General features: G+C 58.2%; 2 protein-coding genes and 2 long non-coding RNA genes across 21 annotated transcripts; 2 read left to right on the top strand and 2 right to left on the bottom strand.

Annotated features, from left to right (window-relative positions):
• Positions 1–28215: 28215 nt before the first annotated feature.
• LOC114101426 (uncharacterized) lies at positions 28216–33789 on the top strand. Of its 8 annotated transcripts, XR_003584306.2 has the most exons (7): positions 28468–28934; positions 29038–29548; positions 29744–29844; positions 29929–30109; positions 30306–30428; positions 31762–32829; positions 33536–33789. It is a non-coding gene; the product is annotated as an uncharacterized lncRNA (long non-coding RNA). The 8 variants fall into 8 exon arrangements; XR_011706793.1 differs by lacking the exon at positions 29744–29844 and having other exon boundaries at positions 28468–28793; XR_011706792.1 differs by lacking the exon at positions 29744–29844 and having other exon boundaries at positions 29375–29548.
• A 10670-nt stretch (positions 33790–44459) lies between these two features.
• On the bottom strand, positions 44460–74017 carry Ube2v1 (ubiquitin conjugating enzyme E2 V1). 10 transcript variants are annotated; one of them, XM_027946374.2, is made up of 5 exons: positions 73937–73971; positions 66555–66627; positions 57364–57512; positions 46982–47107; positions 44460–45949 (listed from the first exon to the last, which is right to left on the bottom strand). In XM_027946374.2, the coding sequence occupies exons 3-5, from the start codon at positions 57406–57408 to the stop codon at positions 45803–45805; spliced, it is 318 nt and encodes a 105-aa protein (XP_027802175.1). In that variant the 5' UTR covers positions 57409–57512; positions 66555–66627; positions 73937–73971; the 3' UTR covers positions 44460–45802. The 10 variants fall into 10 exon arrangements, with proteins under 10 accessions (XP_027802175.1, XP_071465096.1, XP_027802173.1 ...); XM_071608995.1 differs by lacking the exon at positions 73937–73971 and adding an exon at positions 73508–73522; XM_027946372.2 differs by lacking the exon at positions 66555–66627 and having other exon boundaries at positions 73937–74017.
• Positions 74018–74098: 81 nt separating this feature from the next.
• Positions 74099–77481, top strand: LOC139704786 (uncharacterized). Its single transcript, XR_011706791.1, has 2 exons — positions 74099–76558; positions 76988–77481. It is a non-coding gene; the product is annotated as an uncharacterized lncRNA (long non-coding RNA).
• A 4933-nt stretch (positions 77482–82414) lies between these two features.
• Peds1 (plasmanylethanolamine desaturase 1) lies at positions 82415–101481 on the bottom strand. 2 transcript variants are annotated; one of them, XM_027946371.2, is made up of 6 exons: positions 101258–101475; positions 94367–94486; positions 86325–86416; positions 85642–85786; positions 84415–84627; positions 82415–83672 (listed from the first exon to the last, which is right to left on the bottom strand). In XM_027946371.2, the coding sequence occupies exons 1-6, from the start codon at positions 101379–101381 to the stop codon at positions 83551–83553; spliced, it is 816 nt and encodes a 271-aa protein (XP_027802172.2). In that variant the 5' UTR covers positions 101382–101475; the 3' UTR covers positions 82415–83550. The 2 variants fall into 2 exon arrangements, with proteins under 2 accessions (XP_027802172.2, XP_071465095.1); XM_071608994.1 differs by lacking the exon at positions 82415–83672 and adding an exon at positions 83681–84296 and having other exon boundaries at positions 101258–101481.
• Positions 101482–103168: the final 1687 nt, after the last annotated feature.

The raw sequence follows: 103168 nt of genomic DNA, 5'->3' as shown, positions 1-103168 counted from the left end.
CCACGCCGATCCTCAGGGCAGCGCTGGAGCCCAGCTGGGCTGCCTGGGTCCTGACCCTGCTCGTGGCCCTCCTGCTGTGTGAGCAGCCGCGAGGTGCTCGACCTCTCTGGGTGTCCATGTCCCTTATTCCATGGCCAGCTGCTCCTCCAGGGGTGGTGGTGCAGAACCAGTAGTGAGCACTCACCAACCGCTGGGCCTTGGGGAGTGCAGCCTCAGGGCAGGGCAGGTGGCTCAGCCGTGGGGGCTTGCCCAGCAGGAGCAGGGCCCAGGGTTCAGTGCCCAGCACTGACTGCAAAAGTAAGTAACAGAGAAAATGAAACAGCAGCTCCATCACTGGAGGGGCCGAGCCAGGGCGCCTGGACCCTGGAGGAGCCCCTGCCCTCCCCAGGACCTGCAAGCAGGTCAGTGAAACCTACTCAGCCCCTGACCCAGAGCAAGATATAAAGCAGTGGAGCAGTGGACAACTTGAGCGCCCGGCCGAGCTGACTGGAGTGTCCACTGGGTCCTTGTGTGTCCTGAGAGCCTCGTGGCAGATCCAGGACAGCTCTCCAAGACATTGTGCTGTTTCTCTCGGTCTCTGTGGCACTGGGGACTGAACCCAAGGGCTCTGCTGCAGCCCACTGAGCCACTTCCCCACCCCCGGCCCCTTTTTAAATTTTGAGACAGGGTCTCAGATAAGTGCTTAGGGCCTCCCTGAGTTGCTGAGACTGGCCTTGAACTTGTGATCTTCCTGCCTCAGCCTCCTGAGCAGCTGGGATGGCGCTGCCACCGAGGGGCTGTTTTTCTTCCTAAACAGAACCACACTGAAGAGCAGCCCTCAGGCCCACAGTGTCGGGGTGTAGAGGGCTGAGCAGTGGCCGCACCCGTGTCCCCTGAAGGTATTGTCACTTGCAGGTTTGATGCTCGGGTGGCATTTGGTGCCACCTCAGCCCTGAGTCTGGGCAGCCCACGCGCCATCCCATGGTGGCCCGTTACTCCCGGAGACGCGACTGTTCGCCTTGCAGAGCAGCTTGTGGGGGCGAGTGGCCTTGCAGAACCTGGAGGTGTGTGGGGTGACAGCGCCCGCCCGAGAGAGGCAGGGCCTCAGCTCAGAAAGGACCGAGGAGCGTCCAGCCATGAGCTGCAGGGGACCGCGCGGGACTTCGCAGGCGGCTTTCTGGAGACACCGTCCTCCCGCCGCGTGGCTGTCCCCCTTGGGGCATTCGGTGGGCCTCAGGGGACACCCGCGCCTGGCGGAGCCCCCGCTCCCCGCCCTAGATCCTTCCGCAGCCCGCGTGTCCGGGGCATCCTCTGAAGGATCGCACGGTCCCCTGTGTCCCCGGGCCTCGCTTCCCTCCGTGGCCGCGGCCAGCGATCCCGGGGCTCACCCTTCCCTCTTGGCCGCTCGTTTCTGTTTTTCGGGGCTGGGGATCCGCTGGCCGCGCTCCAGCCCCCAGCTACACCCCTGGCCCTTGTCCTCTTGGGGACGTGTTGGGCTCTGGTGGAGAATGTCCCAGCTCCAGCGGGTTTTGGGGGACTGCGAGCCACGGAGGGGAGGACCCAGCCGTTGGGATCCTTGGAGGCGCCGGCTGTCACCCGCTGGGATTCAGCGGTCGCGTTATTTCATTTGCAGTCTGGGGACAACCCGGGGCTCTGCGCGCCAGGCTGTGCGTCCCGCCTGCGGGTCGCCTGTCCTGGGTCCTTGGCACGTTTAGGTAACAGTCTCTCACGATGCGATCACACGCAGCAGCCTCAGATGCGAAATGTGCGATGATACAATTGCATTTCCCTGGGGAAACAGCGGAGTGGCACTTCTCTGCACCGTGACGGCTCTGCTCAGGCAGGATTTTTTTGGGGGGTGGGGTGGGGTGGGGAGGTACCAGGGATTGAACTCAGGGGCACTTGGCCACTGAGCCACGTCCCAGCCCTATAAGCTTTTTGGGGGGAATGGGGATATCAGGGATTGAACTTGGGGGCTCTCAACCACTGAGCCCCATCCCCACCCTATTTTGTATTTTATTGAGAGACAGGGTCTCCCTGAGTTGCTTAGTGCCTTTCGGTTGCTGAGGCTGGCTTTGAATTTGCGATCCTCCTGCCTCAGCCTCCCGAGCTGCTGGGATTACAGGCATGCGCCACGGCCCACCTTGGACAGGGTTTGAACCCTGGCTGCCCTGCCCCAGGGCCAGGGTGATTTCTGCTGGGGGTGCCCACCCACTGCCCGGCAGGGTGGGGTCAGGGAGTGAACCGCTCAGACTTGCATCTGGGTCTCTGCTCTGGCTGAGGATGGGCCTGAGAAAAGTGTGGGGCTCCAGGCTGCTCCAGGCACTGGGCCGCAGCAGTGAGCCGGGAGCTGAGGGGCCGGGTCGAGGCCAAGGTGGAGCAACTGTTCTGGAGGCCAGGGATGGAGGTGATCACCACAGCCCTGGGGAGGAGCCCAGCACTGTTGCTATCACACTCCCATGTGACAGATGACGACACCCAGGGGAGGAGAGGGTTGCCCAAGTTCTCCCCCGGGGATAATGGCTAAACCAGGATTTGAACCTGTCTCAGGGAGGGGAACCATGCTGCAGATGGGCTGTGGGAGAGCCGCAGGGGAGCTAGCTCAGTCTGGGGTGTTACGGGAGCTTCTGGGAGAACTTTGGCAGAGGTGGAGATGCAGGCAGCCAGCACAGCAAGCGCAAAGGCCCTGGGGTGGCTATGTGTGTGCAGGGTGGCTGGAGAGGAAAGAAGGGGGAGCTGGGGAAGGAGAGGTGGGAAGGGGCTGGCCCTGTGGGGCTTCGTGGGCCACGGCCAAGCACCAGGTGTTTGGATTTTATTCCGAGCCACGGGAAGCCACCAGGGGATTTATGCGGAGGCATGACACAACCTGACTTCCCTCTGGCCTTGTGTGGGAGTCGAGCTAGGGAGGACAGGAAGTGGACAGGAGAGGCGGCACCTGCAGGCTGAGGCTTCCTGGCCAGTCAGCAGAGGAAGAGGGGCCTGGGGGTGGGCTGCAGCGTGATTGCGGGGGGACCGGGCAGAGGAAGGACTCCAGTTCTTGCTGGGTGGAGGCTGGTGCCGATGGACAGAATTGGACCCTGGGGAGGGGACATGGAGGAGGCTGCGAAACAGATGCAGTCTTTATACTCTCTGCCCAGAGGCTGCCTGGTGGACCCTCCTTCTCTCCCAGGCCCACCGCTCGCAGCCAGACCTCTGCGTCCCCCTACCCCTCAGACCCTGGGCTCAGAGAGGCCAGGAATTGCACTGTTGCAGCCCAGCCCGTGGTGGGCAAGGACTCAATATGTGTGGGATTAGTTGAAGAAGGTCGTGGACGACGTTGGTGGAGACTAGGGCAGTGGGGAGCCATGGAGGGTCTGGAGGAGGGGTGGGCTGCGTCCTCTGGCTCCTGCTCCCTCTCCACCCTGGCCTTGGAGACAGTCTGCTGGGGACCCTGGTCCAGGCTGAACAACTGGTTCTGGAGCCCGGCACTGGAGGGCCCCACCACAGTCTCTGGAAGAGCCCAGCACTGTCACCATGACACCAGTCCCCCAGGGGGAGGGACTTGCCCAGGGCCCCACCCCCAGGCAACTGTGGCTGAGCAGGGATTTATTTCATGATTTATTTTTTTAGTTGTAGATGGACACAATACATTTATTTATTTATTTGCTCGTTTATTTATTTATTTATTTATCTTTACGTGGTGCTGAGGATTGAACCCAGGGCCTCCCACATGCGAGGCAAGTGCTCGGCCACTAAGCCCCAGGCCCCGTCCTTATAAATATTGTATTTAGACACAGGGTCTTGCTGAGTTGCTGAGGCTGGCCTCGAACTTGCTATCCTTCTGCCTCAGCCTCCTGAGCCCCTGGAATTACAGGCGTGCCCCACCCTGCCTGGCAGCTCGGAGCCTTTTTACAAAGTGAGCTCACCTAGTGACCAGCACCACCATCAAGAACAGAACCTGGCCGGGCACAGAGGACACTCCTGTAACCCCAGCTATGCCAGAGGCCAGCCTCAGCCATTTAGCAAAACCCTATCTCAAAGGGCTGGTGGCCCTTCTGCAGAGCCTAGGCACAGGTCCCCGGCGCTCGCTCTGCCTTGGTCTGGTTCCCTCCCTGGCCTGATTATTTTGAGATCTGTCCCCATCACAGTGGGTCACAATAGTTCATCCTTCTTTAAAAATTTGTTGCCAAGTGGTGCCCTGGGTGGCCAGAACACTCACCACGGGTGGACGTTGGGGTCCCAGCCAGTTGGGACCATAACAGATAAACTGCCTGTAAACTCGGTGGCGAGTCCCCGTGGGGCGCGTGTCCTCACTTTCTTGGGTAAATACGCGGGAGCACAATGGCCGGATTGTAGGGGCCTGTGCTGGGCTCTTTAGGAACCTGCCGATCTCCCTCCCAGAGTGGCCGCACGGTCTCGCACCCCCACGAGGCAGGCAGGGCGGCCAGGAAGTCCCGCCTCCCTCGGGGCCTGAGGTATTCGTGGGGTCTCAGTTTGCATCCCCCAGTGTCTGCTGACGTCACCACCCTCCCGGGCACTTCCACCCATCTGTCTTCATCAGTGAGGACCTACGATGTCCAGATCTCTCACCCTGTGAGCCGGCCGCCCATCGCCTGTGATCCCATCAGCTCGGGAGTCTGAAGCAGGAGGTTCACAAGTTCAAGGCCAGCCTCAGCAACTTGGTGAGACTCCGTCTCAAAAAATATAAAAACAGGCTGGGGATGTGGCTCAGTGGTTAAGCACCCCTGGACTTAATCTCTAGTACCCCTCCAAAAATTGTAAAATTTTGGCTTTTTTGATACTGGGATTGAACCCAGAAGCATTCTGCCTGTGAGCTCCATCCCCAGCCCTTTTAAATTTTATTTTGAGACAGGGTTTCACTAAATTGCTGAGGCTGCCCTCAAATTTGGGATCCTCCTACCTCAGCCTCCTAAATCACTGCGATTACACGTGTATGTCACCGTGCTGGGCTTGCTCACTTTTTCTTTTGGTACTGGGAATTGAATTCAGGGACACTCGGCCACTGAGCCACTTCCCCAGCCCTATTTTGTATTTATTTAGAGACAGAGTCTCACTGAGTTGCTTAGGGCCTCGCCATTGCTGAGGCTGGCTTGGAACTCGTGACCCTCCTGCCTCAGCCTCCTGAGCCCTGGGATTACAGGTGTGGACATGCGCCCGGCAGTGCTGGTTCACTTTTAGTTGATTTCTTGCATTGGATTTTGAGGGTTCCTTATATTTCTGGATGCAATTCTTTGTCAAGTATGTTTTGTTGGTACCTGTGGGGACCTCTTTTCTTGTCACATCCTTGCCTGGTTTTCTATGGGACGACTCGAGGTCTGGGTGCTGTTCGGGAGGGCTTGGCGTTTCCTCCAGTCCTCGATGCCTGGTCAGGGGGCCGAGCGGGGGGTGTGGAGGGGAAACACCGTCCAGCCCAGGAGCAGGTTCTGCCTCCCTCCCCAGCGCGGCTCACAGCCTCAGAGTCCCCGGCACCCTGGGCTTTGGGGGTCTTCACGTCATGTGCTGGTGACGCTGGCTGACAGTGCGGGTGTGAGGGCCACACCCAGCTCTGCCACTCGCTGGCCACAGGACCTTGGGAAGGGACTCTCTGCTGTCTCAGCTCGTCTCCCTGTAACAGGGTCCACCTGAGGGTGAATGCAGAAGCCTGGGAGCCCTGGGCCCGGAGAGAAAGCTCACGAAAGGGCATTTCTATTGTCTGAGTCTCCATTAGAGATGGACCAGCAGGAGGAGTCTGTCGGTGGGCACAGAGGCGGGATGAGTCTCAAGTCTTCCTCCCTCCTTCCTGCCCCTCCCGATGCCCTGGGCAGTTCCTGTGCTAAAGATGGGGATAGAGGTGAGAAAGACCCAGCCTTGCACCTGTCATGTTAATGTACTAGTGCCAAAGACCCTGGTTCCAATCCTGCCTAGCTACTGACCTGCTAAGGGAATTTTGGATAGTCTTGACCCTTGTGAGCTTGTTGCTTAGCTGGACAAAGGGATTATACAGATTCCTGGAGGAGCAGAATGGCTGAAAGGAATGAAAAGAAACCATGCACGGAAGTACCTATAGCAACTGATCTGGAAATGATGGCTGAGGGTGTTCCTGCCTCAGGGCCTTTGCACATGCTGTTTCCGCTCCCTGGAGCACCCCTCCTTCAGGTGTTCACAGCTTCCGACCTTCCACAGGTGTCCCCTGGCCATCCTCCCTTCTCACCGGCTCCCCTCTCACCCCCCAGCCTATCATCTGACACTTTTAGGAGTTTATTTGCCAACGTGTGGTCCCCCACGGAGATGCCAGCCCCAACAGGGCAAGGCAACAGGCCAACCCCAGGGCTCGGCGGGCACAGAGTCGGTGCTCCGAGAAGCGGGGCTGGGGTCGGGCAATGTAGCTGTCCCACTCGCCCCCGGGTGGCCTTGGGCAACTCGGCGCAACCACGATCTTCGCTTGGCTCCTGCTTCTCCTCGGGCAGCGCCGTCCCCTCCTCCGCTGAGCCCGCCCCGACGGCCGCAGACAGCGGTCTCCAGCCCTGACCCCGCGTGGAGAATCCGCGGTGGAGGGCGAGGCGCGGCCGGCAGAAACATGAGCCGGGCAGGTGGAGCCACGGCGGGCGGCGACGCGGGAGCGCGAGGGTCTCCCCGGCTGCAGGTGGAGGCGTGGCCATTGGGGACACCGAGGGCAGGCCTGGGGACCAGAGCCACGCTGAACTCAGGATGGTCCTGAAGGTGGAGGCGAGGCGAGTGCACAGCCCAGGGTGGCCTCCGTCTCCTCTTCTGTCAGGAGGTGCTGAGGGCGGGCCTGACAGTCGGCCTCCCACCCTGGCCTCCACTCCAGAGGGAACAGGAAACCGGGCCATTCCCCGACCCGGCTCTGTTTGTGCTGCTATAACAGAATCCCCGACGCCGGGCGATGGGTACAGAACAGACTGGCTTAGCTTCAGACCTTGGTCTGTAGCATCCCATGGCCGGGGACAGAAGGGCAGAGGCCGGACTCCTCACCCAGCTCTGAGGAGGGAACAGGGGGCAGAGTCCCCGGGACCTGCTCCCTCTCTCTAGGCCCCGCCTCCCAGGGCTGTTGCCCTGGGGATGATTCCAACAGCAGGACTTTGGGGGACATATTCAGACCACAGGGCCCGGCAGAGGGCAGAGGATCAAATGCACACATGCTCAGATGCACAGGTGACCAACACCCTGGGCCCTTGGGTTGGACAGAGCAGGAGGGGGGGACAAGAGGATGAGGCAGGAAATCTCAGGATAGGGCCTCCCCAGCCCAGTTTCAAACCCAGACTCAGCAAAGGCAGAAAGCACAGCGTATGGGCCGATGGCATCTCCAAGTGCTGTGCCTTCTCCCCAGGATGCTGCTCCTGACACCTCGGCAGCCCCCCTCACCTCCTCTAGGCCTCCACTTGAAGGCTGCCTCCTGCAGAGGCCTTCTCAGACCTCTCCTGTCTCCTGCCTCTCTCTCAGCCACCAGCCCGATTTCTTTCTACCTCACACACCTTTTGCTGCCAAGTTTCTTATCTGCCTCCCCCACCTCCTGCGGATGCTGCAGGGGGGGCTTTGTTCTCAGCTGCAGCCTCTGCTCCCAGACTGGCACACAGTAGGTGCTCAGGAAATGGTGGGGGGAGAAAGAAATGAAGGGACAGAGCCAGACAGTGCACCAGGAAGAAGCCTCCTTGGGGGGAGGGCTGGTTTGGGGACAGCAGGGAACCTGGTTTTTGAGCTACAGACAGGCAGAGAGGGTCAGGTGAATAGGGGGACCTGAGCAGAGGGCTCCAGGGCTCACCAGTTGTTCTCACCCCCTGGGGCCCTGCAGAGGGAAGCTCATTCTCAACTTGCTGCAGAACCCCCAATGGGGCAGGGTCTTGGGAGCTGGGAGCCCCCTCTGCCTGCCACCGCCCGCCCGGGGTGAGAATTCTCACACGTTGTAAACAGGCTCCCTTCTGGCTGGGGCAGCTGGCTGGACCTGCCCTGGGCTGGCTGGGAAGTTCCAGCTCTCCAGGCTGGGTGGAGTGGGTGCCCGGGGTCCTCTTCCTGAGACCAGACACAGACACTGGGCTCTACCCGACAGCAGAGCAAGAGCTCAAGGCTGAGCCAGGCACTTGGGTTCAAATTCCGGCAGCTGGGTTATTTAGAGCTGTGTGACCTTGGACAAGCCACCCCACCTTGCTGAAGTCCTCAACATGGTAAAAACATAATAATAGTAAAAGCGTGTAAGAATGTAGTAGCTGGCCTTGCTAGGACCTGTACCCTCTTCTGCATCATGGACTCCTTTTCTGGTTACATATTTAGATGATGATGATGATTCTGCACTGCTGGGCATCAAACCCAGGGCCTCAGACATGTTAGGCAAGTACTTGACCGAGGAGCCATGTCCCCAGCCCTTTCTTAAAATTTTAAAAGTCTGGCTAAGTTGCTCAGGCTGGCCTCAAACTTTCAATCCTCCTGCTTCAGCCTCCCTAGTCTCTGGCCTGGCTTAGATTTAAATTTAGGTGAAAGTGTACAGGATTAGAGGAAATCCAGTTATATTGAATCACAGTTATTAAGGTATTTGGTATGGTGATAAGTTATTTTTGGCGAGGGGCTGGAACCCTGGGCCTAAAGCAATCCCTGTACCACTAAGCTGCACCTCGGGCCCAAGGCACGTCTTTCGTCACTGCACTTAATGTCACGATGTGGCAGCAGCCTAATAAACACGGCCAGTTGGTTTTTGCGTTTTGGTGGGTTGGGGACGGAACCCAGGGCCTCCATGGAGCCTGGCTCCCAGACGTCGTGACCGTGACCGTGGGTCTGGAAGAGGCTGTCTGCTCTTCAGAGGGGTAAGGGGACCTGGGGATGCGGGTTCCCAGCCACCAGCCGAGCTGAGCCCTGTGGTGGTTGGCTTCCCGTCTCCGCCTGCCAGGAGGAAATTCCAGATTCTAGCTGGAGGCTGGTGACATTCAAGACGTGTCCTTTTGCCCAGTCCAAGTTCACGGGCCCCTGAATTCCAGCCTAGGCCTGGAGGAGGCGACCAGGTCTGTCTGGGGTGGGAGTCCCCGGGGAACCCGCAGGGCATTTAGGGAGAGCACTGCATGCAGAGTCCGGGGGCCTGGGTTTGAATGTGTCCCTGGGGCCCCAGCCGGTGACCACCGTCTCCAGGCCCCTTCTGAGGAAGGGGCCCCTGGGCTGCAGGGAGCGCCTAGGAGGTGAGCAAAGTTGGGCGAGGGGCGGCAGCAGCTGTCCTGTGCCTTGGAGGTCAAGGCCCCTTCCCCACCAGGTGGCCTCTCAGTGACCTGGGCCTGTGGCCTCTAAGTCACTCTTTGTGCCACCTGGGACAGCTTGTGTGTGTGCTGGGACAGAGCCAGAGTGCAGGTGTGCGTGGGGGACATGGGGGTGCTGTGTGCGGGGCGGGGTCTGTGGAGGGTCTGGGCGCGGGTGTGCGGGGGTGTGTTCTGGGCGTGGGCTGCCTATGGGTGCGCATGCGCACCTCAGGGTTTGGCGCGCAGGTTGTGGGGGGGGGTTGTGTCTCAGCGGGGGTCCCTGGGGTTCGAGGGGCCTCTGCGTTCGCTGGTGCAAGGATGTGAATTTGAGTGCATGGGGACACGTGGTGGGGACTGAAGGGTGTGCGCATGCGCACGTCGGTGGTGGCAGGGGGCATCCTGTGTGTGTCTGTGTGCGCGTGTGTGGCCCTGTCACCACCGGCTCCAGGCCCAGCCACATAAACTTCACACCCCTGCGGGCGGGCTCTGGCAGCCCCGCAGCGGCCCTGCCGGGCAATGGGAAGCAGATGGGCCAGGAGGAGGCCATATGGGGCCGGGCGGGGGCCAGGAAGCCCCCTGCCTGCTGGCCCCATCAGGGTGGGAGCGGGAACTGACTTTGCTGTAACAAATGTCCCGCAGCCAGCGTGGAGCCAGGGGCAGGCAGCTCTGCCTGGAGGGGGAGGGTGTGTGAGTGAGAGAGGGAGCGGAAAGGGAGAGGGGCTGTGTCCAGGAGACACAGGGCTGGGGGACTCTTGCCCTGAGAAGCAGAGCTGGGCCCAGGCTGTGCACCCTCGGGCCCTGCACATGCCCACTCTGGGCCTCCGTTTCCCTGGCAGGGGTGCAGCAGGGTGGCTGTTCAGGGTGGAACCCCGGGGAGTCTGGGCCACCCTGTTTCCAGACTCAGGGAAGGACACGACCCAAGGAGCAGCGCAGTGGGCACCGCAGTGCTGGAAGCCAACCTGGGTTCTCCGCAGGTCCTGGACAGTGGCTGAGGGTGGGCTCCATGGCAGACCCTGGCCCAGCAAGAAAAAAAGATCCAGGGGCAGTCTGTCATCACAGGCTCTGGAGGCTGAGACAGGAGGATCGCAAGTTCAAGGCCAGCTTCAGCAACTTAGTGAGGATCTAAGTGACTCAGAGACCCAGTCTCTAAATCAAACACAAACAGGGCAGGGGTGTGGCTGGGGGTCAGGCCCGGCCAGTCTTGGTTGGAAGAATAAGAGAGAAACTGGGCACAGGCGGCTCTGGGACAGACAGGCCTGGGCTGGAAAGGAGGCCGCTCAGCTTCTTCCTGCCTCGGTTTCTCCCCCACGTGGAGGTGGTGTGAGGCCGCCCTCCCTGCAGGTGGTGCAGGGGCTTATGGGCAGCACACCCCGTGACTTCCGGCTGCGCCCAGGGCCCTGGCCGCGCACCTGCGGCTGCTGTGACCTGCTTGTTGTGCAGAGCAGCGTCCGGCCGCCCTGGAGGCCCCGAGCCTCCCTGGAAGAGGAGACAGCGGCGCGGGCCTCGCCCACTTAAGGGGCAGAGCTGGGCCGTCCGGGCCTCCCCCCTGCCCCCTGGGGCTGCTGCTGGGCAGGGTCCCTTGTATCTAGAGGACGGCGGAACTGGGGCTTCCTAGGGTGCCAGCTGAGGTCCTGGGGTCCCTGGAAGGTGGCCTAGCCAGGTCCCCTCTCCCCCACCCTGTCCTGGTGCTGATGGTGGCAGGAGGCAGACCCTGGCTCTGCCCCCCCACCCCCGCTCTGTGACTCTGGGCAAGTGCCTGGACCCCCAGAGCCTCAGGTGGATACCCCCAGGGGGTCGCCCAGGGGTGTCGGCTGGTCAGCAAACAGGACCCGGAGGCCAGGGCTTTCCACCTGGTGCAGGTGCGAGCAGAGGGCTCAGGCCAGCTGTGGGGGCCCCGGTCTAGTCAGTGACCTCCTCCGAGCCTTCCTCCTGTTTCTCAGTGGGAACTCGTCACGCAGGCCCGGGTCACTTCAGTGTGGGCACATGCGCTGTGGCCTTCTCCCCCAGTCCTGTCCTCCCTGGGCCCCTGCTGGGGACATCCTGGCCACTCGCACTGCACTCCCTCGGCCCAGGGTTTCCAGCAGGCCCAGCCCCAGCCTCAGGGGTGGGGCATGTGACCAGGACTGACCGTCAGAGCACTTCCTTCTCTCAGTCAGTGAGAGCCAGGCCCGGTTATGGGGTTCACCGGACTCAGTGAGCGGGAGCCTGCAGGTGCCGAGCCAGCAGAGATGGAGAAAGTGGGCCCCGACTATGAACTTTTTAAATTTTTTGGTACCATGGATTGAACTCAGGGGCACTGGACCCCTGAGCCGCATCCCCAGCCCTATTTTGTATTTTATTTAGAGGTAGGGTCTCCCTGAGTTGCTTGGCGCCTCATTTTTGCTGAGGCTGGCTTTGAACTCCTCATCCTCCTATCTATCTCAGACTTCAGAGATGCTGGGATTATGAACTTTTTAATGAAACTTATTTAGTTATTTATTTATACTGGGGATTGAACCCAGAGGAGTTTTACCACTGAGCTACGTCCACAGCCCTTTTAATTTCTTAATATTAAAAAATTTTTTTTTGTGTGTGAGACAAGGTCTTGCTAAGTTGCTGAGGATTTTACTAAGTTTCTGAGGCTGGCCTCGAACTTGTGATCCTCCTGCCTCAGCCTCCTGAGTTGCTGAGATTAAAGGTTTGGACCACTGCACCCAGCCCTGATGATGAAATTGAATACCTCAATGCAGCCATGTCTGGTGCCATTACTGATTCCTGCTCTGTGGGTGAGCAGCTGAGGCCACATCCAAGGTTGAAGAGGCAGGAAGGGGAAGAAGTGGGGTCTGAACCCCGGCCGTCTGGTGCCAGCAGTGCCCTCAGCCTCTGGTCGCCGGGCCCTTTGGTGTAAATCCCTCCTCCAGCCTGGAATCCTCTCCCAGCCTGGCTTTGGAGCTCAGCTATTTCTGAGCTTCCCAGGGGAGAATGTTTCCTGCCTCTGGCAGAAAAACCAGGGGAGAAAATGAGAGCCCTGTGGTCTGGCTCCAGACGCGGCTGGCCGACTTGGGAGGGTGAGAACTCGCTCCTCCTTTCCTCCCCTCTTCCTGCCTCTGCCTCCGTCCCTCCCCTCCATCCCTCTAGTCCCCTCCCTTCCCCTCCTTCCCCCTTCCCTCCATCCCACCTTGTGCCTTGGGCTCTGCTCTGGGCTCTGCTGGGTGACAGGCACGCCAGCCCTGGTGTCAACACCCCCCCCCCCCCCCCCGTGTCCCTCAGTACAGCAGGCCCCAGTCCCCTGTGAAAACACCCACCTCAGAGGGTGTCCTCCTCCAGCCCCGCCATCTTTTCCTGTCACTGAATTCCACAGCTGGGTACTTTTCATTTTTTTATGTTGAAACAGGGTTTGGTTGCTGAGGCTGGCTCTGAGGATTTTACTGAGGATTTTACTTGTGATCCTCCTGCCTCAGCCTCCTGGGTTGCTGGGGTGAAAGGTGTGCGCCACCACAGTTTGGCCTCATCACCTCTCAGTGTCCCACCTGGTCCTTCTTCCTTATACCTAACAGTGGGGATTAAATCTCAGCACGGGTTTTGGTGGGGACATTGAACCATAGTCAAGTTCAAGGCTAAAACCTGTGCTTGGGGAGCTGGGGTTGTGGCTCGGTGGCAGAGAGCTCGCCTAGCGTGGGCGAGGCCCTGGGTTCAATCCTCAGCACCACATAAAAGTAATAAATGAGTAAAACGAAGGTATCGTGTCCAACTACAACTAAAAAATAAATATTTTTTTTAAAAAAAAGAACTGTGCTTGGAGCCGGGTGGTGGCGCACGCCTGTGATCCCAGCCACCTGGGAGGCTGAGGCAGGAGGACTGAGAGTTCAAAGCCAGCCTCAGCAATTTAGCAAGGCCCTAAGCAACTCAGTGAGACCCTGTCTCTAAAATACAAAAAGGCCTGGGGACGTGGTCAGGTGCCCCTGAGTTCCACTGCCTGGTACCACAAAAACAACAAAGACCCTGTATTCTGAGGGGGGACTGGGGATCTGGAGCCTCTGATGGAATCGAGGACGGAACCGAGGGAGGGTCTTCTCGGCATTTAGACTTTTATGTATTTATTTGTCCCGTGTGCTGGACCAGGCTCGGCTGGTTTGGTGACTCCCTGGCTTTTCCTATCTGGCTTCCCCGTGTGGCCCTGTCCCCCTCACAGGCCAGGCAGAGCCGCGGTGGCACCAGGCCCACGGTGGGTGCACAGGGAAGGACGGGGGTGCTTGCTGTGGGCTGGGGTCTTTTTGAACACCACCGGGTCACTTCTCCCCACAACCAGGGACAAAGGCTGGGGCTCTGGCCAGCAGACCCTCCACAGCGTTTGTTGAATGACTGAAAGAAAGCCGCGCCTGCCACCCAGTCTGCGGGCGGGGAGCTGCGGGTTTCCACCTCTGCTGGCCCCGCCACGAGGTGCCCAGCCCTGGGGGTGGCGGCCAGGAGTGGAGTGGCTCAGGCCGGGGACGCCCCTGGCGCAGCGGGGCCGGGCGGGCAGCCCCTCGCCTGGCCCAGCGGCGGCCAGGTGTCCGCTGAGCCTGGAGCGCGCCCAGCTCCTGGCCCTTGGCCGGGGGCCACCTCCAGGCGGTGCCGCCGCCCGCTCAGACGGCCCTGTCGCCTCCGCGGCCTCGGCTTCTTGGCGGGCAGCCGCGCCAGCGCCCCGCGGGCTCCGGAGCACGTGGAGGCGGAGCTGCCTGGAAGCTGGACGCCGCCGGTGAGTCACTTCCCGGGGCCGCGGGCCGCCGGCCGAGCCGAGGCCGGACTCGGGGAGCCGCAGGGAGAAGAGCGGGCCGCGGCGACGGTGGCGTCCGGCACCCGCGCCTGCGCACTGCGCACTCTCCCGGTCTTCATTCTTTGTGCTGCGGAAGGTTGCGGGACATCTGTGTCCCCAGATGAGGGCCGCCAGAGTCAGCAAGGGCCAGATCACCAGCCACCAAAAGAGCCCCGGAGCCGGGTGGGCGTGCCCACCTCTAATCCCAGCAGCTCGGGAGGCTGAGGCAGGAGGATCCCAAGTTCAAGGCCACCCTCAGCAACTCAGTGAGACCCTGTCTCAAAAAAGGGTGATGCTGGGGACAGAGCTGAGTTGGTACAGCACTTCCCTGCGTGCATGAGGCCCCGGGTTCGATCCCCAGCCACACACACACACACACACACACACACGCACACACACGGAGGGGGGGCTAGTGGGCATGGCTCAGCGGTCGGGGGCCCCTGGCTTCAATCCCGGTACCAACCACAAAAGGCCCCGGGATGCCCAGTGACATACGAATTTCAGATGAACAACAGCTACTTCCTCAGTGTAAGTATATGCCGCGTCCTATGAGTGTGAGTGTGTCCCGGGTGTGGACAGTGTGAGTATGTCCTGTGCAATGTGGGGCCAGCCCCTGGGGGGGCGTCCGGCGCTCGGCCCCACTTCTCTCCCACCAGCCCCGTGGGCCAAGAGTCCTGCCCAGGAGGGCACAGAGGCGCAGGGCAGTGGTCCACCTGCCTGGGTCCCTGGGGTGTGCCTCCTGGCTGAGGGCTGGGGTGCCAGGGAGTGGGGGGGCCTCCGGCAGAGCCTCCTGTGCCATGGGCTGTCACCTCTCTCACCTCAGGATGGCAGGTTCAGGGACCCTGCTTCCGGCCACTCTTTCCTGAGCCCTCACCTGTTGGGAAAGTCCCTGTGAGTCACCGGGGCCGGAGGTGGCGCGTCAGAGTGTGGCTGGGGACTGGGTGGGCAGAGCCTCGCCTCATGGCTGGAGGGGGCATCATGGAGAAGGGGGCAGCCAGACGGGGTGGCCCGCGCCTGTAACCCCGGTGACTCAGGAGCTGAGGAGGGGGATCACGCTCGAGGCCAGCCCGGGCAGCCTAGCAAGGCTCTGGGCAGCTTAGTGGGTCCTGTCTCCACAAGTGGAAGGGGCTGGGGTGTGGCCCCGTGGTAAAGCCTGGGTTCAACCCCCAGGCCCCGAACCAAACCACACACCTGCACAGTGAAGAGGGGACAGGTGGGACCGGACGGGCCTCTTGGCCTCCTGGCCTCCTTCCTACCCCACGGCCTCACCAAGCAGGGCCTGGAGTGAGGCCCTGGAGCCCTGGGGAGTCTGAGCTCCTGTCGGGGCCTGAGCCTCCTCTCCACTCGCCTCCTCGCCTCGGCTGCTGCACATCTGTTAACGTGTGTTTGACTTGAGCGCCTACTGTATGCCATCAGGCACTGTTCTAGGAATGGCCGAGGGGGTGACCCAGAGAACAAGCCAGACATTAAGCCTGGCCCTCATGAGCTGAGGTCTAATGGGGAGGCAGATAATGGACTCCTAAGGAAGATAATTTTGGGTGGGAAAAGTACTAAGAGGGAAATAGATGAAAGGGGAGGTGCCCGGGCAGGACTGTAGGGGTTCTGTCTCCCTTGAACAGAGACCCAAAAGGTGAGAAGGGCACCTTTGGGGCCCTGTGGGGAAGTGTTCCCAGTCAGGCCAACATCAGGCGCAAAGGCCCCGAGGCAGAGCTGGCCGGGTGCCCGCTGGGGAGGATGTTGCTGGAACTCAGTAAAGGGACAGCCTAGTGGGCTGAGGCGGGCACGCCACACAGGTCTGGGGAGGTCCCACTTAGGAGCCACCTGGATCCTCCCTTTCCCTCTTCAAACTCTGCGTGTGTCACCTCCTTGGAGAGCTTCCTTGGTGACCGTGGCCAAACTCACCCCTGCTTTACCCTGAGTGCTCCCTGCTCTGTGGCATTGTCTCTACAGCGCATGGGACGACGTCATCTCCCTTTCCCCACAATGACAGTGTCAAGAGTCTCCCTCGCCCCCCACGGGGTGCAGAATGTGTGGGGGCCACGAGGACACTGCAGGCCCTGTGGGGGATGGCAGCGGAGATGGGCGTGACGTCCGCCTTGGATGCCACACCCGAGTGTGACAGGCGTCCCCTGAACAGCGCCACAGTCCTGCTGGCTGCCACGGCTGCTCGGTGTGTCCAGACCTGCCGAGCGCTTTCCCCTCTTGTGGTGAGACACGCGGTCAGGTCCCCTGGTCCCCTTGGCAGCATTCGAGACCTTGACTGCCACCTAGTTCCCCGAGGAAGCCCCGAGCCCTGGTGCGTCCCCCTCCAGCCAGCAGCTGGAGTTGCTGAGAGGTGCCACCTTACGGACAGGGACAGGGCACGTGCCACGGATCGCCTCTGGGGCGCGGCCCTGGCCACGTGTCTGGAAGAGCATCTCCTGGCTATTCTGGGTCCGCGGGAGGACAGAGCCGCGGGGGCTGGGGCGACTCCGGGGACACCTTTTAAAGCCTCTGGGGTCTTGGGGCAGACTCTCAGCAGGACCTAAGAGGGAGGCGCGGCTTTGCCCCATTCTGCAGATGGGGACCCTGGGCCCAGAGGGCGGTGCGCATGAGCTGAGCCCGTGGCAGGACGAGGGGACAGGAAAGGCCAGTCCCCATCCAGGCTCAGCCTCTCCACTCGTCCCCAGCAGGGGAGCTGGGGGGGGGACAGCCAGTTTCCGCGTCACCTTCTCTTGGACCCCAGCCCTTTTCTGCCCCTTCCTGGCTGTGTGACATTGGGCAGTGTGTCCACCTCTCTGGGCCTCTCTGTCCCCATCAAAGGGTGGTTCCAGGGGTAAAAGCTGAGCGGTGCTGTGATCTGTCTGTCGCAGAGGACGGCCCTCTAGTGCTGAGAGCCCGAGGGCTTGGGTTGTGGGGCTGGGGACAGAAGGGCTTGGAGGGCCACAGAGCTGGAAAGTGGTGGCGTCCACCTTGCAAATCGCAAGCCCACGCTGCCCTGGATGACCCGGATCCGAGAAAGGCCCCTAGTTTTCCGAAACTGCTTGGACCCCGAGGAGGGCCGGCTGGCGGGGCTAATTCCCCAGGACTGCACTGCGCGGCTCAGTGGGTGACAGAGATCAGGATATAACTCGTCCCTGAGACAGGGTGGCAGAAGTTCCAGGGCGGGATTCCCATGTGGGCATGGCGGGTGCGTCCCCAGGCCTCTTTGTTGAGACTTAGCACAGACCAGGCTCCGGAGGACAGTGGGGACATCTTTGGGCATCAGCTGAGGGCCCAGCAGTGTGCTGGGGGGATGGCGCACTGACGGAGCCACTCAGAACCCAGCCTGGAAGGTCGTACCGAGTGCAGAGGCCCAGAGAGGTGGGGACACTTGCCCAAGGGTAAACAGCTGAAGAGTGCAGTCAGGATCGGGACGGAGCCCACTCTGAACCTCTGTTCCTTCCCCTGGGAAGCCGAGAGAGAAACCATGTCCAGTCCCCGGATGATCTGAGGAGGTTCCCGGAGGGAGTGGGGGGCACTCGTCCCAGGAGGTGACCTGTGTCCTGAGTCCCGGGTCTTCCTGGCCGTGTGTGGGGCTGGGCGTTGGTGAGGAAGGGGACCCCAGCTCTGGGGCTGGAGGGGTGTCAGCATCGAGGGGGTCTGGGGCCTCCCCTCCTGCAAGTGGGGTCCCTGGGAAATCGCTGGGTCTGTCGGCTCCAGCCAACTCCAGCCCCCACCCCCCCCCGCGCCCTCCCAGGGTCCCCTTCTGTGGAGGGAGGTGCGGCAGGACTGGAGGTTGGCCACACTGGCTGCAGCCCAGCGGCTGAGTCCTGGCAGGAGGAGGCCAGGCTCCTGAGTCACAGCTTCCCGCTGTCAACCTGGCGGGAGGGAGGCCGGGGGAGGGCCTGGCAGGGTGGGGGCCCAGGTCCCAGGGCAGCCTTCAGACAGGGTCCCCAGGTCAGAGGTGAGGGGGCCCTGCGGTGCCTGAGGGGGTTCCTGTTCCCCCAGGTCACGGGCAGCGGCCTCTGCCGTCCTTACCCCTTCTCTGCTTCCCTCTCTCGCGCACTTCCTCTGCAGCTGGCCTCTCTCTCTCTCTCTCTCTCTTCTTTTTTTGGTACCAGGGATTGGACCCAGGGTGCTCTACCTCTGAGCCACATCTTTAATTTTTTAAGATGTTGATATCTTAAAAATCAACAATGTCACCCTTTCTTTTATTTTTTAGTTTTTTAAAGATGTTGATGGACCTTATTTTTATTCATTCATTTTTATGTGGGGCTGAGAATGGAACCCAGGGCCTCGCAGGCGCCAGGCAAGCGCTCTGCCACTGAGCCCCAGCCCCTCCCCAGTCCTTTTTTATATTTAATTTTGAAAAGGGGCCTCAACAAGTTGCTGAGGCTGGTTTTGAACCTGCCATCCTCCTGCTCTGGCCTCCTGAGTTGCAGGGATTCCGGGCCTGCGCCCTGCGCCCCACTCGGGCAGGGTTTCTGTTGTCTGTTTGCAGCTGGGAGCCTGAACCCAGAGCCGAGCCTCAGGGCTGCGGGCGAGTACTCCACCACTGAGCCACAGCCCCAGTTCTTCAGCAGAGGTTTCGCACCACTCGGGATTTAATCTAGGTTAAAAGGAGACCCCTCGCTGAGCTGGGTGGTGCAAGCCTGGAATCCCAGCAACTCAGGAGGCTGAGTCAGGAGGATTGCAAGTTTGGCCCAGTCTCCGCAATTTAGTGAGAACCTGCCTCAAAATTAAAAAAAAAGAAAACAAGAAAAGAAAGGAATTGGGATGTGGCTCAGTGGTGAGTTCAAATCCTAGAGCCCGAGCAAAACAAAACAAACCCCAAAAGTCTTGGCCTGCCCTTCCTGGCCAGGTGGCCCTGGCCACGCACTTCAACGTCTGTGCCCTGGCTCCTCATCCTTGTGTGAGGACCAAAGGTCCACGCATGGCCGGGACGTGACCTCACGTCACTCGGGGAGGCTCCTCTTGATCTGCTCTGCTGCGGGCCCACACCTGGTCTCATGGATGAATCTGGACAGCAGAGGTGGCCCCGCTCAGGACCACACAGCCAGGAGAAGGCCGAGTCAAGACGCACGGTCCCAAAGCCCAGAGCCCACAGACTCACACTCATCTGCAAAATATGCAAGGTGCAGACCCCTGGGCAGAGGCCTGGGGGCACAGAGGCCCGGGGCCAGTCAGCAGACCTTGCCATGGTCAGAGGGGATGTTCGTCCAGCCAGAGGGTGTGAAGTGCACTGCCCCAGGGCTGCTCTGGGGGCCGGTCCTTCCTGGATCCCCACAGCTGCCCTATTCCCCACGCCCAGGAGGGTCAGGTGACGGCAGCGCCTGCAGGTGCGGGGCAGGTGGTCCAGGCAGTCGGGCACGGGGGCGGCCGGGAGAGGAGACTGGGCTTCACCAGGGAAACAGGAGGCCTGCAGTTTGCTGGGAATCTTGTGGCTGAGGACACTGTCAAACCCCGAGCCAGCCTTCTCTGACCCTCGGAGCTGGCTTGGTCCTTGGCCTCCAGTCCAGGGTTTCTTCTGGTCAGTGGGGTCACAGGTTGGTGCGTGCCATGTTCCTAGAGGAGTCCCAAGGCCCCCGCCTGTGTTCACTTCCCCCCCGGCCAGGCCTGGTGAGGAGCTGGGCCTGCCCAGGCAGGGACCCTCCTGTCTGCACCCTCCCGTCTCCTGTGTCTCCAGGATCTCTCTGGACGAGACGCCCTGACAGTGTCTGGGCCCCTGCCAGCCCCAGCCCAGCGGCCCGGCGGGAGGGTCTCCGAGGGAGGCCGGTTCTGGCAGCCAGGGCCACGTGGAGGGCTTCCCGGAGGAGGGGTCCTGGAAACAGGTCCATAGCTGACGTCTTGGGAGTCAGAATCCCAGACCCCCACGGGGGCATGACTGTGTCATCTCTGTCATTTCTGTGTCCCCAGTTTCCAGATACACAAGAATATGGAGAGCAGGCTCTGCCTGCTGGGGTTTTCCATTTTAAAAGTATATAAAGTAGCCATTTGCCCTAAACTACTCTTTTTTTTTTTTTTTTACTGGGGATTGAACCCAGAGGATTTCCCACTGAGCCACGTTCCGTTCCTTTTTACTTTTTATTTTAAGGCTGTCATTAAGTCGGTCGGGGTCTCGCTCAATTGCTGAGTGTGGCTTCGAACTCCGCATCCTCCTGCCTCGGCCTCCCAAACTGCTAGGATCACGCAGTGCACCCTGTCAGCTGACCTGTTTTGAGCCCCAGTGCTCAGGCGGAAGGAGTGGTGACGTGTCCAGGCACAGATCGCCACCAGGTTCGACACCCAGGACTTCTTGGAGAGAAGAACCCACCTGCCCAGCACAGTGTCAGGCACCGTGGATAAATGGACCAATCACGTCGGGACAGTGGCCACCTGAACTTCTCAGAGGAGATCAGAGGCACGTGGTGGCGGGCTTGCTGCGGACACGGCAGCCCACGGGCGACCCACCCTCCCCCAGAACATGTAAAGGGAGGCACCTGGGACTGCGGTCAGTGGCACGCTGACCCGGCCTCTTATCAGACCATCCAGCAAGCGCGTCACAGAGTGACAGGCCACCAACTCCTGACTCTGTCCCCGGGGCTCCAGCCCAGCTCTATCTCCCTGACTGACGTGGCCCGTTTCGAAACCGCCTGCTGTCCAGCTTGGTGGCTTGTCACCCAGCTGACCACCTGCGGGGACCCTGTGTTTGTGGCCCTCCCTGCTCTCGGCAGTGCCCCCCACTGTGGCACGCGCTGGGGGATCCCAGGGCTTGCACCTGCTGGGCGATGCGCTCCCACTGAGCCACACCCCAGCCCTTGTTGTTTTAGGTAGGTTCTTGGTAGGTTGCTGAGGCTGGCCTTGAACCTGTGAGCCTCCTGCCTGGGCCTCCAAGTTGCAGAGACGATAGGTAGGTGTCTGTCTCCCGGAGAACTGCCTCCTTGGCCACGGTGAGCCCTTTCTTAGACTTTCTGTAACGTCTGTCTGTCTGTCTCACTGTGAAGCATGGTGTGGGACTTGGCGGTATGGGTCTTGGTGATTAAGATTGAAGGATAAAGGAACCTGTGATGGCCCTGATCATGGCTGCCAGGTGAGCCAGGGGTACTCGGTGAATTATTGCTGATGAAAGTGGCACAGCGGGTGAGTTTCATTGTCATTCACAACTGAAATCACGGAAAGACACAGATACATCGGATCTAGCTGAGGGCGTGGCTCACTCAACACTGAGGTCATGAGAGAGCCCACGTGCCAGCCGAGCGCTGTACAGGACCCTGTAAGGTAGGTGTTACGTCATCTCCCATTTTATATATGAGGAAACTGAGAGACAGAGAGGTTAAGTATTTTGCCCAAGGCTGCACAGCCAGCAAGTGACTACTGGTGTTGAAACCCAAGCCTGTCCGTAGAGGTTAGTGCGCATCACTTCTTGCAAGATTTAACGTGCCCTTTCCATGGGGTAGTGGGGAGTCACAAAAGTCAGGCTTATTTTTTTCTGCTCTCTGTCCATCTACTTTGGCCTGGCAATTAGTAGGTGCTCAATAAGAATCTGAATAAATTTGCAAAAGTCCTGACAAGTTACTTCTCTCTGAGCCTGTATTCTCTTCAGTGCAATAGGCCCAGGGCAAGTACTGACCTCACTGGGCTGTTTGGACACAAAAATGAAAGAATGGGCTGTGGGGAGGCTGCTGTGGCTGAGAGGAAGAAGCTCAAGTCTGCCAGAGCTGGGTGCAAGTCTAAGAGGCCTACTTTCCTTTCCAGCTGTGTGGTCTCAGACCAGTGTCTCGCCCTCTCTGACCCTCTCTGTGAGGTAGGGTAGTTTGGATGCTGGGAATCTGAATTCCCCCAGGCTCCCATCTGGGGGGCAGTGACTAGCCCTGGTGCCTCCTTGCTCTGAATCTCAGGGGCACTGAAGGCTCTGGGGCTCTGGGCCGGCAGCACCCTGCAGGTCTGAGCTCCCACTGGGCTACCCCGTGCCTGCCCCAGGCCAGCGCTGCCACCCAGCTCTGCTGAGCGCCAGCCGGGGCTCCGAGGCCGTGCCACCTGCCTGAGCAGTGGAAAGAGCGCTGAGGCCAGGTCACAGGGGACACTGACCAGGATGCAGTCCCCCCACTCCGGCTCCGGCTCCCATTTCCCTCCCTGCCTGGCCTCTGGGCTCGGGGAGAGGCCCAGCAAGGCCTCCAGAGCAGGAGGGGCCGAGGACCCGGCTCCTCCCAGGCCCAGGTTGCAGAAGGGAAACCGGAGGCCGGTGTCCTCCTGGCTGTGGGCACCCTCCCTGCCCCCCGCCCTCCCCCTGCCCTGCGGCTCCCTCCTTCTCCTCTCATGGTGGCCCCTCCTCCTTCAGGCCTCCCCCAGCGCTGCTCCTGGGGGGCGCCGCGGGCCAGCCGCATCCTGTCCTGGCTCACCGCTGTTCGCCTCTGCTGGTGGGTTCTGTGTCCCCCACTGGGAGGTCAGCTCCAGAGGCCGTGTCCTTCTAATCCATGCCATCCCCTGATCTGGTGCAGGGCTCTGCCGGTCCCTGTCTGCTGAGCATGGGCCTGGCTAAATGCCTGGCACATAGTAGGTTTTCAGCAAAGACTGAAGCAGCATCTACTCCCTAGGGAGAGACCTGTTGGAGAAACAGGAAAAACACAAATGGGGTTTGAATCCTGCTTGCTGTGTGATTCTGGTCAAGTGTCCTGCCCTCTCTGTTTCTGAACCTCCACAGCCTCAGCTAGAACAGGGATCACCACAGCAGCTGCCTCCAGGATCGTTGGTGAGCAGGGAGTGGCCCACCCCAGCAGGTGCCGGTCTGCACACCCCCACCAGGCATCCAGCTCGCAGGTCCCCAGCTGGCCATGGGGAGGAGGCTGCTGGAGGGAGGCCGGCCAGCCCCGCCTGCTGCTGCTGTCCTTGCTGGGCCCAGCAGTGCACCTGTCCCAGGTCAGAGAGCACCCAGCGGGAGGAGGACACGGGCCTGTGGGGCGGGGCTTGTGGCCTGAGTGGCAGGTGCAGGCAGGTGCAGGCAGGTGGCCCTGGCACCCCGAGCAGGCCCTTGGGCAAAAGCCCCCACACGCCCCGAACCGGCCCGTCTGGTCGGACACCTGTGCGGGCAGCTCCCTGTCAGGGCTGTCCATGCAGGTGTGACTGGCAGGGTGGGGGCTGGAGGGGCAGTGGGGGCCTTGGGGACCCACCAAGGGGCCTGGGCAGGGGACCCGGTCCTGCTCCTGGGGGCTGACCCCTCTCCAGGCCGGAGGCTCCTGAGGCTGGAGTCAGGCGGGTGGCCCTGCGGGCTGGTCCCCACCAGAACTGGCCTTTCACGTTATTTATTGAGCGCCTTCTGTGTGCCAGAGGCCAGTGGGTGCTGGGGAGGGGTGAGCAGGTGACAGGGGTGCGGGACTCCAGGCAGGGAGGGGCGGCGGGGCAGGGTTGTCACAGGGGGTGGGGGTGGGGCTGCTGGACGGGCCAGGGAGGCGTCTCTGGGGAGGTGGCCAGAGCACCCGCCGGACCCTGGGGAGGGCGGGTGGATCGCGGCCACTTCGGGGCCAGGACCTGGGGGCCTGGGCTTTCATTTGCATTTGCTGGCGGTCACCAGAGGGCCCCAGGGCCTGTTCCCAGGGCAGAGGCCAAGGGTCAGGGCGTGGGCTGCAGGAAGTGGGCCCGGGCCTGCAGCGGCTCTCGGGGACAGCTAATATTCCAAGTGCCGGTGACGAGACCCAGCCGGGTGGCAGGGGGGCGGGGCCGCTCCACAAACAGCCCCGAAGCTGATCAAAGCGGCGGGTGCAGGGCCCCAGGCCAGCTCCCGGGACGCGGAGCCTCCCCAGGCCAGTGCAGGGCTCTGCGTGGCCGGGCAGGGTCCTGAGGCTCCAGGCCGGTGTCCCCACGCGTCTTGGGGGCGCTGAATGGACCCCAGGACCGCCCGCCCCGCCCACAGGGAGGCCAAGAGGCCGGCGCTCCACCTGGGACCGAGGCCTGGCGGCTCCGAGCCCAGTCTGGCCACCGTGAGGCCCCGGTGCCGACTCAGCTTCCTCCAAGTGCAAGCCTCTGTCCCCAGCTCCACGACGGGTTGATGGTGGCACCTAGGCCACAGGCCATGGCACTTCATCGTCGTGATTTATGATGATGGTACCAGGGACCAGACCGGGGCGTCCCCAGCCCTTTTATATTTTCTTTAGGGACGGGTCTCACTGAGCGGCCCAGGCCTCACTAAGTTGCTGAGGCTGGCTTTGAACTTGCCATCCTCCTGCCTCGGCCTCCCCAGGAGATGGGCTCACAGGCGTGCGCCGCGGCACCCTCCTGGCGAAGGCTGGTGGCTTGTCCATGCTCTCAGGGACATGAAGCTCACCAGGGGTCTGGGTGGAGGAGTGCGTCCCCACACCTGCCCAACTACAGCGTCAGGAGGGCAGGTCTGGGCAGGAAGCCCAAGGTGACCTCAGCCCAGGCCCCGGGGCCTCCCGGCCTCACCAGCTCTCTCTGAGCCTCGTTCCTCGGCTGCCGCTCGGGACAGGCCTCAGCTTGAGGGGGACGGGAGGGCCCAGGCTTCGCCCTGCCTCCCTCCCTCCAGCCTTGTCGGCCTGCCCCTCCAGTGGCCTCGTCCTGGGCCCCGTCCCCACCCCTGCTCGAGTCCACACTTGGCAGAGAAACTGGGTCAGACCCTCCTCTGCTTCTTCCCCAGCTTCTGTCCTACCCATAACGTCCAGTCCCCTGCCCCCGTGCCCTGCACGCCCAACCCACACGCAGACCCCGCAGGACCTGTACCCCCAGGTCCTGAGACACTAGGGCTCGGGGGTCTGTGGGGACGGCCTGAGGGGACCAGGTCTTGGGAGGCAGGCGCTGTGGCCTGCGGCACTTGTCCAGCGTCCCAGTCCCACAGGGGAGAAGGCAGCCGCTGAGGCTCCCAGGGCCAACACCTCTGCTCCGGTGCCGCGACGGCGGCGAAGGCAGGAAGCCAGGTGCCAGCAGGTGCTTGACGGAGGCGACTCGGGAGTCCTCAGTGGACCTCTGGGAAGGGACTCGCCCCCACTTTACGGATGAGGAGACTGAGTTTTGTGGTTTTGTACCAGGGATTGAGCCCAGGGGCGCCCAACACTGAGCCACACCCCAGCCCTTTTTCATATTTTATTTAGAGACGGGGTGTCCCTAAGTTTCTGAGGCTGACATTCAACTTGTGATCCTCCCGCCTCAGCCTCCCAAGCCGCTGGGATTACAGGGGTGCTCCACGGTGGCAATAGCACCCCACTTCACTAGGCCGTGCTCTGGGTGTTGCTTTACCTGTGGGGCCTCCCGCCCCGCTGGGGTGCACCCAGAGCCTGCCTCCCTTTTCTGCCCAGGGAGCATCCTGCACCAACGCCCCCAAATGGAAGCCAGCTGCAGCTTGGCACCCCCAAAGGGACCTCAGAGGGATCTCCCTGGTGTCTGACTTTCCCCAAGTTTCTTCAGGGTCTGGGACTCATGCCTCCAGCATGCAAGTGGCAGGTGGCTTCCTTCCACTCACACTTGGGACTTCAGAGGTTCCCAGGGAAGGCCTGGGAGGCATCTGCCACACTGCTGTGTGACCTCAGGCAAGTCGCTGAGCTTCTCTGATCTTCCAGGCTCATCCACCTCCGTGGGGTTGTGGCTTGCTGAGACGGCTCCGGCTGGGAAGGTGTGGGGACCAGGCCCAGAAGGCCGACACCTAGAGCACAGCTTCTTCGCCTGGAGGACCCTAAAGAGGGAACGGAGCCACAGCACCCACACTCCAGGCCCACCTCCCGCCACCCTGTCCCCACTTAGCGCTCTGCATGCCCCCAGGAGGTGGGGTCCAGTCCTGACCACCGTCTCCCTCTGCCACGTCCAGCTTGTCCTCCCTCACAGGAAGGAGACACTGACCAGGAGCCGCAGCTGCAGGTCCTGTGCAGGGTCCCGCCATCTCCCTGCTCCTGCCAGAGGATCCCCAGGGCCACACAGAAGTGGCCCAGATCCCGGCTCTGCCTCCTTCACGGAGGGGAGTGAGGCGGGGAGACAGCCGCGTGGTCCTGAGCCCAGGAAGCTGGCGCCTTGCCAGAGGGCCCCGAGGTCACTCCGGACGCTCTGAGTGGGATGACCCTGGCTCCCGGGAGAGAGCAAGCACCGTGGGCACTGTCCCCCAGGTGTGGGCACTGTCCCCCAGGTGCAAAAGAGGGAGCTAGGCTTCAGAGGGGCCCGGCCACTGCCCAAGGTCACACATCCAGAGGTGGCACAGCATCTCTGTCCTGGAGCCTGTGACTAGAAATGGGGAGAGCAAAGCCCAGAGAGGGCAAAGGCCTTGCCCAAGGTCACACAGCCCCACTGAGGCTGCGCGAGCCGGGAGCCCTGCAGTCCCAGCGCTTCCCACGGCCTGGTGGGGGTGGGGTCTGCCTGGCACTTCCTGTTGGTTGGGGCAGGACCTCCGTGAGGCCTGATGGGATAGACGCAGGGTCTTCCCACGGCCCAGGCCCCTCAGGAATGTCTGGGGCGCCGTGAGGGGCAGGGCCAGGAGCCCCAAGTCCTGGGTCCCAGGCCCACTGTCCGTTTGATTATCCTGGTGTCCCTGCTCCTGTTCCCACCCCAACCCAGGTCTCCACCTCCTCAGCTGGCCCTTCCTAGGGGGTCACCATTCACTGAACACACCCAGTGCCAGGCCCACGGGAGGGCTCAGGCCACGACCAAGATGGTCACCTCCCCACTCTGAGCCTCAGTCTCCTCCTCTGTCAATGGCTCACCACAGACCCGTTAAGAAGCTGCCTGCTCAGCACTGAAGCCACTGCCCCAAGGGCGGGGTCACCAGGGCCCGACGCTGACCTCACCAGCTATCTTCCAGTCTCTGTGGTCTCTGCCACTTCCAAGGTGCGGTCAGCCACAAGGACAGTGTCCAGTACACTGAGTTCAAACTCAGCCCTGCACTGGATCTGTGACCCTAGGCAGATCCCTCGTCTCTCTGAGCCTCAGTTTTATTATCTGTAAAATGGGAAAAAACGAACTTGAGTCTGGGTGTGGTGGCACAGGCATGTGATCCTGGTGATGTACGCGGCAGGCTAAGGCAGGAGGACGGCAAGTTCGAGGCCAGCCTCAGCAACTCAGGGAGGCCCTGCCTCTAAATAAAATATAAAAAGGGCTGGGGAGTGGCTCAGAGGTTAGCTCCCCGCGTTTGATCCCTGGTGAAAGACCAAAGGGGAGGGGTGGGGATGAAGTTCCAATCCCCCGTGATCACACACACACACACACACACACACACACGTGCGCACACACACACACGAGCACACGCACACCCAGACATGAAAAGAGAAGAGAACCCAACCTGACCACAGAACTTGATGAAGCGTCAGCACCTGGCACCAGTCACTCCTGGTGGGTCTTCTTCCCAGTGGGGACGTTGGGGTCGGCCACCTTGAGGCCTCTGGGGCAGGAGGAAGGCCCCTGGCTGGGAAGGCCCGTAGTCCATTGGGGGTCGCTGGGAGAGCCAGGATCAGTGGCTGCCCTCAGCTCTGGACAAACCAGACCCAGCTCATCTCCACGCTGACCTGCCTGGCCTGGCCGCAGGCCTGTCCACTTTGCGCTCTGGGGCACCTGTTATCCAGCTACCCCAGGCCCCGCGTCTCCACTCCTCAGGCTCCATCCAGGCCTCACACCGCAGGACTCTCCCGGATCCCCTTCCTGAACAGCTGAGATCTGGGTGGGGGGCGGGGTGGGTGGTGCTGGATCAAACCCAGGGCCCCCTGCACGCTGGGCACGTGCTCTACGGTGGCGCCTCCTCCCCAGCCCTGCCGTGAGAATCTAAAACGGGACCTGGAACAGATGGTTCAGCACATATTCATTTGGTTTTTGGTCTAATGTGAGAGTCTCTGCTTTTAACAGACCCGTTTAACCCGCTCACGTTTATTGTTGCCTGGTGGCTGGCCTGGCGTCCTCTCTGGCTGGACCTGGTACCTGCAGGTTGCTGGGCGGGGCTGGGCTGGGCTTCTGCAAGCTGCCCTGGGCCACCCAGGGGGCTGAACGTGGAGCTGACCCAGGCCCCTCGTCCATCCTCCTCCTCCTGCAGGGGACAGGCCTAAGCCACCTGCTCTGGCGTCTGGTCAGCCGCCGCCTGCTCCCCATTAACTAGTGCTGTGGCCTCCAGCTGCGTCTCCGTCTCCGAGTCAGCCTTGCCTGCTCCCCTGGGGCTGTTGGAGGACACCGTGGAGCCTGGGCCGAGGCGTAGCACAGCGGCTGACAGCCTGAGCCTGCGAGTACCTCAGTTTCCTTCCGTTGTACGTGAGGCTCCGGGTCACTTCCTGCCAAGGCCCTCAGGGTCCCCTGACTCAGGGTCTGGAGCTGAGGAGTCTGGGCTGCCCCCGTCATCTCCTTCCCACCCCAGTCCCAGAGACGGTGGTTTCCAGGGATCCTGAGGACCCAGGGTAAGGGAGGGCCCTAGAGATGTCCTCTTGCCCACTGGGCAGGCCGGGCATCACTGTGCCCCTTGCAGATGAGGACACTGAGGCTCGCTGAGTCGGGGGCTCCTTGGATGCTTCCCTGAGCGCCTGCTGCTTTGGGTGGCCTGGGGGAGCCGCGGTCCAGGGGAAGGGGTCGCCACAGGACGCACGGGCAGCCTGCCTGGAGCACCTTCCCCAGGGGACACAGCCAAGGCAGGGCGTTTCCACCCAGCCACCAGCTTCCAGGGGCGGGGTGACGCGTCCGGCCTTTGCCCAGCTGTGCCCTGCCAGGAAGGGGACGCTGTTCCTCCCAGGCTCTGGATCCGCCGGTAGGGGCCCGGCAAGGGCACAGCTCACTTCCTCAGGACCTTCCCGGCTGAAGGGCGAGGCCAGCCTGCACTTGCTCAGCACCAAGGGTTTCCTCTTTCACAGCGTGTTTCCTGCTCCCTGAAGGTCCCCATAGGTCCCCAGTCTGTGCCTGGTAACCCGTGCGTCCCCTGCTGCATAAAGGTGTGGGTGAGCCGCCCCCCTCCCCGCTCTTGGGAGGTGGCATGGGACCCTCCCCCGCCCCCTCTGCAGCTGCCCATCTGCACCTGCTCCCTGGGGTCGCGGCACCACTCGGCTCCAGGGGGTCAGGGACTTTGGCGCGTGGTAGGTGCTCAGTCACTACCTGGGAGGGAGGGCGGGGACGGGGTGGAAGAAGCCAGTGCAGTTCGCAGTTGCTCTGCTCAGCTCTGGTTGGCTCATCCTGCAGACATTTATTGAGCACCAACTGTGTACTAGTCCTGGGAGGGCCGTGACCAACACAGACAGGACCTGACTTTGTGGTCACTGAAGGGTCGAGGAGGGGCTGGCGGGCCGGAGGGAGCCTGGCTGTTGTCACCCTGGGCAGCCCCACTTGCCAAACGCCACCACAGCTGCGTCACTGAGATGGGTGGGCCGGAGACTGAGGGGTGCAGGGAGGGGCCTCACGCCCAGCTGGCTTCAGCATCAGGGTTGGCTGAAGGCTGGCCTGTGTCCACCGTTAGTCACTCTGTGTGATGTGGCTCTGCGGCCACTTGCTGTTGGGGACTATTATTTTCAACTTGCAGAAAGGTTCAGAAGGCAGCTGGAGCAGCCGCGTCCCACCTCCAAGGGAGGATGTGGCGGACGTGCCCTCCCCCACGGGCAGCCCCTCCCTCTTCGAAAGGTGACCTCATCCCGAATCTGGTGTCATAGTGCTCCTTCCCGGGCTGCCTGCGTGTCCCTGGCCACACCAACACCGGGTGAGCCTCAGCTTCCCTTGGAGGGACAAGCTAGGGTCAGGGGCGTGTCTGCAGAAGGCCCTGGGAGCCTGGCAGGCACAGAGCTGCTCCTGAGTGTCCCTGTCATGTCCTGTTGACACCCAGGAAGGGACCCCCCCAGGCCCCAGGCTGACCGGGGGGCCGTGTGGCCAAGCTGAGGCACGGCCTCCCTGTCAGCCTGACACCCGATAGATGCCCAGCTCCTTGTCACTGTCACTCCAGCCCTGGAGAGAGGAGGCTCTGTGCATCCGAGGCGGGCGCTCCGTTTCCTCACCTGTGTTATTCCTGCAGGTGATGGGAGTGAGAAGGGTCTGCGGCACACAGTAGGCGCTTTATAAGACCTTCTCTCTTCCTCTTCCCAGGGTCCTCCCTTCTGCTCAAGGTCCTCAGGGATGCGCTCATGCACATTCACCAACTGGCTCTGGGCACCAGCGTGCGCCAGGCTCTGCTCTAAGATCCAGGAACACAGGAGTGAGTGACAGGCAAGACCTCCATCCTCAGCGGGCTGGCATTCTGGGGAGGGGTGAAGACAGCCTGTGACAGGTACAGCCCAGTGGGATCCCAGTCTGCTTGCAGGGGAGGGGAGGGGCGGGTCCCCTTGTCCCTGAAGTACAGGTGGCTGGGGTGAGTCAGGGCAGGCCAGATTCCATTTAGCTTTTTTGGGGGGGGTATCAGGGATTGAACCCAGGGGCACTCGACCCCTGAGCCACATCCCAGCCCTATTTTGCGTTTTCTTTAGCGACAGAGTCTCACTGGGCTCCTTAGCGCCTCACTGCTGAGGCTGACTTTGAACTCGCGACCCTCCCGCCCCGTCCTCCGGAGCCCTGGGATGACTGCGCCTGCTCCATTCAGCTTTTACCAGGTTTGCTCGGCTCCTGTGGGAACACACAGGAGAGGCCAGGCTGGACGTGGGGAGGCCCGCGGGACAGCGTCCAGTCCCCCAGCTGAGGAGGCTTAGAGAGCCGCCCGCTGACCTGCCCATGGGGCTTCCTGGAGATGGCAGCCAGGCAGGGCCACCTCCCGCGGAGGACAGAGGCCCGGCCCGCCCAGGGCTGCCCAGGCCCTTCTGGGAATGGAACTCCCAGCACCGCAGGTGACATAGATGACACAGATGACGCGGCACCGGGGTCCCCAGCACGGGTCCTGCGAGCCCCGGAGGAGAGCCGCACGCGGAGCCCCTCCCCGGCCCCCGGCCTCCCCTCCCAGCGGGCAGGGGGCCTCCCCTGGGAGCGGGCAGGAGCTCCCGGGGACTGGCTCGCTGCACGGGGTGTGGGTGGGGGGCTGCTGGGCGCAGGGGGCGCAGGGGCTGCAGCCACCAGCCCCAGCCTTGCGGTGGCGACTCTGGCTCCCGGGACCCGGGCCGGAAGTGACCCTGGGGGACAGGCGGGCGGGAGGGAGGCAGAAAGAACAACAGACCGAGCGCGGCCTGCGGCGGGGCCCCCGAGGCACTGGCGACACTGGAGGGGGCGTCCCGCGTCCCCTCTGCGCCCGTTATGCCCACGTGGCGGCCAGGGGCGTGGGGCTCGGTCCTGGGGCGTCCTGCGCCCTCCCTCGGCGGCTGCGCCGTCCTGACCTGCGTGTGGCCCAGCGCCTGCCAGGGGGGCGCCTCGGGGACCCCGGCGCGCGGTGTCCGCGACGAGGAGGCCACAGGCTCCTGCCCCGCGGCTAATCGCTTCCAGACCGCGGGTCAGGGCCGGGGCCGCCGCCGCCTGGCTCCATAAACAGCCCTCCTCCAGATGGCGGCTGGCTCCGGCCTGGCGAGCAGGTCCCGGGCTGGGGGCTGGGGCAGCAGGTGGAGGGACCGGCCGCAGCTGCCCCCAGCGCCTCCCAGGGAGGACCGCAGCAGGCGGCGGGGCTCACCCTGGGCTCAGAGAGGGAGACGGAGGCCTGAGAGGGAGGCAGGGAGGCCGGGAGCCCCCGTGGCATGGGATTGGCTCTGCTGAGGGGCTCCAGCCGACCCGGGACAGTGGGGACAGGCTAAGTCAAGCGCCAGGGGACTGGTACTGGGTCACGTTCTGGCCTCCACCTGGGCTTTTCTGCCTGAGTGGGGAGCTGCTCAGGGGCCTCAGTCTTCGCCTCCTTAAGGTGGGCACAGTGGCAGGGCAGACTGTGGCACTGCTGGGGGCCAGGACAGTTCCCCAGAGCTCCCACAGGTACTCAGTGGCCCTCTGTCTCTTCCTCTTCCCACCTGGCAGCACAGTGGCCCCTTCTAGGAGGCCACCCTGACTTCTAGCAGACCTCTCCTCTGTGCTTGGCATGGTGTCCCTCCAGTGGCCACCCCCAGTTCCCCCATGCTGGACAAACTGGTGCTTGATGGTACTGTGCCCTCCTGCAGATGAGGAAATGGAGGTCAGGGAGGTAACTGGACTCATCCCCCAGATGAGGATACCGAGGGCCAGGGAGACAGCGAGACGTGGTGAAAGATGCAGCCCAGCCTCAGGAGCTGCCCTGGCCTGGCCTGGCCTTGAGCCAGGAGACCGGCTGCTCCTGCTGCCACCCACAACTCTGGAGCCCCCCTCTTGCCTCAGGAAGAAGACAAGGACCTGAGCCTGCCGTCCCCCAGGCTGGCACTGGGGCCTGACCCCCTGCACACACACTGCCTGTCTCCAAACTGGGCCGAGTCCAAGGCCCCTGGACATCACCAGGGCCCTGAGCAGCAGCCTCATTCCAGGGGAGCGGCTGCAGGACCAGGTGGAGAGACTGCTCTCGGGTCCCCCGATGGTCCCTTCCTGCTCACTGAGGACAGGACGCTGCTCTGCAAGGCCTAGCCCCTGTTGTCATCACCTGCCCTAGTTCTGGGCACAGAGCCGCTGCACTAAGGCCTCACAGGGAGTCCCTCTGCATGGGACGTGGCCACAGTGGGACCCCTAGGGGAGACTCTTCCCAGAAATTTGTAATGACAGCTTCTCTAATATCCATAACCATTTGAGCCGGAGAACATTATACTCTACTCTCTGCATTTTACAGATAAGGCTCAGAGAGGCTGAGTGATTTTTCCTCAGGTCACACAGTGGGAGCTGGGATTGGAACCCCGGCCTTCTAGTTACAGAGCACACATCCTTAACCGCCCATCTCCAGTGCGTCTGAAACTGCTGGGGTGTAGTAGGTGCTTTCCCAAGGTCCCCTTGGCCGCAGTCAGAGTCTGGATTCGGATTTCGGCCAGCCTCGAGGTCAGCGGCCAGCCGTTCTGCCTGTGCCCGGGAGGAATGTTGGTGGTGGCCTCGGCCGGGGTCCGAGAAGAAAGGCAGCCTTGTGGGCGAAAGGTGAGCCGCTGGGTGGGCGCAGGCGTGTTTACCCAGGGCCGGGCATGTGGCTCCGGGTGGCGCCGCTGTCAGCCGCCGGCTGCCTGGCCGTGCTGGCCTCCAGATGTGCGCTGGCTCCAGCCGGCCGCCCCCACCCCCAGCACAGAGGGGCTTTATCAAAAGCGGCTGTGAGGAGGCCCCAGGCCCCGGCTGCTGGCTCCCAGCCCTGGCTGCAGCCACCAGGCGAGCGCACGGCCTGCACCCGGTCCCCCACTCCACCAGGCCTGGGGACCAGTCGGGAGGCCAGGCCAGGAGCTGGGAGGCCAGAGCTGGGAGGCCAGGCCCAGGGCCAGGAGAGGGCGCATTGCAGGGAGACCCCTCTCCCACTTGCTCTCTACCCCTTGCCCCCGGGGCCAGCAGTGTGCCCCAAAACCCAGGAGTGTGCCCCAAAACCCAGGCCAGGGCTGTGCAGTGGGCAGGGCGCACGGTAGTTCCTCTGGGCACGGGGAGGCCACCGCCCACTGACCCGGTTGGCCCAGGCGTCTCTCCGGGACTTTCTTTCCCTCTTCAGCTTTTTTTTTTTTTTGGGGGGGGGGTACTTTTTATATCCTCTCTGTCGGCCTGAAGGGTTTCGTAATGATAAATAATTATCAGGGAAAAAGGAAACTCTCTCCCATCCCAACCGCAGCAGGCTCCTGTTGACATGTTGGTACTTTTCTTTTTACAGATGGAATTGAGATAGGAACCAGGTGGGGTGTCACCCTCTGTAATCCCAGCTACTCCGGAGGCCAAGGCAGGAGGATCACACGTTCAAGGCCAGCCATCAGCAATTTAGGGAGACTCCATATCAAAATAAAAATTAAAAAGGCTGAGGACGTGGCTCAGTGGTAGAGCAACCCTGGGTTCAAAACCCTAGTACTGCAAAATGAATAAATAATTTAGAAATAATAATAAATAATTAAAATAAAATAAATGCACGCACACACTGCCCTGAACCTGCCTTTTCACAACATGCCCATCCCCGCCTCTGCAGCCTCACTCTTCTTTACAGCTGCGTTGTATTCCCCTGCGTGGATGCACGCTCTTGCTTTCCAGAAGGTTGCTGGTGGGTCTCTTGGTGGCGGCTACGGGCCACCTGATGGGCCTGTGATCCTGTCTTTGGGGACCCAGGCAATTATTTTCTGGACTCACTTTTCTTTTTTTTTTTTTTTTTTTTTTTAATATTTATTTATTTATTTTAGTTTTCGGCGGACACAACATCTTTGTTTGTATGTGGTGCTGAGGATCGAACCCGGGCCGCACGCATGCCAGGTGAGCGTGCTACCGCTTGAGCCACATCCCCAGCCCCTGGACTCACTTTTCTCAGTGCTGGAATGGAGCCCAGGGTCTGGCGCAGGCGGGGCAGGCTCCCCGTGGCCACCCCAGCCCCGGGTTGATGCCCACTCTGAGCGGCACAGGTGCCCGGCAGCCTCCTTTCTGGGAGCCATTGTATCTGCCCTCTCCAAGCCTGCCCAGGTCCGCCCTGGCTCTGGGGCTGCCAAGGAGGCTGAGACGAGGGACAGAAGCTGGGGGGACAGCTGCCCGAGTCGCCCCCAAAGCCAGTGACACCTTCCTTGATTCTGTGTCTTTCTGGTGGAAAAAGAGAAAGATTCTCATGGAAGAAACTGTAGAGAATTACAAAGTCAGAATGCGAAGCCATGAGCTGGGCACACAGCTCGGCTGGTCAGTCCCTGCCTGGCAGCACAAGGCCCTGGCTTCAGGCCCAGCACCACACAAAAAATAAAGCGCAGCCGCGCACACCCACCCGGCAGCGCGGGGGCTGGACGAAGATCAGAGTTTGGGCCTAGAATAAGCTGCTCTCCTGAGCCTGACTTGCTGGGACGTGCCTGGGCTTGCATTTGGGGGACCCGGGGGGCTCAGGCAATGGCAGGGGGGTGTGAGGGGCTCTGAGGGCTGGTCTGGCTGATGGGACTGGAACATGAGGTTCTGCAGACCCCTGTCCCACCCTCAGCCCCCCAAACCTATGTCCTCCCCCAGTGACTTCAGGCCTCTCTTCTGAAGCCTCCAGAGAGATGCTCTTGAGTGTCCACTCCCAGCACCCTCAGGGACATCCCAGAGCCGGGAAGTTGGAAGGGAAGTTCCCCACCCATCTGCCCTTAGTCCTTCTTGCTGTGGCTCTGGAAATCAGGAGGAAGCAGGATGCAGGGAAAGAGCCCCACTCCTGGCTCTGCTGAGTGACCGTCCCCTGCTGTTCCTCCATGTCCCCATCTGTAATTGGGGGACGGCCACTGGGCTCTGCAGGAGCTGCCGTGGAGAGTGAGGCCCTCACGGGTGGGCAGGACACCTGCCACAGTGGGCGTGGGCGTGCAGTAAGAGAAGTGCGGGCCTCCCAGGACACCCCAGGGAGGGCCTCGCCCAGGGAGGGCCTGGGGACTGGCCGCTGCTGGCCCACAGCCTGTCAGAGCCCTGCCCCCTGCCCACCCCCAGGGAGGACCCAGGCTTGGAGTCCAGAGGGCACGAGGCCGAGGTGTTGGCAGCCGGGACTCGGCTGCCTGGGTCCCTCTGGGGAACCCACCTCCGACAGGTGCCCCAGCAGGAGGCCAGTGGGTCAGAGGCGTCCGCCGCTGTAGCAGCCATCTGCACGCCAACGAGAGTGCGGGGGACCCCAACTTTCAGGAAGACAAGTGGTGAGAACTTGATGAACCCCCTTTTTAAAAACTGGTCAGTCAGTTCCAGTTGTCCACGAGACGGACCCCCTTCTACCTGCTGTGGGGGCAGAGGAGCCAGCAAGGACTCTGCCCTGAATCCAAAGGTCCCCCCTGCTCTGCCACGCGTCCTGTGAGGACAGTGGAGAGCTACGTGGGGGCGACGGGTCCAAGTCCCGCCTGGCTGAGGGGACTGACCGGAGCGTCGTCTGAGGTTCTGCAGAAGGAGCCCACGGTGGTGACTGGTGACCGTGGTGACCGCCCAACACGTCCCAGGCGGAGCAGCCCCTGGCTCAGAACTGGGCTAGAGGAAGAGACACAGACCTTGGGACACAGGTGGCATTTCATGATGTGCACCGTCCCATAAAAATAGCCAGAGCCAGGCGCGGTGGCCACACCGAAAATCCCTGCGACCTGAGAGGCTGAGGCAGGAGGATCGCAAGTTTGAGGCCAGCCGGGGCCACTTAATGAGACCCTGTGTCAACATTTTTTTAAAAACTTAAAAGGGCTGAGGGTGGGGCTCAGTGGCGGAGACCTGCCCCCGCCCCACACAGTAAGGCCACCGCAGCCTGCGGTCACAGGCACTGAGCAGCTGCCTTCCTGGCGGCTCTGGCCCGGGAGCCCTGGGGACCGAGGTGGCCGGGCCTGGCTGTGTGAGCCCCCCCAAGGTCCAGGCCTCCCTGAGCGACAGGCCTCCCGAGGGGCGGCAAGGAGGCTTGGCCTCTGGTCTGGGGGCACTTGGGAGGGTCTGCGGGGTGCTGTGGCCTCCACCTGGGGCCTCTCTTGGGGCTGGGCGCCCTCTGCCCTCCTCCGCCCACGCCCAGGTGGGACCCCAACCTAATTCCACCCCAGGCCAGCCCTAGCTGGGGGGCAGCCCGTGCAGCTGTCCTGGCTAGGGTCTTGTGAGGGGCCCAGGGTGCCCGGCCAGGCCCAGGTCGACGGCTCCCGCCCAGCCTGCCCCGAGAAGCCCAGGGTCACTCAGCTTCACTGAGGAGGCCCCTGCCCGTAGGTGGCAGGACTTACAGTGGCCAGGTCCAGGCTGCACACACAGGAATGCACCATGTATGCTCGGGGACAGTCCCCCAGGGCCCTCCGAGGGCTGTGGCCACAGCCACGGTGTCTGGCCACAGCCCCTGAGAGCAGATAAGCCACCTCCCAGAGCCCCGTCCGGCCCCCGCTGTGTGTCTCTGGGGGAAGGACACCCCTCTCTGGGCCTCTGAGCCCTGGCCTTCTGCAGCAGCAGACCCAAGGTTGTGCTGGGGACTCCATGGACTCGGCAGGAAGGCCAGGTCAGCGGGGCCTGGCTTTGGGGCTGAGCAGAGCGGAGGTGGGTGCGTCCACGTGGCCCTGGCTGGCCGTGGGCACAGTGCTCCTGGGGTCCCTGCTCCACTGGGCTTCAGGGGCCCAGGTGTGGCTCCCTAGGAAGTCCTGGTCCTGGGGGAGAGGTCCCGGGTATCGGCTTAGAGAATTCGGCCTGGCTGGTGGGGAGGGCTGCTCTGTCCCCCTGTGCCGTGGGCACTCAGGCTCTCTGGGTCACTGCCTGAGGTCAGCTTGAGGGGACAGAGGAGAGCCACCTGCTGAAGGCTACCCCGGCCTCTTCCACTCCCTGGGGCCTCCAGAGGGGTGGGGTCGGAGGCGGGAGGCCAGGGCGGCAGGTCCTGTGGCCTGTTCCCCACCCCCGTCAGGTGGGTCTGATAGAGTCCCCACCCCCAGGGCTGGGGTCTCAGGGAGTCGTTGCAGAATGTGGTGCTCAGGAGCCCCGGGCAGGGTCCCTAGCCGCTGCGTCCCCTCACAGCACCCCCCTTGGGCCCAAGGAAGCCCTCTGGACGCAGAGGCGCTGGGCCCCAGATGCTGCTGTCCTGGGTTGATCCCAGCCCTGACCTGGTGACACTACCTCTCTGAGCCTCGGTGTCCCCTGTGCAGTGGGGCTCAGCACTGCAGACTGACTGGGAAGGACAGCCGGGCAGGGGGTGTGGGCACTTCAGGCTCAGCCACAGAGTGAGCTGGCACCGGCCTCGGGGACAGGTCTGGAAGTGGCTGATGGGCTGTGGTGTTGGGGACACTGCTGAGGTCCCACAGGGAAGGGCTGAACTCCACCGTGTGGCTCAGAGCTGTGATCCCGGGCGAGTCACCCAGGCTCTGTGTGCCTGGACTCTTCCTGTTGGTGCCAGCGGCCCCGGGGCTGCGTGGCACAGGCCTGGGCTGAGCCCAGCAGGAGGGCGGGAGGTGCTGGCTCCCAGGTCCCCCCCACCGGGGGCTGTGCGGGCTGCCCTTTCTCTTTCCAGCCACACCCTCCTCTGGGGAGCTGATTTGGACCTTCCACTCCACGAGGGCCTCTCTGGGGACCGTCCCCAGGTCACTCTGGACTGGCCAGCTCCTCCATCCCTCCTGCCGGGCGGCTCAAAGGCAGCACCCAAGGCCTCCCGCAAGCCGGCTTTCCCGAGCCCTGCCTGGGGCAGGAAGGGCCGCTCAGTCCTCCTGGCCAGAACCGGGCCAGGTCCCTCCCTCCTCTGCAGCCCCTGTGAGCCCTGGGCTCTGTGGCACCCCCACTGCTCACCACCTCCCCTGGGAACGCCCCGGCCAGCCCCACCCTCTGTCCCTTCAGCTCCTGCCGTCACTTGTCACTTGCGTCTTCTGCCCCCACCCCCAGCCACCATCAGCTCCCGCCACACTGGCCTGCGGCTGCTGCTCAGGTCCAGTGAGCTCCTGCCCCGGGGCCTTTGCACAGGCTGCTTCCTCTTCCCCAGCTGTCACAGGACTCACTCCTGACCTCCTCCTGGTGTCTGCTCAAATGCCACCTCCCAACCCCACCCCCATCGCTCGTCTCCCTCCTGGATTCATCTTCCTCCAGGGTATTCGTCACCTGCCGTCTCCCTAGGCCCTCTGCAGGCCACTGTCATGCCCAGGAGAGGGGCTTCTGCCTGTTGCTCCCGGCTGGACACTCTGTGCCTGGAACACAGTAGCTGCTCACTAAATGTCCGTGGAGGCTGGGTGGGGCTCAGTGCAGAGTCTGCCTAGCGTGTGCGAGGCCCTGGGTTCCCTCTCCAGGGCCACCAAAAGCAGTAATGATCCTGACGAACACAGTAATGATGATGTTGCTGGCTGGACACATGAACCTGGAAGTGCAGACGCTGGCGCATCCCGGGTTGGGCAGCAGGCTGCATGTTAGGATCGCTGTCCAGGGCAGTGTCCTTTGGGTGCGTGTCCTGAGTTGGGGTTTGCAGGCAGCTGAGGGTCCTGGGTGTTCATAGTCAGATTCTTGGAGCTGGGCACTGTCAGGGGGTCGGGGACGGAGGGGAGGCGGGCCTGGCTTTGGCCTCTGGCTGAGCAGCGTCAGGTTTGTGAAGGTCAGGGAGGCAGTGAGGGCAGTGTGGCCGGAAGTGGCCAGCCCAGTCTGCTGGCCTGAATTATCTGGGAAGAAAAATAATCACATTCCAAGGGACCCAAGGCACTCTGAAGGCCAGGGCCCCTGGGGGAGGGGAGGGACTGCAGGGGCAGGGCTGGCCTGGGCCGAGGGTGGCCTGCCCAAGGTCAGCGCCGTCCACAGCTTGGAGATCCAGGAGAGCAGAGGACGGAGCCGGCACCGTCCAGGGACTCACCCCCCAATATGAACAGGGAGCACAGCAGCCGGGGCGCAGCGGAGGGGAGACCCCTGCTCCTGGCTGGGCGCAGCTCAGAGAGCCCTGGGGCGGCTGAGGCTGAGCCTCTGCCCTCAGCCAGTGTCCACTCCCCCCACTGGGCCCTGGCCTGGGCCACGGCGCCAGCAGAGGGGGCTGCGGAGGCCACAGCCCCTCTGGCCGCCTTGTCCCTGTTGTGGAGGAGCCTCGGCCTTTCCTTTTGTTTTTTTTTTTTTTTTAGCAGCTGAGGCTGTCTGAACCCTCCATCCTCCTGCCTCAGCCTCCGGAGCCCCAGGATCACAGGTGTGCACTAGAGGCTGATTTTTATCTCACTTGTTCTGGCTGTTTCCCCAGCGCTGGGCTTGGCATACAGCAAGCACTCAATAAATGCAGGAATGAGCCCAAAGCTGGGGGGGGGGGAGTTCGGGGAGGGGCTGGGAGGAGCAGGAGGGGCAGGAGCCTGCGGGAGCTGGGCAGAGGTGACACCTTCCTCCAGAGGCGGCATCTGGTAAATCAGAGGCCCTTCAGGCACCGCCACCTAGCAGCGGACACGGCACACCCACCCGTGGCCGGCTTGTTGGGTACAGTGAGGCCAGGGCGGTCGCTTCCCGTGCTCGGGCCCACGGTCCCCAGGCCTTGAGGCGCGACCCGCCCAGTGCATGGCCGGGTGGCCCCGCCTGCCCCCGTCTGCGGGAAACCGCGCGCCCTGGGCTCAGCCTGGCGCAGCCGGTCGGTCCCCTCCTCCAGCCCCGGGGCAGGAGGGACGCGTGGCCCGCATCGGTCCGCAGCGCGCCGGCGCCCCCCGCTGGCCTCCGCGGGCGCCGCAGCCCGGTGTCCCCTCCGTGCAGCGGGACAACGGCCATTTGTGAGCCGAGGACGGTGAGAAGCCCGCTCCGCCTCAAATACCGCCCAAGCCTGGGGGCCCCCGGGGCGCCCACCGGCCCAGAGAGGCTCAGGAACCCGCCCGGGGTGGCACAGCTGGGAGGCAGAGGGCCTGAGCCCGGGGGCTGCCCGCGTCGGAGGGCAGAGCTGGCAGGACCTCAGCTCCCGCCAAGTCCAGACCACCCGCGCCACTGTGGGCGACGCCAGAGCCAGCAGGGACGCGGGGACAGACACAATAGGCCGTCCCTGCCCTCGCAGCCCCCCGTCCCAGCGGGGTGGGGCGGGCAGGTAGCCTGCAAACATCACTATCGCGGTGATAGGGACGACGATAAGGCTGCCTGTCCCCAGCTCGGCCACACCCACCTGACGGCGAGTTTTGGCCACATCTGAGCACTCACTGGCTTTTGATGCTGGACAATTGACTCTAAGTGCGTTTAGGAGGGGACCTCCCTTGCCACCACCCAGGACTGATAGTCGCCTACTGGTGACCTGCCTGAGGTGGGGTTGGTGGCGTCACTGTAGCGTTTGTGGCTGTCCTTGGCGCATGCCTCAGTTCCCGGGAGCCCTGCTGCGGCTCTTTGAACCGCCCTGGAAGCCCCAGTGGAGGCAGAGGTGTCCTCCAGGGCTGAAGGCAGGTGGCCCGGCCCCTCTGCCTCTTGGCCGGCACCTTCCCAGATCCTGCTCGTGATGCCAAGGAGTCTGAGGGGGCCCCTCCTGAGCAGGGCTTCCACCTTCGCCCCTCGGGACAGCACGGGGTCCTGCCACGTCTGGCCTGCAACAGGCCTGAGGGCTGCTGGCCAGAACAGATTCTGAACTGATTCCCAGAATTCCTGCAGCTACACTTTTCAGCCAGTCCTTCTGTTTGTCCCTCCACCCAGCTCCCCCAACTGCCCCGCAGGATGCTTCACAGGCAGGACCCTGGGACCCTTCCCTTGTCACTGGCAATGGCCTGACAGGGGAGGAGGGCAGGGCTGGGCCATTCCTTCGGTCACACACCCTGACCTGTGCCCAGCAGGGAGTAAGGCAGGACCAAGCAATCAGACAGGCTGAGCTGCACCCAGGGAGGTGACAGTGGCACAGGCTAGGGTGGCAGGGCGGGGGCACTGGGAGGCGCTGCTTCTGGTGTCAGCTTAGAGACCCACTGTGGGCTCGAGGCGCGTGGGACAGGCCCGCCCCAGCCCTGGAAGGCTTGTGGGTGTGGGGCAGCCACCTGCCGTCCAGGTGCTCACAGCCTCCTCATCCATGGGACTCAGGGCAGAGGCCACTTTCCAGGCTTCGAAGGGAGGGGCTACCAGGCAAGAGCTCCCCCAGGCGCACGCGGACTGATGCGCAGTCCCGCCAGCCCAGCGTGGCCCCAGGGTGGCCACCCGACCGCCAGTCCTGTCAAGCCACAGGAGCCACTTCATACTCCAAACAGAGCCAGAGGGTGCTTGCAGACCCCTGAGGAGAGTGGCACAGGACCCAGGGAGCACCCTGTCCAGCCCCAGGAGAGGCGGCCACGAGGGACAGGGATGCGGCCTGCACCTGGTGGGAGGGAGCCCACAACTTTGCAGACCACTAGAATATGTCAGAGTTCAAAATGCCACGTCCCAGGGGCTGGGGATGTGGCTCGAGCAGTAGCACGCTCGCCTGGCATGCGTGAGGCCCGGGTTCGATCCTCAGCACCACATACAAACAGGGATGTAGTGTCCGCCGAAAACTAAAAAATAAATATTGAAATTCTCTCTCTCTCTCTGTCTCTTAAAAAAAAAAAAAAAAACCGCCACGTCCCAGGGAGAAGCTGCTCCCAGGACATCCCCCGAGAGCCCAGGCACACGCAGGTGCCCAGGCAGATGCCGCCCTCCGTGCTCCACGGAAGGCCTGGCCCTGTATGCGCTGTGGCCCTGGAAAACCACGGGGCAGAGTCCCCGTGCTGCTCTGTGGGACCCAGGGAGACCCTTCCAGGGCAGAAGCAAAGTGAAGCCACAGCCCAGTGAGTAAAAAAAGAAATGGTGGGGAAGAGGGGGAGCGGCCGGGCGCAGGCTGGGGGCACAGGGCGACCGCGGCTCTGCCCTCCCTGCCCTGGGAGCTCCGCCCAGCTCCCTGGAGCCTCCAGGACAATACCAATGTAGTCTCCAGCTAAGGGGAGGGGCGAGTGCTTTATTAACTGGGGTTTTATGTTTCCGTTACTGGGGATGGAACCCAAGGGCACTTTACCCTGGAGCCACATCCCCAGCCCGTTTTATTTTATTTTTGGGGTACCAGGGATAGAACTCGGGCACTCATTCACTGAGCTCCATCCCCAGCCCTGTTTTGTATTTTATTAGAGACAGGATCTCACTGAGCTGCTTAGGGTCTCGCTAAATTGCTGAGGCTGACTTTGAACTTGTGATCCTCCTGCCTCTGCCTCCTGAGCTGCTGGGACTGCAACTGCACCTGACCTTTTAAAACATTTTTTTAGTTATTGATAGACCTTTATTTTTAAAAAAATTATTTATATGTGGTGCTGAGAATCGACCCCAGTGCCTCACACACGCCAGGCAAGTGTGCTACTGCTGAACCCAAGCCCCAGCCCCCTTTTTAGTTATTGAGACAGGGTCTCACTAAGCTGCCGAGGCTGGCCTTGAACTTGCCGTTCTCCCGTCTCAGCCTCCAGGATCCCTGGGATCTCAGGCCTGTGCCACTGGCCTGGCTCACCTGGATTCGTGTGATCCTGTTCTTCCCGGCTGGCTGTGTGGCTGCCACCTCACTTCCTATGACAACTGGCGGACATCCCCTGCTTTCTGAGACCTCAGAACAGATTCTTGGCTTCTTGACACTTTGGGATCACAACGAATGGTTTCTCACCAACAGTGGGCAGGGCTGCCTCGCTAGGGACACGGGCTGATGGAGATCTTGTGTCCTTCCGGTGGGTGAGCTGTGCTCCCCTCCAGAGCCGGGCCACAGGTGCTCCTGCCTGGCCTCAGAACCCACAACCTGAGCCTGCGCAGCGCTTCCAGGAGCACAGACCTGCTGGAGGTCAAAGGGCACCACATGGACCATCTACGGAGGACAAGGGGCAGCTGGAGGGCCTCAGTGTGGTCACAGTCCTACACAGGGTAGAAAGCTGAATGACAACTAAGTGTTGGATATTTCACATAAAATCTGTCTCCAGTTTCTGTGTGACTGTCCCTGGCCTGAGCAACACTGCACACCGTATGCACGGGGCCTTGTCCCCCAGGGCCTCCCTAGGCTGCGTGCACAGCGGTGGCCGCAGGAGGTCCTCAGGAGGAAGCAGAGTGCCTCTGGAGCCGGGCAGCCCAGAGCGCACGGTGGGCCCTCCCAGGCGGCTGGTGTCTGGGGGAGAAGGAAGCTGCAGGAAAGGCCCCTCTCCCAGGGACTTCTGTGCTGAGTTAGGACACGAAACCCCAGTGCCGAGGCCTCGAGGTCCTTCCTGGACGTGATGAGGGAGCAGAGCAGGGACAGGTCATGGGAAGGCTCCCCTGGGCCTCCAGAGGGGAAGGGTAAGACCTGAGGCAGGGCAGACAGGACAGCAGACAAGGGACAGCTCAAGGGCCCGCCCCATCCCGGCTTCAGGGACCTACTGATGACTTGCTATTGGCCAACCAGAGGTTGCTTATGTTCCTCCTCCTCTTTTTTGGGGGGTGCTGGGGATGGAACCCAAGTCTTGAGTATGCCAGGCAAGTGCTCTACCACTGGGCTCCGTCCCCACTTTATTTTTGAGGCAGGGTCTTGATGAGTTGCCCAGGCCCGCCTTGAGCTTGGGATCCTCCTGCCTCAGCCTCCCGAGTTGCTGGTACTAGAGGCACGAGCACGGCACCCTGTACCTGTGAAGAACGTGCTTTTTAACTACTATCTTCTGAGCCAGGGGCTGGCAAAGTAGGAGGCAGGGGCCAAATCCAGCCCACTGCCTGTTTGAGTTCTTGAATGAAAAACAATTTTTATAGACAAGCATTTGCAATTGACTTGATTATTGAGAACATGAACTCGATCAAGCAAGATGTTATCCCTAGAAGAAACTATCGTGTTAGGATAGTAACATTACAAAAATATTGTACTCTGTGGAAATCTGCTTTCTCATATGTAATTAAGCACTTACGTAAGAACCCCGACTTTTGCCTGTTGGCCCAAAAATCCTAAGTATTTTTTCTACAAAGGACCAAAGGGTCCCAAAGCGTCTGAAGCATTAATACCTGCCAAATTAATATGCCAGGAGGAAGAACAGCACAGCCTGTGAAATATTAATACACACTTTTTATTATATTAAAATCAGGCAATGGTCTGACAAGAAAAAGGCTGCTTATGGAATACTGTTAGGTTAAACTTTACTTACAGGATGTTAAATCCTTAGAACCAAGATTTCCCCCAGAAATAGATTAATGGGAACATCCATTGCTTTTCAGACTTGATAGCTGCTGCTTCAAAAGGTGGTTTTACACAAAATAGTAAGAAAAAAAAAAATAAACCCTTCAGAACACCATGAATTGCCTTTATTTGTTTGCATCAGGTCTCAGCACAGTGGTCCTGAACAAGAAGTGGGAGGTGCAGCAATGTGCCGGGAGGCCAGGCCCCGCCAACGCTGGGAGCTGCTGTGCACACCAGCTCCTCCTCAGTCCCTGCTGAGCACCCGGGAGGCAGCGGCACCAAAACCAGTATCTGCGCTGGGTCCAGGTTTCTCTGTTTCCAGTTGTCAGATTCCACACTGGGCCCGTGGGGATGGCAGGCGCGCCCCACAGGGAGCCCTGTTCACCCTTCTTCACGTCTGAAAGCCACGTCATTACAGGAAAGGGAACAGTCCAGAGGGGCCCTGTGTGCTCACAGGCGTCTCCACGAGGCCTCCTGCAGGTCTAAACAGAGGGACCCTGAGGGCTGGCAGGCTATGTCACCTGGGGACTGCCCTGTCCACCTTACAAAGACCTGGGCCAAAGATGCATCGGCTGAGGGTGACAGCAGAGTGGCAGGACCCAGGACCCAAAGCTCATTTCCCGGGCTGGTGGAAAGTGATCAAACGTGGTTCCAAATGTGGAGGAGGAGGTCAGAGATTTCCAACCTGACCTGATGGCTTCTGGCCAAGCCAGGGGGGGAGGTGGAGAGTGCCGGGTGGTGAAGGTGGACAAGGGAGTTGAGGAGGAGGGAAAAAGCAGCACCCCTCGATCAAGGTAGGGGAGGGGGAAAGCCCTGAATTCTTCGAGAAGGCCAATTTCAAGGGGGCGGAGGGTTACAATCTATGCTTCGGCCAAGGACAGGAGTGGAGGAGAGTGGGGCAGGACGATGGCTTGGAAGGGGTGTCCTTTAAGACTTAAGAAAGTAACCAGGGTGCAGGCAAAGCACCCCACACCCAGCAGCAGTCCCCAGGATGTGACCTGAAACCTTTGCTCTACTCTAGCAAGCCTCTGCTGGAGGGCTGTCCCAGGGCTGCCCCAGGGCTGGCAGGGCAGGGGGGGAAGGCAGAGCCCCCAGGCCGAATAATCAGCAGCAAGGTGACTGTGTGACGTGTCTTTTCACAGTTGAGTTAGACGTGCCCCACCGGTCAGGATGGGAATCAATTTAAATAGACTCTCTTGATCCCAGAAGTTCAACTACATGGACAGTGGTCACACTTGACAGGATGATTTGTTATAGCACGACTTATATATTTCAAATGGACAAGAAATTAGTATCATTTACAGTATCTTAAGATAAATTGCCTTCGAATGGGAGCTTCCTTTCCAGTACTTTGAGGTCTACAAGACGAATCTAGAAAATTTACTACGGTGGAGAATGAAGACTGCTTAAATCGAATGGGGGAGGGCTGGTGGCGTTGCTTTTTGATTAATTGCTGTAACACTGTCCTTCCGGAGGCTGGGGGAGTTTCATATTCTCTTTAGACATCATTAAGCGCCGCAGCTCTTGCAGAACAACTTTGATGCTATATGAATTCTGCCACTTTGCTAGCACTGATATGGCTCTTGGGTCCACCTACAAAAGGCAAACAAAACCAAATTACTCTCAGGGTCTCCGACAGCCGCATGACCGGGCTAAGCCACAGCATGAGCTGGTGAGAAGGCAGTTCTTAAGCGGAACGCGCTGATCACAAAACCATACCTGACATGCAGGACGCCCCCGGGCAGGGTCCCCTCCTCCAGCCACTGTTTTTCCTTTGTGTCCCAATTTGGGAGAAGGCAAGGGTAACACTGGCCCTTGGCAGGACTCCACCCTGCCCAACTTGGCTGGACAAGAATGATCTGCTGTGGGCCAGCTGTGGCCATGCCTGGGCCCTGGATGCTATGCCCGGGCAGGAGATGACAAAGATGACGCCAGGCAGCAGGGACAGCAAAGGCATGGTGGACTGCACCCGCGCTGCAGTGGCCAGGGCCCCCCCCCAGAGCCAGGTCTCTCCACCCGGCACAGCGCTCCCCAGACGCCAGGTGGCCCAGACACATGAACGCTGCACCCAAAGCGTGAGGCGCCTCTGACTCTTTCAAGTCCTCTGAGTCCACCAAGGACCCAGATTTGGCAGATCTTAACGTGGGCAAGAACCGGGACACGCCTTTGCCAGCAGCACATACAGGAAAGGCTGACGGGCGGCGGCGGCAGGGGACCATGCGCCAGGCCCTGGGTTCCATCCCCAGCACAAAAAAGGTCTTGGAGCATTTTGGACTTCAGATTTATGGGTGCAAATCTAAAAATCAGTTTAAAAAGCAAGGTTATTAAAAGATAAAAATATCACATCCCAGGCTTAAGGCCCGGGAGGTGGCGCTGTGGGCAAGGCCTCTGGTCTCCCGCCTCGCCTCCTCATGTGCGCGGGGACTGAGTGAACTCTCATCTCGAGTGCGCAGCAGTGCTGGCCAGGGTGAGTGTGACACGAGGGGCAGGTGGACACGGCTAGGACACAGGCCCCGCTCCCACCTGCACACAGGCACTCAGATACAACCTCCAAAGGCCCCTGGTGTTAAGTACAAAGCAATTCTCAGCCCAGAGGGACAAGTGGGGACAGAAAGCACAACTTACCACTCCATTAGAACTATTAACTCCATTCATATTAATTTTTGTTACAAATCTTACAAAGGGGGGTGCTTCTGGGTATTTAGGTCCACATTCTATTTTAAGGCTGTATATTCGGTTTTCATAAATTGTCTGGAAAGAAAGGGCACAGAGATGTCAGGCAGTTACAGACAAGGAACTCAGACAGACAGAACTCACTGAAGACCATTTATCATTTACTCCTGATGAAGAACTCAAGTGCCGTGGAAAGTCGGCAGCAACTCATCCCTGAGTTGGGAGAGTAAAGAAGAACATTTAAGGACATTTCCAGTCAGTGTGGCCAAGCCCTACCCCAGGGGCCTGTGCTGCGCCTGTCCCTGGCACACCTGCCCTGCTCTTGGGGAATGGCATGTGAGGGGCACTCTTCCTTCCAGAAGCTGCGCTAACTGTCCACTCACCCCAGGCTCATCAGCCAATGTACACCACCATGTGCAAAGTGTGACACTGGCCATGGCTCAAGGGAACTTCAGATGAAGCACAGGCTGGGCTCAGGCCCGAGGCGCTCCCCTTCCATCACCGTGGGGCTGGGCTCTGCCTACGCAGGGTCTCCACTGGCCTGCATCGTCCTCCCTCCGTGTTTTTTCCCTTGGCAGGCACAGTGACCAGAGGGACCACAGACATGCAGCGGGTGAGGCAGAGGAGGTCACAGGTCCTTTTAGAAATGCCAACTACGTCTTTGCTGAGCAGCACAGGGAAGTCCAATGTCCACACCAGGGACCTTCCCCAGTACCTACCGGCCACCAAGGGTATCAAGACTGCTGCTGGAGCCAGCTGCCCCTGTTTCCTGCAGTGTTCCTCCTGCTGGCCTCGCCCACCACCCCCAAGACCCAGCTCAGGAGTCACCCAGTCCCTAACTCTCTGTCCTACTCTGAGCCACACTGGTGTCTCTGTCTGAAGACCATACTGAAGGTGTGCCTCCCACTGTGAGGGCAGCCAAGTGTCCCCTCTCAGCAGTCTCGCTGTACAAACGCTGCTCTTGTGGACAGCGACACCTAGTGGTCCTTGGGGGAAAAGAACCACAGAGGCTCTTTCTCCCTGGATTGAACCCAGGGCATCCCGCGGGCCAGGCACGCTCTCACCACGCCCTAGCGCCCACCTGCGGCATGTTCCCCACACCTCCGAACACGTGGTGTAGACTGCTCCCGACAAAACCTGGAACGTAGCTTAAGATCCAGAAGTTATTCATGTTACACCCATTAAAGCCAGCTGTGTCCCTGGGGATCCCAAACCAACAAAACCAAAGCTCTAATCTGGCTACCTACCCACTGCCCACCTGATCCTCTCCCCTCCTAGGAAGCGCTGCCACCATCTACCCCACTCGGTTAGTGCAGGCAAGGAACTAACCGCTATGGGGCGCAGTGGTCACACCTGTTATCCCAGTGACTTAGGAGGCTGAGGTAGGAGGATTGCAAGTTTGAGGCTAGCCTCGGGAACTTAGCAAGACCGTGTCTCAAAATAAAAAATAAGGACTGGGGATGTGGCTCAGCGGTAAAGCAGCCCTGGGTTCAATCCTCAGCACCAAAACAAAACTAAACAAAAAACCCCACAAAAAAACCTAAGGGTCGGGCTGGGGATGTGGCTCAAGCAGTAGCGCGCTCGCCTGGCATGCGTGCGGCCCGGGTTCGCTCCTCAGCACCACATACAAACAAAGATGTTGTGTCCGCCGAAAACTAAAAAAAATAAATATTAAAAAAAAAACTCTCTCTTTCTCTCTCTCCCCTCTATCTTAAAACAAAAAACAAAAAACCTAAGGGTCAGCCAAGTCCCTTTTCCCTAGCCCCATCATCCGAAGGCCACCACTTCCCTCTCCAAGAAACTGCCCTCCCCCACCTCCTCCCCCACCAGCCCCTCACTGGACCCACCCCAGCCTCTGCTCTTCTTGCCCCCCTGCATCTGCTCCCACAGGGGACAGGCTCCGCTGGCTTAAGCCCGCCAACCAAGCCAGGCTGCCTCCCCCGGGGCCCACCTAGAGGCTCAGCACCAGCAAGACCATGGGAACCAGCGCCCCACACCTGCCCCGTGGGAGGGGACGCCGCGCTCTGCACCCTTCATGTGCTTCCTCAAAGGAAAAAAGTTCTCTCAGAAAACGTGACAGAAGAGGGCCCGATGGACACGGCCTCCCTTTCAGTTCTGGTGGGGATGGGACTCAGGGCCCTGCACACGACAGGCAAGTGCCCACCCTAGAGCTGCAGCCCCGGCCCCTAAAAGTGCTGGCAACGCCAACCTGGTCACCTGCCGGCACGTCCTGCGGCTCACTTCCGGGCTCACTGATCTACAGGCTGAAGTGGGGAAGGCGCAGCTCCGGGGCAGGACGCTGGTCTCCACGCCACGAAGCCGAATTCTAAAATGCCCCCACTCACACGGATTAAAAGTGAAAGAACTAATGGACTTCTGGCCACTGAGGCTCAAGTGGCCCTTTCACTGGAACACGGTCAACTGCCTCAGGCCCAGGGGGCGCGGACACCTAAGGCCAGCCGGAAGCCCACGCAAGACCTCCTCCCCAGAAAGCCGGGCTCTGCCTCCTCCTCGTGTTCTGTCCCGAGTGCTCCCCAGGCCTGCTGGAGGGTTCGGTCCAGGGGAGAGAGCGCCTGGGGAGAGCCCTGGAACATGGCTTCTGGAAGGAACCTCGCTCTGGACTCCGCATTTGCTTTATGGAACACGTGACCTGGACAATTATGCCAATTAAATGTACCTAAAAGGGCTGGGGCTGCGGCTCAGAGGCAGAGCGCTCTCCTAGCATGCGTGAGGCCCTGGGTTCAATCCTCAGCACCACAGAAAACTAAAATGAAGATATTGTGTCCACTTAAAACTTAAAAAAATAAATTTTTTTAAAAAAAATGTACCTAAAAGATTATTTGATCATGAAACGCTGTCCATTTTGATGACATACATCAAATGTCAAGGTGCAAACTGTAAAGCCCACAAAGAAGGGAAGGGGGTGGCAGAGCCGCGAGCCCCTCCTTGCCTGTCCTGCGGGTGGCCGCCCACTGCACATTAGAACGCAAGGCAACTGGACTCCACCTGCAAAGGACCAACCGCATGCTGTGACATGTCCACACACATGCAGACACAGAGGCCAGGACGCAGCACATCGTGCACCACCTACAACAGTGACTGCACCTTCCTCCAAATTGGGGTTGATTTGTGCACAGTCTGTTTCTTTCTTTTTAATTGGTGCATTAGGTAACAACATAATTTGGCAACCTCACTTCCTAGTCGTCCCCTCCTCCTTCCCCCTACACAGTCCACTCTACCCATCACACCACTGCCCAGAGTCTAGGAATCATAAGCTTTTCCTGGGCCTAAGACACACCTACGTGAGTCAGCCCAGTCAGACCTCCGAAAACACCAGGCAGATCCTAAAAGTACATGACCGGTGTTCCTCCAGTCAGGGACATCAGAACACCCGGGAAACTGCCGGAGCCCTAGGAGCTCGCACTGTCATGACCCAGTACCATGGAGGACGAGGGACAGAGATGGAGACCAGGAATGGAAAGTGCAGCTTTACTGGATGACCACTGTTGACGCTGGCCAGTACAACAGGCTAACACGGGGGACAGGGGAAGTGTCTCGAGAACTTTCTGCACCACCTTTACTACTCTTCTGGAACCTAAAAACATGTGAAACAAAACTTATTTTAAAATGTAAGCAGGCGCCGTGGCACCTGTGGGTCATTCTAGCTACTTAGGAGACGGAGGGAGAAGAATTGCAAGTTCCAGCCGGCTGGGCCACTTAATGAGACTCCGTCTCAAAATCAAATGTAAAAAAGACTGGGAGTGTACCTTCGCAGCAGCCGCTGTGGGCCTAGCATGCAGATAGGCCTGGGTTCAATCCCTAGAGCTGCAACAAAGGAGAGAAACAACAAAGTGTGCGAAGTAGGAAACATAAGAGGGTACAGCAAAAAATAAAACCCAAACATACAAAAAGGCAACATTAGGTCAGCCAGCCACCTGCTGCCTCGATTCTAAATCTATACAGTTATATACAAATTACGTTTGTATGCCTGTTGGGGAGCAAAGCCAGGGTCTTATGCGTGCTAAGCACACACTCCACACGGAGCTACACCCCAGCCCTACAGATCACATTTAATGACACACGCTGTGTTAGAATGGAGGGTGGATCCTCAGAGGGACATTCTGCAGAGCCTGAGAAGACTTGCTGGGCACAGTGGCGCACACAATCTATAATCCCAGCTACACGGGAGGCTGAGGCAGGAGGATAGAAAGTTCAAGGACAGCCTCGGCAACTTAGTGAGACCCTGTCTCAAAAAAAAAAAAAAAAAAAAAAAAAAAAACCTTCATGGCAGGGCCCCCGTGGGTTCCATCCCCAGTGTCTAAATAAATAAGTAGACAGATAGGATCTGAGTGGCTCAGGATGTAAACAGTAGGTAAGTGCACAGAAAGGGGCAGCAGAGACTTGCCACAGAACTGTACCCTGGGGCCTGGGGAGAGGTCCCGACAGCCGGACTCGGCCTCCCCAGGGGCTGTGCCTGGTTGCTGCCTGGGGCAGGAGGGCAGGGGATGCCGTGGGCTGGACCACTGCTGACGCCAGCAGGAAGGGCTGTCACTGAGGGCACAGAGGAAGGGGAGACAGGATGCAGCAAGTCCCCTCGATCTCTTCCTGTCTTTCAGGCTCTCCCGTGTCGCTGCCTGGCAGAACTTCAGCGGGAAGTCAGCAGAGGAGGAGGAGAGTCTGCAGCGCCAGGCAGGCTCCAGAGCAGGGAGGGAGGCGGGCAGGCGCTGGCCGGCAGCACATGCTGTGGCCCGGCACTGGGGCACCAGTGTCCCCTGCACACACTCCCTCATCCCCCCTAGGTGGCATCCTTCTGGGGCCACAGGCCGCCTGCAGCAGTGCTGCTCACTTCTATACTTCAGTCCTGGTGCCCCCCAAATGCCCTGCAGCCCAAGAGTAAACCGCCAGTCATACGCAGGGGCCTGACGTGAAGTGGAGGAGGGCTGTTCCTGTCAGCGCTGCCCCCAGCTCCTGTGGGCAGCCCACAAGGGCCAGGGTCCTCCTGCCCTACGCCCTCCTCTGCCCAGCGGGCGGTCACGCTTTCCCACTGTGCCCTTCCAGGCCACACGCAGCTGAGCAGCTCCCTACACTGACCACCCTCAGTGGAAACAGCAGCCCAGGAGTAAGAGCAGGATCTGCAAGGCTCCTTCTTGCTTCCCAAGCATCGTCCCAAGAACCAAGATGTGCAAACGACCCGGGTGTCCACTAAAGGCTGAATGGACGAGGGGGGACAGAACACCCGAATCTGCCCACAAAGACTGAAGTCCTGCCACCTGCAATAACGTGGATGAATATGGGGGACAGTGAACTAAGCTCAATAAGTCAGACACTGACCAACACTGTGCCATCTTATTAGTATGTGGAATTTAAAGCCTGAATTCACAGAAGCAGATGGTAGCATGGTGGTAGCTGCTGGGAGCTGGTATGTGGGGGAAAAGGGTCGAAGGGACCAACTTTCAGTTATGTACAAATCCCGGGGATCTGATGTGTTTTTTACTTGACATTTGCTCAGAAAGGACGTCTTCTTTCCCTTTGCAGTGCTGTGGGCTGAACCCGGGGCCTCATGCATGGCAGGAAGCGCCCTGCCACTGCAGTACACCCCAGCGCCTTTATAAAAAAATTTATTTTGAGACAGGGTCTTGCCTAGGCTGGCCTCCAATTTGTGATCCTTCTGCCTCAGCCTCCCAAGCAGCTAGGATTACAGATGTGCACCACAACGCCTGGTGAAAACACATCTTAAAAGTCTTCACCAGGAACACAGATGCGCACACACTGCATACACACAACTGTGGTGACGGATGTGCTAATTTGAATGAGGTAATCATTATAAACTGTGTATGTATACCAAACCACCAAGCTGTGCAACTTGAATGTATACAACTTTTATTCAATTATATTTCAAAGCTGGGGGGGAAAATCTGATATAATTTCTTGAGTGATGCAGAGAGTTAAGGAGAATGAAGTTAGCCTCCTGCGCTATATGCTCAGAATCACTGAGACTTTTTATAACACATTCAGGTGTCAGTCACATAACTGAAAGCTGCTTAAAAAGACAGGCCAATGTGCACTGATATGGAAGATGTCCACCATCTGCTAACTTCAAGAAAAAACCTGACTGCAAAGTATCATGCATAGCTGGTCTTGTTTTTCTTCAAAAGAGCAGGTAGTGTGCCCCCTGCTGAGAGCTTCACCCTGTGGGGACCGACCAAACTGCGAAGCGCTTTCATTTTCCTCCTGTGCCCTGGGAGTCATGCTCTGCCCTTCTGGACATGGGCGCAGCACTGTGGGGTGAGCATGTGCACAGACATAGCTGGGCTCTCACCTGCATTTAAGAGGCCTGAGGGTGCTTCCCATTCAGGGCCATTTCTGCCCCCATGCCAGGGACACGGGGAATTTAATTTAGCATTTTCTGAAGATATTTATGGATGTCACAATCGGGACAGGGGTGTTAATGGCACCTAGTGGGTAGAGGTCAGGGATGCTGCTAAGCATCTTGCAAGGCACAGGACAACCCCACGACAACAACAAGAATGTCCAGTGCAGCGCCAGGCAGGTGGACTGTGTGGACTAGCTACAAAGAAGACAGTCCACACCCGGTGCTCTGGATGGCCATATGTGCCAGAGCCTGCCAGAGATGGGAAGCTTCGCTTTGAGGTTCAGAGGACTTTTCCAAAAGAGGAAAAAAAAAAAGTATGTGTGAGATGTGAGAGAGAGTGTGAGAGTGTGTGTGTGTGTGAGAGAGAGAGACAGTGTCACTCAAATAAGACACTGAGTACGAAAAGGCAGAAACCAAGCTTTCTCCCCCTGCTGGCCAAGCCGGCCACTTCCTTCTGGAGAGGCCCACTCATGTCACCAGCTCCTTATGTGTTCTTTCAAAGACATTCTGAGCGCCCAGCACTGGCACACACGGACGACCTCCTACCCCCCACCCAACTGCAGGCTACTCTATGTACTCTTGGGGAGTTTTTTTCACTTAAATGCCACAGAGAGACCATTATACCTCAGCTATTGGAAGAACGAGACATACATACTAAGTGGCATATAGTATGCTCATATTAAGGATGCTGGGAGGTCATCTCTGGTGTCTTGGTGTCATTGGCCACACTGCAGGAAGTGCTGGTACACTGCCTTTCAGCACTGCAAAGGAAAAGCTGGTGAATGAATTCCCAGCAGAATTACCGGATCGCATGGTTCATGCCTTTAAAAAAGTTTTATTAGGGTGCTGGGATTGAGCCAAGGCCTTGTGCATGACAGGCAGACACCTGCCACTGAACCACACCCCCAGCCTTGTCTTAAAAAAAAAAACAAAAAAAAATATGGTGCTGGGGATCGAGCTCCAGGCACATGCTAATCACGTGCTCTACCTTTGGGCCACATCCTCAGCATCGTCCCCTCCATCCCCTTGCAGTGCTGGGGAATGAACCCAGGGATCCTCTTTACCACTAAGCTATGCTTCAGCCTCTTCTTTTCTTTTCTTTTGATACTAGGGATTGAACCTAGGGCACTTTACCACTGAGCCCCTATCTCAGCCCTTTATTAATTTTATTTTGAGACAGGGTCTAAATTGCCCACACTGGCCTTGACTTGTGATCCTCTGCTTCAGCCTCCTTAGCAGCTGGAACAACAGGTATGTGCCCAGTCCCTGCCTTCTATTATTTTTTGGTGGTGTTTGGGATTGAACCCAGGGCCTTGAGCACACAAGGCAAGCACTCTACCCACTGAGCTATATCCCCAGCCCCTGCCTTTAAATTTTAATGGAAGACTTTCTCTTGGGTAAAACAATTAAAAAAAAAATTATTATCTTTAATAATTATGTTACTATGCCAACTACTGACTAAATATCTTGTACACCAATCATAAAACTGACTGGTTACAGGCCACATCTAGAAGCAGAGAGTTCCTTTTATGACTTTTGTTTTTAACCTTGGAGAACCAAAGGTTAATCAAAATTACAGGGGTACAAAGACAGACAATAAGATAAAAGTATGGGCAAGGATGCGAGAAACGAAAACCCCACGCACTGCTAGGAGGGATGGAGAGCGGCACAGCAGTTCCGGCAAACTTCCTCAAAACGTGAGACACCACTGCCACCTGACCAGCCATTCTACCCCTAGGCGCATCCCCAGGAGAACTGAGAATCCATGTCCATACAGATGCTCCCACCATCATTACACAGCTCCAGGAACCAAGTCAAATGTCAATCAACTAATGAATGGATAAATAAAATATGGTATATCCGTACAATAAAATATTCAGTCATAAAAGGAGCTAAGTACTGAGAGACACTGTAACAGGCCAATGGAGCCAGACCCAGAAGATGACACATGGTGTCCACCAATAGGCAATGTCCAAAAGAGGCAGATTCGTAGAACTCGAAAGTAGTTTAATGTCTGTCAAGGTTTCAAAGTAGGGGGTAGTGAGTGACTGCTGATAAGTAGGGGGTTTCTTTTTGGGGTGATGAAAATAGTGACATTTGCACAACTAATGTGATAAAAACCATTGAATTTATACACTTTAACAGGGTGAATTCTATAATATAGGAATTTATACCTCAATAAACCTTTTTACCAAATAGATATATGGAAAGCATCTGGCATACTATAGCTACTTACTAAAACTTATTCCCCTTTGGAAAGAGATAAATTGAAACTCAGGGTAACCCAAGCTGCTCCAGGTGGAATAGAATATTCCCAGTAGAACTTACCAACTGTCCCTAACCCTCATACTAGGATTTAACCTAGGGACACTCTACAACTGAGCCACACATACCCCCAGTCCTTTATATTGCTAATTTTGAGACATAGTCTGGTAAGTTGCTGAGCCTGGCCTTGAATTTGTGATCCTCTTGCTTCAGCCTCCTGAGTCGCTGGGATTAAAGGCATGTGCTACCACGCGTGGCTTGTTTTTTTTGGTTAAGTATGTTAATTCAGTGGTATTCAGTGGACTCAGTGTTGCACACGAGGATTTTCTTATTTCTGGGAACTATAAATGAGGGAACCGGTTGAACAAATCCACTGAACAACTACCGCATTCTGAGTCATTTCCAGGTCCTCTGGGAATAAGGACAAGGAAGAAGGGTCTCATTCTCAACAATCCTAAACCTTTCTTAAGAGAAGAAATGCAGAGAAGAAGCCAAAAGCGTATAGTGAACTTTCAGAGACAGCAAAGAAAATCATCTCAATGGAAAACAAGACTTCTTCATAGGAAAAAGAGGATAAAGAAACGAATAAGCACATTATCAAATGTGCACACCCCACAAAACACAGGGTCACAAAAATGACTCAAAAAGCAACATGAAGTGGCTTTTTAGGTGCTGAGCACCACGAGTGCCAATGGTCAGAATGAAAGTCAGTGCGCCCCAACAGTGAGCTGGGCTCTTGCCTGCTCGGGCTGGGCCCGTCCCGCATCCTTCCACCCCACAGTGCAAACTCAGAGCCTGTGGGCAGTTAAGAGGAGGCGTGGATGTCGTCATCCTTAAGCACATTCAACAAAATCTCCCGCAGCCAGTCTGAAATGAGTGTCGTGTTAACAGGAATCTGGTTCTTGACTTCTACGTCAAGTTACTATAGTAGTGAGCACTCTGGGTAATTCTATAATGGTAGCAAATGAACTCCCAAAATATAAACATGGGGAACAATGTGGCAGGTGGTCATCGAGGAGCACAAGCTCCAGTCACACAGACGTGGCCGAGCAGCTATGTGACTTTGGGCAAGTGACTTTACTCCCCTGGTCTGTTTCCTCAACTGGGAGATGGAGTGCGACCATGCCACAGGGAGCCGTGCTGGCAACTGAGATCACAGAGCTGAAAGGTCATCTTCCCCACCCTCTTGACTTGGCCCTTCTTGGCAAAGGTCTCTGGACCTGTCAATGCCTGGAACAGAGCACAGCTGACAGACAGAAGCCAGACCTTTGCTGAATGGCCCCTCGGATTAGGACGCAGGTACAGCAGACCTGGGAAACCAGGAGCCAAAACCACAGCTGTGTAGGCTTTCCCGAATTCCTCTGGGACCGGCCTGGGGCTGCTGGCTAGACCTGGAGTCGGGTTCTTTGATAGCTTGCTCTGAAGGACATCCAAGGGTTCAACGATCTCAACCTCGCTGACTACATGACATGTAAATTCACAGAGTCTCAACGGGTTTTTGCTTACCATTTAGAGGGATTAAACAGCATCAGAGGAGGTTCACATATATAAACTGAAACTGGTCAAAAAAGAATAGCCACATTTCAGAAAATATACCATGGGTGAGCTTTTTTTCCGCGATAAGGCTAGTGTGTTTTTAAAAGGAGGCACAGTGAATTTAAGACATTGACATTTATAGCCGTAGCTCGACGCTTACTCTTGGAGGCCCAATTATCATCCCTGTCCATCTCGTAAGTGTCATGTCTTCGTCATCTTCTAGACCCCAGCTAACTGTGCCATCTCCTACTCCTTTCTGGCCTTCTTCGAGTTCTTCCAACAGTCGGAAATTGCGAGGGACTTTTACTCCTAAAATAAATGGAAAGAAATTCAAGATACTAGCAACTACAGGGGACTGCGAGCCCAGAGCTGGCTCTTGTTACACTACCTGGCGATGCGGACGCCAACATGCACACAGCTCCTGACGGCTGTCCCGCCTCAGACGAGCCACGTACAACAACTAGCACGACCAGAGGGAAGGAGCTCGTGTTCTGTGACAGGTGACATGATCGGGGCTGGATAACCAAATTTAGACACCCCAACCCCAGCCATCTGACACACTTCATCAATTTTTACATGTCCAAATGTTGATCCGGTGGGTCACGAGAGTGCGATGAAAACCACCCACACCAAGTGCCCACCAAAGTATCCTGACGGAGACGGGCTACGTCTTTGGTTTTGCTCTCATGACATCTCTCTTCTGTTCCCTTTCCTTCTTTTCTTGGTACTGGGGACTGAACCCAGGGTGCTTTACCACTCAGCGACCCCCAGCCTTTCCACTTTTGCTTGGTGATAGGGTTTCTTCACTAAGTTGCCCAGGTTGGTCTTGAACTCAGCCTTGAGTCACTGGGTCCCAGTGTGTGGCACTAGGCCTGGACTGAACACCTACTCCTGAGGCAAAGGGTACGCTCACCTGTTGGAATGACTCTCAAGTGACATTAGGAGGAAAAGCGGCCATGGACAGATCAAATAAAAATGGTGTTTACTTAATCAACCAAGAGCCAGCGAAGGTGCCATGGATAAAATGTTCCATTGTGTCAGCTGCTCTCATTAGCTGCTCTCCTGACTGGTGAAAACGTGGAAGGTGGCAGCCAGTTCTCTAATTTACCTGTTTTCCAAAAACCCCAAGTCTCGGCTAGGAGCTCAGGAGAGCAACACTCCGGCATCAAGCCACAGGACCTAAGTCCACACAGGCCTCAGCCATGCTTAGGTGTCCTCCAGAAAAGACCCTAGGCCCCGGGGCCTTCAGGGTGGGCGTGGGAGGGGGACGCCAACCTTCTTCCTGGCTTGGACATGGAGCCTCTCTACTAGGGCTGCCCCCAACCTCTCCTGCTGGCCTCCATCTTCCCCCATCTTCTCTGGCATTTGCACTATTTTTTTTTTTTTTGGGGGGGGGGGGTGAAGTTCAGAATCTAGACAAATTACAAGCTGCCTATGCCTTGAATGCTGGTTCTCCATCTGGTCAGACTCTCAGTAGGACTTACCACGTAACTGTGAAGAGAGGCCCAGAGGAGGGACCCAAGACTATGAGAGGTTCCCCAGTATACATCAGTCTTTCCCTAAGAGTAGGACACAGGCCAGTATTAATCCAACCAGAATATGCATCTGACCCCCGTGTGTGTCAGACGCTTCTCCAGGCCCTGGGCAACAGGCAGTGACAGAACAGCGCTGCTGCTCTCGTGGAGTTCCACTCAGTGAGGCCCACGGCTGCCCAGACAACGGGAGCTGAGGGTACGGAAGAGCGAAGAGCCTGGTGTTCTGCAGCAAGTGACGGAGGGCAGGGCTACAGCTTTAAATTACTGTCACCAGGTGGCATGACTGAAGGAGGCAAGGGACTGACTGTGACCTAAGGATGCTGAGGGTGGGCCTCGAGGCAGAAGGAAGAGCAAGCAAAGAGGGAGGTGTGGACAGAAGGGCAGGGAGGGAGGCAGAGGAGAGCAGGAGAGGCCGGACGGGCTGGACCCAGGGCTGTCCACCAGGGCCCCGCCTGCGAATGAAGACCGCAGGCAGGAAGCTCCTGCGACTGCCCGGCAGAGGCCTCAGCCACCTGTTGAGGTGACAGCTGTGACGGAGGCTGGGTGCAGAGGTCTGAGCTGACACTCTGCTGTCTGGGGCTGTGAAGTATGAGGAGCAGCAACTACAGCTCCCAGGGTTAGGTCTGAGCAACTGGAAGGACAGAGCCGATAATGGCACATTAGATGACGCTAGGTGTGACCAAAGCTTCATTTACAGTGATGCATTTTTCTTGTTTTGTTTTGGATACTGGGGATTGAGCCCAAGGGCGCTTAACCACGGAGCCACATCCCCAGTCAATTTTTAAAATATTCTATTTAGAGACAGGGTCTCACTAAGGTGCTTAGAGCCTCACTAAGTTGCTGAGGCTGGCTTTGAACTTTCTATCCTCCTGCCTCAGCCTCCTGCGACACTGGAATTACGGGCGTGCACCCTGCTCAGTAATACATTTTTAAGAATAACTTATTCAGAGGCTCGGGGTGTAGCCGAGGTACAGCTCTGGTCTAGTGTTGTGAGACTGTGAGATCCTGGGTTCCATCCCCATTACTGGGGGGGTGCGGGGGAACAAAAAGAAAGAAAAACTTATTTAGGACAAATAATAGTATCTTAACCTCCCATTTACAACAATGGCAAATTATTCCTTTTGTTTGTTTTTTGGTACAAAGATTGAATCCAGGGGTGTTTAACAATTGAGCCATACCCCCAGCCTTTTTTTCTATTTTTATTGTGAGGCAGGGTCTTGCTAAATTGCTGAGGCTGGCCTTGAACTTGTGATCCTCCTGCTACAGCCTCCCAAGCCACTGGGATTACAGGTATACGGCATTGCATTTGACTAAATTATTGCTTTTAAAATAAATATAAGTAGTCAGCTGACTGAAAAAAAAATTATGAACTATCACATATAGTACTTGAAGGGAAACAGCAAAAACCATACTTGAACTGCTGGCTAGAAAAACACGGGCATTTTTCATTCATCTGCAGTATGGCTGAGAGGATTATTCAGCTATGTGGAATGAAGTCCCCTCTCAAAGACATAAAATTGAAATGTTTGTGACATTATAGGCACAAAGCTAGACAATATTATTAATTTTACTCAACAAAGTTAAATAATCCTAATTTAGCTAAGAAAAAAAAATCAGTGTGCATTTCTACTCTTATTACTGGTAACTTATAAGCCTACCCCAATAAAAATGAAAGCCAAGAGAACACTGGAGCAATTACTAGGAAGGCTACTGAGTATCTGAGGTTCTTGTATATGGACAGTGTTGTGGAGGCCTGGGGTCCAGCTAATTGCAGGCTGCCTGCCTAGCGTGTGAGAGGCCCTGGGTTCTATCCCCACACGGCCTCTCCCCACAAAAAGTGATCATATGAAAACGAGGCTCTTGGGGAGGACCCCACCCTATCTAGGACCCAGAAAAAAGCACCAGGGATAAGTATATACAGAGAGAAGATCATGTGAGGACTCCACAAGAAGATGGCTATCTGCAAGCCAAAGGGAGAGGCCTCGGGAGAAAGCAGCCTGCTCACAACTGGACCTTGGACTTCCAGCCTAGAGCCAGGAGAAGTAAATTCGTTGTTTAAGCCACCCAACAGGTGGCATTTTGTTATGGAAGACCTAGCAAACCAACACAGAAGGTAAGAGACATCTCAAGAAGCTTAAGAACACTGAAGGACACAGACTAAGATGTTAACGATGGTTATCTGTGTGTGCAAGGATTATGGGTGATTTTCCTCCTAAACCAGAATTTCCTGATTTCTTTGTTGTTGTTGTTGTTTTTTTTTGTAATTTTTTTTTTAGTTCTAGATGGATACCCTACCTTTATTTTATTTATTTTGTATGTGGTGCCAGGGATCGAACCCAGTGCCTCACGCGTGCTAGGCAAGTGCTCTACCACTGAGCCACAGCCTTGGCCCTTGGTTTCTTTTTCTTCTTTTTTTGGAGACAGGGTCTTGCTATGTTGCCCAGGTTGGCCTTGAACTCTTGGGCTTACGAAATCGCCTGACTCACAGGCAGGCACCTAGCTGGAACTACTGGCAGGCACCAGGTTCTGATTTCTTCTACTATAACAAAGCAAAATGGCAAAAAAAAAAAAAAAAAAAAAGGAATTAAGCCACCTGTGCTGTGCTTCAGACAAGGTCCCTACCTTGGGGCCTTTGCAGTTGCTCTTGTCTCCTAGAAGACTCTTCCCTCTAGATAACTGTAAGCCATGTCCCCTTCAGTTACATGACACCTGACCTCAATAATGGGTTCCTTTCTGTGTCAGGTATTTAAAAGCCAGGAAGGACTGTTTCTAGTAGTGCTATTCATCTTGTAGACTTCAGCAGAGAACATCCTATTTATGGCTCAAGTGATACCTTCTCCTCTAACAAGCAGACCTGATTGAGAAGTTCTAACATCTGAATATCACAAGATCACTGCTATTAGTTTCAACATAGATGATGAATTCAAGTTCACATTTTTTCAGATGTTTAATTTGAATTTGTGAAGTAGGACAAATATTATTTTGGTAATTAATACTATACTTTCAATACACATTTCTATTGAATTAAATATACAATTACTTAAAAAAATAGACAATATTATTAATTTTGTGCAAAACCCCCATATACAATTGAGCCAAAGAAATTTGGAGGTCAGCTGGGTGTGGTGATGCACGCCTGTAATCCCAGCAGCTCAGGAGGCTGAGGTAGGAGGATCAAGTTCAAAGCCAGCCTCAGCAACTTAGCGAGACCCTGTCTCTAAATAAAATAGTAAAAGGTCTAGGGTTAGGACCCTGGGTTTGATCCTCAGTATCAAAAGAAAAATAGGAAAGAAATATGGAGGTCAGCTCAATGTATTTTAAGCCAGCACTTGGTAAAGTAACTAAGAATCACGGAGGCCAAAGTAAGCTTTCTGTTTTAACTGCAATCCTGGAATCATGGAACAATTCAAACCAGACGACTTTCAAGGTGCTGGGGATCAAGCTAGGCAAGTGCTCTACATGCCTTAGTCCAGCAATTTTCAAGTTGCAGAAGAGGCATCATAAACAGCTTAATAAACGAAAAACTTTGTATTGGTCAGTATCTATTAGGCAATGTAGAAATATTCCAAGTAGGAGTTGACATAGACACATAAATATCAGAATAACTACACTATATACTAAGTAATGCTAATACACATTTATTCAATTTGAATAGTGCTCTCAAACTTGTCTCCAGACCCCTTCACATCCTTAAAATCTAACAAGGACTTTTCTTTGTTTATGTGGGTTTTACAGCTACTGTTATTTGTCAAATTAGAAATTACGACCGAGAAATTTTTAAAATGTTTTTTCAATTAAAATTGCAACAAATGAGGCTGGGGTTGGGGCTCAGGGGTAGAGCACTTGCCTCACATGTGTGAGGTGCTGAATTAAGAAATAAAATAAAAATAAAGATTAAAAAAGGGGGCAACAAATGAGCATGTTAAGATAGATAATATATAATGAAATAACTATATTTCCCAAAGAACAAGAGAGGGTGGTGAGAGGAACGGCGTGGCTTCTGGCTCAAAACCACAGAGTGCCAAGACTGGAGGTAAGTTGGAGAACAGGTGTCCTGCTCAAAGTGGACAGTCACCCCTGGACTCTGGACAAGTCCATGGGCCTCACTCTATTCGTGGAGCACCATTTTGCACCTAATTGGGCTCAAAAACTCCCCTGGGCAGAGCTGGGCGCGGCTCAGGGGTGGAGTGCTGGCCTAGACCTCCTTGAGCCCAAACATCCCACACTCAGCTCAGGCAGAAGCTGGCACTGGCACTTTAGGTAAATTTAACCCTTTAGGTGAATCTTGAAGAACCCGTCCACAAACCAGAAAGCTCCTGTAAAGAAGGCTCTTAGTTCCTTTTTTAAGCCATCAACTTTAATTTTAACTCAAAAATTAAAAGCAAAGTTTGGGGAAGAGGAAGGCAGAAATCAGAAATTACTGCACTCTCCCAGTAAAAAAACAACGCTCCTGGTCAAGGGACCACAGTGGCTTATCGTGTTCAGCATGTGTCAAATTGGACACTACATTAACAAGCCAAAAAACAAACAAACAAAAAACCCCTACACCTTCAATGACTGCAAATTTGGGCTTTTCACTTGCCCCAACAACAACAACAAGCTGCCTTATACATAAATTATCAGTAACAGGGCTGGGGCTGGGGCTCAGTGGCAGAGCGCTTGCCTAGCATGTGTGGGACACTGGGTTGGAGCCTCAGCACCACATAAAAATAAGTAAAATAAAGATTGCGTCTGTCTACAACTAAAAACCTTTTAAAATTATCAGTAACAGGGCTGGGGCTGTGGCTCAAGCAGTAGTGCGCTCGCCTGGCATGTGTGTGGCCTGGGTTCGATCCTCAGCACCACATACACACAAAGATGTTGGGTCCGCCGAGAACTAAAAAATAAATATTAAAAAATTCTCTCTCTCTCTCTCTTTATCAGTAACATACATGCACGCACACCTTCTTTCAGTATGATAATCACCCATCCTTCCGAGGCTCCGTGCCAGGCAACGCAAGGCTAAGAAGAAATAAAAACAGGAGCCTCCCTGCAGCCCACCGCATCTCAGTGGAGACCACACACACACACACACACACACACACACACACACACACACAGAAGTGCAGCTGGTCACGGGACTGTTCCTCCGCTTCTTAGGGCTCCCACACGACTGTGGGATTCACTGAGAGCTGAAGAGGCTGGGCAATGTCACCAAACGACTGGACTTTTGGGTAACTGGTGGGGAGCTGCACCAGAGAAAAGGCACAGCAGGGCTCCAGGTAATGCTCAGGACAGGCTGGGAGGCCAAGGCCAGCCTGGGGTGGCTACTGCTAAGGTTTCAGGATATAAAGTCAGAAGCATTTGCTTAAAGCCAATTCTGTGCCTGGCGCGATGGTGAATGCCTATAATCCCAGCAGCCGGGGAGGCTGAGGCAGGAAGATTTCGAGTTCAAAGCCAGCTTCAGAAACAGCAAGGCACTAAGCCTCAGAGAGACCCTGCCTCTAAAGAAAATACAAAATAATAGTGCTGGGGATGTGGCTCAGTGATTGAGTGCTCCTGAGTTCAACCCCTGGTACCCCCACCCCCCAAAAAACAAAACCAATTCTGTGACAAAACTTGTTACGAACTTCTCCCAGGCCTGGCTGATGGGAAGCAGAGGGACTGCTGAGAGATTTACAGTGGCCTGTGTTAATGCACAGGAGTGCAGCGAAGTTCCTGGTTTTACAATGTGATAAATAAACCAACTGGCCTGTCTATGTCTCAGATAAGCATTTGTTGAAAAAATTTTAAAAACAGAGCATAAAAGAATAAAAAGGTTTGCAATTCCACTTTTTATATTAAGGGCAAACAAAGTCCACCCCATTTCTCCGTGTGTGCAGACCCACCTCACCCAGCTCTGGATGCCACAGGAAAGCAAAGCCATTTGGTGTACCACTCTATTTCAAAAGAGCAGGTTGGAGTGTTGGCTATACTAAACTCCCACAAATAAGAATCAGAACATACTTTAGTGAACAGTCCATAATTTTTAAGCAGAGGATTAGGAACACAGACCTGGGATCTTGGTACTGCTGGAAAAGTCCCTCCCAGGGCCTTCATGCCTGCTAGGCAAGTGCTCTACCACTGAGCCCCAGCTCCAACTCCACAGCCTTCCAGCAAGTTGGCTGTATGCCTGGCACATTACCTTGAGCCCCAGCAAACCAGGGGTCACAATGCTCCTGCCTGAACATGTGGCAAGGGAGAAGGAGTGAGTTCAGACCTGGAAAGCACTTGGATAAGACCTGGCACGTTGTAAATATGCTACTGATCACCTCCTTCAGCACACTGCTATTCATCATGAAAAACAACCCCACAAGCCCCTTGCTTCACCCAGTATCCTTCTTTCAGCTACCACCTTCTTTGTTCCTTATTAGCAAAAAAAATCTCAAAAGGCTCGCCCAGGGGCCAGGGTCGTGGCTCAGTGGTAGCACACTTGTCTTGCATGTGTGAGTCACTAGGTTCGAGTCTCAGCACCTCATATAAATAAATGAATAATGCGGTTATTGGTGCTCTGGACAGCACCCTCTAGCACCCTCTTTGCCTCCCTCAGCCCAGGTTTCTTCCTTTCCTGGCTGCTGGTCCCTCCACCTCTGCTCTCTGAGGGTTTGATCTGTCCCATCCCCCAGGTGACTCTACCCAGATGGGGATCCAAGTAAGGAGCCTCCAGTTTACCTTTCCAGTCAGCTGCCTCCTGACCATTCTCACCACCACATCTAAGAGGCCTTTCAAAGACACCCCCAAAGCGGACCCCCTTGCTTTCTTTCTCCCAAAACACCATCCACTCCACAGTCTCGGTATGTGGCACAAACATTTCTCCTGACCCTAAATCTCGTAGTCCTGACAAGCACTCCTTCCCACATCCAACCCATTTGCAAATCTGGTCACTCTTACTCACGGTCTCCACAGTATTTTGCTCTGATCCATGCCACCAGATTCCTAACTGCCTAGTCTATTCTCCAGTTTCTTTTAAAGTGCTCTTCTCCACGCCCACCACCCGCTTCCTGCCACAACCAGAGCACTCCCCAGTCCCTCCCTGGCCTGCACCCCACCGTCACACACCAATCCCTGTCACTCCTTGCTTGCTCCCTTAGCCTCAGCCACACCAGTGTGCCACCTTTTCTCCTCCTCTGCATTTGCTCTGCCTCTGTCCCAAAGCTGGGAGTGGCTGAGTTGATCCCTTGTTCCTCAACCTAATGACTAACTGTTCCATTTTCTCATCTTGATTTATTTATCAAAACTTTGGGGTACCGGGGGTTGAACCCAGGGGCACTTTACCACTGAGCCACATCCCAGCCCTTTCTATTTTGAGATAGGGTCTAGCTAAGTTGCGAGGCTGGGCTTGAACTTGTGATCCTCCTGCCTCAGCCTCCCAAGTCACTGAGGTCAAGGGCGTGCAGACTTATCTTGTAGTATTTTTCTTTACTGGACTTGTTGCCACTGAACATTTTAGACATATTCATTTCCACTTCATTGGCTACGGTGATGAGAATAAATCTCTGTCTTTGTTTAGTACTGTGTCTCCGATGCCCCTAAGGTGCCCGAAGTGCTCAGCTCTCTAGAAAAGGTACTCAGAAGTTTGTGGGCGAATGAACAAACGGCTAGGGGTTAACTAGGGGTATCATTTCAGAACGAATAACTTCAATGTCACAAAATTCTATCTCTGCTTTATTTCTGAAAATACAAACAGCAAACAAGGCACCATTAATAGGGAGTCTAGGGCTGGGAAGGTGGCTCAGAGGTTGATTCAGTTGATTAAAGTGCAGTAGGAATAAACATGTTAGAATATGGGGTTTCTGACCAGTTATGCTTCTGTTCTTCTAATCAACTGCATGCGTGAGGCCCCGGGTTCACTCCTCAGTACCCCAACACATCTGCAAAAGAGGAGTCTAATATCATGAAAATCATCCTGGGGTGAGTATGGGTTTTAAGGTCCAAGAAAAATTATATTTTTAATATAATGATCTTAAAATCTACAAATCTTACTTGGAAGGCAGTAAACTGCAGAGGACCTCTCAGAACCCCGTACCTATACACCTGGATCTCCACACGAGGCCTGCGCTGTACTTTTTCTTTCTGTTTCCGTTTCCTTTTCTCTTTTTTATTCTGACTCACTCTCCGAGCTTCTCAAGGCAGAGCTGTGACTCATTCAATCTGCCTCCCTAGAACCCAGCAAGCTATCTGGCACACAGTGGAACTCAATAAATGTTTCCTGGTTGAAGAAAAAGCAGAATCTTCCCTTTTCTATTAACAGTCTTAACCGTCTACTGTGACCGACACATCGGACACCAACAGCGTATAATTGAGATGCTAAGGTTTTTAAATTTTGATATAAGTAAAATTTGGTACTATTTTCATTTTTTTAGTGATCGAGAATTTTAAGGAGGTATATTTTTAAGGAGGTATATACTTTTTTTTTTTTTTTAATGAGAGAAAACTGGTTTCTCACCTAAACCACACAGGGAAAGTATTCTTCACTTTTGTAAAATGAACTATGTTTCATATAATCTGCAGGAAAGCATGTTACTAATATCCCAGACCATCCAGACACTGCACATAAAGTTAATATATCAACACTTTCTACAAAACAAAAGAGCATTTAAATCCAAATGGCCAAACTGCACCCCAGTCCTAGAATTTCAGGGGCTACTTTAGGTATATAAATCTGAATACAGGTGGAGTTCAGAGACCTGCAGACTTCAGGCTGTACCAGTCACCAGGAGCCCACCCCATCCCAAACGGAGAGTGTAAGTTCAAACTCACGATTTCACTTAAACAAAACATTTCAGTGAGTAAATTAAAAAACCAAGTCCACATATGCCAAAGAACAGAAGCATAACTGGTCAGAAAACCCAATATTCTAACGTGTTTTATTCCTACTGCACTTTAATCAACTGAATCAACCTAAATTTTCAGATTCCCAATATTTTTCCATCTGACATTTAAAATATAGCTGGAAAAACAGCATCAAGTGATGACATAGAGGATATAAAAATGGACTCTGTAAGAACTAGACATAGATAAGGAAAATCTAAACATGCTAAGATAATCTCGCCAAGGTGCTAAAATATCACAGTAACCCAAGGCCTTTGACAAGAAAATATTTGTTCCTATTACTTCAGAATTCTTTCCAGAGGATTTTCCTGGACCTGTGTCAGTATCAAAAGCAGACAGTAATTCTCTTGGCTAAATATAAACTTAAAAATCAGCAGCTGCAGGAGGCACGAAGAAAATACAACAGGCAGGTTGAGAAAGCATGAATATGTGATGAGTCTGACGCGGCGTAGAGCGGGACACTTAAGGCAGCCATCAGAAGCTCAGCTACATACTGAAATATCTGTGGTGCAAAGGGACTCCATAGCAGGCGAAGGCTGCGAGGCCCGCGCCTGACCCCAGCCTTGACTTAGAACAGGAGAGCTGCAGGGTCCTCCCGAAAAGAAAGCTGCTGGCTCCGCGGGATTCTGGGCTCCTCCAGGAAGACAGCGAACTGGGCTAGGAGTGTGGGGCTGCTCCCGCCCCAGGAGGCTCCCACTTCAGGAGACACGGAGGCCTGGAGGGAGGCACAGGGCTCAACCTCCGAGAGCTAAGGTCAAAGCTGAGCAAGCAGCTGGTCTGGCTGCCCGGGAGGCCTGCCAGGAGGGGGTTCTCCCCGAGCGCTACTTCATGCAGCGGGGTCCTCAGAGACCGAAGCTGGGAACCTGCCCCTCCAGAACTCCAGCAGGCCTCCAGGCCATCTGAATGCTCCCTAGTTTGAGACCGTTGCTCTAGGGGAAGCAAACTGCAATGACAGAATGAAGACCTTGAGCTCCTCGGAGGCTAGGGTCAGGCTGGTCAGCGAGGAGGCAAGGGTCAGATCCTCCCTCCCCTCCCGGGGTGGAGACAGAGAAGCTGTTAAGAAGTGCGTCAGGGCTGGGGAAGGCGAGGACACAGTCAGCTCTACAGTAAAGCACCAGGGTGAGACCTGTCCTGGGGAAGACTGAGGGTCACTTTGCTCCTGTCCTATCAGATACAGTTTCCCCACATGCCAAATTGACATATTTGGTGACATCAAAGTAAGACCCTGGATTAACCCACTGCAACATTCAACAAATATTTTTTGAACAACTGACTATAAAGTCAGGGAGTACACCGGGTGCAGGGACACAGCAGAGAACTAGACAGAATCCTGCCAGACGAAAGGCACAGAAAATATGCAAGAAAAGAAACAAGACTCAGGTAAGCTTGCGCTTTAGAAGAAAACCAAACAGGCACCTGGGATAGCGACCAAGAAATCTCCTTGCAACCATGCCCGGAGGTGCACTGTAATCCCAGTGACTTGGGAGGCTAGGCAGGAGGAACACAGGCTCAAGGCCAGCCTCAGCAACCCAGCGAGTCCCTGTCTCAAAAAATAAAGAGGGCTGAGGAGGTAGCTCAGTGGTTAAGTGCCCTGGGTTCAATCCTTGGTATCAAAACAGAACAAAAAACCATTCCATGCATGAGGTGGCAAGGGATGAGCTTTCTGGGGAGTGTTGCAACCAGAAGAATAAGAAGCAGCCGGGCACGTGGAGACCTGGGGCCACAGCACACCTAGCAGGGGAAAAGCAAGAACAGGAGCGCGCACCACCGTGTGAGGCAGCGGGTGCAGGGCCAGGACCTCTCAGCGCCTTATGGGCCATGGGAAAATCCTGAGTTTATTCTTCAAGTGCAACAGGAAGGGCTTTCTGAGGGGAAATGACAGTTTTGACATTCTGCTTCCTGTACAGAAAATGTATTAGAAAAGGGCAAGTCAAAGCAGGTCTCCCGACTTCCACACAGGAGAAAGGTGGTGTTCTGGTTACAGGACGACAAGGGGGATGGAGGGGACTGGGGTTACACCGGCTGGACCTGTGACAGGGTGGCTGTGAAGCTGAGGAAAGACTCCTGCCAGACACCATCCACTCTCATCAACTCGAGGGAAACTGCGTGGCCGAGGTGGAAATGTGGACAGAGGCCCAGGGCTGAGGGCCCGCAATGCCGGCTCTGGAGAAGAGGCAATGGGGCCGGAGATAACAGTCCAGTGGGCAACCCCCAGAGGTCCCAGGGCCAGGACCTGCACGTGAGCTACTGGCCCAGGCCCAGCGGGTGTGTTACTCAGAACAGGGTACATGCAAGCACTTCCCTAAAAACGGTCCCAACTCCCATGACCCAGCAGGGGACACACAATGGCTAGGGATGCTACAAAAAGGGTTCCTGAAGTGGACGGCAGACACTTCTCATTCGAGTCCTTTCTTTCCCAAGATTATAAACCCTCCAAGATTCAGGAAGAACATGTCAAATCCATGCCTTTCCACCTGTTTCCTAAGGTCCTGGAGCAGGGTGTGTGTGCAGCGGGGGGCTGCAGTCAAAATGGGCTCTGGTGTGACCACCACCGCTTCTCAGCCAGCCACCAGCTCCTTCAACTTTTAGTTCTTCCCTCAGTAACTGACACCTGCCCTGTTAGCTCACCAGGCTGTGAGCGCGAAGAGGAGACAACAGGAAAGGCCAGCAAAGTCCTTAGAATGCTCCAAAGCACCACATGCAGCACGAAAGCAGTAATTTCACAATATTTACTCCACCAAATGTGCTGCTCTGTACCTCCCTGTGGCCTTTTAGAATTAGGCAGATTCACGGTTGTACTCTACTTTGATCAAACTACTGTAGAGTTCAATTCAAAATGGAGGAGGAACAATGAGGAGGAGAAAGAGGAAGGGGGGAAGGAACAGGGTGATTTTAAAGTTAATGTGGAAGGGACAAAATCAACACTGAAATGAACCCTGGAGGTCCCTTAACAGAACAGCTGGCACTGGCCCAGCTAAGCCAGTTCCCGCGTCACTGAGCACACTGCAGGCTCTCTGGCTGAGCCAACATGGAGCTCCTTCCTTGACTGCAGGGACCACACTGCAAAAGTCACTTAACTACAGTTGATTCAAGATGGCTCACAGTGAGACATAGGGGAACTGAGACCTACTAAGGGACTATGAGTTCTCATCTCCGGCTTTCTCTGGGAAACACCCTTGAACAGAAGGGACAACTGTTTAATCTCCACTGCCCACATGGTTAACCTGCCATAAACCAGATGTGTACGGGAGCCACTCCTAGGTATGCAAATTTGAAGTCATGCCCAGCTAGGGTTCACTCCTCTTGCACTTGGTTTCTAGTTCACTGTCAGGGAAGTCTGTGGGCTGCGGGGTGACAGCAAGGACCACTGTCTGAGACCCTGCACTACTGGACAAGGCAGGAGAAATCCACCAGTCACAGTGTGGCATCCTAAGGGACTGAGAGGGATGTTTCACAGTTCTACTCTCCAGGATCTGTGCGAAAGCACACATCACAGACCCAAGGGAAATGAGAGGAAGGTGGTGCAGCAAGCGCTGACCATGAAACCAAGTCCAGCCTCTGCAGGAACTCAAGGCTTCACGACTCTCTCCTGGCATCAAGGGCACAGATTAATCAAAAGGTTCTCTTTAAACCTGAGCACAGGCTCCACAACACACCTGACAAACTTCTCAGGGTTAGAAAGCCTGTACTACACACCTTCACTGCCTGTGGCCACAGGTCATTTTAAAGCATTCATTAAACACACACTTCCTAAATGCCCATTTCATATCAGATACTCATTCAATAGCTTCCCCTTGTACTTCATAAAACCCAAAGCTACACCTCCATGACTGGACTCCATAACAAGTCTCCCTCACACACCGAGGAATTTTATTCTGTTCTTTCAACATGTCAAGCTCAGAGCCACCACAGGGCCTTGGCATGGACAGTCCTCCCTATGACACAAGTTGCAGGGTTGGTTCTTTCCATCATCTGTCTCAGTTCAAATGCCACTTTCCCAGAGAAGCCTACCTTGACCATTTCTCCGGACACTATCACATCACCCAATTTCCTTCACAGCACTCCCTGTATGTGAAAATATTCTTGTTTGTTTTTGGTATTGGAGATTGAATCCAGGTGTGCTTAACCACTGAGCCACATCCCCAGCCCTTTTCTTTTCTTTTTTTTTTTTTTTGAGACAAGTCTAAGTTGCTTAGGGCCTAAGTTGCTGAGGCTGGATTTAAACTTGGGATCCTCCTGCTTCAGCCTCCCAAGTTGCTGGGATTACAGGTATTCACTACCACACCTGGCTGAAAATATTCTTAATTATTTACTTCCTTAATAGCCTCCTCCCTAATTTGAACAGAACTCCTCAAGGACAGGGGCTACATCCATCCTGTTTGCTATCTATGATAGGACATACAGGCCTTCAGCAAATGTCCATTTTGGGAAGACCAATATAGGGTGCCTCAAAGCCTGTTCTATATCTAAGCCATGCCGAGTGCCCCTGGAGTCCACTAGACAGCAGCTGCTAATGTTTTCTGATTGCCCTAGCATTTATGAAGCCCTCTAACACTGGTAGGGCCTCAGGAAGTTAGAATTAAGGAGTTGTTAAACTGGACTGTAGTAGGTAGCTGATCTCAAGCAACTGCCAACAAGGCTGAGTTGCATGTAACAATGGCTGCCTCGGACACACTGCATTCTCCAGCTCACAGCAACCTGGCAGGGATGGTATTCTGGTGAGAAGTTCCCCCAGCAGCCTGCCCTGACTCAGCCTCTGTCTCCTGGGAGTGCCTGTGGTAGTGTTTTGGTAAATGAACTGACTCAGCAATGCACCAACTGAAACCAAAATCTAGTTAAAGGCTGCACCGGCTCCTCTATGCTCCAGGGAGACTCTGCTGACTTAAATGTACAAGGCAATGTAAAAGGCAGTCTGTGATGGATCACTTTAATTAGATCCTCTGCATTCAATTCTAGCAGTTCCTACCCTATCAGTCATACTCAGACACTAGAAGAGACATCCTGAGAAGATGAGGTCCCCCACACTTCCATCCCCCTCCTGACCCTGCCCTATCTTACACCCAAGGACTTTCGTACCCAGGCTGGTGTCCCTGTCTGCTCCCTCTATCAGAGGCAACCCACCATCACCCTATCTGGGGGTACCTCCTGGGCTGAGGATGTAGCTTCCTCATTAAAAGGTAGAGAATCTCCCCCAAATTCCTGAACTTCCGGGCTCTAACTCTCTTCCCCCATCAGCCCCCCGGAGGAATCGTCCGCAGCCAATGACCAACCCACCTCCAAGACCATCTGAGTCCATTTCCAGATGTTCAAGTGCAGAATGCTAATCCTCAAACAGCTCCTTCAAGTGTCCCCTCCTGGCCCCTTTAAGTGTGCTCAGCAGGAGATCCAGTCTCCAAGTGCTGCTTCCCTGAACCTACCAGGGACCACCAGAGTCCCTCCCTCAGGAGTATTCCCTCTTGGCTGTCCTTCCCCATAGTCACCCAAGAGTTCTCATCTGTCGCTCCCATCTGGCCAATGGGGAACTTCTAAGCTGAAGGCACCAGTCTGTCCCAGTTATCCAAAAGTGAAAAGGAGTAGTGGCTCCACCGGACAGGCACTTCCAGGTCTGCCCCCCTGACCCAGGGCAGGACAGGAGAAGTCCCCCTCTAAGGAATCACGTCTGGACCCACTGCGGGGGGCCTTGCCACGGCTGCCACTCCCAAGGCACCTCTTCCGCCCGTCCTCTTCCGCTCCGCCCGCAGATGGCCTCCGCAGCCTCACTAGGAGGAGTCACCTGTCCCCTCAGATATGGCCTGCTAGTGCTGGGGTGCCCCTGGGTCGCCCTAGCCCGGCCCTGGCCGCTGCCCCTCCCCGCTCCCACCGGCCCCATGGAGATGCCCTTCTTCCCCCAAGCAGCCAGGCGACACTTCCGTCCCTAACCTGCGGACTTTGCGGCCAACGCCTGGCCGTGCGGGCTGCTCCGTCGCCGGGCCGCGCTCCTCCGCCCGCCCGCCCCCGGGCTCCTCGCCGTCCGGCGAGCACACCTCCCGGGCCCCGCACCCGGAGGAGCCTCCCGGCCCGCTCTCCTCCGCGGCAGCGCCGCGGGGCTCGCCCGGTCTGGCCCGCCGCGGGGCCCTCCCGCCGCCCGGAGCCTCCGCGCCTCGCCGCGCCGCCCACAGGCCCCTCGGCCCCCGCCCGTGCTTCCGGCCGCCGCCTGCTCCTCCTCCCCGTCGGGCCGCGCGGGCCACTCCGCGAAGCCCTGCGGACCGGGCGGCGCGGAGACGCCGGCCCCACTGCAAGGGCCTTCCCGGGTCCCCGGCCCCAGCCCAGCCCGCACCCCCTCGGCCGGCCGGGCCCGCCCCCGCTCACCCGAGCCCGTGGTGGCTGCCATCTTGCGTCGCTGTCGCTCGAAGGCCGGCCCCTTCTTCTCCCCCCGCCCGTCCCCGGGCGCTGGTGCGCAGGCGCACGCGCAAGCGCAGACGGCGCCGCTGACGCCCGCTCGCTCACCCGCGCGCCGGGCCTGGAGGGGCTGCAGCTGAGAACCCTTTAGCAGAGAGGAAATGTCTGCGTGCGCGAGGGCCCGGCAACCTGCAAGTGTCTTCCGGCCCGGGTGCGAGGGTGGTGTTGAGGTGCTTGGTGAGAGGGGCTGGGGCGATTAGGCTTGGGAGGGCGCGACTGTGAAAGGAAAAGAAAGCCGCAAAACAAAAAGCGCCTGTTCAGCCTCGGGCGTGTTCCTCTCCAGCTAGATCCTCGCAACGTCCTCACCAGGTCAGGATTAACTTGAAAAATGAAGCTGAGCCAGGCCGTGCGATTTAGCTAAACTCAGCTGTTAAGCGGCTGAATCAGAACTTGACCTCAGGCCAGGAAGTCTTGCTTCCAGGGTTGTTGCTGCCTGGCCAGAGGCGGCTTGGGGTCAGGCGCAGCTAACTGACTTGAGACCTTTAAAGCTGGCAGCAAAAGCGTTTGCCCATCCATCCACCCATGCATTCATTCCTTCGCTCATTAGTCTACTCCTTCATCCAAATATTTGTTAAGCACCAACTGTATGCCAGGCACTGTGCTAGGTGCTGGAGATGAACCCCCGAAGAACCAAGTCCCGGCTTTCAGGGGCTTAGATTCTAGTCGAAGACAAAGAGCAAGTAAACAAGTGGGACACTAACTACGACTGGCCAGGGAATAGACCAGTGAAGGGGCAGCAGGAAATCTCCAGGAAGAGCCTCCTAAGGTGGTCACATTTCAACAGAGACCCAACTGATGCAAAGGAGGTAAAACTGCAAGTACAAAGGTCCTGGGGACATATATATTTGCAAATAAGTGATAATTTAATGAGCAACTCCTTTATATGGATGTGAAAACTGAGGCTGAGAAACTTGAAGGAATTGGCTCAAGGTCATACTGCTGATCCCCAGCAGAGGAAGGACCAGCACTCAGGACAGAGGAAGCCGGAAGCCCTCACCCAGAAGATCCCACTCATCACCTTTCTCGACAGCAGTTTCTGCCAAGCATCTCTCCACTGGTCCCACTCAGGGCAAGTGCTGTTGTCTCCCCTGGGTAGCCTTGGCAGCCTGTATTCTGACCTAGTCTAGTCTCCATAAGGCAGCCAGAGTCTATTCAAAATGCCCTCAGCTAAAGCCTTCAAGTGGCTCCCCATTCCCTCTGGACAACATAGATGGTACAAGCTGAATGACCATAGAGTTATCTCCAGTGAGGACACCTGTCACACTGAAGGGGTCTATTGCATTCTCTCCAGGATAATGGACACGAGGTCTGTCCTGGACTTTGGGTCATTGTAAAGGGTCAGTAGCAAGTAGAAGCATTTGGGCAAGCTAGGATGGATGGCTGCCCTCCCTGCAAGGATGTGCCCATCATGGACTAAGATGGGGCCAGTGAAGTGTCCAGGGCAGAAAATTTAAGGAGGTTTCCACTCAGGTCCTAACTGCACTTGTGAGGCCGACTGAGGGCCTCGCTTGCTTCCCCCCAGTCTGGCTCTTTTCAGGGAGCACAACCTTTTCAGAGCCCTCTCTTCGCAGGGCCTTTGCCTGTATTCTCAGATCTAGGATCACCTCTTCAGGAAAGCTTTCCTTGGTTCCTCCAAATGGGTCAACTTCAGCTATAATCGGCTCTCAAAATGCCAGGTGTTCCTCCTTTTTCAGCCACACACAATGCAACCTGACGTTTTATGTAGCACAGGATACAAATTTGATTTGGGGAGCACATTAAATATGTGTCCTGGACTTTGGGTCACTGTAAAACATCAGCAGCAAGTGGAAACATTTGGGCTGCAGAGGTAGGCGCCCCTCTGAAGGGAAATCTTGTAGGTTCACGTCTTTCTTTACCACACACTTCACTGCACGACTCTCCGGGCGTCAGTTTCTCTTTGAACGGGAGAGGAAAGTATCGACCCACAGGGTCGCTGTCGAGAAAATACTTTGAGAAAACCCCTTGGCACAGGGAGAAGCAAGGGACGCCAGAAAAAAAACAAAACAAAAAAAAACGGCATTTACCAAGTCATTATATCCTGCTTTTACTAGCTCCCAGCTGGATGCAGCCACCCCTTGGGACAGCCCCATTTCAAAGATGAGCAGACGGAGACCGAGAGCCTACGGGTGGAGGAATGAGGATTCAAGTCCCTTTCCACGATGCTCAGAAGATGTTTATTCGCATAGATTTTTCTGGTTCTTGTTGGGAGTTCCTTGAAAGTAAAATTGACAATAACGGGAAATTCCTGTGCAGAACGCCTCGCAAGAGGTTAAGCGGGAGGCGCGGGGCATGCTGGCTGCTGTAGTCCGGAGGTCGCGGTGCCTGCTGGGAGTTGTAGTGCTCCGGGGCTCACAGCCCGCGGGAGGCTCCGCCCCTTCCCGGCCGGCACAGCCAGTCCCTGGAGCTGGGTTCCTCCCGGCCCCGGCGTGGTCCCGCCTCTGCCCGGAGCTGATAACTCAGCTGCAGGCGAGGAGGGAATCCTGCTTCATCGGATTGTTGAGGATTAAAATGGTTAGCAGAGCTAGAGGACTCAGAAGGCTTGACGCTAAGTGCTACTTAAGCATTAGTTGCTATTATTGCCTAATCCTCAGTGACCCTTGCAAAGTAGCCTTTGCCGTCTTGGTTTTGTTGGCCGAGGAACCCGAGGCTGGCGGAGTTAGGTGGCTTTCCCGGGGTCACACAGCGAGGACGGCGGAGAATCAGTTTTGGAATCTCCTCCTTTGCGCCCGGCAGCACCTGCTGGTCCCCTGTGGCGAGGGACGCGGGGTCTGAGGTTGCAAGCCACACGTGACGGACGTGCAGCCCGGCCGCTGAGTCAGCAGCAGGTCGGGGCGGGAGGTCCACAAAAGGGGGGTGTTGGACACTGTCCGCTGCCCGCGGCCCCGGTGAGGCGTCCCTTTCCCGGGTTTTTTGTTCTCCACTCCCTTCTTTCCACCATAGGAAGTGGCGCCAACGGTCATGTGAAGCCACGAGGCCCAACCCGAGGCCCAAACCCTGAGGCTCCAGACCAAGATGACAACGCAGAGGTGGCGAGCCAGGTCCTGAGAGTGGGTGGAGCTGCCCAGGGAAATCTGGGCCCCTGCTGCGGACTCAGGAAGGCCCGAGAAGGTCACTGTCCATTGCTTAAGCTGCCTGAGGACATTTTATGTGTGATGTTGTTGCTACAATATTCAGTCAAAAAGGGGGACGGGGAGGGGTGCCGGTCCGCCCCGCAGTCCTCTGTTGGTGGACGGTCCGTCCCGCAGTCCTCTGTTGGTGGACGTCTGGATTGTTTCCTTTGGTCGGTGTCTCCCCGCTGCCCCCCCCCCACCTTCTCTCTCCCCCTCTGGTGGGGGCTTGGACTCAGCGCCTTAAGCATGATAAGCCCGTGTTCTCCCACTCGAAGTCCCCAGCCTTTGGTTTCTTTCTAGACAATTTGTTTCTACAACTCCCGATTGTGTATCATACGTCACTTTCTGTAGCCATGGAGAAAGGGATGAAACTAGGGAGCTGGGCGAGTTGATTTAAAAAGTGCCCTTGAAATCCGTTAAGCAAAGAGCTAGGGTATAACTAGATGGCAGAGCACTGCCCAACAGGCACAAGGCCCTGGGTTTCAACCCCAGCACCGCAAAAGAAAAGAGAAAGGCAAACATTTACTGAGCATTTACTGTGTTCCCAGAACATAGTGTTTTTCATATAGTAATTTCTTTAACCTTCATAACTAGCCTATGTGTAAGTGCCATTATTCTCCCCGTTTTACAGATGAGACAACTGAGACACAGGAAGGTTAAGTGATTTGCCCGTAGTCACAAGCTTGTCAGTGGCAGAGCTGGGATCTGAACCCCAAACTCTTAACCACTACTACCCTGTCCTCCAGGAAATTTGGGAAGGGACATGAACAGATGAGGAATTGCAATGCCTTTTAAACTCACAATAAGATATTGTGTTTCAATGATTTTAAGATACAGATTTTTACATTCAAACATCTCTGAAACCAGGATGCATCTTAGGACGCATGACATCTTAGATTCAATAAAATACAATAAGAGAAATGCAAATTAAAACCACCTATCAGGTTGGCAAAGAGCTCGACCTTTGATAACACAGTGTTGGCAAGGATGTGGGCCACAGGCTGCTCAGCAGCGGTGAGTGTGAATGCACCAGCCTCTGGAACAGGGCTGGGTGCGAGCCATCACAATTTTTAAACACAAACACCCTTCAACCCTGCAATTCAGTTCCTAGGAGCTGACCCTTCAGATCCAGTGGCCCTATGAGCAAAGATCTGAGATCTGTGTTGCAAGTAACAGCAGTTTGTAAAACTCAGGACTGAAAACAACCCAACAACCATTGGAGGTGGATTTAGAAACAAAGGTTCGGTCTATCAGGTGGAATACTACACAGCTGTTAAAAGGAGTGAGTCAGGCTGGGTATGGGGATGCCCCAGTGATTTGGGAGGCTGAGGAAGGAGTACAGCAAGTGCAGGCCAGCCTCAGCAACTTAGCAAGGCCCTAAGCAACTTAGTGAGACCCTGTCTCTAAATAAACTATTAAAAGGGCTGGGGATGTGGCTCAGTGGTTAAGCACCCCTGGGTTCAATCCCTGATATAAAAAAAAAAAAAATAGAAAATAAATTAGGAAGAAAGCTTTCTGAACATTGATAACACTATTTCCAAAATGGTTATGTGAAAAAGGGGAGGGTGCAGAGCACAGTCCCGCCTACTGTGTGTGGGTGGACATTACATTACCGAGTGCCTATATAAGGGACTTGCAAGGGTATTTCAAAATGATGGGCCTGGTGGGCCTGGGAGGGGCGCTGAGGGCTTGGGGAGCAGAAACTGGGGTGTTTGACTTCGCTGTGGATCAGGGACTGGGAACCTTTACTGTAAAGGACCAGAGACTTGGTCTCATGGCTCCTCAGGCCACCTGACCTCTGTGGAAATCAGTTACCTCGTTGCTGCAGCACAAAGGAGCCAGGGACCAGTGAGTGGGTGGGCATGGCCACGTGCCAACTAAACTCTGCAACGGGCACTGGCATTTGAATGTCCTGTCCTGAAAGATTCTCCTGCCAATCATTTAAAAACAAGCGCTTGTGGCCACAGCAAAACCAGTGGGCTGGGTTTGGCCCATTGTCGCCCGCTGACCCTTGCTGTGGCCCGTTTTTTGTTCACATTCTTGTGTGGAGGGGGTACTGGGGTCTAACACAGGGGTGCTCTACCACTGAGCTACACCCATGGCCCTTTAGATTTTTTTTTTTTTTTTTTTTTTTAATTTTGAGACAGGGTTTTGATTTCTGAAGCTAAATTGCCAAGGCTGTGATCCTCCTGCTTCAGCCTCCCAAGTGGCTGGGATTTCGGGTGTGCACCATTCTGCTTAGATGGCTCATTTTCTTTCAAATAATACGTTATTTTTTAGGACCCAGAGACACCCCACCACTTATCTACACCTCCTGCCCTTTTTAACTTGAGGCCGAGTCTTACTAAGTTGCCCAGGCTCGTTTGGAGCTTGCCGTCCTCCTGCCTCAGCCTCTGGAGTCCCTGGGATTACAGGTTTACCCAAAGGGGTTGGGGTCAAACGGTGGACAGGAGCCTGCGGTGTGTGCCTAGACCCCTCTCAAGAGAAGCCAGCACAGACCTGGACGCTTGGGAACCAGTGTTTGCCCTGCATGTCACCTACCCTGCTCCACCACCAGATGGCAACATATGCTCACCTAAAGCTGGTGCCCAGGTTGGGTGGCTGTCCCAGATGGCCCATGACACGTATTTTGCTTGGCCCGCATTGTTTTTTTGTTTTAAACTCGGGGGCGCTTAACCACTGAGCCACATCCCCGGCGCTTTTTGTTTTGAGACAGGGCCTCACTGAGTTGCTTAGGGCCTTGCTAAGTGGCTGAGGCTGGCTTTGAACTTGCGGTCTTTCTGCCTCAGCCTCCCAACTCGCTGAGATTACAGGTGAGTGCCAACGCGCCCGGCTGGCATCATGTTTTAAACATGGAGCCAGCATTTGAAAAGTCTGGACTGGGGGCTGGGTTGTGGCTCAGCGGTAGAGTGCTCGCCTTGCCCGTGCGAGGCCCTGGGTTCGATCCTCAGAACGTAAAAATAAATAAATAAAATAAAGGTGTTGTGTCCAACTACACCTAAAAATATTAAAAAAAAGAAAAAAAAAGAAAGAAAAAGAAAACTCTGGACTTCTGGCTTCTCTTTAATCAGCTGATGCCCAGAGCGGCTGTGTGTGGAGAGCTACGGTCTCCAGGTCACCCCAGTTCCCAGCATGGCTGCCATTCCCATGTGGACTGCGGTTTTCTTGAGGACTTCTCTGTCACTGGCCCTGCCCCCTTCCTCTGGGGCTATTGACGGGTATTTGAGGCGCAAGGGCTTTGGGTGGGACATGAGCTTGGATCCTGTTTGTGCCACCTACCAGCTGTGACCTTGAGCACAACAGGTAACCTCCAGGCCTCAGCGTCCCCATGTGCAAGTGGTGCCAAGAGTGGTCACTCCCCAGAGCTGCGGGATGGCCCCAGGCCCTGCCGTCTGGCAGGTGCTGGTGTTCAGGGGTTGAGTGGCATTTCCTGTCTGGCCACGGACACTTCTTTGCAAGCCCTGATCTTATCAGTGGCCTACACACTCTGACCTGATGCAGAACAGAGCCCCCTCTGGTTTGGGAAAGCATCTTCCAGCCCTTGGGATTCAGGCAAGACGGCAGGGGTGGGAGGCCTGGCTCAGCCATCCTTGGCTGTGGGACCTTGTGCCAGTCACTTGACCTTATGCCAGTCACTCTGGACTCATTTCTTTTGCTAGCTCCAGGGCAACTGCCACAGGTTGGCAGGGCCTGGGGACAGGACAGCAACCCTGGCAGCCCCTGGCCGCTCAGCCGGCCCCTCTGGAGTCTGGCCCCTGCCCATCCATCACACTCTCTTGTACAGACGCCCTCTCTTCTGGGTACCTGCCTCCCTCCTGGGGTTTGAGAAGGTCGCAGGACATGTTTCACTCCTGGCCAAGTGACACTTACCCGTGCCCCACCAGCAGGCCAAGGTGGTGGATTCAGGGTAGGCACAGGACCCAACCCAAGCCACTGGGCGTCCACTCCGGGCCTCTCTGCAACCAGTGGGAAGGGCGAGTCCCCGGAGATGGGCCGCTGTTCAATGCCGTCTCAACTCAGGGGAAACTGAGGCAAGACAGAGACCAAGTTCTGATGAATGTGAGTCCCTGGGTCCTGTCCAATATCAAGGCAGGGCCACCCCATGGACATCTGAGTTTTGTGAGCTGATACAATTCCTTTAGCTATAAATTTCTTTGGTTTTCTTTTTTGGGGGTACTGGGGACTGAACCCAGGGACACTGCCCACTGAGCTCCATGACCAGCCCTTTCTTTCTTGACACAAGGTCTTGCTCAAGTTCCCCAAGCTGGTCTCCTACTTGGGATCCTCCTGCTTCAGCCTCCAGAGCAGCTGGGGGTCCAGGCGACCATCACCATGCACCTGTCACTGTGAGCCATCAAACCCTAACTTCCCTTCCGTTGGTCTCCTCAGACATAGGCATAAAAAAGCCCCGTGGTGACCAAAGTTCAGGAAAACGAAGGTATGGGTCACTTTTTTTTTTTTTTTGTACCAGGGAGTGAACCCAGGGATGCTCGGCCACGAGCCACACCCCCAGCCCTGTTTTGTATTTTATTTAGAGACAGCGTCTCACTGAGTTGCTTACCGCCTCCCTTTTGCTGAGGCTGGCTTTGAACTCACGATCCTCCCGCCTCAGCCTCCCGAGCCAACACACTTTTAAAAATAAATCCATGTTGTATGTGACTGCTCTCATCTTACCGTTTTCCTGTCCCCGACAGGCCTTCTCTTCTGGCTAACTGCAGAAACTAGTCCAGAATAGATTTCTTTCTGTTTTGCTTTTGCAGTGCTAGGGATGGAACCCAGGGCCTCACACACACCAGGCAAGCCCTTTACCCCTGAGTCCCAAACTAGATTCTGACAACAGTCTGTAGCGTCCACAACTGAATCCCAGCCCGACACGTGTGCCTTACGGTAACTTATTCAAAACAGAAACAACTTCCTTTGTTTAAAATGTCCAGTGCCCTCGCACTCACCTCGGCCTGGGAGGCTGCTAGGTTCCTGGGTTTCCCATCTCCTCTCCACTGTCCCCCTGCTCACTCCAGTCCAGACTTGCCTCCTCTTGGCCTCAAACCTGTTCCTGCCTCAGGGCCCTTGCACTTGCTATCCCACCAAGAGGCCCCTTCCCTGCTGCTCCCTGGCGGCTCTGCCTCCTCCTCCTCCTCCTCCTCCTCCAGGTCTTATCCAGGCGGCCCCTCCTCAGCACCTCCCCACCGTCCCCTCTGCCCATTTCCCCCCCACCTTTCCAATGGGGTTCTACCCTGTTCTTTCACAAATCACCATCTGAATTTCCATGTGCATTTATTTATGTTTATTGTCTCTTTCTGGGGGGTCAAATCCACCAGGCGGGTCCTTGTTGGTCTCTTGCTGTGGTGCCTCAGAGTGTGGCACACGTCAGCCGCAAATAAACATGTGCCAAAGGGCCTCCTGGACTGGGGTCAGTCCCTGTGACTCTGCCATGATCTACAGGGAAGGCCACCGAGTCGGGTCCCTTCCCCAAGCGTTTGGAGCATGTCAACACTGATTCATTGTCTCAGGTGGTGAGCCCCCACACGGCTCCTAACTGCCCCTCTGGCCCCCAGGGACAGCGGGCGGCCAGGTTAAGCAGCCTCCTGCTCTGTTATAAATATATATGTACATCCAAACATGGCGTTAAAATATTCCTCCGTGTTACAGAAAAGATATTAAGGCTTTCTATTATTTACATTAAACAAGCAAGCACCTTTTAAAAAAAAAAAACCCAAACAAAAAGCCCCGCTTCTTCCTTCTCTGACAACACCTTGGCCAGAGGGGACACGGTGCCTGTCCCCGGGGCCAGGAGCCTTGGCAGGACCCTGCTCGGTGTCTCTGTGCGAGACCCCAGCTCCAGCCAGAACCAGAGGGCAGGGGGATGGGGGTCAGACTTGGGGGGTCCCAGCCTTTCCTGGCCAGCTGCCCCCTGACCTTTGGGGGCGCGCCATCCCTGGGTGGACAGGCAGGCTGAAGGCGGTGGCTAGGAGTGTCCCCTACCAAGGCCTCTGGGTCAGTCTACGGGACAAGGCAGGACAGTGTCCTGGGGCCTCCTGGACCTCTGTTGTCAAACAGGGAAGGACACAGAGGTGACTCAGCAGCCAATGCCAGCCACGCTGAAGGGCTGCCTGGGTGGGTGGCAGGCGTGCAGGGCGCGGTGGCCCTCTGCCTGAGGGACGGGCAGGACAGGGCTCTTTTCTGCAGCCAGGCCCTGGCCGGGGCCCAGGAAAGAGAACGGAAAGAGGAAATGGGAAAATCAGTGGCTCAAGTATTCTGTGTCATGGGGGCGGGCGGGCGCCCGGGCGCAGCCCAGGAGGTGTCCTCCACGCAGAGGGGCCGCTCCAGGAGGCCGGAGTCGGCAGATGGCTTCCGTGGGGGCGGGAGGCCGGCGGCCAGCTGGTGGCTTGGAGGCTACTTGACCTTCTGCGCCCACTTCATGTCGTCGGCCCGAGGCTTCTCGCCCGTCAGGCCCTGGATGAGGTCCTCCAGGCGCCTCCAGAAGCCCACCTTCTCCAGGGGGTAGTTGAGCCAGCCTGCGCAGGGGGACGGGTGAGCGGACGGCGGCAGGGAGCCCGACCGCGGCGCAGGTGGCCGACCCCACCTCCCGCCGGCCACGGCAGCGGGAAGAAGCCCGGGCCCCGGGGCGCCTCACACAGGCATCTTCCCCCTCCGCCACTGGCCCGCATGTCTGTCCCAGCAGGGTCCCCAGCTCGGGCCTCTGGACTGTTTCCTCTGCCAGACTGACCTGTCCCCATGTCCCTCAGGACCACCCAGCTCTTCCAGATCCACCTCCTCACCTGCGCAGCGGCCTCCTCATCTCCCTGGCTCCACACCCGGGGTTCCCCAGACTCCTCAGCTCCCTCCCAGTTCCTCCAGGCCTCTGCTTAACGGCACCTCTGACTCCTCATTTAAAGGGGACCCTCCACTCCGCCCCGCTGCTCCCCCCCTGCGGCGCCAGCAGATGAGCTGCATCTTTACTTCCTGGGCCCGCCCCCCGGAGGGGAGTCGGTTTTATCCACTGCTGGGTTCTAGGCCCAAAGCAGAGATGGGCACACAGTAGGTGCTCAACAAATACCTGCTGGCTGGTGGGTGGCGGGAGTCAGGGCTCCGTGGGGTGGGTGGGGGGCCTGTCCTGTTTACTGTGGCACCTGTGGCACCTGCAGGGTGCCGGGCACACAGCTGATGCTCGTCCGTGTGCCCTGAGACCCGCGAGGGCCAGGACTGCAGGACCCCGCCAGGCCCACCCGCCCCAGGGCCTGGCCCGCCGGCCCGCACCTGTGGTGATGCAGAAGTAGGTCTCGTGGGGAGAGACGTGGTGGATGCGGTGGTGTTTCCGTGGCAGGATGATGTGCCAGTCCTGGAGGAAGGTGACCCAGCGTGGCAGCCCGAAGTACGTGTGCGACCACTTGTGGATCTGGTTGGTGAAGGTGCCGAAGACGCTCAGGCAGAAGACGAAGCACTCCCAGGGGTACAGCTGCGCCAGGGCCTCTGCAGAGAGGGGTGTCACCGGGGCGGGGTCAGGCCACCAGCCCTCACCCTGCAGCTCAGGGCCTGGGGCACCTGGGTGCTCTGCCAGCCTCAGCGAGCCTCAGGCCAGCGGGGCCACCTTTCCACTGGGGCCAGGAGGGAGGAAGCACAGGGACAGGGAGACGCGGTGGTGGCACAGCAGGGCGGGACAACGCCCCCGAGTCTCCCTTCCTGATCACTAACGTGGGGATAAGCCCCCACCAGGCCCCCACGCAGACCTGCTCCAGGAGTCTCCTGGGGACAGACCCCGCGGGAGGCAGGCACAGCAGGGGGACAGCTCTGCAAGGGTCTGGGGGCCGCGAGGGCTCTGGGGGTCACAGCCCATGGAACTGGGCCCACCCGAGGCCGGCGCTGGCCCTCCCTTCTTCTGTGGCCAGCTCCAGCCTCGTCCCAAGGGGAGAGGCAGGGCCTCCTGGGCAGGTGACGGGAGGAGGGCAGCAGGGGCACTTGGCAGCCACTCAGCAGCTAGGACACACAGGGATGGGGGGACACGACGTGGCACCAGGCACCCTCTGGCCTGCAGATATTCATCACCAGCACCCACGGGAGCCACCTCTCAAGCCCAGGGAGGTGACCAGGGTGCGACTGACCTCACCTCTGCCCGACTGCAGTGGAAAAATGGACGGGCCTTGGGGCAACAAGTCCTTTCAAAAGGGGGCGTCACCGGGGCTGAGTTCAGTGTGGCTGCAGGGGGCGGGCAGCTGCTCCCACCCAGAGCCCCGGGGCCAGCAGGAAGCACAAAGGCCCGGGTGGGCAGGAGCGGGCAGCAGTGGCGACGAGTGCATGCAGCCAGGTGGGGGCGAGGGCCCGGGGGCAGCCGAGCCCAGTTCAGACTGCCCAGGGGAGCTGACCCAGTGTCTGTGTCCGACCCCTGGGCTCCAGAGACCACCGACGGCGCCCAGCCGGGAGCACGAGGGGCTTGGGACCTGCTGCAGCCGGCCGCCCCACCTGCCCGCCCGCCCCGCCCGGCCTCACCTGGGCTCTGGGTGTGGAACTTGTAGGCCATGTTGAGCAGCGGCAGCAGCATCACCAAGCAGTTGTCCCCGTTGGTCTCAATGAAGTCGTGCCGCGTGATGGCCGTGGGGTCGATGTGGTGCTCCCGGAACGGCCGGATGAAAGCCTGGTGGCCGCGGGGCGCCGACCAGTCAGCCCGGGACAGGCACGCCCAGGGCCCTCCACCCACGGGCACCGACGGAGCCTGGCCGGCCGCCCCCGCCCTGGACTCAGCTCCCACTGCGCCGGCGGCAGCAGATCCCCTCCTCAGGAGAGGACGTCCCCCCTTCTCTGGCACAAGCTCTGAGAGCCGACGTGCCCACAGAGCACGTCCCTCTGGCCACGGGGTCTGACTGGGCCGTGGGGTGAGTGGGGACTCGGGCTGTGACGGGGCGGGAGGGGACCGCTCTCATTGTGGGTGGGCTGGGCAGCCACCCGGCAGCCGTGAGGGGACGTCGAGGGGTGGGGAGGCCGGGGTGGGCCGCGTCGGATGAAGCCAGGGTCAGCCCCAATCAGACCAGCAGCGAGGGCGGCAGGAGGGGACCCCAAGTTCAAGGCAGGCCAACACCCAGCTCCCGGACCACCCGTCCTGACGCCTCTGCTTCACCCGCGGGAAGGCGGGCTGGCCCAGGGGGCCCCCAGGCCACGCGGCCCCACGTACGCACCTTCCCCACGACGGGCAGCTCCACGGAGCCCCACGTGTCAGCGCCCCAGTGCACCAGGCCGGAGAAGAAATCCGCGGTGACCGCCCCTGCAACTGAGGGCGGGGAGCAAGCTGCAGCCGGCCCAGGCAGAGCCCCGCGGCCAGATGCCCGCATCCCACGCTCACGCGTTTGTCAGAGGAGGAAAGTATCCCTTCTCCACCCGGGACTTCTTCCCTGTGGACGGAGCCCCGGCCCCACGCGTGCTCTGCCGGGGTCAGGAGAACAAGCTGGGCTCAGATCACCCGGCGCCGCTCCCACCCTCCCCCACACAGTGCGCCTGCGGCTGGAGGACCGTCCTGTACCTGGCGTCCAGCACCTTCTGCCCCAGTCGTGGGCAGAAGTTACTCCCCACCCCAGCTCTCAGTCCCAGTGCCGTGACCACCTGGTCTCTAGCTGCCTCCTTCGTCTTTGTTTCCCGCCTGCTCAGCACACAGTGGGTCTCCTGGAGACCAACACCACTCACCTGAGGGCTCAGAGCAGCACAGTCACATGCAGTTCCAGCTCCACTGCTCGCTTGCTGTGTGACACTGCACATGTTACTTAACATCTCTGCGCCCATTTCGTCTTGTAAGACAGGAGCGATTTTTAGGCACACAGTGGCCACCATTTATTAGGCCCTTTCTCAGTACCAGGCACATGTGTCTACACGAAGGAGCTCAACCAACCTCACCGTCTGTGAGATATCACTGCCATTTTTATTCCCACTTTAGAGAGGAGGAGACAGGCTTGGACAGCAGAAGTAACTGGACAAGGTCACACACACAGCAAGGGCCACACCTGGCTCCTGACCTGCCCTGAGACCCAGATCCGGCACAGCAGCACACACAGCCACGCACAGACACAGGCCGGGCAGCGACTGCGGGAGGTGATTCTCAGGGCTGCGGCCGCCCACTCCCTCACCCCTGCAGCGCCCCCTGCTGGCTTTCCCCTTCCCTCGCACAGCCCCGTGCACCTCTGGGCTCTGCGGTGCAGCTGTCCGCCAGGCATATCCTTTCCCAAGACGCAACACAGTGCACCGGGCCCTCTCCCCCAGAGTCCACTGATGTGTCCTCCCTGGACACCTGACCAGGTAACCACACCCGCCACATCCCCAGCCCGGTTTTATTTTTACTTTATTTATTTATTTTTTTTAAGGCAGGTCCTCCCTAAGTTGTGAGGCTGGCTTTGAACTCATGATCCTCCTGCCTCAGCCTCCTGACTGGGATTACAGGCCTGCATACTGTGTCCGGTGCACACAGCTGAGATTCTGGTTTCTTGTTTATGGCTGTGACCTGGATGTCAGCACATATCTGGGCTCACTGGGTGCATGGCACACAGTAGGCCCTCAATACAGATTACTGTATTTGGGCAGAGGCTGCATCAACCAAGCAACATCTGACAAGGGCCCCCTGTGCCACCTCGGTGGGACACAGTGACGATGAGCTCTCTACCACCTGTGGCAAAGGGCAGAGGACCAGGCCAGCGGAAGCAGCCTCACGGGCAGTGCCCTCCTGCTCCTTCCCAACTCGGCGTCCCCGTGGACTGCTGTTGGAGGCCCAGTTCTCAGCCCCTGGGTGACAGGGTGACAGGGCCCTGGAGCACTGTGGAGGCTGCAGAGAGACTGGACACCTCCCTGGAGAGCGTGGCTCAGGACCCAGGGGACAGAGTGAGCACCTGGGTCCCTGCAGTCTGCAGTTCTGATGGCCAGGCCAGAGTCAAGGGCAGCTGCTGGAAGACCCTTCTGGAGGCTCTGGGACTCCTGTGCCCTGCGTGGAGCGCGGCAGGATGGCGGGCGGGATGGCGGGCAGGGCGACACAGCTTCTGCAGGCCCCCTAAGTCCCTGGTGAGCAGGGAGGGAGGGAGGGTGGGGACGTGGAGCAGAGCCACCTCCTGGCATGGGAAGCCATAGGACAGGCAGGAGGGCGTCCCCGCAAGGCCCGCAGGCCTGCTCCTTGCGGGGTACGGGGCGGCTGGGCGCGAGGCAGAGGACGTCCCCGCTGTCCCTTGGAGCCCCTTTCTCCCAGGTCCTGGCAGCTGCTTCCTCGGGGTGCCTGTCACCTGAGGGTCCCCTGAGTGAAGCCACACCCCAAGCAGACGCTTGGGCCACACTTCCCTGCTCTGTTCCCTACCCGGCGCCAAGGACACCCGAGATGGCTGCGCTTGTGATCTCCATTTCTTGGATAAGGAAAGAGGCTCAAAGAAGTCAAAGCACCCCCACCCCCGGTCACGTGGCCTGGAAGTGGCAGCCTCAGGACAAGAACAGGGGTGTCTACCACCTCCAATCTGCACCACAGGAGGCCCAGGGCTCACCAGGGCTCCTCCTGCCCACACTGCCTCTGCCCACCAGGGGGACGTCTCTCACCACCATATTGCTGTGTGACCAGGACAAGCCCCTTACCTCCTCTGGGCCTCAGCATTCACGTGCATCATGAGGTAGCTGAGGGTCTCCAGAGGCCTGTTCCAACAACGTTAGTGACACCTTTCAGCACTGCCTTCTTCTTTCTCTGTGGTGCTGGAAGCTGAACCTAGGGCCTCCTGCGTGCAGGCGCCACCCACTGAGCTGCACCCCAGCCCTAAACTCTCCTTCTTGGGCAAGGAACAGCCGCGGACAAGAAGCGGCTGGAGGCAGGAGGGGTGTGGCCTGGGGACGTTTCAGAACCCAGGTCCTTGTTCTGAGTGCTGGGCTCTGGGTAGAACTGACGAAGCCCTTTCCACTCCCCGAACTGCAGCTGGCCTCGAGGTTTAACGGGGCCTGGCCCACACGTGACCTGTGGCCTGTGGCCCCGGCCTGATAGCGCTGGCCTGCTAGGAGACCCGTCCAACCACCTCCCAGTCAGGACCGCTGTCCTCGCCTCTCCAGAGTGCCAGGGTGGGAACCACCTCGGGGGGCCACACGGGTCTGCTTCCCACACTCAGGCTGCCCCACAGGCCACAGACCCGCTGGCCCGCCCCCCCAGGCTCCCTCCTGCCCCTCATCTCCCTCCCACTCCTGTCCTGTGCAACTGCAGACCTGCTGCCAGGAGCGCAGACTGACCAAGCTGCTCTAGAACTTTCTACAGTCCACCCACAGGGTCACGGGCATCGTCAGTGTGCCCTGCTCTTTGCCGACCAGCGTCCCGTCATCCAGGTGGAGAAGGACGTGTTCTCCACCAGCTGTGGTGGCGTCTGGGTTGGCCCAGCTTCCCCTGAAGCCGCAGCCCACGCTCCACGCCGGGTGGGCACACGCCCTGGCTCCCCTGGGTGAAGATGGCGCCCGTGTATTTTTAACCTGAAGCTCCCAGCCCCGGCCAGCACCTGTCTGCCTCAGGTCCCCTAATCCCCCGCGGCAGCCCGGCCGGCCCAGGCGGCCACACGTCTAATTGCCTTAACTGTCCTGGCACTGCTGCTGCGGGTGACAAGAATCCTGATCCCACGGGCAGAGACACCTGTGGCGAAGGTGTCCTCACGTGCTTCCTGCACACGGCACCTGGCCAGGGCTGGGGGTGCGCTCAGGGGCACGGCTCTCCAGGCCTGGGGAGTGGCCGGTGCAGGGCCCTCTTCCCGAGGAGTCAGCACGGAGGCAGGGGGTGGAGCTCGGGTGGACCGCACACCTGAGCCAGGTGCCCCTGGGCAACGGCGACAGCCCGCTGCCCGGCTATGACAAGATGAAAAGGCCCTCGGCCTCTGACACCTTCCTCCCAGACCCAGGCCACAGCCCAGTCACCAGGGAGCCACCAGCTGAAATCCCACGGGGGGAGGCAGCCGAGGCAGGAGGATCACAAAGTCCAGGCCAGGCTGGGCCACACGGCCAGACCCTGCCTCGGGAAGGAAGAGGGGCATTAGCAGGACACGGAATGGACGGTGCCTGGCCTCTGCGTCAACACCGGGCCTGACCGTACCGGGAGGCAGGACGTGCACGGTGCCCAGAACAGGGGTGCACCGTCTCTCCAGAGCACAGGGTCAGCCCCGCCACAGCCCAGGTCCCAGAGGGACAGAGACTCCAGGGTTGAGGCCCGTCCAGGCTCACACGGTGGCAGGTGGCTGGGCGGCTGTGAGGCCACCAGAGGCCACTGTGAGGGTGGCTGCTGACTGAGTGGGTGGAGGAGCCCCCACATTCGGGGCTGGGCAACGGGGGTGCGAGCCCTGCCCCCATCCACAGGGTCAGCAGGCTGGACGGGCAAGTGCCTGGCGGCCCTGGGCTCATCAGAGGAAGCTCGGGTAGGTCAAGGACCCCCCTCCCGGTGCCTGGGTCTTGTCGCCTGTCAAGGGACCAGTCCCTGGCCTTCAGGCCTTCGTGCTGTGGACAGAGGTCAGGAACGCACAGGGGCAGGGAGGGGCCTTGCCTCCCCCGCTGTGGGCACTGGCCCTGGGTCCAGGCTGGGGATGGCTCTCTAGGGACAGGCTCCAGGCTGCCTGCTGGCCTGCAAGGCCCCTTGGATGGGGGCAGGGGAGGGACACAGAAGACTCTTTGTCCCTGCCCTGCTGGTGGCTGGCTCATGGCTGGAGACTGGTTCGCCCTGGGGCAGCTTCAGCCACCGCCCTTCCCTGCAGACACTGGCACAGGGACAGTTCCCTCCAGGCTCCGACTCACCGGCCGCGGGTCCCCAGGCAGGGGCTCTGGGGCTTTGCTGAGCCCTTCAGGGCGACTCATCGACTCCCACCTCCACCTGACCAGGGCTGGGCCCCTGGCCCGCCAGACTCCCACCCCCTGCGCTCCTCCCGCTGCGCCCCGCAGCACTGGGCCAGGGTCTCCCGCTAGTGTCTGGGCTTGGACCCCGCGTCCTTTTCAGGCTCCTGATCCCTCCCTCCAGCTCGTCTCTGAGGGGCAGTCCCTCCCTCCCGCCGATCGGCCAGCGGGAGGCAGTGGCCGCTGACCCTCCTTCTCTCGCCCCCCAGCGACCCCACAGCCCAGCGAGCAGAGCGCCTGGCACAGCTCTTCCTGCGTCCCACAACCTGTGCCACCTCCACGGCCGCGTCCCGAATGGCTGAGTGGCAGTCACCTCTCCAGGGAACTCCCCAGGACTCCTCGCGGGCGTGGAGGATAACCTGCACCCAGACCACAGCCCGATCCCGTGTCCCCACTGCCTCTGAGCTGCCACCAACCCATTCCCTTGGTGAACTGCCCAGCCTCACTGCACTCCTTCCTGTCCCCCTAACCCGCGGGCACAAGCAGTTGCAGGACCTTGGCGCTCGGGGCTTCCTCTCCGGGACACCCCTACCACACCCCCCGCCTGGCTGCCTGTCAGCCTCGTGTCCCCTGTGCCCGCTTTACCAACCACACACCTTTCATGCTCTTGCTCTGCCTGATTTCTTGGGCCTGCCCGGGGCACCGTAATCTCTGGGGGAGATAGTGACGGGCAGGGGGCTGGCACGGTGCCCTCCGCCTGCAGGTTAACACACAAATCAGGGCAGCTATTTAAATCGATCAGGGCTGTGTCAACACCACTATCAGGATTGTCTGTTGTTATCAGCCAGAGGCAGAGGTGTGGGATGGGGAGCCACACCTCCCCACAGGGTGCGGAGCTCGGGCCCCAACCAGGGAAGGAGCCCGAGCCCTGCTGCACCAGCACACGCCTGGCGTGGGCCCCAGTCCCCTGGCCTCCCAGGACCTCCTCAGGAGGCTGCCAGAGATGAGAAGTGCCCGGCACAGGGTCACCAGATAGCCACTGTGGAACTGACCAGTGAGGCCGAGGTGCCAGGTGCCTCACGGCGGTATCACCCCCCCAGTAGCTGGCCTCCCCGACACTAGGCACACCTCAGGGGGCAGGGACTGTGGCCGTCTCGTCTCATTAGGCACCAGGGACTGAGCACAGGGTGCCTGGCCCCGAGCCACCTCCCCCACTTTTATTTTTCATTTTGAGTCAGGGTCTTCTAAGTTGCCAGAGCTGCCTCAAGAAGCCAGGGGTGGTGACAGCTTGGGAGGCGGAGGCAGGAGGATCGTGAGTTCAAAGTCAGCCTCAGCAACCTGGCGAGGCCTTGTCTCTAAGTGAAATACAAAAAGGGCCGGGGACGTGGCTCGGTGGTTCAATCCCCAGCATCCAAAAAAAAAAAAGCCCACTGGCCTCAGCCTTGTGCCTCCGCAGGCCCAGCAGTCGTCTTCTGCGTGTGGGAAATGAGGCTCGGAGACGCCAGGGACACACAAGCAGCAAGAGTGACCCCGTCTGTGGACACCTGCTCGTCTGAGGAAGGGCTGGGTTGTTGCAGGTCCCTCCCGTCCCTGGGGGCAGGCAGGGCCAGGCTCTGCAGCACTGGACAGGTGCTGACTAGCCTGCTCCCCTCCAGCTAGTCCGGCCCCCCAGATGGTCAGTTGGTGGCCTGAGCGCCACTGGCTTGGCCGCCAGAGCTTTCGATGAGACTGTGGGCACTGAACCCTGAGGGAGGCCAGGCGGGAGGGAGCAAGGGCCCAGCTGCCCCTTGCTGGGGAGAGGAGGGCAGCTGAGCCCGGGCTGCGAGGGGCAGGGCACCCAGGGCTGTGTGGCGCTTCTCCTCGAGGTGACCCCGGCCCCTCCCTGCCGAGCCACAGTTTCCTCATCTGGAAAGTGAGGACATTTGCTTCACTGGCTGTGGACAGGGGAGGGCGGACCTGGGGAAGACACCAGGAGGTTCATTGACGGGTTCAGCCGATACTGTCACCCACCATGAGCAGGCCTTGGGCTTGGGGCAGAGAGAGCGTGAACAGGAAGCTTCTGCCTCCAAGAACTGACGTGGGGGTGGCGTGGAGAGAATCCAGGGGCACTCTACCACTGAGCTGCATCCCAGCCCTATTTATTTTTTATTTTGAGTCAGGGTCTGGCTAAGCTGTTGAGGGTGGCCTTCAACTTTCTAACCTCCTGGGCTGGGGTGGTGGCTCAGTGGTAGAGCACTCGCCTAACATGCATGAAGCACTTCCATCCTCAGCACCACATTAATGTAAAATAAAGATATGGTGTCCACCTAAAACCTAAGAATAAATATAAAAAAAAAAAAAAAAAACAAACTTTCTGACCTCCTGCCTCAGCCTCCCATTGCTGGGGTCACAAGCACACCCCACCGTGCCCCAGGGCTATTTTTGAGGAGCCACCAGGAAGCGCCTCTCTGAGGAGGTGACCTCTAAGCACCTTGAGTCTGTACCTACATGTCTTTGAAGAAAGAGTTCCGGTCCCAGGGAACAGCCTCACAGAGGCCCCCGAGGGATGTGGGAGAGGCCAGAGGCGGGCATGGCGGGAGCGGGGCGAGCAGCAGGAGGTGACCGTGGGTGCAGTCGAGGCGAGGAGCTGGGATCTGCCTAAGCACACGTCGGGCAGGGCAGCAGGGGGCCTGAGGCTCCTGCAGGACCCCTCCCTGGGCCACGGGTGGACACTGGCTGGTGGGGTGGGGACAGGGGAGTGAGGACCCCCGGGCAGGCGGGGCAGAGGGACGAACCCAGCCTAATTCCCTCTTAACACCTGGAGCCATCTCGCCGCAGAGGCATGAGCAGCTCATTCTGCTTTCCTGCAAGCCACTGCGATTTCGGACCCTGCGTGGGATGCCCGCTGCACTCACCCGCGCCTGGCTCCCCCGGCCAGACAGCGGCCCTCTCCGACCTGGTGGCGCCTCGTCAATGCTGATGCCGGGATCTAGGTGCAGTCCCTCAGGTGGACCCTTTAGACCTTTACCCACTGCCTGCCTTGGGTCATGCCTGTCAAAGTCCTGTTACCTCTAGGTTCCCAGGACACCCCCTTTGGCCACGCTCCCAGAGCCTGCTGCCCTCTGCTCCGTGGGTTTCGGGGGAGGGATGGCCTGGCCGGAGGGAAGCTGGGGCCCGGCTTTAATTTGTTTGAAACGGGAGTCGGTGGCCTTTCCTTCGCGTCGTGGTCCACCACAGAGGCCAGCAGTGTTGTGAAGGTGGGCCAACAGCTCGTGCCCAGGGCAGGAGGGGACCCAGGGGGACAGGACAGAGGTGCCACCAACGGAGGGGAAGGCGGGGCTCCCACGGCAGACTGACGTGAGCACACACGCACACACACACACACACGCGCACACACACACACGCGCGCGCGCCGGGCGAGGGAAGCCTGGCCACTCACCGACGCCCAGGACGACGGCGGGCGCGTGCTCCCAGCGGGCCAGCAGCAGCAGGTGCAGCAGGTTGTGGGCGAGGAGGCTGAGGCACAGGAGCACCGAGCACCACTCCTGGAGGCGCTTGCCTGGGGGAGAGGACGGTGAGGAGGGGGTGAGGCAGCAGGCGCCAGGCGGCCAGGGTCCGGGCCACCCCCGCCCAGGAGCACGAGGCCCCCTGCCCATTTCACAGATGAGCCCACCGAGGCCCAGAGAGGGGTCAGGCCTGTCGGCCACAGGCCCAGTGCCCTCCTGAGAGCAGGTCCCCAGCGCGGCTCCCCTGCTCGGGCCGATCCCGTACCCAGGGGCTCGCGCCCTGGCCCCGCAGGCTCTCTGCAGAGGGCTCTCCTCAGCCGGCCACTGCCTCCAGGTGGAGGCTCCGATCCTGCCCAGCCTCCCCTGAGCAGTCCCGGGCCTGAGCCAGGAGGTCTCTGGGACACTAGGGTTGGCGCTACCTGGGCGACTACTGGGGTGGGGTGGCGGGGTCGGCCGAGGGCTGCTCCTCTGGACGAGAAGCCGAGCTCAGGACGGCCGGGGAGTGTGGCCACCTCCCCCGGCGTCCACTCTTGGCAGCACCGGGGCTGGGCGGAACCCAGGGGGCTCCTCCCCCAGCCACAGCCCGGCCTCCTGAGGTCTTCACTCTGAGCCTAGGCCAGCGCCCAGGCGGCCCAGCCGCGCCATCCTCTGCCTGCGCTCCCCAGCAGTGGGGTGGAAGGCCAGCGCCGCGGCACTGGGCCCCCATTTCTAACAGCCCGTAAGCCGGGACGCCCTGGCCACCCGCTGCAGCTGTGACTGAGGTGTCAGAACACCGCAAATGGCCCGAAGGCCACCGGGCCGGGGACTGGCCATATCAACCCAGCGCGAGGCACCTCCTCCGCCAGGACAAGCTGGGCAGCCATCTAGTCTCGGACACGGAGAAACGTCTGGGACAGACAGTGGTGCACAGGGCCACCAGCAGCCACCATGAAAGAAAAGAGCCCGGTTGAGGCTGGCTTTCCATTTACGCCTTTTTGAACACAACACACCAACGTTTTTCGACCATAAGCTGAAGGTTTAAAAAAATAAAAGGAAATCGGAACATCACGTGGGTGATCGGAACCCAGAACAGGCAGCTGGTCCCGGGCACCACCCCCTTACTGGCGGGACTCTGGTGGTCATCGGTGTCGGACACCTACGGAGCACTAAGTGCCGAGCACCTGTGGAGGGGGAGTCCCGCGGAAGAGAAGACTGAGGGTCAGAGTGCTCAAGGAAGTCACTCAGGGCCACCTGGCTCGTCAGCTACAGACTGGGATCCGCTGGCCAGAGGGTCTGGCTCCTAAGACCCTCCCTTACCCAACCTGTCCGGCTCCTGATGCTGTCCCCATCACTCCAGTGACATTCTGGGTCAGGAGCCCAGGGCCAGGCAGGCCTCTGACACGATCAGCACAGGCTCCGCGCGCCCCTCACCCGGAGACCTGCTCCTGCTCCCGCAGCCCTCAGCCTGGGGTCTCCTTGGAATCTGGGTCCCTGTGCCAGCGGGGACCTCAGTTCTGATCCACAGAAGATCCATCCCAGCCTCTGTGCTCTCCCAACACGGGGCGCGGCACTTGGGGGCGCAGCACTTGGGACCGTAGCCAAGTGAGCTCTCCAGTTCGTGCTGTGGAACAAACAAGTCCCTGACCACAGTCCGAAGGGAGAGGCCCAGGCTGCCTCGGCTGTCCCTCACCAACACACCTTGGAAGGAAGTCTCCGGCTCTGTCCAGACAGGGACGGGGGCTCAGTGACACAGCTCCACGCCCAGCCTGAGCCAGAACCAGGACAGCTGCCCTCCCCTCACCCCGTGAAGACCAAGGCTCAGGCTGGCCAGGGGAACGCCAGGGTCCCATCCCTGTGGCCTCTTGTTCAGAAAAGGCCAGAGGCCAAGAAAGAGCAAGGACTTCAGCAGAGGGCCCAGCAGCAGGAGTGGGCCTACCGCAGCCCGGCCTGGTCCCCCACGGAGCCCCCTGCCCCAGAGGCCCAGCCCAGGGCCACCATGGGCAGCTCCAGCCCAGGGCCACCATCGGCAGCCCTAGCCCAGGGCCTTCCCCTTTCCAGTTCCTGTTTGTCCAGGGCCCAGGGCTCAGAATCAGGAAGCCCTGGGGTGGGTGGGGGGCGGGGGCTGTGAGGCCCAGCAGGAACCAGGACAGGTGACCCCTCCCTGCCAGCCTCCCCCTCAGCCTGCAGGACAGAGTGGGCAGAGTGGGCAGCAGCACCGGGTCAGAAAACAGCAGCAGTCACGATGCCCATGTCCACTGCTGCTTGTGGAGTCCAGCCAGGCCCACACCAGAGATGCTGGACCCCAGGGAAGGATTTGCTCCGTTTTTCTTCTAAATGAGCTAAATTTAAAAATCACATGAATTCCTAGTTTCCCGCTTCCCTGGAGAACACAGGCTCTGGCCACTCTGGCCACCTCATCTGACGGGGTCCGCCCTGCCTGTGTCCTCACGCGGCCTCAGGGCCAGCCTGGCCGGGCTTGTGCGGTCATCTGAGGAGGGGGTCACGTTCAAGTCTCAGCCCCTTCAAAGAAGGATCTGCAACCCTCTTCCCCGGGTGAGGACGCTGAGGCTCAGAGCTGGGGTGGATCCTGGACTCGTAAATGGAACAGGACGTCCAGCCTGGACGTCCTGAGTCCAGAGATGACCCCCGCTCTTCCCCATCCACGAAAAACATCCCGGTACCTGAATGTTCCCACCTAAACTCCATCCCCCCCGTGGAATCTGGGTCCGTGTGCCCCTCAGTTCTGATCCACAGAAAATCCACACACGACGGTCACCAGCCCTCGAGGTCGCCGGTAGGAGAGGGCTGCGGTGCTAAGGACGGCCGCAGCCCCCCTCACACCTCCCAGCTGGGGACCTCCCCCCACCCCTGAGAGGGAGAAAACAGCCTGGAAAGATGGAGTGACCTGCCCAAGGCCACTGATGGTCCAGGCTTGGACCCTCAGCCCCCCAGGCCCGCGAGGGCAGGCAGCCTGAACACTGCCACTTGAGATGGGCAGGCGGAGGGCGGGCGGGTGCAGGGCTTCGCCAGGTCGCCCACCTCCGCTGGCTCCAGCGCTGAGCCCCTCTCCACCAGCCCAGGCTCGGCAGACATGGGCGACTGAGGCTCAGCTAAAGCAGTGGCCGCCCACTGGCCGGGGAGGGCAGGGCCACGTGCAGGCCGGTGGGGCAGGCCACAGCCGAGGCTCGCCATCAGGCTGCCCCGTCCTGCTCTGACGGAGAAACGCCAAATAACCTGCGCTTCTGACTGCCCCCGACCACCCAGAGACCCTGGGCCTCCCAGAGAGGGAGGGGACCAGGACAGAGGGACAGAGATGACAGTGGCAATCCAGCAGGAAGGAAGAGAAATGAGAGCAGAGGCAGAGCCTGCACCCCCACCCTCCCCACCCACCCAGAGCCCCCTCCCCAGGGCGGGGCGCCCCAGGCTGGCCGGGGGGAGTTGGCAGCCAGATCGGGACCCTCAGGCCCCCCAGCCCAGCAGTCTGGGACACCTGAGAAGTGGCACACACACAGCCAGGTTTCAGTGGCACCTTCTGGAGGCCGGACATGTGCCTGCCCTCCAGGACCCCAGACCCTCCACACCCGGACACTCGGCATGGGGTTTTTTGTGGCTGTGAAAGTCAAACCCAGAGTGGGGTGCTGCGTAGGCCCCTCTGTGGCTCCCAGGTCCCCAGGATCAGCTGGGACCCGGCTGCTGTCCCCCCTGCCTCACCATTCACAGGTCCCCTGCCCTCGGCCACCCGCACACAGCCCCACGGCTCTGCGTACCAGGCCGCTCCGACACAGCCCCACACAAGCGCCATTCTGCTAACCTGGAGCATTGTCCCCTGGCTTCGACCCCGGTCCCTGGTTGGCTCCCTTCAAAGGGACAGTTAAGAATGTAGAACCCTCCCTGGCTCCGCGGGGCGCACCCACAAACCCACCAACTCGGGAGGCTAAGGCCAGCCTCGGAGACCGACAAGACCTGCCTCCAAGTGAAAATGAAAAGCTCTGGGTGCAGCTCAGAGGCATGGCGCCCAGCCAGCTCCAGCACTGAGAGGGAGGGCCCCAGCACGCGCCAGTCCAGCGCTGCTGCTGACCGGCTGCGTGACCTTGGGCAGGTCACTGCTCTGCCTCAGGACCCTCTCCACAGAGGCGGGCGGGGGCTGCTCAGCACACTCCCTCCCTGCCCTCGCTGACCTTCCCATCTGCTGGGGACAGACATGCCTCATCCCAACCAGGACTGGCACGCAGGACAGGTGTGTGCCTGGTGTGGGTGAGGGGCTAACGGAGGCCTCAGCCTCCTCTTCCTCCGGAAAGCAGAGGTGACACCAGGCAGACCTCACAGCTGGAGTGGGGATGAACCAAGAAAGAGCCTGTGAGGAAAAGCCTGGCACACAGTTGGTGCTCAATAGATGTTGAATGCATCAACTGCCCTTGGTATCCACCATGAACTGTCAAGTGCCAAACCACCCCTGGCTCAGGAATCTCAAGAATTCAGTCCCAGAACCCAGAAACCCCTCCCCCCTCTCCCTGCTCACCATCATGGCCCACAGGCTCCCTGCATTCTATAAATGTGCCCAGCGCAAGCCCACCGCAGGGCCTTTGCAACTGCTGTTACCCTGGTCTGGATGGAACCCTTCTTCAAATATCTTTAAGGTTCTTCCCTCTTCCTTTCTCCCCTTCAGGTCTCTGTGCAAATGTCCTCTGCTCAGAGGCCTGCTGCCTCTCTCTGGAATATCACCCCCTCCCTAGCCTTCTCTCTTTCCTGCTGTATGTATTTCACAGAGCGAAAACGTTTCCTTATTTTGAAAAACTGGCTGTTTTCCTACTAAAATACCGCTCTAGGTTTTCTGTCTTGTTTGTTGCTCTACCCAAGGCCTGGAACAGGGACAGGAATATAGGTGTTTCTCAGATCAGGTCCAGAGAGGTCAAGGTACTTCCCCAAGGCCACACAGTGAGGAGACAGAAGCCGATGAAAAGTAATTTGGAAGAATCGGTTTGACCAGGCTCTCCTTTCCCCTCCAGGCCAGGAGGACAGAAGGTCTTGACCATGGTTTGGGGTAGCAGGAGGCTGCAGACAGAGGGGCTATTCTTCAGAGAGAAGGATGCTTGGGGAACCAGAATCAGATATGGGCAGACACGCAGTCACGATGGAGTGCGAGGTGAGGGCTTGCAATGCCTGCCGACCGTCTGGGCTGGCCGAAGGCAGGCAGGTGGTCAGAGCTGGCTGTCCAGTGGAGGCCTTCAAGCCTTGGCCCTCCATTCCCAGGGGGGAGCCTGAGGACCACAGAGACAAGACGGCTTCTCTGGGCTCACAGCAGAGGTCCTGGGTCAGCTGAGGGAGCGCTGCCCCTGCCAGGCCCCAGGCGACTCTCACTTCCTTTCCTAACTGGGCGCCCACACTTTATCCTGTGCTTGTTCAGAGGTGAGGAAACTGAAGTCGGGGAGGAAAAGTGGCCTGGCCCAGGTCACACAGCCAAGTCCCTCAGGGGCCAGCCCCCTCCCCCAGGGAGAACAGGAGGTTTCCATCTAGAGGCCGGGTGTTTTGGGTGTGGCCCAAAGAAACCATGGCAGCAGGAGCAGGTGCCCAGTCAGGTTTGAAAAACTGCACACACACAGCTCTGCCCTGGAAGGGCACAGACCCCGGAGATCCAGGACCCACAGAGGAAAAGCAAAGGCCCCAAGGTCCCGCAAAGGTCCCTTAGGGCTGAGACTGCACTGAACACAGGCTTTCGGGGCAGGAAGCCAAGAGGGTGGAGGCCCCAGGCCCACGCAGGAAAGGACAGTGCATGGTGGCATCTATCCTGGCAAAACAAGATGTCAGAATGTTCGACAGACAAAGCTTGAGTGATGGCAACAGGCTGGCGGAGGGACCCCAGGCAGCTCCCTTCACCTCACTCTGGAGTCCCCCTCCAGGGGAAGCAGGCAGCAAGGTCCTGGGGGTTCCCGTGGGAGTCCGGGAACAGGGTGGGGGTTGGCGGTTACTGAAGCATGAATGTTGGACAAAGCAGGAAGAAACCAGGAGGAACCTTGGCCGGTGGCAAAGGGGCTAAAGCCGAAGCAAGGATCCCAGTCGTCTGAGGAGCACGGGGCTCCACAACCAAGTCTTAATGGAGGGGGATGACCTACGAACGTGGGGAGAGGCGACGGCTGGAGTAGGGGCTTGTGTACAGGGGGAGCTTACACTGGGGGGGCTTGCATCCCCCCACTCTTGGAATCCAGGAGCCTGGGGCAAAGGGTGGTGCTCTGCACTGGAGGGTGCCACGGGGGTAAGGGAGATAACCAAGACGCCGGGAAAGGCCTCTGGCCTATTCTGCAGCCTCCAAATTAGGGTTCCAGGATGAGTGGGGTGAGGTCACCATCTGCAGCCCAGGACCCTCGCAAAAATACAGATGGGAACTCTGGGTAGATTCCGGATCCGGGGAAAGCCAGGATGGGACGTGACTTTAGGTGGCCGGGGACAGCGCCTGTAGCCAAGCGGCTGCCTCAGTCTTGAGACGGGTCCTGAAGTGAAGGTTCCCAAGTCTAGGGGCGCTCACTGCAGCCCGCAGCGCTCCGGGGATAGGATTCCGGATGTGCGGGTCGCATGGAAGCTGCCTGGGGACGCGGGACCTGATGGGGTGGTATCATTGATCTGGGAGTGTCTCTGCAGCCAGGAAGCCCCGGAGCTGGGGTTCAGGCTTGGGCTTGGAGAGGACGCTGGGATGGGGACCCCGGACCTGGGGGCGTTATTTGCAAGTTGGAAGCCCGGGCTGGAGTTCCCCATCTGGGCCCCAGGCTGACGTTCCGACCTGGGGAGCCCAGGGTCGCTGTCCGCAGCCGGGTTGGTGACTGCAGGCCCGGAGGGGGGCCCGGAGGTCCTACCTGGCGAGTAGAGCGCGGCCAGCTCGCGGGCCCCGGCGTGCTGCGCGCCCCAGCGCCGGCAATACGCTGCCTCATCCTCGTCGAGCTCCGGCTGCTGGCCCGGCCCGTCCTCGGCGCCAGCCATGGCCACTCGCCCGGCCCGCCCGGTGCGCTCTGCTGGCGGCGGCGGCGGCGGCGGCACAGCCGCGGAACCGCGGCCAGATCACGCCGCCCAATGACCGCCCGGCGCTGGGCGCGGCGGCGGCGCGGGCGGGGGCCTTGCCCGGCCTCGCGTCACAGCCAATCGGGGCCCGCACCGGAAACGCGCCAGCCAATCGGCGGCCCCCGAGCCGCAGCCAACCGCGGCGCCGGGGGCGGGGCCGCAGCTGGGCGCAGCTGGGCGCGGAAGCGTGGGGTGGCGGCGCGTCCCCGCCTGCCCTGCTCCGCCCCCCGCCGGCCGCGCGCTGGCCTTCTGGAATCCCGGCACGTCGCCGCCCGCCGCCCGGCTTAGCAGTCGGTGCAGTGGGCCTGGGCCGGGCCAGGGCGGGCGCTCCTCCAGCGCGTGCCATTAAGCGCCCACTGTGCAAAGTACGCGAGGGGAGGCGCCGGGCTGGAGCCGGGGGCCCGGCGGGCACTCGAGGGCGGCTCCTAGCGGGGCAGCCTACTGTGTGCAGACCTTACCAGGACCTGGCGCCCACCAGCTACGTGCCGCGCACTAGGAGCCGGGGAGAAGACACCTCGAGCCTGTCCCGGCCCCAACTCATATTCTTTCCGGGGCGGGGACAGTAAACTGATGAAAAGGACCCTAGAAGTCACTGTAAGATTAGTTGAGCGCTCCCTAGCAGCCAGGCGCCGGGCCAAGGGTTGGAGAAGGGACACCCAGAGAGGCCCCCGTGACTCCCTGCTCAGAGGTGCCCCCTCCTCCAGGCACTGTGACATCACCCTGTTTTGTCTTCACAGGCTTGTCTGGTGAGCAGTGAACTTGCAGTTCCTGTCTGCTCTACCATGAAACAGTCTCCTGAGGGCAGGGACTTCCTTTGTTCCCAGGGGAACCCCCACCGGCCGGAGGAGCAGCTGGCATGCTGTAGACGCTCCAGAAATGCTTGAATGCGTCCAGCTCAGCCAGATGCCTTCAATACTGGGGCAGGTAAATGGCAGCAGCCGGCTTTACCCCAGGTCTAGCTGACTGCAGAAGTAATTGCTCACTTAAATTCCACATGCTGCCATCAAGTGGGAGCTGCCTGGAGGCCGGGAAGGACCTAAGAGGTTCCAGGAGGGGAGGGAGGCTCTTCCAGGATTTCATTCAGAAGCTCCATCTTCATTCTTCTCTCCCGCAGGATTTAAGCTCTGAATTCCTCGGCTTCCAGCCTCCCCGGGGCTATTTTCTGAGCATTCCTACCCTGGGTGGCCACTGCCCCTGGTCAGTCTCATGTCCCTTTCTGTCACCTTCCCATATCTCCTCCCAGAGACGAAGAGCCACCTTGGAATGGCCCTTACAGGCTGCAGCCCAAGTCCTGGCAAATTCTGGTGAACTGTCTGGCCTTGCGCCAGGTTTAGCTGCTGGGTTGGGTTTTAACCCAGGAGGTTTTCTTGCCTTGCTTTGGTGGGGCCTGGATCTCAGATTTCAAAGCTTGCTTGCTCTGTGCCCCGAGGCGCCAAGCAGGATGAAGTGGCTGGTGTCCACAGGCCCCCTCCAGTGGCCAGGGCCTGGTGGCGCTCCGCCCACTCACTCCACACTTGTGTGTGGAGGGCAGGCGGCCCAGCTGTTCTAAAGAAGCCACAGCCGGCAGCGCAGGGTGCTGGCTCTCCTGGAAGGTGAGGGTAGAGGCCATTTGTTCAAGAAGGTGACATTTGAGCCAAGGCTAAAGGAGAAGGAAACCAGCTGTGCAGGTGGCTGGGACAACTGATTCCAAGCTGAGGAGCCATGAGTGC

Source organism: Marmota flaviventris, chromosome 2, assembly GCF_047511675.1.
Source record: "Marmota flaviventris isolate mMarFla1 chromosome 2, mMarFla1.hap1, whole genome shotgun sequence".
Taxonomy (NCBI): Eukaryota; Metazoa; Chordata; class Mammalia; order Rodentia; family Sciuridae; genus Marmota; species Marmota flaviventris.
The sequence above is the reverse complement of the archived record's forward strand: the minus strand, read 5'-3'. Positions and strand labels throughout refer to the sequence as shown.

Bases quoted from the DNA above. Each gene is read 5' to 3' on its own strand.
- Peds1 (XM_071608994.1), bottom strand. From the start codon at position 101,381: ATGGCTGGCGCCGAGGACGGGCCGGGCCAGCAGCCGGAGCTCGACGAG. The intron at 85,787-86,324 runs GTGCGTACGTGG...CGCGGCCACCAG, and splicing joins AGCTGCCCGTCGTGGGGAAG to GCTTTCATCCGGCCGTTCCG. The intron at 84,297-84,414 runs GTGCGGGCCGGC...GGCACCCTGCAG, and splicing joins CTACTTCTGCATCACCACAG to GTGCCACAGGTGCCACAGTA.
- Ube2v1 (XM_027946372.2), bottom strand. From the start codon at position 73,958: ATGGCAGCCACCACGGGCTCGG. The intron at 57,513-73,936 runs GTGAGCGGGGGC...CATTTATTTTAG, and splicing joins GGCAGCCACCACGGGCTCGG to GAGTAAAAGTCCCTCGCAAT. The intron at 47,108-57,363 runs GTAAGCGTCGAG...CTTTCTTTCCAG, and splicing joins TGATAATTGGGCCTCCAAGA to ACAATTTATGAAAACCGAAT.